Below are 144,179 nucleotides of genomic sequence, written 5' to 3'. Positions count from 1 at the left end.
TTATTATGTCTCTAGATTTACCTAAAAATAGAAGCTTCTGTTCTTTATGAATAGGTCTACTTTAAGCAAAGAATTTTCTGTGCCGGAAAAAGGTAAATATTTTTTTAAAAAGTGTTCAATTCAAAAAATTCTTGGTGAACGGGGGAATAGAGTTCCAACGCTTTGCAGCAGTTTTTGTTGATCAAAACTGAAGGCTGAGTTCATGGGAACGCTGTGTGTCGGAATGCTTTTCTAAATTATTGTTTCTGTTCGGAGGAGAACATCATATCAGACAGGCTCTCAAAAAATTGGTCTACAAAATCAGGTGATAGTTTGACCAAGTTCGATAACGCTGTAACTTGGCAGGTGTGAGAATGATTGCTGTCATCAAAGTCTGGATCGGCAATGCTCACAGAAGGTTGTACCTGGGTGATGTTGCTTTTATTTCTCGCTCCACTGTTACCACCTAGTCGTAGCACAGGAGTCTCAATGAATGCCGTCATCAGGATTGGTAGCCGCTGGGGACAACACAATGCGTGAGCCGTTATAGGACTTACCAAAGTATCGATATCCATTGGTACTGCTGATGGAAGTGCAAGACAGATGTCCAACACGCACTCATCTCTGCATAGCATACATCGAAGCACAGGTAAGATGCAGGTCTGCCATATCGGTCTGAATGAAAGAAACCAGGTCATGTTCAGATTTCTCAGCCTGGCCAATCCAAGGACTGTAGTTATTCTGTCCCGGTAGCGTATTGCTAGGATCGTTTCTTCTATCCTTGTAGGAGTCATGTCTGAGTTTTGGCTTGCCATATCGGAGCAGGAGGGTCAAAAATAAAATGCCTGCTACAAGTCCCCAAAATAGGGGTATGCCGCCAAAGACTGAATGGACAAAATTTGGAATGATTCCTAGAATTGCTTTGAATGGTGTTAGCAGTCCCGAAAAAATCGTCCTAAATATGCCTGTGATGCCTGTGGCACTAGACATGTTAAGGAGTTGGCTAAGCATTTCTGTGAAATGCACGGGGCAATTTGTTGATAAAAGGTCATGAATCTCTGATGTTGTCCTTGCAACTTGGAGTTAATACGTCTCTTTTGATGACGTGATGGGCACTGTTGTCTGCAAAAGCACAGACTTCATTCTGCTTAAAGTATCAATTCGTATAGAAGAGAAATTCAAACGAGGCCATACGGGAGTCTCAGTGTCTCCAGGGCCATTTGGAAACAATGCTTGCATACAGCATTTGACCATGGAAGCTACATGTACGAGATATGCTTTCCCTGGCAAAAGGCCACAACAGGTGCGATCCGTTCTTAGAATGTAACTCCCATTCGAGAGCTGCTTAAAGAAAGGCTCTATCTGCGTTGCAGGTGTGACATATTGGTGGCATGAAAGGTTGTTAGAATTTCCTTCACAGGCTCCGTGTAAATTAATACCCTGGCACAAAAGTATACCGCTTATTGAATGTTTACAGTTTTCACCACTAAGAAATACATTTTTGTTGCTGTCACTATAGCATGTGTGTGTGTATGGTAATTTCCATGTTGACCTAATGTATCCTTTACCCAATCGTTCATACTGGCCAGTAGGTATGTATTCAAGGCAATTTTTAAATTGGAAAGTTGTTATCGGAATTGTAATAATCCTTTGTATTATCCATTCAATGACAGGACTTTCTGGCATTGTCAATGGTAATCTCTCAAGTTTTTCGATGCTCAGGATTGTATAGTCTGCTCCTTTCTGTGCCAAGCTGATTTGTTTATCAGTAAGGTTAAAGATGGGAAACAGTGACGTTGTGTTGATTAAACGCCAAGGCACATAGCCTGAACGAAGATTTTGCAGCGTCCAGCCTAACTGTACAATAGAACGCAGTTGCGACTGGCCATGCTGTAAAATTAGCAAGTCTTTGTCTATTATATCTATGGCAGATGATACAATACTGTCCAGTGAATATATTCTGGAGGACAGAGTCATTAACCCATTGTCCACAACAGAAAGTGATTTTTCCAAATTAATACGATCAATTTCTCGTATTTTTTCAGCTGTTTCAATTTGTGTTATTTTCCAAGCCTCAGTGTATGCAGCATAGATGCTGGCCGCTATGAAGCGTTTCTGACGCTGTTTGCGTGGTCCCATAATACAATTGCGCAAATCAGCACCATCTTTAAGAAAAGATAAGTGTTGCTTAATTTCAGCCAGTGTGGATGATTCTAGCCATTCAAAGCACAGCTTCCCTACACTGTATGTTGTTACTATCCCTGGATGTTGTCTCTGGGAGTATCTAGGGTCTGGTCCGGACACTGTTAACCCCTGTGTTTTATTCAGGAATCTATCTTGACAGTTGTTTGTGTCAGTAGGCCAGATTAACCACTTTTTCCAATCAGGATGTGTTCTGTTTAGATGTAAAATTTTGGATACGTCTATCTCAATATCTGTTGTTGCATTATCAGGTATTGTCTTTGGAATATACGGTTTGTTAAGGCCTTTAATCTTAGCTAGGCCAAGACAGGTTGTTTGTTGAATTGTTTCATTTAAAAACATTATTTGTTCTGGGATCATGCAGGCTCGAAATAGTGCTTCTAGGCCTTGTACCTGCCAATCTTTTGTACCCCAGATTGTTTTTGTTTTAATGTTATTTTTCCAATAATCAAAACCAAATGTCATCATTTTTTCATAAAATGCTTCTGAATATATCAATTTAGTATTTGTCAGCATTGTTTTCAATCCTGTTTTATCTAACAGTTTATAATAAAACGTTTCTGCATCACTGGTGTTAAACCCTGAGAAGTACTGGAATTTCTCATAGAATGTTTTAGAACTGCTTCTAGGTGGTGTAGCACAATGTTCCCATTGGTTATACTTAAAAACATTTCTAGGCTGTGCAGATTTATGCAAGTAATGATCACCATAGTGTGTGTAGCAGAACATCTGTTCATAACTAGACGAACCTTGTAAATAATCATGTTCTGTGAATCTTGCTGACATTACTAAATCAAACATCATATTATTAATACTTTCAATGTCGCAATCATCAGAGAATGTACTAGGTTTTACAAAGTCACTTAATGAAACCTTGAATTGATGAGGATACTTCAGGATTTCGAACGGACCATATATTTCATAGTGAGTTTTGTCCCATACTACCCCGCCGGGTATTGGAATTGCTGTGACATTTACTGTTGACAGTTCTCTTTTCTTCACGTGGGATGATCTGTGTGGTTTGAGGACTAAGTTGATGTTCTGACTTGCTGTGTCCATTGAATTGTAATAAACCTTCCTAAAATTAAAACTAAAATTAGGCATAGTAGGAGTATGAATACCCCTGAAATAATCCAATGCTCAATCAATGGTGCATCCAGATATACTTCTTTGCTTTGTTGAAAGAGTTCTGTTGCTTTTTCTTTAAAAGTCTTTTTTGTTTCTGGCATCACTTCGGGGTTGCTTTGATCCTCAGAAACGTTATCGAAGTTGATGAAGTAGCCAGAGGCAGTTCTGTCAATTGTTGGGATTGTTCTTTCAATTTGTCTTTCGGTAGCACATTCTGATGCCACATCATTGTAGGCTGGTGTTTCTTGATGAACTGTTTCAATCTGTGTCTCAAGAGGCACGAGTTCCATGGCATTATTGCATAGTCCCTCTCTGTGCACTGCAGGCTTATCGAATGTGATTAGTCTTTCAGTTTGAACCTCTTGGATTGTTGCAATTTTGGGTATTCTGTTGTTTCTCAGGAGTCCACTGGGCCTACTGTTGATTATAGGCCACATGCTTGTGGTTTTACAAGGTCGATTGATACAACTCTGTTCTCCTTTTTACCAGCAACGGGCGGTAGTACTACTGATCTTGTTCCGTTGATTGCCAAGACAGGTACTGCTTTTCTGTAAGAAGGCCCAAATTCCTTCTTCACCGCTATTTTTTCTCTGACTAGATCTCCAATCTTTGGAATCCAGACAGGCCTTGCTGGGGCTGGTGGTGCCTCGTCAGTGGTAGCTGGCTGTTGCTTTAACTTTATGTTGCTTAAGGATTTTCTTGTTTCGTTCAAGTCCTGTAAAACAGCCAAACGATCTTTGATTTCAAAGTCTGTTTTCTTATCTCCTACCACTGACACCTGACTATCTACGTCCTGAATTCGCATTCTATTTCCGAACAATAGTTCGTATGGTCTGAAACCTTTTAGAGAATTTCTTGGCAAATTGTTTAGGCTTAACTGAACACTTATTAAATGTTTGACCCACCCAGCACCTGAACCTAATACCTTCGCTGTTATAGATTGCTTTATGTCCCATTTTTTTCTTTCTACCACACTGTTCCCTTCGGGGTGTGACGGACAAGAATACTGCAAGCCAACACCCATGCTGGCCATGGCCTCCTATAAAGCTCGAGAGCTAAAAGCAGGACCCTGGTCAGAATGGAACATGGAAATTGCGTATGTGCCGATAAAGACTCGCAGATCTTTTATAACCGTTTTGGCGTCAGCCGAGTGCTGGGGGCCACATTTTTTAAGTGGATTTAGCCTTGATGATATACAATGGGACGTGTTTCTCTTGTTTGATTGCACGGATAGATCGCCTTATGCTTTCTATTAGGGCTTCTGGCACTACACTGGCTGGTTCTCCACTGCGATCTCTATCTCAGTCTTCACAGTTTTTTGCAAATTCATGAATACCTTCACTCATTTCCGGCCACCAGTACTCTTTATTTATTTATTTATTTTATTTTATTTATAGTGTTTTGTATAGCGCAGACAAGACCCGTGGGTATCAGAGCGCTTAACAAGGAAAGAATTACATATAATGATAATAAAAGCAATACTAACAACAAGAGAATAGTGAGGTAGATGGCAGTATACTGTATGGTCGAGAATAGATATATATATTCATATTGACTGTGCAATTAGCATTATATGGCGAGCAAGGCTTGGCTTGTGCCATGGTAACAAACCATGCGCGTTGAGGTAGAGTTATAAGGCGTTCCAGTGCATATCAAGGATAATAAGTATAAATAAATCAAGTGCGGTAGAAGTTATATATAATGATTGTGATAGATAGTTAAGGTTCCACATATATGGATAAATAAATCAAGTGAGATAGGAGTTATATAGTATGACTGTGAGATATAGTTAAAGTTCACACATATATGAGGTAGCAGTGATGTGTCAAGCCTCGGCTTGCGCACGGCATCAGTTCATTGTCCGATGATGATCTTCCAATTTTCCATGAAGAGGGCGGCCCTCAGTTATCGTAATTGATCATTCCAGTGATCCTTAGGTTTCTCTAAGTAGGGTATTTACTCATCAAGTGGCTCTTCAGTTCTCGTTTGAATGTTACTGTATTCTGAATCTTCCTGATGTTTGGAGGGAGTGAGTTCCAGATTCTGGGGGCAGCTCCGGAGAATGCTCGGTTGTAGGTCTTTTTCTTGAGGAAAAAGGCTGGTCATAATAGCAAATCTCTTGCGCTTCTAGTTGTTCTGTTACCTCCTGAGATCGTAAGTTTCTTGGCTAGGTATCTAGGTGTGTTGTAGTGAACCGCTTTGTGCGTAATACAGGCCATCTTCATTTGAATTCTGGCCTCGTAAGGTAGCCAGTTTAGTGCTTTCAGGTGAGGAGATATGTGATCAAATTTCTTCGTTCCCGTAATGAGTCTCGCCGCTGCGTTGAGGCAGGCTTTTAGTGGTGCTGTGGATGTTTTTGGCAGGCCCGCTAATGTGGTGCAGCCGTATTCGATCCTCGAGATGACTAGTGATTGGATAGCCAGTTTTAGGTCTGTCTCAGTGATAAAGGGTTTCAGTTTTCTTAAGTAATTCAGGTGGAAGCGGGCGCTCTTGGCCATAGAGTTAATATGGTTTTTCATGTCGAGGTTCTTATCTAGTGTAATTCCTAGTGATTTGGCTGAGTTAACTAGGGTCGGGGTGCAGTTTAGCGCTGTCACCAATTTAGTCCACTCTATAACTTCAGATTGGCTCCTTGTCAGTGAGATTAGCAGGAATTCAGTTTTCTGGGCGTTCAGTTTCAGATGGTTCATTGTTAACCATCGCAAAGCACTCTTTAGTGTCTTGTTCATTCTGTCAATGTCCTCAAGGGAGGCGATCTTTATGTATAATTGCGTGTCGTCCGCATACATATGATAGGATACTTGTGATTTTTGAAGGATCTCCGTGAGAGGTTCTACATATAAATTGAATAGATCTGGGGATAGCGTAGAGCCTTGTGGGACTCCTATTGCGTTGGGGCTCGGGGAAGAGATTGCTTGGTTAACCAGGAATCTCTGAGTCCTGTTCTGTAAGAAAGAATTGAACCATTTCAGCACGTTTCCGGACAAACCCATCCTGTCTTGTAGTCTGGTCATAAGCACTTCGTGCTTTACCGTATCAAATGCTGATGATAGGTCTCGGAGGATCAGTAGGCAAGATTGATTTCAGTCTAGGGCTTGTAGGGCGTCATCGACAATGTGCAGGATCGCAGTTTCGGTACTGTGCCCTGTTCTGAAACCTGATTGGCAATCATCCAGTAGCGAGAATTTAGCGATGTGTTGACTTAGTTGGCCCTGCACGCATTTCTCAATGAGTTTAGCCAGTAGAGGGATGTTGGTCACTGGTCGATAGTTGTTCGGGTCTGTAGCATCAGCTGTCGGTTTTTTGAGGATGGGCATCACCTGCCCTGTTTTTAGACAGTCAGGGAGGGTTCCTTGTGTAAGTGAGGTGTTTATTATCTCGGTCCAGATCGGAACTAGAGTGTGGCTGATTTCCCTTACACACTTTCCTGGTAATGGGTCTTGAAAGTGGTTGTTCGGTCTAAGTTCCGCCAGCGTTCTGGCGATCTTTTCCTGGTCGTATAGTTCAAATGTGTCCCATTTTGCCTTATTTTTAGTTTGGAGTCTCTCTGGTGAGAAATTGGACTCGTTACTGGATGGAGGCAGTGCCTTAAGGTTAGTTGCTGCAATTGTGAGGTCATCTTCAAGGAATTTAGATTTTTCAGTGAAAAATGAGGAGAATTCCTCGCACCTTATGGGAGTTTTTGTATTCTCTAAAACCGTTTTGGCTAGTTTATTTGACTGTTGTTTTAAAATCTCGAAGAGTTTTCGTGGTCTGTTTATGGCACTGTCCAATTCATCTCTGATAAATTCTTTTTTGGAGTTGATTATTTTTTTGTTGTATTTTTTTCTTGTTTTTCTGAGTTCTTTCAGCTCAGGGGAGGAGGGATGTTGTCTCCACCTCCTTTCGGCCATTCTCAGTTTGCGCCGGTCCTCATTCAATGATTCATTAAACCAAGGATTTTTTGATTTCTCTGATACCTTTTTCAGTTTTTGGGGCATGGTGTCATTGACGATATTACCGATTGAGGTTATGTAGTGATCCGTGGGCTCATTGACATTTTGCTTATTGTTGGGTGGCTTCAGGTCTCTCTCACACCTTTTAACCAGCAGTTCAGTGTTAGCCTCCTTTGTGTCTCGGATCAGTTTCTTGAGCTTGCGTGGTTGCACGGTCCTACCCTTTGTCATTGTAGGTATCGTGAATGTTATGATGTGATGGTCAGACCAGTCACATGGGTCTATAGCAAGGATACATGTCTCATCCTTTCTTGAGATAATCCAGTCTAAGGTCGCTCCTTGTGAATGAGTGGGTTGGTTGCAAGCTTGTACAAGTTTTAGCTCATTGAGGAAGTCTTTAAGCGAGTTGACCAGTTTATCACCGCCGTCATTCCAATGGAGGTTAAAGTCACCTAGGAATATGGCGTCCGAGTTAGAGTTGGTCGTTATGATCTCCATCAGTTGTTCTGTGAACTTAGCGTTCTCTCCTGGTGGGTGGTAGAATGTATGCAGTTTGCAGCTTTGATTCTTTGGTGTTCTCACATTAATACCAAGGTATTCACAGGATTCTAAGGGGTCAGATTGGAAATGGCAGACCTCGATCTCCGACCGGTGAATGCAAGCTATGCCTCCTCCCACATTCCTTGGTCTGTCTAGCCTGACGATGTTATATTGTGGCGGTACTAAGAGATCCATGGTAGGAGATGATGATTCATTGAGCCATGTTTCCGTGAGGATGGCCAGGTCAATTTCCTTATTGATGATGAGGGCGGCTATGTCTGCTGCATGTTTAGTTGCCGAACGACAATTAAGTAGGAGGCAGTTCAGGGGTTTCTGTGCTTTAACGAGTTTTCCATTATCCGATTCGGATGCAATAAGCTGAATATGTTGTAGATTTTGGTGGATTGCTTTCCTGTCATTCTTTCTGACCGTTCTACTAGAGTCAATAGGTACTGTTTTGATATTCTCCTCCTTACTACAGGCAGGTTGTTCATAGGACCTGAGTAAGGCCCGAGTTTCTTCATTCGACAAGGGCTTTGTCCTGTTAGGTCTGTTGTGTCTAAATACCAGATTCTGGATGTGTGAGACCTTGGTGTGCGTGCTTATCGTCATCTCCCAGATTTTTCCAATTGTCTGTGAGACTTTCATCAAGTTTTGCGCCAGGTTACCTACGAGTTTTTGGAGCTCCTTGATTTCTTTCTGTGTTCGGGATGAGTTCTTGTGTGAGGTAAACCTGGCTGGATGAGCATTGTAGTTTGCTCTTCTCTGCAACTGATCTGATCTCATTCCCACAAAATCTTTTATTGGTAAGGGGTGTTTTTGTGGATAGGGATCTGTAGGATTCCGGTTTCGTATTCGAGGGAGGAACGGGAAGGTCGATATCATCCACTTTGTTCATTTCATTGGCTTCATAGAGGGATTCGCTTGGAGCTGGGGTACACCCTTCCAGCGCAGTGGAGTTGTGCGTTAGCGGCACCGGTTCTATCCTTGGGACCTGATTCTTCACTTTGTTTCCAAGGTTGGTGGCCATCGCTATCCTTTCTCTCTCAGTCTCTGGTGTTACCATCGCATTTACGGTTAAATCTTCAGTGTTAACGGTCTGGTTGTTCTGGCCATCTGATGGATTGGTGTCTCTAGTATTGGAGTCGATGTTTTCAAGTGTGATATCTGGTAGTGTCACGTCTTGTTGAGGGTTTGGTCCTTCTGAGTAATCCTTTAAGTTTTGGAAGGTTAGCTCAAAGTTCTCGAGTTCTCTGTTGGTTACTTGCATCAGTTCTTCCTTGTGCGTCAGGCTCTGCTCTTCATTAGCCGGATTGGAAGACCTCCCTGTTCTTTCAGTCCTATTCTCTAAGGTTACCTTCTCAGTTTCCGTTATATCTCCAAGGCTGGGAGTTTGAGAGTTGTGGCCCCCCTGGTTGGATGGTGTCCCTAGTTGAATTGACACTGTTTTCCCGCGTGACTTCATGCTGGGTCATGGGTAGTTGGTATCTTGGTCTCTCCAGAGTTTCTTTTATTATTAGGAAAGTCTTCTCAAATTCCTCAAGGTCCCTATTGGCTGCTTGTATCAACACTATTCCCGTTTTATATAACGTGATGCATAGTTCAGCATTGCAACTTCTTGATGGGGAAGTCATTATTTTTGTGCCATGAGGGATTTTTTCATATCTATTATGACCAGCATTTCTGTGAGTGCATTGCGCCATTTCGCTGTTTTATTTGTGTGAAAAATCAAGTCATTCATTAAGGTGCCTTTAACCATATCAAAGTATGGGTCGGCGAACAATATGTCCGGGTTTTTTCTCAATGTGTTATGTTTGAACTTTTTGGCAGCATTTTTGGATAGAGTAGAAGGATATTTTATACTCTGTGTTTTAGGGCCTATCGTCACTCGGCCTCTTACATCCATTTTCAATTGCTGTTGTCAGACTATGTTGATTTGATCTGAGTTGATCCCTTGTCAGTGAACAATGCTAATCCCAGTATTGGCAGATAGATCACGTACCAAAATTTCAAAATTTCGTGGAGGGTGCAGTTCCTCTGTTGAACTCCAATTATACCTTTCTGGTTCCGTTACCATGTTGTAGGAATTAATTTCACTATCCCTTAAAGAGTTAAGAGAAGTCTTGTGTGGGACTAGCCATTACAAGATGTCCGTAGTTTCAGTATCCAGTATCAGTATCAGTATCAGTAGCCATTACAAGATGTCCGTCATTTCAGTATCTATTGTTGTTCTGTGGGGGAGGGCATTATCTAAGTTTCCACTTCTGTAGTAAGTCCACTTTCATTTTGTAATATATCCAGCCCCCTTTCAGTGATAGATTATATATAATAGACCACGTGATAGATCAATCCATCACAAGTAGCACATGTTGATGTTTTGCTGGTGATGGGTACTCAGACCACTTTCAGTTTCAATGCTCCTGTGTTGGTGGCGATGGGTACGCAGTCCCCTTTCAATGTCTATGCCCCTGTGTTGTTGTTCTTAGCTGGCGAATCATTTCCTTCTCCTATTTTACCCGTGTTCTGTTTTTGCTCCTCACATGTGCCCTATTGTCAGACCCCCTCCGCTGTTCCATCCAGGCTGTGTCTCTTGTCAGTGATAATAGGCAGTAACGAGAGGATCGTGTGAGAGAATGTCTTAAGCGGCCGCCATTTTAGAGTCAGGTGTGCCGCTTTCTCATTCTCCTCTTAGTTCCCCCGGGTTATTTTCTTCGAATGTATTAAAAGGGGCGGGAGAGGGGGCACGCGATCGGGCGCGCGATTGGGGCAGATCGTATCTTGCCTGTCGTTTGCTGAGTGTTGCTCCGCTCCTACTCTGTGCCGTGGCCGGAATTGTGCCCGCAGTCCTCGGAGTGCAGTCTCATATCCCTCTGGTATCCAGCGTCAGAGGTCTGGTCGCGGAAGCCTCTTCTTTGCCAGCACCGAGCGGCTCAGGTTGACGTCGGATGGCTCCTAGTGTCAGCCGCTCCCCTTCCGAATGTCCAATCTGTAGGACTTGTCCTCCGAGGTCCGTCGTCTGTGGCGTCCGGTAAGCAGGGTCAGCCTTGTTGTCTACTGGCCACGTATGTTGTCTCCTGCTATTTTACTTTCCGATCTTTCTGTTGATAATCACTGCCCACTGTTCTGTTCTTGCAATGTAATCTTTGATGCTTCTGGGTCGCACTCAGGGTTATTCAGGGATTTATTCCGTTTTTTGGAGATCCCTAACCCCAGAGCTCTTCCCTAGAGCTCTTGTCCGGCGGCCATCTTCCACTACTTCCATCTTACACTTCTACTCTGATTGCAATTCTCTCAAAGAGTCCCTGATTGTTTGGTGTCTCAGACCCAACCCCATATGTGCTTCCTGTAATAGGAAACCTCTTTGGTTCCTGTTTGGAATTACCCTATCCCCATTCCAGGGATTCGAGCAAAAGGAACGGAGTTTGCATCAATTACGTATGCATAATTGAGTGGATAGTTCACGGGTAGTGCTGCACAGTTGCCTTTTTTTTTACTGCCAGCATGGTTTCCCCATCTATTTGTTTTTCTGAACGCTTTTTTGTGGCTACGGAAGCCGGTTTAGTTGCTTCCGCTGTGGCTGTATTAGCCAATGAATTCCCTGCAACGTGAACGCCATCACGTTGATGACTCAGAGTGTGAATCACGTGAGTCTTTTGTAGTTCTTTCGGCAAAAGAGCTACCTGTTTCCAGAGCATTTTATGCTTTATTGTGGCACCTGTGTCATCTTTGTAATCATTTTCAATCCAGCTCTGCAACTTATTATTGTAAGAGTTGACGCAAAAAATGCGAATCGCACACGATTAGTGTCGGGAATTCACGTTCTGCATTTTCAAGCGCCATCTTTAAACATCTGATTTCAGCTCACTAAGCCGAACAGTATCTCACTGATTCAGTTTTTGTTATTTTCGGTCTGAATTTACCGCACAGCCAACGACCTTTAACAATCGCACAGGCTGCATCGTAGGATTTGTTCTCTACATTGAAATGCTGTACGAATCTATCTGTATAGATTATACAGGCGTACTGTGGGAGAGGCAGAAGTTCGATTGGCAGAGGATATTCTTCTTCATAAGTCAAATCATTCAGTTTTTCGAATTGCGGGGCGAAATAATATTTCACATCTTCCGCTCCAAGAGAATTTACCCACTGTATCCATTTCGGATCCAGTGATACTGTAGGCAGGTTTACTGGGCTGAATAGCGCCTCGAAATCGGATTCGGCTGTGAGGATATTTATCCTTCTACCATGTGCTAGTTCTCGTTCATTCGCTAATGCAGTTTCTACTGCTTTCACAGTTTTTTCTGTGGGACTGAATGTTTTTTCCGCTTGTGTGTACAAGTGGGATTTAATTGAAATTGGTACCTTTTCTCCCTCTTTAGAGGTCAGGTACGTGAATCCGCATCCTCCTGGGAAGACTCGGATTACAAGATCGCGTGTGTTGTCACGTGTATCTAATTTTGTTTTTGCTAACATGTCTGTTTGCAGTGATCTCAAAATTTCTGTGTGTTTTTGAGTCCAAGTGATTGGTTTAAAATCAGGTTTAATTAGTTCATAGAGAGGTTTAACCCTCGCCGCATAATTTAGAATGTATGTTCTTCCAAAATTCAGGAAGCCTAGAATCGATTGTAAGTTCTTCAGCGTTTTTGGTGCTTGGAGCACAGCACACTTCTCTAAGAAGTTGTCTGCTAGGCTTTTTCCTTCACTTGATAATTCGTATCCTAAAAATAATACTGTCAGATGGGCAATTCGGGACTTTTTAAAGTTGAATTTGTAACCCTCTGCAGCGAACCCAAGTATAATGGTGTTCACTCTTTTCAAGTGAGTCTCCAAGTCGTCGTCTGTGAGATAGATATCCTCTATGTAAGATAATGCCTCTTCATCATATATTTGTAGTAACTCTGTTACTCTGGCTGAGAATAGTCCTAGGCTGTTCTTGAATCCCTATGGGAGCCTACAGAAATTTTTCTGTGACCCCATTACTGAGAAAGCGGTCAAGTATCTGCTTCCGGTGCAATATTTTGACAAAAGAACCAGTTAGATATGTCTAATGCCGTTTTATATTTTTTCCTAACTATGTTAATCATTAGTGCAGCACTATGCGAATTTTTTACTGCAAATGTTTTGCAACATGCATTAAGGTGTCTGTAGTCCAAAACTAGACAATATGAATTGTCTGGTTTGGAGACAGGAAACAAAGGATTGTTCATTTGAGAGGTGCATGTTTCAATCACCCCCTGGTATTCAAGTTGATCTAAAATCTCCCTGACCTGTTTTTTAGCTTCTTGCTTAATTGGATACTGCCTTTGTGCAGTTGGTTCACTTTTTAACTGGATTTTGTGAGGATGAGAGTCCTCATCGCATCCTACGTGATTTTTATATAATGCTGGTGCCTGGGCCACTGCCCATTTCCTTGCATAAGTATATTTTTTGTGAATCGGAATGTGATTCGAGAAGGCAGGCATAATAATTTCTTCGCCACGAGGGCACTCCCTGACAAACTCTGGGGCCAATCTTTTTCAGCTAACAGAATATCATAGCCTTTTGAGAGTTTATCCCAAAATAGACTCCTTATTTTCCTAGTCTTATCACCCTCTATACGCAATGTTATTTCGTATATCTTATGGGGCTCTCTAACTCTGGTGTCGGCAGTTTCAACCTGAATGTATTCATTTGTGTCCACTGTCTCCAGATGACTCAGCAGGATCTTGCGGGCTAAACTGATTTCTGCTGCACTGTCTAGCATTGTCTGTGCCCACTCCCCGTTTTTCAACTGTGTCCTCAGTATTCTCAGCATGTTCGATTACTCTAATACTGGCTACCTTCTTTCTTGGAAATGGAGGTTTTTTACTTTGAGCAGGTTCCTTGTCTTTGGACTTGGTGTGCTCTCCTGGGTCTGACCGTCCTCTTCTTTCCGATTTCTGCAAAAAAGATCGAGAGGGACGTGTATCAATACGAACTGATGAGAGGCAAGATGGCGACCGTGTGAGACGGTCGGAAAACAGCTCGCGTGAGGGGGAGGGTGAAGTCGATCAATGACCCCGTGTTTCCCCTAACAGAAGGTGTGTTTTGAATGTCGGATGGAGGCTGCAAGGATTGGTAACACCGAGCGAAAGAAAGCCCAGAGAACGGCGAGAAGTCGGCAAAGTAATCGCGGCTGGGTGAAAGCCGAGAAACTGACGCGCATGAAATTGACGTGCTGTCAGCCGCTGCAGCGGCTGCTACTGGAGGTCTCCCAGCTGACGCGGTGGTTCAGAGGTGGAGCCGCTTCCAGGCTGCTAGCGGAGGCGGCGGAGTTCGTGGAGATAGCCGACAGGGTTGAAGCCCTGCGTAGCCACTTCAAAAAACAGCAACCACAGTGGAGAAGGAAGCCCCGCGCTAAGAAGCTACTGAACACGGATATTCGCCTCTCAAGAGGCAGTGAGGAGCAGAGAGCCTTCAATCTGGAGGGCATTGGAGGTGTGCAGTCTGAGAGTGACGAAAACGAGGATACTTTTGGCGGTAAGGAGACATTTGGGCCAGAAGAGAGGCGAAGGGCAATCATGGCTCCTAAAATGAGCGCTAGTGTTAAAGCAGCAGCCAGGAGGAAAGCAGCCGCGGCGCTCGCAGAGTCTATGGCAGATAATGATGGTGGTAAAAGGAAGAGACAGGGCTCCCCTCAAATAAAAAAACTAGCTCAGCAGGGTGCCAGCAAGGGGAACTCGGATAATCTGGGCACTGTTCCTATATCAGACATCTTCCAGAAGTTGGATAAAAAAAATAAAGACACTAGAGACATGAAAGATCACAAGGAGGATGAGACACAGGTTACCCTGGATAATGGCAATGGTAGTGAAGAGGTACCTCCAAGTATTACAACTGAGGATCTTGCAGAACAGTTGGACTCGGTAGTATTGGTGGAAGAAGGTGTACTGCAAGGCGAAATTCCGGTAGTAGATCAGCTGGCTGACGTTAAACCTTTACACCATGGTATGGAGGGGATCTCGCAGGATGATACAGGGGGGAGCAGCTGTAGTAAAAAAGAAGCCCAAAGTGACGCATTCTTTTCGGTATCGGAGGGTGGCGAATGGTCTGAGGAAGGAGATGAGAGCTTGGAACAAGAAATCAGTGATATAGAGACTGGCAGTGACTCAGAACCCGAGGAAAGTACCCCTCCTAGTACAGCAGTTAAAATGGTGGCGAGAACAAAAATACCTAATCAGAATCTAGAGCCTCTGCCTTCGAATGCTCCCCTAGAAAGCCTCGAGGGGGCTTCGGCACAAATGTCGCTCCTGGAGATTATTCACCAGGAGATATTGGCTCATAGAGAGGAAGCAAGGCAAGATAGTCGGAAATCCCAGGCGGCTGTGAGGAAGATACAAGGGGAAGTGAGAAAGCTGACAAGGGCTTGTGTGAACCTCGGTGAGCGAGTGACAAATCTGGAGGATAGAGTAGTAGCCACAGAGGCGGATTCAGCAGCGGCAGTCAAGCAAGTCGACATGCAAGCAAAACAGTTTACTGATGTGCAGTGGAAACTGGAGTCGCTAGAAAATAGGTCACGACAGAACAACCTTCGTATCCTTGGAATTCCCGAAGGGGCCGAGGGGTCAGATATGAAAGCATTCATCGTCAAGCTCTTCGCGACCGCCTTTAAAGATTTGAAAGATTGGGATTTTGAGAGGGAGATCCAGAGAGCACATCGCACCCCGGCAAACATTTATCAAAAGGCAAAAGAGGGAGTCAAGCCTAGGGCAATTTTGATCTTTCTGGGCAACTTTAATTTGAGACAAGCAATTTCTGAGAGGGCGAGACCTGATAAAAAAAAAACAGTTGATGAATATACCTTTTTCGTTCGCCCCGATTTCTGCCATATTACAGTAGAAAGACGCTGGAGATTGCGGCAGTTGATCAAACCTTTTCAAGACAAGGGTATGCAGGCTTACCTGATCAACCCCGCCCAGTTGAAAGTAATACGGGATGGAAAGACAATTTATTTCTCGTCAGAGATCAAAGCTAAAGAATTTCTGATGTCGTAACTGGTGTACCAAAGGAATGATCAAATGTTGTCCCAAATGGTGAATGGGATTGGAAATGGGAGTACGGTAGTACAATATTTTTGTGGGGAGCGATCTGAGCAGGGCGAACTCCCACGTATCACCAGTATCACTGAAGGGAAGGAAAAAAAAAAAAAAAAGGAAGGGAAAAAAAAAATGGCTGATCCTAATTGGTTGTTAATACATATGGTGGAGGGGTTGGTAAAAGGTGGGGGATTATAATGAGAGTATGTTTTGTTAATTTAAAATCTGGTGGAGGGTAAAATTAATGGGGACAAAAGGTTACAGTAGTTGTCACTTCTCCTCACGCCGAGCTGTGACCATCACGTGCACAGACCAGCGGTCTGAGCGCCTCAAGACAAGTGGGAGGGTTGAGGGGGGGCTCCACTTCGGAGCTCGACAGGGGGAGGGAGGAAGCGCAGTGGGGGGAGAGGGTGGGGGTGGAGGGGAGAGGGGGGGTGAAAAATATGAAAAAGCAAGAGATGGAAAAGTATAGTCTGCAGGATGACATCAGGTCTCTGGATAAGAATCAAGGTAGGGAAGGCAAATATGTAAAACATGTCAGACATTAGAATTTGCAGCATTAATACAGGGGGTTTAAATGATTGGAAGAAGAGGCAGAGATTGACCCATTTAGTCAGAACAAACAATATAGATATAGTTTGCATTCAGGAAACCCATATTCCCTGGAATAAAAGGAAGATCTTGGAAATGTATGGGTATACTTTGATTGGTTGTTCTACCCAATCGTCAATGATAAGAGGAGTGGCCATACTAACCAAAAATCATCTAGGCAGAGCGAAACGTATCAAAACAGATGGCTCAGGCAGATGGTTATTGGTGGAAATGAATATGGGGTTCACATTATGTGTAATATATGGTCCAAATGAGGATGATCCTATGATGTTTGGTAAGTTGGAAGAGGAATTGGCTAATTGGGATGCCCCGCTGACAGTATGTGGGGACATGAATATCTCTGCAGACTGGCGCCAGGGGAGCATATATACAGGCTGAAAACGAAAGGTTAAGGCAGCAATAAGCTCCATGATGCAGTCTCATGGCCTGGCAGACATCTGGGGAGATAAGATGCCAGGGGATAGTGGCTATACATATTTCTCCCATCCAGCACAAAAGTACTCTGAGTTAGATTATTTCTTCATCACAATGGGAGAGATTGGGAAGGTAAACATTCAGAAATTACCAAGAGTAATTTCAGATCATAATCCTCTGGTACTCACTTATAAAGTACCCAGCGTATTAAGGAAAACCTCTAGATGGACCTTTGACAGGAAATTATTAAATGACGAAAGGTTTTTAAATCATATGAAAATGTGGTCAAAAGAATTCTTTGATCTTAATAGGTATAGTGCATCCAGAAATGTTGTCTGGGAATCATATAAAGCTGCATTAAGAGGGGAGACGATTAGCTGCGCATCAAGAATTAGGAGAGAAGATAAGAGCAAGATAGATAATCTGATAGCAGCTCTGGCTGAAACAGAGAGACATCATATCGAGGAAATAATAACTGGTAAAGATAGTAGTGAAACTACCAGAAAAATGGCCAGGATTAAGGGTGACCTTTTAAAAATAATCAATCAGAAAGAGATCTGTGCATATCAAACGCAAAGAGCAAGGCGCTATGAGACCGGGGAGCAGGCGGGCAGAGCATTAGCATTGCGTATAAGGCAAGATTTGAATAGAAATAACATCAGTAAGATAAGCTATAACGGGGGAGAATATAATGATCCGAACTCTATACTACAGGCATTTCATGAATTTTACCAAAAACTATATGATCAGGATCAGGATCCAGGGGCGGTATTTCCTATACAAGACCAATCTTTTATAACTCCTAGGGTGGAGGATGAAGATAGAGATCGGCTGGAATTGGTTATAACAAAGGAGGAGATAGAAAACGCTCTGAGTGAACTAGCATTGGGTAAAGCGGCAGGCCCAGATGGGATCCCGATCGAGGTTTATAGGGCTCTGAGGGAAGAAATTCTGCCAATATTGGAGGATCTTTTTAATGGAGTCATATGTTCAGGTGTTATCCCGGACAGTTGGAAGCAGACCAACATTGTGGTATTCCACAAAAAGGGAAAACCAGAGGAAAACCCGGGCTCATATTGGCCGATCTCTCTAATCAATACAGATGCGAAATTATATGCAAAAGTTTGGGCTAAAAGATTAGGAGGGATTAGAGACAAACTGGTATCGCCCTGGCAACATGGGTTTGTTCCAGGGCGGGGTACTACCGAACATACTGCAAGGGCTATTTCATTATTTGATGCTGCAAATATGACAGGGAGTGATATGGCTATGATTTTATTGGATGCCGAGAAGGCCTTTGACCGTGTAGTATGGGATTTCATGTGGGATGTGTTGGAGAAAAGAGGTTTCGGAGAAAACTGTAGGAAAGGCATTAAGGCTATGTATGCGGATCCAGTTGCCAGAATCACTACTATGGGGCTCCAATCAGAGGAGGTAATAATCAAAAGAGGCACACGCCAGGGCTGTCCCTGCTCACCTATATTATTTGCGTTATATATAGATCCGCTGATTAGGAAAATCTTGGCATCAGATAGAATATCCCCTGTTATTTCGTATGGTCATACCACTAAGATACTAGCGTATGTGGACGATTTGGCAATTGTTACTAATAATCCGGATATAGCAATACAAGAATTAAATATTCTGGCTTATCAGTTCAGTGCATATTCAGGGTATAAACTCAACACGGAAAAAACTATAATAATCGGTACAAAGAATATCCAGAAAAGAGATCAAAGATATGTTGACTCTGCTATTTATTTAGGAGTTAAAATTAATGCAGATGTGGGAAAAATAATTCAGGAAAATTATTTGCCAGTATTGGCGGCGATAGAGAAAGAGTTGAGGAGAATTGATGTTTTGCATTTATCTTTGATTGGACGAGTTAATGTACTCAAAATGACAATGTTTCCGAAACTGTTGTATCTATTTCGTGCTATCCCCTTACTAATTGAAGAAACTTTGATAAAAAGAATGGAATCAGTTTTCTCACAGTTTCTCTGGCAATATGGTAAAGTAAGAAGATCACTAGCTAAATTGTCATTACCTTTAGAGAGGGGAGGACTAGCGGCCCCTAATCTCAGATTATACCACTGGGTCTGTTTAGTGCTGCATATGAAACAGTTATTATGCTGCAACACCCTAGTAGGCCAGCCTGCCCTTTCAAGAATTCCCACAATCTACGAATTAGTAATAGGGGAAAAAGCCAAGGGGATCTTGATACGGGAAGTAAATGCGCAATTCTATAAGAGGAGTAAAAGTAAATTGATGTTAGCTGCATGGGGCGTATGGAAGCAACTGTTAAAATTTCTTAAGATCTCGAAGATTAATGGTATGTTAGATCTCTGGGACTCAAACCCATTTAAACATCTTGGACAGAATAGAAATAGTGCCCCTTGGAAAAGATTGGGTATCCGGTATCTGGGAGATGTAATGAGTAAGGAAGAGTTGGTGGGGTTTGAGACTCTGCAACAAAGATATGATATCTCAGCGAACCACTGGATGTTGTACAATCAATTAGAACAATCAGTGAAATCCATAAGACCCAGGGTGTCTATCCAGGAGATGAATCCAATTGTTCAATATATAAGGAATGGTGGTCGTAAGATCAAAATAGGCTATGGTTTTTTGTTGCAGAGTCTGGAAGACGACGTGGTGCAAGTGGAAAACGCATGGGCTCTTAGAATTGGGGATCCAAATGTCGATGTGGACTATGCTTTAGCTTTGAACAAGAAAATATTAAGAGCAACCAATTTAAAAACACAACACTATAAAACGATTTTTAATCTATATTACACCCCCTCAAAGTTGTTCCAATGGGGGAAAAGGGATACAGATAAATGCCCAAGATGTGATCAAAGCCCTGCAGATTTAATTCATATGTTTTATTCCTGTCCAAACCCGAAACCTGTTTTAACTGAAATGGAGAAATTTTTATCGGGGCTGCTAGAGGGACAAATCTCTCTATCCCCAACGACTGTGTTAATTGGCAGGGATGAAAATCTGAAAATCACACACGAAGCGGAAGCCTTGGTCTTCCTTTGTGTTGCAGTGTTAAGAATTTTAATAGCGGCGGCATGGAAAGACTCAGTTGCCCCCTCATTCCAGGTCTGGTTGACAAGATCGCTTGGAACTCATAATATCGAAGAATGCTTATATAAATTTAAGGGTCAGAAGAAGAAAGTATTTGGTGAAAAGATCTGGGCACCCGTTAGTAAGTGGAGGGAAACAAGAGGATGAATTGATTGAATTCCTGCCTGCCTGTAAAATTATTTTTAGATGGTGATTTGTATTATGTATTGAAGAACTGCTTTTTTAAACTCTTTTGTATTTTTGTACTTACCGTCTTATCCAGCTGATATCTCATTATATTTATGAATGTATTTCTTTTTTTTTCTTGTAGTGCTATTCTAATCCATCTCAATAAAAATATAAAAAAAAAAAAGGGACGTGTATCAATACTTTGATATCCGTCAGGCTTCTTCAAATTATCCCTATTTCTAAGGTTATATCTTTTCTCAGAGGGCTCCTTCTGGGGAGACTGGTGTTCTCGAGTCGGAGTTCTTTCCCTCCGTTGAGGAGACCTTCCTCTGGACTGGAAAACTTTTTCCTTGGGAGTGGATTGTTTATTTCCATCCCAGCTCTTTTTAGGAGTGTTTGAATTATTTTTAATAAATAATTTTTCAGGATTTTCGAGCAGTTGGGGCTTTACTGGTTTTCCACCCTGGCTGTCTCTACCTAGTTCTTCATAACATTTTTCTATAATTCTGGCAAGCTCAATTGGTTGATCTGCTTTATCTGTTTCCTTCAACTTCTGGCGGATCGTTTTATCCTCCATTGTCAATTGAACTACCTCTCTATATGCCTTTGTTAATTCTCCTATTTTAACTAAGAGTTCTTCACTTGACATTTTTGCAATGTCCGGATGTGGTGTGTAGCTGGCTAGAACCGGCCACGTTGCTCCTGGTCTACCTAGTGGACCGAGACTGGTAATATGATCATTGTGTTTTAGGGCGCCTTTAAACCAGAGCAGGTGCTCTTGGAATTTTAATGGGATTTCAATCTCCTCGAAAGGAGCGTACTCTTCCGGTGGATCCCCTATTTTGTAATAGTGGAACTCGTGTGTTGCAGCGTTTGCCGCTGGAAATTTTATCCAAGAATAGAATACCTCTGTCTGCCTATATTCGTGTGCCTCTATCACGAAGACGACTGTGCCACCTTGTGTGCTCAGTCCATTTTCTATAAGTTTTAACGTTATAGATTTTCGTAAATGTGCCGGGATGATTATTGCACCCGGTTCATTAGTACCGTCGGGACCCTGCTGAGTCGCATTTACTGCACCCCCATTGGTTTCGTTTTCAGTGTCTGACATTTTATTGTCAGGAAAGTTTTTGCAGAAAAGGTCTCCAAGGAGACAAAGATTAGGTGCACAATATTTTGGAACACTGTATCCTTCAACGTTGAATAAACCAGAGCTTTACAAAGGAATCTCTTCCTACTAAGTTCGGGCGGATTTTAACCTTTCACCCACTCCAGACTAAGCATGGGCGAATTTTGCGAATCTGGCGTTCGCAAATTTAGCGAATTTGCGAACTCGCAATCCGCAAAATCTGCGAATTCCCGCAAATTTGCGGATTTTTTTTTTGTGTGTTCGCAACTGTTTCTGCCAGTTCGCGAGGATTTGGTACTAGTTCGCAATTGCGAACTTACTTGTCGGCTCGCAACGGTCGCGACTATGTTGTTTCTACGTCTGGTTCATCATCACAGCCTCCCAGCACCCTCTGTTTCACCACTGCCACCCTCTCTTTGACCCATGCCACCCTCTGTTACAGCAATGCCACCCTCTGGTTCATCATCACTGTAGAAGATGGGGGGAAAAGCAGGCACACCTGCCCTGCTTCAACTGACATGAATTAATTTGGGGTTAGTTTATTAACAACACCTGCCCTGCCCCAACTGACAATGATGAATTAGGGGCTAATTAATGTGTCACTGAATTTGAAGTTCCAGCCTGGCACCTGCTTGTCTGCTCCCTTAGCTGTAAATCAGGACCTTTGTGGCATACAGTTAAGGTCAGAGCAGGGTCACACAATAGTTGCAAGCAGGCAACCGAATTCTGGAGGGCCCTCTCAGGAAGCACAACAGGGAATCGTTACAAATCATGAGATGACCTTTTGCACCTGCTCATTTGTTTTGCTTTTGCAAAAATCGTTTTTCGGTAATTTCGCGCTATTTGCGAGGCTCGGCGTCGTGCGAAACCGACCGCGGAAGCCGCCAATTCGTGCAAATGAGCTTTATATTTTTTTGCGGCGTGTTTTTTTGTGAGTTTTTTTGCAGTATTCGCGAGCCGCTTGCAGCGCAACACGCAAATTTACCCCAAGGTCGAGTATGGGCGCGGCCATTTTGTTTGTGTGACGTATTTCCGTTTCCGGCCGCTATGTATAATCTCGCGAAGTAAGCGCATTGCGAGTACAAGTTTGCACGAGATCGCGAGGAAAATCACGTGCGAACTTACTTTCGCGCGCGTGAACGGGCGCCCATCTTGTTTTTCATTCATTTCCTGTGTCTGGGCATGGTGTTTATCCTCTTGCTATCTTTGCCATTCTTTGCTTGTTTTCAGGTTTTTTTCTAACGATTTTGCTTCTTATCGATCCCTCTCTTTTCCTAGCTGTATATTTTTGTCTTTTCTGCTATTTTTGTTTACTTTTAGACTACTTTTTTAAACTCTTTTCTTTTCTTCTTCCCTATCCTATTCTTTCTTAATTTTCTACTTCCTACCTTACCTGCCCAGACCATGGTGAAGCCAGGCGCCGTGAAGCTGCCCAGGCACTTGAGGGCCGCAGCGGAGGTGGGGAGGAGGAGTCCTGGACCCCGTGCCAGGACAGCATGCGGGCGATTGAGGGGGGAGCAGGTGACGCGACGGGAGATCTTCAGCCCGGAGGAAGTGGGCGCACTGGTCTACTTCGTCCAGCGCCACCGGCCCAGGACCATCGCGGGAGGTGGCAGGATCGCGGCCAGCGGCTACAACATACGGGAGCGCCGGAAGCGGTGACAGAAGGTGTGCTGGGCCATGTCCCAACTCTCCGGGGTCCAGCGCACCTACAATTATAGAAAGGGAGCAGGCCCTGCCTCAAGATATATAGGCCCTAGCTATGGGGTCCAAACTGATATATATGGAGGGGTGATTAATCAGGGGGTTGACGGCACATAGCAGAATCACATGGTCGAATCAAGAGAACTCAACAAATTCATTTTATGAAAATATATTTTTTATTTTTATTATTGTTTTATAGTACAAAAATTACTCTTATAGTGGGGCAAAAATAGATATTAGGCATGGTCTATCATAGGTGCAGAATAAGAACAGATAACCTTGAAGGCAAAACTTTCACAACAATTCCTCCTACCCAGTAACAGCCTCAATTCACAAGCACATACTCATTCATTTCAACCCTACTTACACTCCCACTCTAAGTTGCATACACCAATCACTCTCTCATTCATTCTACTTTCCCTTGCATTTATAACACATAGGTGATCATGTCGGGATGTTCATCCGGGTAGTTGGTTTTTAGCTACAGGTCCTGGTGTTATGTGGGCAATAGCTGTTTTCCAGGGGACATACGCCGACGCGCGTTTCGGTGACCGGCCAATGAGGCCGCACCTACGTCAGGGCAAGGGGCAGTATACTGGGGTGGGCACACAGGTAAAACACTCTGTAATGGAGAGCAGAACAAAATACATTTTTACTAAAAAAGCTAACACCAGGACCTGTAGCTAAAAACCAACTACCCGGATGAACATCCCGACATGATCACCTATGTGTTATAAATGCAAGGGAAAGTAGAATGAATGAGAGAGTGATTGGTGTATGCAACTTAGAGTGGGAGTGTAAGTAGGGTTGAAATGAATGAGTATGTGCTTGTGAATTGAGGCTGTTACTGGGTAGGAGGAATTGTTGTGAAAGTTTTGCCTTCAAGGTTATCTGTTCTTATTCTGCACCTATGATAGACCATGCCTAATATCTATTTTTGCCCCACTATAAGAGTAATTTTTGTACTATAAAACAATAATAAAAATAAAAAATATATTTTCATAAAATGAATTTGTTGAGTTCTCTTGATTCGACCATGTGATTCTGCTATGTGCCGTCAACCCCCTGATTAATCACCCCTCCATATATATCAGTTTGGACCCCATAGCTAGGGCCTATATATCTTGAGGCAGGGCCTGCTCCCTTTCTATAATTGGTTTCTCCCCCCTACTTCCTGCCTTTATCATTAAGATACCCACGGGGAACCCCCTTCTCTGTTTAGTCCAGCGCACCTACAGCCAGGTCACCCACCGCTGGACGGACCTCCTGGACCGGAAGCACGACCTGCTGGACTAGCTTGGCTTGGAGATCCCCAGGCTTGGTGATTAGTAGTAGCTATTCATCACTCACTACTATGTTTTCTCCTGCTCTGTGTTGTTGTATTGCAAATATTTGTTTTAACATGGAGCAAGCCAATAATGCTGCTGACGATTACATTGTAGTTAAATTATATTTCAAAATCTTCTGTGCATTTCAGGTGCACTGCTCTCCTTGTCAGTGGCGTTGCTACTATGCTTATTTGTTTTCTATTTTGTGGTCTCATTGGCCTGAGTAACTATTATGTATGAGTGTACTTTACAGAACTGCGTAATGCTAGACACTAGGGGGCAGATTACATTTACAAGTCCCTTGCGCCGCGTTTACGTTGCCTTGTGTGACGCAACAGCGGCGTAAACGTGGCGCATCCCTGCGAGTCATTTACAGTGTGACGCATCTAGGGAGATGCGTCACGTTATAAAGCCATGGGCCTGCGCCACAATGGGTGCGTTCCTAGTACGCAGGGTGGGCATCCGGCGGCTGTGCGCCTCGCAAAAGTGCCTGCGTGAAATCTACAAGATTTAACGCAGGCACTTCTGCGACGCTGCTACGTCAATTCAATTCCTTATGCCTGCTTGAAGCAGGCGTAAGGACTGACACAGCATGTAAAGTATTGGGTTGCCCTGAGCATTACTGGAGTTGTATTGCGTTGGCGACGTGACTCCAGTGATGCGCCGCTCTTACGTGATGAGATGCGTCACGCAAGTGCCTACCCTTGCGCCAGGGCACGCCGCATTGTAAATGAGGTGCATCTGCCGTGTCGCAAGGGTAGTTTTGCGTGACGCATTTGATCTGGCGCATCTCTGGAGATGCGCCAGAACGGGTAAGTAAGTATGCCCCTAAGGGGCAGAATTGCAATTACCGTCGCATCCCTGCAAAGTAGCAGGGATGCGCCAGTAATTGTGCGGCCCACTACCACCACCAAACATGGTGCGCCGTATTTGCAATGCGGCGCACCATGGGCCCAAAACGTCACCGAAGCTTTACTGCTGGAGTTGCGTCGCAACGATGGCGCAGCTCCATCAATGCTCTGGGGTACCCTATCTCCCCAATGCTGGGGCAAGCCGTACGTCTGCTTCAAGCAGGTGCAGGGTTTGTGTGACGCATCATTGTCTTAAAGGTGACTGATTGAAATTTTGTAGATTTTCCCAGCCACTTTTAGGATGTGTTTCAGCGCAGGAATGCCCTCCCTTGCACCGGAACGCCCCCTGATGGCGCAGGGCTTTATAACGGGATGCATCTCCCAAATGCGTCACGTTGTTATAATATTATACGCCGCACCATGGTGTCTCTTTTGTTTAGCTGCTGCGTCACAAAAGTCACGCAAGAACGGAGCAAAAGAGCCGCAAGGGGCTTAAATCTGCCCCTTCCTTTGTACCCCTGACAATAAGAAAAATAGTGGCGGTGGATTGATAGTTTGACTATTTAAATGACTGGTTATGTAGCAGGCAACTGTTAGTGTTGTCACTGATCTGACTGAAATCATAATGGAGTTTGTCTGTCACTTTGCGTCTTGCCTGCGGACTGCTGCCTGCCAGTCCTAGGTGAACCTTTCAGTACTTTGTTTAGTGAGTTACGTGACTTTCGAAGTCGCAGGTCCGCAAATCAATGAAAACTAACCCTAATCAATATAATTTCGCTGAAATATTTTGTTATTGTTGTTTTGAAATGTTTGATTTGGTTGACATTGACAAGCAACAATCATCCATGTTTTCTGTTCTTTCTTTGATGTTGTACGTCAGCTCCCCCCAGGGGCCAGGGGACACAGGAGCAGCAGGCAGCGGCGGATGCTGTTGAACAGGGCCAGGATCGGGCAGGCGAGGGCTCCTTTGCTGGCCCCAGTAAGTTTTTATTTTAGACAAGTACCTATTTTTCCTAGCGTTCCTCATTTGGTTTTTTCAAAATCGTCTTTGATCTTCTTGTAGACTGTATCTAAATTCTTATCCTGCCTCTACTATGACTCCCTGTGGTATTACTAGATTATTCTTATTAGTCTGTCTGTGTAGCTAACTAAGATTGCACGGTTGGCGAAACTCCCATTCTAGTCAGCAATAGCTCTATCAACTTAGTGTAGTCCTCTGGGATTGTCCATAATGTCTTTTGAAGTGTTCTATCTGCTTTGGAAATTCCCAACTATAAAATGTGAATGACCACCAAGAAAGAATAAGATACTACCTTTTGGTTTGGATAGGAGGACAATCCATACCACTACTGTTGTGGGGACAATTCTTCTGCAGAAACAACTATGGACAATAAATAGTGCATTGCTTATCAATTATAATAGGTGCTGTTAGAGTTTCCACATACCTCTATGATAACAGACTTTGAACCCCCAATGTCCTTACTGACGGACTACATAGTGTGGCACAGTCATTTACCTCCCGAATTCATCGATGATTGATTCCCAATGATGATTATCCAACGTAGGTCAAGAGTACGGAGTCAGAGTCAAGAAGTGTCAGAGGCACGGACTCATGCTTGCAAAAATTGCAAAACCTTTCGCTCAGTCACTCTAGTCTGGACCAAAAACCACAGAGTCTATTTAAGTTTAAAAGCTTTATTAAAAGTAAACACATTTATTAAAATGAAGTCATAATAAAAAAACTAAACGTTTAACTGAGAATGGAAAAGTGGTTAGTGCTGACGATTAATTGAAGACATTTATGTGGTCGAGCCGAGCTCTCACCTTGTTTCAACTTGATCTTGTTGTTAGAAGTCCATCTTCTGTCTGTGTGGAGAAAAATGGTCCGTGTTAAAAAGCCAGCCTTCATCAGTTGTGCCAAAAAGTGCAGCAAGACAACACCCTTCCCTGGAAAAAGGGACATTTTTTTTTACTTTAGAGTACACAGTCACAAATTACATTGTTTTCACATGTCTTCATTCCTAGACCAAATACTAGTGAGTGGTTTATTCTAACATTCTTAAATGTACTTTGTAGGGGGAACATCTGGTGGCGGGGTCAACGCGGAGGTGGTGGTGCTCGACACGGAGGCGGAGGGCAATTCTTCAGGGGAGGAGGCGGCGGCTCCAGTGCCGGCTGTGAGAGTTGAGACGGTGGTGGTGGCGGGCAGAGGTAAGCTCTTATATATTCCTTACTTATTGAGATTGAAGACGTGGCTGGGAAGGAAAGAATATGAGATGCATGGCTGGGTGAATGATGAAGCAATGATTGGTGGAAGGACAACAGCCTGGGTGGGTGACACAGAAACTGTATGTGTACATATACCTGGTTTATGCTACTATCTGACTCTTAGATAGCATATGTGTATCTAGAGCAGGGGTACTTGTAGTACGGGCCGCGGGCCGGTGGCGGCCCGGCAAGCCTTCCTTAGCGGTGCGCATACCTTGCAGACAATCACTGCTCCCCCGGCCCCCACAGAGCAGAGTGGAGATGCAGGGCCACAAAGAGGTGAAATAGAACAAAGCCTCTGCTCTGTGGGGCCGGGCAAGCAGTGATTGTCAGTGTGGAGATGCAGGGGCGCTACAACAAACAAAGCCTCAATAATATGTTAATGGTCTTTTAAAGACCTGTTAAGTACTTTGGTGTGGCTGTCTGTGTGTGCGCGTTGAGGAAGCTGTCTCAGCCCGGGCTGAAGGCTGACACAGACAGACACACACACAGTGAGATGACAGAGGGGGAGGGAGAGGGAGGGCAGGAGGGAGAGAGAGATGGAGAGGGAGGGCAGGAGGGAGAGCAGGAGGGAGAGAGATGTATGTAAATGCTGGGTCTGGTGGCTCAGTGGATGAAGGCATCTGCTGCTGGGACCTCTGTGCAACCTCATGGTCACAAGTTTTCGTTTTGCTTTAGCCCCGCCCCCTCGGACTCCGCCCCCACATGTGCGGCCTTCGGCCACAAACTACACTGTAAATTTAGCCCCTGAGAGAAAGTTTGTGAGTACCCATGATCTAGAGAGAGTAGACGGTCAGTGGATGAACTAAGTGTAACTTTGAAGAGCATGTAACACTGCACCCGCACGTTCGTTCCAGTGTAGGAAAGGCAAGGAAAAGAAGTTATAATTTTGTCCAAATACTACCATCAATAGTAGCAGTAGTTTGTATTGCAAGCACAGCATAGATCCAGTTATTACGGTGGCTACTCCCTACCTCTCTTAATAAGTTTAGTAGTACTCAGTCATTCATGTGTGGATGTATCACTGGTCACTCAATAAAAAGCAAAGCACCTAAAGTCATCCCATATGTAAGCAAAAACATCCCATGTGAAGTGATAGATAATCAGATTATTTATCTTCTTCATTTTTCCATTTCTAGTACTCATTTACACTGTAGGGTGAAAGTTAAATTAATTAAGCAGTAGCCCTTGTAACAGAGTATTCTCAGTGCCACCCGTAATAGAAAAGTAAGAGCTTCACCACCTGCATGTACTGGACCGGTACAGTAACGCAAGTCTAGGTCACTCATCATGGCGTGCGTCTCTTTTTCTCGGGTACAAGTTCACTGCGCTGGCATTATGCCGGCTTGCAGAAGATAACGTACCAATTTTCCTAAACAAGAGACAAGAATAAGAATAAGACTGGTGTACTTTCATAGTCGACTCCAATGGAAGTCCATAGTGCTCGTAGAATTTGTTCCTTAAACTCCCACTAATGTTAGAGCAAGGATGAAGAAGTGGGAGGTTAGATAGATACTGGCCTCAATAGTTATGTAATGCGCTTGCAAGTTGCTAGTTGTACTGCAACACAAATTTCTGCTGAATGATTGAGTTAATCTTAAGAGCATTGGTTACAGACTATGTATTTCTTTCTTCATATAGATGCACCTTCCAAACCAACAAGGAGGAAGGAGCTGGCTAGAGCAGCCCGGCAACGGAGGATCGATGCCACTGTTGCAGAATATTGGCAGCTGGTGGCCCTGGAGGACGACGAAAGTGTGCATTCGACCACGACAACAACGTCGTCTGCATCGGCCTCCGTGCCCCCACGGGCTGCCACCCAGCACAGTGCTCCAGCCAGACTGAGCCGGGCTGCCAAAGCCAAACGCCGACGCCGAGCAGCAAGGACAACAGCTGCCTCTCACAGACATTGCAACTGCAAGGCACGCCTGCGCCGCAGTACCCTGAGGGTGTCCCGCCTTCAGCAGGAGCTCTGCCACTTTACAAACGTGTTGGAGGGGCTCCGCGTAGAGCACGCCTTGCTCCGCCAGGAGTATGATGCCCTGGCCCAAAAAGTAAACAGCATCCACCCATAGTGTCCCTTGCCCCTTTTTTAGAGACTTTTGGGGGGTGGGAATCGGGAGTTGGGTTTGGGACTTTTAAAGGACAACCGTTGGGGTTAGGGAGGGTCTTGCGGGAGATTATTTTGTTAGGGATATAAATATACTTTTTCAAACTTTATCTGAGCATACCTGTTTTTTACTGCTTGCCTGGTGGGTGGGGGTTTAACAGTAACTTTGTTTTCCTGAAAGTTTAGTTCCATTTTCTTCCTTTAAGTGTAAATGCCCAAATGTTTTCAACACTAAGTGCCTCTCACAGAGTAAGTGAAGTGAATTGAAGAGTCCTAGGACTTTAGTAGTACTACAGTCAGTCTCTCGTCTCTCCTAATACTCCATTATACTCCCTCCCACCAAACGCTTATCTTACCTGTAATTTGTGTTTGAAAGTAGGGCTAGACCCAGGGCTGGCTTCACGGGAAACAGCAAATAAGGTTGGCAATCCTGGGCGGATAAAATTTCCTCATAGCAGTGGTACTAGTGGTGTGACACAGTGGCAGTTGCATGCCTATGAAAAAAAAGAAAATGAAATCTGGTTTGTCCTCCTGAGCAATACAACAGTACAATAGAGAACATAGCAGGTGACAGTACACTAGAACAGTACTACCTTGTAGCCTAACAAATGGTAAAGTATAACTACTAATTCGGTTGAAGTTCTTTGACATTAGCCATGGGTCTTTGTCAAGCAGAGTAAGAATATATCCTCTGATTTCTTCACCAGCCTGTTGCTATCACCTTATCCTCCCCAGCAAGTGTGTGGATTTATTGCTGTAATTTAGTCACACATCAATCAAAACCACACAGCCCGGGGGAAGAGGGTTAGGGTTTGAAAAATGGATGGGTACGGGGGTTTTTGGGAAAGGTTTTGGGAGACATGAAAAAATAGCACAGCATGGACAAACAATTGTGAACATAAACAAATCTTTGGGTACAAACCTATCCATCAATCTTTGAAAGTGCATGCACTACTGCATGCATGTCAGTGAAAAGTAAGTAGTACTTTCGACAACTGTGGAAGAAAGAATGCGACAGTACAGGGCGTGTGTGGAAATATTGATAACTATATTCAACATAAGGTCTCTGTTGCCAGATACCTGAGAGCCTTGCTGGTCACTATAAATCCATTCACAACACTCAATGGGGTTGGTCTGGAAGGTATAGTAGGTAGAAAAGGAGAAATTGCTCTTTTTCTAGGTGTCCCCTCACTCACCAGGGTTGCCCCTTGGTGACATGCTTCATCATTGGGGCCATCCCAGTCCTCTACGGGCTGGGGCGTGCTGCGACTTGCGAATTACATAGGAGCACTTACAAATGACTATGTGTGGTGCAGATGTGATAGTGGAGTGGACTAAGTGATGTGTTAAGGGATCAATTTAGAAGCAGAGAGAGATCCAAGAAATGCAGTCACAGTCATAGAAAGAAACAATGGATACTGTATCTGTATGTTGTTGTAGTTGTCCTGTTGAAATTGGTAAGTAAGTTGCATGCAGAAAAAAATTCCTCTTATTAGCGGCACTCCTCCATTGCAGCTGACGCTTCGTCCATCAATGTTGGTCACCAGAAGACACCCTGTAAAAAAAAGCACAGCATGGACAAACAATTGAACATAAACAAATCTTTGGGTACACTACAAACCTATCCATCAATCTTTGAAAGTGCATGCACTACTGCATGCATGTCAGTGAAAAGTAAGTAGTACTTTCGACAACTGTGGAAGAAAGAATGCGACAGTACAGGGCGTGTGTGGAATTATTGATAACTATATTCAACATAAGGTCTCTGTTGCCAGATACCTGAGAGCCTTGCTGGTCACTATAAATCCATTCACAACACTCAATGGGGTTGGTCTGGAAGGTATAGTAGATAGAAAAGGAGAAATTGCTCTTTTTCTAGGTGTCCCCTCACTCACCAGGGTTGCCCCTTGGTGACATGCTTCATCATTGGGGCCATCCCAGTCCTCTACGGGCTGGGGCGTGCTGCGAATTGCGAATTACGTAGGAGCACTTACAAATGACTATGTGTGGTGCAGATGTGATAGTGGAGTGGACTAAGTGATGTGTTAAGGGATCAATTTAGAAGCAGAGAGAGATCAAAGAAATGCAGTCACAGTCATAGAAAAAAAACAATGGATACTGTATCTGTATGTTGTTGTAGTTGTCCTGTTGAATTTGGTAAGTAAGTTGCATGCAGAAAAAAATTCCTCTTATTAGCGGCACTCCTCCATTCCATCTGACGCTTCGTCCATCAATATTGGTGACCAGAAGACACCCTGTCCACTGCCTGCCTGGCGGATGATGAATTGCGGCTCGCTAATGTGAAGCCTGACTCCATCCTTTTTTCCCCATTGCACAGACTGAAACCCGGCCTGTAATTATTCAACAAAAAACAGGAAGTGATATAATATTACAACACCACTGATAAATAAATATAAGGTATGTAGGCTGTGGAGTGCAAAAAGTCACACTTTGATTTTCCTAGTAGACAGTACAATATTTTTGAAAGTGCGTACTCTGTCTGAGTCACCTTTTGAAGGATAAATAAGTATGGGCCAATTAATGTAGCAGATCTTTCCCCTCAAGCTAGGTGTACTGTAAACTGTGTTTTAGAACAAAATTAGATCTTCCCAGCAGTGCTCCCACCCAGACCCTTACTAAAGCCAGTCGCAAAAATGTAGAAGACCCCCAATCAAATCTCAAAAAACGAGGCCTAGCAGAAAACTGGTGACAAAACGTACTTTGAAAGTAAAAGTAGGCCCAAATACCCCCTTACCCACCGTGGATTGTATGTATTCAAACCACTTGCAAGCAACCAAGCAAAAGTATCCATAGCCAGCATCGCTCCAAGACTCGAAAACCTCCCCACCCAAACACATGCAATAGAAATACTGCTAACCCTAACGAACCCTAAGTTAAGAATAGTGGCAAAGGCTTTCTTTAACTATGCCAAATCCCCCCTTTCCCACCATGGATTTTCTTCAAATGACTTGCAACCAAAATTACACATTCTCACGAGTGCTCTAAGACCCCAGAACTCAGTTGCAAAAATCTAGAACACCCCGAAACACATGCAATCCTGCTGCTAGGGCTAACCCTAACAAACCCTAAGTTACAAAAAGTGCCAAAAGGCTTTTCCGCATGGATTTTGTCCCAACCACTTCTACCTGGTATTAGACCGTCCCAGGAATGCCCCAAGACCCGCCAACCCACCCGCCAAAAAGCATAACACCCCCAAACAGGCCAAAAGCAAAATCTCCTACTTACAATATTTCTCGGTCTTCGGTTCAAACGCGCTGTGTAGCTAGGCCATAAGTCCGGTTTACCACCACGGATTTCCTGAAAAGCAAATGCAATCAAGATTAGAGTGTCCCAGCAGTGCTCCCAGACCCCGAAACTCACCCACAAACACCAGGAAGCCCCCCAAACAGGCCCCCAAAAACGCTACATTGAGCAAAATGTCAGAAATAGCAACAACAAAAAAATTGGCGTGGATTTTGTCCCAACCACTTCTATCCGGTATTAGACCTTCCCAGGAATGCCCCAAGACCCGCCAACCCACCCGCCAAAAAGCATAACACCCCCAAACAGGCCAAAAGCAAAATCTCCTACTTACAATATTTCTCGGCCTTCGGTCCAAACGCGCTGTGTAGCTAGGCCATAAGTCCGGTTTACCACCACGGATTTCCTGACAAGCAAATGCAATCAAGATTAGAGTGTCCCAGCAGTGCTCCCAGACCCCGAAACTCACCCACAAACAGCCAGAACCCCCCCAAAGAGCACCTCAAAGGCAAGCAAGTCAGCAAAAATACCCCAAAATTTCCGCCTCGGATTTGGTCCAAACCACTTTTATCCGGTATTAGAGCTTCCCAGCAATGGCTCCAAAGCCGTCAACCCAGGAGAAAACGAGTAGAAGACCCCCAAACAGCCAAAGAGCAAAAGTAAATAACTGGGGACTTAGTCATTTTTTTGCAAATTTCCCAAATCACTCCGCGCGCGCTCTGCAGCTAGGCCCTAACTCCCCTCTGCCACCATGGATTTACTTCAAACCTCTTGCAAAGTAAAGTATCCATAGCCAGCAGTGCTCCCAGACCCCAAAACCCACCCACAAACACCAGGAAGCCCCCCAAACAGGCCCCCAAAAACACTACATTGAGCAAAATGTCAGAAATAGCAACAACAACAAAATCGGCGTGGATTTTGTACCAACCACTTCTATCCGGTATTAGACCGTCCCAGGAATGCCCCAAGACCCGCCAACCCACCTGCCAAAAGGCATAACACCCCCAAACAGGCCAAAAGCAAAATCTCCAACTAACAATATTTCTCGGCCTTCGGTCCAAACGCGCTGTGTAGCTAGGCCATAAGTCCGGTTTGCCACCACGGATTTCCTGAAAAGCAAATGCAATCAAGATTAGAGTGTCCCAGCAGTGCTCCCAGACCCTGAAACTCACCCACAAACAGCCGGAACCCCCCAAAGAGCACCTCAAAGGCAAGCAAGTCATCAATAACACCAAAAAATTTCCGCCTCGGATTTGGTCCAAACCACTTTCATTCGGTATTAGAGCTTCCCAGCAATGGCCCCAGAGCCGTCAACTCACCCGCAAAGAGGTAGAACAACACCCCCACAAGTGCTGAGTCTTTCTTCATTGGGCGTAACCAGCCCTCTGCTTTGATGGAAATAGGAGTCTGGAGGAGGAGGATAGAGGAGCATGTTCTTCTGAACTTGTGAACCTGAGGAATGCAGACTGCAGCACCTTCAAATCAATAAGCAAACAAGTGAAGACAGTTCTGCTGATGGGCTTGTTTTTGTGATTAGGTGATTAAAGTTTGAATTATATTAACTGTGCACAACAAAGAAAGACAGACACACAGGAATAAAAGTGAATAAGGACGAAAAAGAAAGTTATTGATTCATTGTCTCATTTTCAGGGCTCGGTATCACGGTCCACGAATAAGAATAAGGCTTAGTCATCATACTCTGCGAATTCAGGAAGGGTGAGCTCGGTGTCACCTGACAGAGAAGAAATTCCCTCATCTATGTTGCTGTCCACCTCGTCTTCATCCGGCGCGCTTTCTCGTACTCTGTAATCTGGTGGTATGAGGTGCTGATTTATCTTGATCATTGTTAACCTCTCCACATTTTTGGGCGAGAGGCGGCTCCGTTTGGAAGGTGCAATGCCACCAGCAGCACTGAAAACACGTTCAGAAGACACGCTTGTGAGTGGGCAAGACAAGTAGTTTAAAGCGAGGTTGGAGAGCTGTGGCCACAATTCTTTTTTCCCATGCCAATACGCCAATGGGTCAGCATTAACATAGACCTCTGTTGAGTCATTCAGATAGTCCTTCACCATCGACTCAAGGTTCTCCTCCAAGGTTCCTCCACTTTGCTTAGCTGTTGCTGTGACCTTTTGAGAACCAAACCCAAGCCGAGCTAGCCAATCCTCTTCAGCCTCCAATGTTACTGTTGTGTCTGGTGGTGCAGATGATCCGGTTGCCGGTCTCTTTAACGGCTGAGAGGTCACTTGTGCCGCAGCCACAGGTGCAGAAGTGGATTGTTGTGACTGGGGATGGCCTGCTGATGCTGATGTTCTGCCTTTTCCTTCAATTTACTGCCGTTCTCTTTCAAACCTCTTGGCTGAGGAGGCTAGCCACTGTTTGTACTTTGTAACATCTTCATCAGCAAAGGGAAAGAATGCTTGGCCTGCCAGCGCCTTTTTGTAGCGTGGATCCAGAATAGTAGCACAAATGTAATGCTGGTTTGAGTGGATCATTTTAAGACGTTCATTACATTGTAGGTGCTCTAATAATTTCTCCGCCAGAACAAAAGGGTCTTGGTTTTCTTCATCTTTTTCAAACACAGAACACACCTCCTTCAGTTGGTGCTCCAGCATGTACAACAATGGGATAGCTTTTCCCAAATTACAGTACTCCTTGCTGACTGCACGCGTGAAGAACTCAAAAGGACGAAGCATGCTTGTCAGGCTTTTAACTATGTCCCATTGCGCCGCACTCATCCTCAGGTCCTCCTTCTGAGCTGTACCCTGTGTTAAGAAATAGTGATCGAGTACCGTATACTGCTCATACAGACGCTCAAGCATGTAGAAGGTTGAGTTCCAACGTGTTGCCACCTCCTGGATGAGTGCTTTCACTGGCATGTGACGTTCATATAGCAGGCTCCTCAGATGCTTCCGGGCCTTAAAAGAATGGCTGAAATGTTTGCACATTTTTCGGCAGGTGTCCACTACCCTGTACGCTGCACTGTCTTTATCACTCAAGAATTTTTTGACAACCAGGTTTATACAGTGCGCCAAACACGGCACTCTGAAATAGTCACCCAGCTGCATGACCTTAACTATATTGGCGCCATTATCCGTGGAAACATAACCAACCTGGCGTTTTTTGGGGGACAGCCAGTCAAGGACCTTTGTGTTAAACACATCCAAAATGTTTTGTGCTGTGTGACGTTTCTCCAAACCAAACATGGCTAGTGTTGCATGTTTCCGAGCAGCTTTAACCCCTGAAAAAGAGACCCAGTGTGCAGTGATGCACATGTAATCAGCGCCTGCGCCACTGGTCCACATGTCTGTTGTCAGATGTATAGTGTGAACAGCACTCTTCTGCAAAGCTGCCCCAATCACCTCCAGAACATCTTCATGTAGTGCTGGAACCGCAACTCGGGCAAAATAGAACCGGCTAGGAACCTTCCATTTAGGGCAGAGCGCTGCCACTAATTCTAGAAAACCAACCCCTTCTACAAATGAAAAAGGGAGAAGGTCCAGACCTAGCATTTTAGCCAGCTTAGTGTTATACAGACGCGTCAGTGGGTGGTTGCGTTCATATTGCGCTTCTGTAAACAACATCTATTTAATGTTGCCCTGGACCAAGGATTTACGGGATGATGATGATGATATCTTCGACCCAGTTACGCTCGCTGATGAACTTTTTCGCATTGGTGTCTCACTCTCTCCCACACTCTTAGTGTGGCTCACATGGGGTGTGCTGCTGACAGGGGTACTGGGTGTAAGTGAAGTGTTTGACACGTCTTCTTCCTCCTCGTCATCATCAGATGAAACATCAACGTTTTCATTACGTGCAATTCGGGCTTCCTTGATCGCCTCTAGGTGCGCAAACCATTGGACAGCGTGCGTTCTCCTAAGATGACCTCTCTGGCCTCCGGTACCATAGTTGGTACCAAACTTACCATGACTAACTTGAAGCTTACAAATGCTACAAATGGCTACGTTTTCCTTTTTTGGGCAAACACTAAAGAAGTCCCAAACTTCAGACTTGAAATGTCTTTGGGGGCCGGAGGAGGCGGCGATACTGGTAGTGGTGGGGGTCCTGCTGCAAATGCCAGATGAAGTGGAGGATGTGGATTGCCGAACTTCAGTACGTTTTGCACTTTCACCACCACTAATTGAGGTCGAGGTGGATGGAGGTCCCTTCTTGCGAGGAAGAAATATGGAAGCGGTAGGTGTTGGTGTACTAGTTTACTCCAAATCCAATGATTGTTGTGTTTCCATTGCCTCCTCGTCGACATCATCATCACGCTCAGCAGCTTCTCGGGATAGGGTCAAAATGTCTCTTTGCTGCATGCCCGCTGGGGCTGCAGTGACCTTTATGATGACTGGCTCGTCGTCGTGAGAGGCTTCATCAGCAGAAGTATTCGTCACTTCTTGTTGAGCCTCATCACACTCCATAGCTATGAGTTTTTCGACGACCTTCCTTTTACGCTTAGGTATCTTTGTCAGATCATGAAGTGCCTCACTCTCAGACTGCCGTGATGATGGTTCCCAATCTTCATCCAGATTAAGATCATCAGAAGGAGGTGGGCTTGAAGAAGATGTAGACATCCCCCTTGATCTTTTCCTTGCTATGGATGCGGAAGACAATGAATGATCATCAGGAGGAGTGGCTTAGTCAGATGATACCTCGGTTTGATTGTCAATTTCCTGATGTGCCCCACTTCGGGAGGAACAACTATTGTGGGCACTTGTGACCCTCCATGCACCTCTGCTTGCACATCTCTTTGCGCTGCCTCTCCTTCCACATGTACTTGGGTTTGTACTTGCACATGGTGTTGTTGTTGCAGCTGTGGTTGTTCAACACTTGTCAGATGAGTTACAACAACCTGTGTTGATTCAGGGACATTGCTGCTACTTTCTTGCGATGAGCCAACATCACTGGTCGATGGTGATTGAAGAAGTACACTGACTGCCTCTGAAGCACCCAAGGGCTTTGACTTAAGTTGGCGTGGTGGTGGAGGCACTGAACCCAATGGAGCGGGGGTGCTGCTCCCAGCTTGGTCCCCAGCAGATCCCGCTGCTGCTGCAGGCGTACTTTTTTTTTTGCTCCAAAAAAACGCGGCGACCGGCACACCAGCCTCCTTGGTAACTTGCTTCTTCTGCTCCTTACTAGCAACTTTCTTGCTAGAGGAGCTACGGAGACCTTTTTTGGGGGCCATCTTCTTCAGAGCAGGTCAGACAGCAGGCCGCAGTTGCACGAATTGCAGAGTTGTCTGAGGCCAGACGTGACGTCGCGTGAGGTTATGCTGCACACACACACCGCTGCAGGACTTCTTCCTGGCACTGGTGGTTCTCTTGAGTCTTGTGCACCTAAAAGCAATGGAAGACAGAGGAACATCAGTTCAGTTATACACCCCAAAAAAATCGAAAAGAAAAAGAAAAATCAGCACAATCACATGCCCTCCATGATGCTCAAATTCAAGACACCCCACAGAAAGACTAGGCACATGCAACACTCACTAGTCACTACCCCTGGTGAAAAGGCCACAACAACAGGCCAAAAAAACGAAAATCACAGAAAAATCAGCACAATCCCAAGCCATCCAGCCCCTTCATGATGTTTAAATTCAAGACAACCCACAGAAAGACTAGGCACATGCACCACTCACTACCCCTGGGCATAATGGATGAAAGCTAGGCAAAATGGGTGCAGGCCTGAGAACACTGCCTGCATTCAAAATGGCCCCCTCCATCAGAGCACATGGCCAGGGCCTGTAGCAGCACTCAAAATGGCCCCCAACCACATGGCCTGTCCACAACAGGCCAAAAAAACGAAAATCACTGAAAAATCAGCACAATCCCAAGCCATCCAGCCCCTCCATGATGTTTAAATTCACGACAACCCACAGAAAGACTAGGCACATGCACCACTCACTACCCCCTGGTGAAAAGGCCACAACAGGCCAAAAAAACGAAAATCGCAGAAAAAATAGGCACAATACCAAGCCATCCAGCCCCTCCATGATGTTTAAAATTCAAGACAACCCACAGAAAGACTAGGCACATGCACCACTCACTACCCCTGGGCATAATGGATGAAAGCTAGGCAAAATGGGTGCAGGCCTGAGAACACTGCCTCCATTCAAAATGGCCCCCTCCATCACAGTACATGGCCAGGGCCTGTAGCAGCACTCAAAATGGCCCCCAACCACATGGCCTGTCCACAACAGGCCAAAAAAACGAAAATCACAGAAAAATCAGCACAATCCCAAGCCATCCAGCCCCTCCATGATGTTTAAATTCAAGACAACCCACAGAAAGACAAGGCACATGCACCACTCACTACCCCAGGGCATAATGGATGAAAGCTAGGCAAAATGGGTGCAGGCCTGAGAACACTGCCTGCATTCAAAATGGCCCCCTCCATCACATCACATGGCCAGATCCTGTAGCAGCACTCAAAATGGTCCCCAACCACATGGCCTGTCCACAACAGACCAAATAAACGAAAATCGCAGAAAAATCAGCACAATCCCAAGCCATCCAGCCCCTCCATGATGTTTAAATTCACGACAACCCACAGAAAGACTAGGCACATGCACCACTCACTACCCCCTGGTAAAAAGGCCACAACAGGCCAAAAAAACGGAAATCACAGAAAAATCAGCACAATCCCAAGCCATCCAGCCCCTCCATGATGTTTAAAATTCAAGACAACCCACAGAAAGACTAGGCACATGCACCACTCACTACCCCTGGGCATAGTGGATGAAAGCTAGGCAAAATGGGTGCAGGCCTGAGAACACTGCCTGCATTCAAAATGGCCCCCTCCATCACATCACATGGCCAGATCCTGTAGCAGCACTCAAAATGGCCCCCAACCACATGGCCTGTCCACAACAGGCCAAATAAACGAAAATCGCAGAAAAATCAGCACAATCCCAAGCCATCCAGCCCCTCCATGATATTTAAATTCAAGACAACCCACAGAAAGACTAGGCACATGCACCACTCACTACCACTGGGCATAATGGATGAAAGCTAGGCAAAATAGGTGCAGGCCTGAGAACACTGCCTGCATTCAAAATGGCCCCCTCCATCACAGCACATGGCCAGGGCCTGTAGCAGCACTCAAAATGGCCCCCAACCACATGGCCTGTCCACAACAGGCCAAAAAAACGAAAATCACAGAAAGATCAGCACAATCCCAAGCCATCCAGCCCCTCCATGATGTTTAAATTCAAGACAACCCACAGAAAGACTAGGCACATGCACCACTCACTACCCCTGGGCATAGTGGATGAAAGCTAAGCAAAATGGGTGCAGGCCTGAGTACACTGCCTGCATTCAAAATGGCCCCCTATCACAGCACATGGCCAGGGCCTGTAGCAGCACTCAAAATGGCCCCCAACCACATGGTCTGTCCACAACAGGCCAAAAAAACGAAAATCACAGAAAAATCAGCACAATCCCAAGCCATCCAGCCCCTCCATGATGTTTAAATTCAAGACAACGTACAGAAAGACTAGGCCCATGCACCACTCACTACCCCGGGTGAAAAGTCCACAACAGGCCAAAAAAATGAAAATCACAGAAAAATCAGCACAATCCAAAGCCATCCAGCCCCTCCATGATGTTTAAATTGAAAACACCCCACAGAAAGACTCAGTGCACCCACCACTGAGTACCCCTGGGCAAAAGGCCCCAAAACAGCCCAAAAATCGAAAATTCCAAAATTGCAGTTGCAGCAACTGTAATGCCCCAAACAAACTTACTTGTGAAATTTCTAATCCAAAAGTGATCCAAAGAAAGTCAAAAAGGCCTCAAATCCAAATATCCAGCAGCATCCACAAAAAGTAATCCTTCCAGCTCCAGATCCAAATGAAAAGTGACCAGGAGATGGACAAAGCACTGGGAGGAGCCTGCTGGACAGGAACAGGAAGTTGAAGGCTGTGGGGCACTTCCTTCCTCACACCCCCCCCTCCCCAAAATGGACTCCTCGCAAAAAAAGTGCAGGCAAATGTCAACCTGAGGAGTTATTCAGATAAAAATCATCATTTCCAGGTTTATGCTGCTTGCTGGTGGATTTCTTGTGCAGAATTGCAAATTTTATATTTTCGCGAGTGCGAGATTGTTGCATCTCCAAGCTCGCAATTGCGAAGTACCGCGATACGTGATCACGGCATACTCGCGTTTACAAACTCTCGCTGTAAAAGTTGGCAAGCCGCGATTACGTAATCGCGCTTGCCAAATTCCTGCGGGATCCCGCAGCAAGATCCAAAATGGCGCAGCACTCGCAAAATATCAAGAAAAATAACTCGGCAAACGATGAATGACGGGAAGTAAACGCCGCGCGTCGCAAAATTGTATCACCAAGAAAAAAAAAATCCGCTGCGTGCGAATTTGCGGATTTTGCGGGAAATTCGCGAATCTCGCGGATTGCGAATTTACCGGAAATCCTCAAAATCCGCGAGCGGAACGGATTTTACGCCCATGCTTACTCCAGACGTCTATTGGAGTATTTACGGTAGAAAGGGGTCTGCGTGAAAAATGCACGACTAAGTTACTCTAACGTCTTGCGTTAGTTTTATCGCCTTACCAAACGTTGGGCGCCATGTAGTGTAGTTTCTATTTTCCCAATAGGACCTGCGCATTGGAATAACATAAACAGTAGTATGGACGTAGAAGTGCGGATCTTCCAGGTCTCCACTGACTATGCTAAACTTATTTGGGTGTGTTACCAACTAGCTCAGAGGTCACTGGAAACTTTCTTGACTGAATAGGAAGTGATCAGCGTCCCTGGTACAGACAAGAAGGGATTCAGTTTTCCAACAACCACATAAACATGCCAACTTTGCTCCTTAGAATAAGAGTCAATCTCTAGAGTGGTGTGAAACAATAGACAGTTATTTTACTCAGTCAGTTTTGTGCAGATTACTTTCACCAATATGCAGAGAATAGAGAGACGGGCGTTTTCAATAAAAGGTATTATTTATTGAACAGTCTTTCTTCTCGTACAAGAGAAATGAATTGCCACAATTGCAAGACTTGTTATTATAAAAAGTGCGTACACTAAAATGAGTATTGCCAAATAATACTGTAAAAGCATTGATATGGTTTCTTAGCCATGCAATGGTTTAAAATGAATAAAACATATATACATTCATATATACATTCAGCTAACGTACTCAACTGGTGCTTCTAACTACGCCTACCCCAGTGTACCTGACCTAAGCCTAATACTTGGGAGGGAGTAAGAAAGTAGCAGTTTTAGTTAAGTTGGTTTTGCCAAGGTTTGCTTCAAGAATTCTCTCTAAGGGTTTAGTCAACACCATACCTCTGGAATAGAATGTTGGAGGTCTGGTATCTCCTTCCAGGACTCGATATCCCAGTCACTCGCAAGAGTAGGCTGGAAACGCCGGAGCTGGATTTCTCGGCAGGAGAAAAGACAGCGTCTCTCTCAGTGCGTCGAGGAAGAGGAGGGGCAGCGTCCGTGGGCAGCTTGCATCTGCTGGGCTCTGAAGGGGACAGCTGTTCTGCTCCTATGTGCACCACACCATCGCTATCATTGATGTCATTGAGACAGTGTAGCGGCAGTAGTAACATCAGCGTTTGCGTAAGGCAACAGTGGTAAAAGGTGCCTGGTTTGACGTAAGTTTTTGGACATAAGACGTCAATAAAGATGTCACTAGGAAGTGATCGTCTCTCAGTCCTCATTAGAGATCTATTACTAATCAAAACATGGCAAGCGGGGTTTTCCCAGGTTGCTGAGTTTTATCTTGTTGAAGAACTCGGAGTGTAATCTAGGAATCTTAGATAGTGGCTTCTGCTGTGTCATGTGCTCTAATGAGCTGCAGAGGAAGCTGCAGAGGAAGTGATTCTGAAATGTGGCTCTGTTCGTGTTAGGCCAGAGATGAGTTTCTGAAATATTACTCTTGATCGTTTATGCCATTATAGGGGAATAAATGGATTATAGCCGTATAGGGGCATAAGGTTACAGTATTGATCAGGGTCCTAGATTAGAACGGGACAATACAAATAAGTGCTGGCCGTGAACAGTCAGTTCTAACCAGTGGCATAACAATAGTCCTGCCGCCCCTGTTGTGTCATGGGGCCCTTGAGCTCCAGGGGGCCCCCTCTAGCACTGTACACTGGTGGCAGGGCCCTGGTCTGAGAGCTCCTGACTGGGAGAAGATATACTTTGCGTGACAGTCCCCTCAAGTTTTGTTACGCCACTGGTTCTACCCATTCATGTTCATAGCACACAGGCTGCACTTGATCCATGGAAAATTACGTTATCACATTCTAAGTTTGTCTAAAGTGGCCATCTTGTTATTGCAGAACTTCCAGTAAAATGAAACTTTTGTGACAAGGACCAAGCTACTTGACAGATTCACTGTAACTTCTTCAGTACACAGATTTAAAGGTGAAAGGTGTTGGAGTCAATGGTCTATCATTGTTATGTAATCAAATTATTTTAGCAATCTCACTAATGTTCCAGCTCTTCATGGGCCCCTTGTCTAATGACAGAGAAGGAAAAGTCATGGGAGGGGGAAAGGCCCGCGACAACCCATGAAGTGGCCACCACGCCAGATCAGTTCAGGTGTCTCAAAAATATTAATGATTGATTTTGTATCTGATGTAGACTTATAGGAAGTCAGGTGCTGTCTGTGGTATGATCAGGAGTAGTGCAACTTAGTACATACTATCACTGCTGTCAGAGAGTTAAGTGTAGGCATTCTTAGAGGTATAGACTACGGGGTTATGTTGAAAAGTTGCAGCTATATGAAATTGCATCTTGTTGTCCCTGTTGTTCCTCTCACATCAGAGTAATAGTTGGTGACTCTTAATAGTCAAAGGAAAGGTGGACTTTTGCCATTCTGTCTGCTCCCCTCTTTCAATCCTAGTTATTGTTTTGACCTGTTCCATGCAGCTTGGGACTCTGTAAAGAACAGATGCCTGGATTTAGACGTTGGTAGATGAGTTACTTCTTCACAATGGTGATGGATATTCTATCAGCCAAAATATAAATCCCGTTGGATATAAAGTGAATATTATTTCCAGTGGACAGGATATCTATCACCGGCATGATGGAGTAACCCATCCAAAAAGATTTAAAGCAGGCCCTGAGTGTGTTGGTTTGATATAATCTTTAACTAGGCTGGGAAATGCAGAAAATACCTCTGAGTATCTTGTGGTTTGTGAAGTTGGCTCTACAGTGATGAACTGCAGGGAAATATCATGACTATGACTATGTCAAAAACTGTGTAGGATTGACTCCTTCTGCGTCCTATGGCAATGCTATAATCCATATGTTATTCCACCCAGCCCTTCATTTTCCATCCTCCACTCCCCATTCCAGAAAGCAACTGCGTTCCATCAACTCATGTACTTTATTGTGTGCAATATGTAAAATGATTTTCACTGTTGACTTGTTGTAATTGCTCCCTGCATTCAAAAATCAATTCCTGCCTATCTTTCAGAATACTACCTGCTCTCATGCACATGCAGATACTTTCTGTCCTCAAATAATCAAATCATCATTTCTGTCCACCTACATTATTACTGTTCTCTTTAAGCTGTTCAGCATTGCCCTTGGTATTTTTATTTTGGCCTGGGTCTTTACATCCAAGGGTGTATGTTTCCAGTTCAGGGAGGACCTAGCCTGGCAGTTCGGGCGGAACTGTTCCCATGGGAAACAGGGTCAAGACTGATTTGCATATGGCTGGATCTTAGCTTGAATGGCATGGGGAACAAAATAAACGATGGATTTAGGGCCGGATCTCTGAACTGCACTGAATGTATGACATTGTTTGGTATTCTGTCCATCAAATTTTCTTTCTGTAAGTATCACCCGAGTGGGACTAGTATGCCCAGAAGTGGGTCCCACGCTCTCCATGCCACTGGAGTCAAGCTAACCTGGCTGATGAGGGATGTCCATCAATTGTTCTTTTTACATATCCCTCATGCACAAAGCATTACATTTTAGCAAACCAAGTTACCTGGCAGAAATGATCAGAATCTCCGGTGGTAGCTGCTACCTCAGAAGTGCAAACTCTCTCAGGCTTAAACCTAGATTCTGAAAACAAAAATCTTACATAGGCTCTTTTTCAGGTCGGCACCAACGATCTGGAACTCCTTACCACCCATGGGGCATTCAACCCCGTCTTCCTACTTTTTCGAAAAAGAGGTGACAAAGTTCCTCATGAATAGATTTCTTTAATAGACTTTAGGAGAGCCCTTACCCAGGGAGCAATAAATGTCGAAATGTCAGCAAGTTCCAGATTGGTCAGAAGCACTTTCTTCACAGGAGAACCCCACAAAAAACATTGCTTCCATGTGTATCTTGACCTGAATAGTTTCAGAGCTGCAGCAAAATGCTCACCATGAAGGAGCTAGATCAGTGGAATATTAATAGAATGACAGACGTTTATTGTGATATCTGATGCAACAGCCTATTGCATCTTTTTACTTTTGATGTACTTGTCTAAATCAACCTATGTAAAGTGCTCTGATACCCTTGGGCCATGTTTGCACTTTATAAAACACTTTAAATAAAATATGTAAAATTATTCACTGTGTTGATTTACTATACTCTGGTAAAGTGTTCCATAGCCATTGCGTGGGTGTTTCCATATGGGTGTTCCCATACAACTCCCATGGATTTGAAGCATCCCCAAATTTACAAGAACCTAGGGATGCATCAAAATCTTACACCTTGGAAGGTGTAATAAGGAGAAATGTTGCATTTTATCCTTGTCTCGTGCCTCTAGGATGTCCCTTCTTATATAGAAACAATAAAATAATACATAGAATGCAGGCACTATTGCACCGCCGCCGCTGCAAGGGAAATGGCAGGCATTCAGTGCAGCCCAGCAAGGTGACTTGCTGCACTGCATGACTTCCTCATAAATAAAGCCCTAAAAATCTTAAGGGAGAGCAACGGTACAACAAGACAGACATGGAAAGAAAAAGGGAGATGGTGATCCATCTGACTTTCACAACAATTTCAAAAAGATACATGAGTCAGATTTAACTCTGATATATTCCTCTAGTCTAATATTTTGTGGAAGTTCTAATCAGTCTAATATCTTTGGCTTTTTCCCCAGTAATAATATACCCTTCATTAAATAATGATGGCATTTTTATTTTCCAATCAGTTAGGCAGAAAAACAGTCTATCTGTATATAAAACACGTTTGATGATTTGGAATTACTCCAAGAAACAATGGAACTCTGGCAAATATTTTACCATAAATAGATATGTGAACATTCAAGAAAAAACAAAGTACACAATTGCACAAGCAGCCCGTCTGCTGTCACTGAGTGGGTTTCCCCTATAGGAGACAGTGACCCAGTGCTTTGGCGGACTCCCCCAAGCCATTTGTCAAAAACACCCCTGCTTGTCATTCTAGCATGTCCACGGGATGGGAGACAAAGGGCCTGGGCATTAAGGAGGTCATACCACCTTCCTCCCAGGATGGTTAGTTTTTACAGTCATCATTACAGAGAGCCTCAAAGGCATTTACCACCCTTGATGTATAATTCCTTGTCCCCCACTCGAGGACAAAGCCATTCCCATCCTGTCCATACAGACAGGAGGGACCAATTGTTATTCAGGATGTGTCCACTCCCAAAAGGCTAGCCACACCATTAGGGTGGGCTAGGAGGTCCGTACAGCCAAGAAAGGGTTCTGCCATCTTGGAAGACCCTGACAGAGAGGACTCTGAGTAGAAAAGTGACGTACACCCACAAGATGTTGTCACTACAGGGATGGATTAGCCACAGGGATCAGTAGCCAATCATCCCCTAAACTAGGATTTAAGGAAGTTTCCTGACCCCAGACCTCAGTTCTGATTTTGAATCCGAGAAAAAGCACAAAGAATATTCCATAAATGACAAGCAGACTTTAAGCTCTGCTGCAGTGAAAAGAGAGGACACCTAAGTGCCCGGACGAGTCCATATACTGGAACCTTGTCTTCGAAGTGTGTCCATGGTACAATCACATTGCTCCCAGGAAGAGGGGCACCAGTGGCCACAAGAAACTGAACCAGACTCCGCTGTAGTGGTGGGACCAGTCCTGTGAAAGTTGCAGAAAAATTGACAAACTGTGTGACACAAATTTCACCTGCTGGGCCTTTCAAGATTGTGCCTGAAGAGAAGTGATTTCTGGAAATTCAGGAGTGGTAGCCAAGCTTGCACTCAGTTTCAAGATGCTACTCTACTGCTTTCACCCTCCAGCTGCCACCGTAACTGTGGAATACGTTTTCTGCAGCCAAGGATTGCTGATTTCCTTTACGGTGATCAAGCCTTTCATAGACATCTCCAGTCCGAGTGCACCTCACAGCAACAGTGGCCAACATCATTACAACCCTGCTGCTGTGTTCCTACAGCTTGAAGTTGGTGTTGTCAAGTCTGTCGTAAAGCATCTGTGGTGTGACCAGCCCTGATCATTGACAGGTGCCATCTACCTCTGCATCCAGTGTTGCAGGGCAAAGCAGAAGAAATGCAGTGTTGCTAGCAGGTCGTAGGACCACTAAAGCCTCTACTCTCTGTGGGTAGGGTGGAACGTCATATCTAAGTGTGATTTTGGTAAGTGCTGCAGGTTTGACAGCCCATCAGTACCAAGAACAGTCAATTCACTTCTGCACCTGGACTCCCTGGACAAGGTAACAGAGTAAAGACTGTTGGAACTTGGTCTAGGTACCATCATAATCTTATCCACAAGAGGGTTCATTTGAACTCACCCAGAAAGTGACCGGGTGTGACCTGTGTTTTCCCCCATTGATTTTAATAGGACTAGTTTGAAATCTTGAAGTGCATCTATTTTTTAATCTTTTTAAAAATCCACAACTCCAGTAATAGGCATGATAGAAAACTTGTTTTGATTTCATTATTTATATAAAATATATAATTTTGATTTTGTGTGACTTACTTAATGTCATGGCGGTCCTATGAAATGCTTAACATATCTTACTCTGAGTATGCCTGACTGCTCTTTGCCACACTACCACGACCAAGCTAAGGATTCTAAGGGTGAATCCAAGGGCCAGCTCTATATATTGTGTAATTTCTTGACAAAGACTCTCAGCCATATCACATAATACTTCTACCTTGAAACACTACTTACATCTGACTCCTGAGCCCATTCTAGGATAAGAATACAACGAAATTCATCAACATCTTCAAGGTAAACTTAGTTCTAGATTTCCCAACCATACTTGCTTTATAAGACCTTTTTTTGACAATCACAAACAAGGTCATACTTCTAATTTGAAAGCCACCAAGCACATATCTTACCACACAAGGTGGCTTGCCTGAGAAGCACACACAAAACCTTAAACAAATTACCTGGCTTCCCAAAAATCTCTCAAGCTATATGGGGATCACTGGATACATTTATTCATAACTCATGGCCACAAGATATCTTTGGGCTGTTTTGCTATTTGTAATGTACCATTTATTCTCCCATTGCCTTCTTCTTTTCCACTTTCTATTGTAGATTTCCTTGATTTACTCCCTTACTATCTTTCCAGAACTTTTTACTAGTTCATTTGACAATAATAAATAAACGTTTTATTTACTGGCTGTGATTGTTATTGCTGTTATTTATTCTGTCTGCTTGTATCAGGGGTTTATACTACTGTACTAAGCTATCTCCCTTTGATATTGCTTGTGATTTGTGACAGTGATAGTTCACTTTTACATGTGTGTATCAAAGTGCTTGGTGCAAACATTACTTTTGCCTCCCATTCTTGTTTCCTACTAATTCTAAATAATCAAAAAAAGAAACCTCAGAGAAATCCAGGATAGAAAGTGAAAAAGAACATTATTCTAACAATTCAAACATCCATGATATATCAAAAAGCCAACAAAAACTCACTACAAAAGCATACAACTATCTGACACTAAAGAAGGAGAAAGGCCAAAATTCTTACAGCATCAAAAAGAAAAAAAGCCTTTTTGCATTGAAAAACCTTTAAATGCTGAGAGATAAAAAAAGCCAGAAAAATAAATTAAACAGATGAAAAGCTAACATTGAAACAGGTGAAAATGGCAGAACCATCTCAAAGAGCGTCAACGTTTTTCTATCTGTTATTGATACGGACAGATATTTGTTATCCCTGTACCCTGATGTGACTCCTAAGAAAAATAATTTTCCAGCCACTGCTTGGATCTCAAGTTATGGTGACATTACATCCTGTTCTATTTTTCGTACTTCCAAGCCACAGGCCTGATTTCAAGTTTTCCTGATGGAGCACAGTCCATCCCGATGGTGAAGGTAATCAGTTTCACTACTCTGACAAACTACTCCCTGCCAAATTTAGAGCTTATCACCAGCTCTGCACTGATCTTTTTACCTTGGTAGGCACCCGTATTATGGTAACGTTGAAAGCACATATTCATCGCTAGTGAAGTAGTGTATTTGTATTTGTATCAACATTTATAAAGCGCGCTGTCACCCTACGGGTATCCTGGTGCTAAGATACGAGTAAAATGCTGGTGTTATGTGGCTGAACCAAATGATTATGCCCTAGAGAAGAGCCAAGCACTCTCTTTCAAAACAACTATAGGTCCTGAATTTGCCTCAGTTCCAAGGGAAGACTATTCCAGAGGCGGGCTGCTGCAACGCTGAATGCTCGTCCCCCCATTGTAGATCTCTTTCCTCAGGATAATGACAAGATTGACTGACGAGGACTGTAAGCTGCGTGCTGGTGCATACCATCCGAACCTACCCTGAAGCTGTTTGGGTCCAAGTCCATTTAGTGCTTCAAAAACAATGCACAGAGACTTGAACATTATCCTTTAGGTCACCGGGAGCCAGTGCAGCTCCGCTAATGCCTGGGATGTTGATGACTGGCATGGTCTTGTCAATGCAAGCTACGCTGCTGCCGCCTGTATTCTCTGGAACTTGGTGATCAAATAACTTGGAGACTCCAGTAGCAAGGAATTACAACAATCCAGGCGGCTCAAAATGACACTCCTAACCACTGAAGCTCTGGCCTAAGAAGGTAGCAATGGCAGCACCTTCCGGAGACCTCTGTTGAGAGTGCAGCAGCTTCCAACCAGTTTATTGACATGGGAATCCAGATTCAGCTTATCATTGAAGCTGACCCCCAGATTGCATACCGTGCTCACTGGTACCAAAGGGAGATCTGTGGAAATAGGCCAGAAGTCAATTGGTAAAACTGGTGGCACTCTGCCCACCTGCAGTGCAGAATCTCCGTTTTGTCGTTGTTAAACTGTAGTGAATTGTTTCTCAACCAGCTCATCATTTCCTGCATACATTTATGGAATGTTTCATGGGAATCATTGTGGTCACCTTCTATGGACACTATAAGCTGGGTGTCATCAGCATAGTTAACCACACTAATATTATAAGCGTTGATGACATCCAGAAGCAGCTGCATGTAGGCATTAAATAACATGGGGCTGGTTGAAGACCACTGGAGTACCCCATGGTCGTTAGTGACAAATTATGATTGAAAAGGGGGAGGGCTACAGCCTGTCAGCTTTCAGCCAGATAGGATTGAACCCAACTCAAATCTATATCCACCCCCCCAACTTTTCCAGCCTTGCAAGAAGAATGGCATGGTTGACCGTGTCGAATGCGGCTGACAGGTCCAGAAGAATTAGGATCGCTGACTGTTCGCACTCATACACAGATTATCCAACACGGTTACCAGCGCTGTTCCCGTCCCACGATCTGGGCAGAAACCAAACTGCTCATCCTCCAGCTTGTTATTGGTCTCCAGAAAAAGGGAAAATGCCCGGCTCACCAGGCATTCCACTATCTTTGTTGGGCATGGTAAGAGGGAGATTGGTTGATAGTTTCTAGGGCAGTTTGGCCAGTGAGGGTTTTTTCAGAGGAGGTGTTATTATTGCCTGCTTCCAGCAGGGTGACACCACCCCGCTACTGAAGGACTGACCGCATAACTGACGTAGGACTGGAAAGACCTCGGGCCTAGCTCTTTCCATAGTTTTTGGGGAATGAGGTCCAGTGTGAGTCAGGAACATATGCCCTCAACATCACATATTGACACCTACTCTGCATTTCATCCCTCGGGAGAGGATACAAAGTGTATCCTTGAGTTTGGCCTAAATGTGCATTTAAACATGGCTGGCAGCAAACCAGCACAAGGTTTGCTAATAATTCATGCAACACAGCATAGCAATGACATTTGCTGCACTGCAAAAAATGCTACATTTGATCTACTGAGATTGACCTGCCTCAGGTGTTGTCCCCTGTGCTAATGCTCTAATTTATCTGCCGTGTGTATCACACAGCTTTGCACCATGGTGCAGATGTTAGTGTGCACTGTCCATCAAAGGATTTGTACTGGAAACATACCCTTCTACTACACATTCCTATGCCAGACAAACATGGAACAATCCCACGCACTAGATATATGCTGTGCACTGTAAAGGACATAAAACACGTCAATTATCTGAAACATTAACACTGTTTTATCCTTTACGCATGCTTCAATTAGGCAACAAAGGTACAAGGCCTAATGTGCCTAGCTTTATAGAGCATTTGACCTTATCTGCCCCAGTAAAAGCCTCTTTGATATAAAGCAACAAATAGAAATGCAAAGCTTTAATGCATTGAGAAAGGGTACACTTCCAGAGCAAAATATCTACTGGAGTAGCACAAAGCGTACTAATTCTGGGCCCAGGTCTACCAAGCAAAAACTCAAAAGATGGGATACAAACAAACTCAGGGCGCTCCTCACTTAATATCGGGGAAATGTGTAACCTATATACATAATCAGGTTTGGTGCATCTAGAGGAAGGGCGTGTATCCAACACCCCTGTCTTTCTGTCCTCCTCTCCAATGTAAATTCGACCCAATGTCTGAATAATAAAGAACAGACATTAAAGATATACTCCCAAATTGTATAATCAACAACTCCCTACGCTCTTAGCAGAAGTCAGCATACTGAAATAAACTCCTATATTTAATAAACCAAAATCGCGTGTAATTTCTGTTTTTAGAACGACGTAGACTCTGTGAGTACGATATTTCACGTGAAGAAATAAATTCACGATAGTGGGTGAGTTCTTCATATGTACCCGAATTAGGGTCTTGAACTAGCATACGAAAAGTTAATGGCGGGGCCATGTTTGGATATACGCATTATGATTATCATGTCACATTATGATGTAGCCATTACACGCGATTTTGGTTTATTAAATATAGGAGTTTATTTCAGTATGCTGACTTCTGCTAAGAGCATAGGGAGTTGTTGATTATACAATTTGGGAGTATATCTTTATATCTTTAATGTCTGTTCTTTATTATTCAGACATTGGGTCGAATTTGCATTGGAGAGGAGGTCAGAAGTATGAGAGAGGATTGAAAATATTTTTCCAGGTGATTACTTTACTGTCCTCCCCCTCTTCTGTTCTTTTGGGTTATAAGGCAGACACCATATGTTGGTGGTTTTTATGTCGTGGATTTCTTTTCTCCTATTTTTCTCCGATCTGGAGCCTACACATTGGTGCACTTATTAAATATTTTTCGGAGGTGTTGGGGACTATATTTTCTTTTCCCAGTTATCAGTGATATGTATGAATCTAATAAGGGGCTTTTGTGTATATTTGTGTTACAGCCCTGAGGAAGTCTATGTGTGGAAAGTACACACGACGAAACACGTGTTGGCAACTTTACTATCCTCATTGAATTGATGTATTGAAGAAATAAATCTTGGATCTGGAATTTACTTGGAACCTTGGAATAAACCTTGAAAGACAATCGAGAGACATTTACTGACTGACTTTGTGATTGGTATTTTTGTGGCTTACTGAATAATTTGGAGCACAAGGACATTTGGTTACACTGATTATATTACTGTATTGAGTGCTCAGGGGTATACACTACCAAGCAAAAACCTTGTGCTTGTATCATCATCAGGGAGCATCCAAGATCCCAGATGCTGATCAGGACATCATCTGGTAGTTGTACCTCTGGAAGGATTCGACCATTGATTTGTCAGGGCATCCTTTCTAATAAGTGTTTATTACCACGGGTTGAGACTGTTCAAATCAGGGTTGCATCCAATGCACTAATTCAGGCTAAAATGTGTCTATGTGACCCTGGCTGGAACATAATACAGGACTTAACGCAACCTGGTGATACTCATTCCTAGTGAAATGTCCTTTACAGTCATGCCATAGCCCAATGTTACAAATGGTGAATACTCTACCTATTTCTGTAGGGTTTGGAGTGCTGAGGCACCAGATGTGCCATTATTGACACGAAAAATAACTTCAAGGACACTGACAAATTGGTCCATCTAAAAGACACATATTTGACCAGAAAGACTGGGTTATGGAGACTTTAACCACAGCTGTGGAACATTGTGCTAAGTATAAGTTTGCACCTGTCTCTGCCAAGTGCCTGGCTCAGTGAGATATACCCCTAAGGAATCAACATATTCCACCTGTTCAAACAGCACATCGGTGGGGGATACAAACCAAAGCCAAGTCGCAGTCAACATACCCAAGTGCAAACCACAATTACAGCATTATTAGCAAACAGGATAGCCAGAGGATCCATGTCTGATGTTCAGTCTTGATTACTGGGAGAGCTACATTAACAAAAAGATGAAATAAGGAAGACCCTAACACATAGTGCTTCCATAAACCTCTTGTTACCAACCAGCAATGGCAAATCCAATTGGCTTGATGTTTGTACAGTGTGTACTCGCTGTATACAACATTCAATGATATTGGCTTTAAAAAGGCTTGCTTTTCCCCCACTGTTGAGTCTGATATTGCTGTAGGACCCATATAGGGGTAAGAGTCTAACAGCCATCATGAGCAAATACTCCATAAATGAGTGTTTCTCGATTACTGTACTAACCTATTCATAATAAAATACCTAGCTATCATAACTTCCATACATGCCAGCCATGCACACCGTAACCTACCTACCTATTATGACTAGCCTACCATGCTCGACTACCATTTTACCTATGATACCGACCTGCTAAAGCTAAATTACCTCAACGTGTGCAACACGTATATCTCACGCTTTGTATGAGGTGTTGTTTTCTGATGTCTGTGGCATCTCTAGTAAGAACCGAAGGTACTGTAGCTTGCATTGACAAAGTGCTGATTGCAAGACATGAAGATTTCATTGTCAATATAACTTTAAAAATAGCAAGTCCTGGTGCTTTTTCAATGTGTGTTTATTATGCTATTGGGAGATAGTCACCAACCTCTTCAGTAAAAAGTTTGTATATAAATCATTCAGGGGCAAAACTTCAATTCATGAATGCCATTAGAAATCTGATGAACATGGGCTGTTCAATATATGAAGGGCAGATCAGGGAATTGCATTAGGGAAATTTACACAAGTCTGTAGCAGAAAGTAAGCGTCCCTTTGTTTCCCTAACTACACTTCAGACCTGTTATTTACTTCTAACCATCCTGCACTTTGTGAGCTGTACTGTGCTGTAAACAGGGCCCCTTGCTTGCTTTGCATTATCTTCTTTGTCAGTGTTTTCCTTTCCCTACAAGAGGAAGACACAGCCAAGAGTGTAATTAGTCTAAGATCCAGAAAGCAGTCACATGGGGAAGAGTAGGTGTAGGAAGAAGAAATATCCCAGGGTAGAACTATCTGTTCCAAGATACCTTAAGTTAAAAGGAGATCCATTTGATATAATCAATCAAATAGGATTTATGAAGTGGGGCTATTCACCCACAAGGTTATCCTGGTGCTGCACTTACTATGATTACGCATAGATACCATAGGACATTGTTTTTTTTACCAATACATTTGGAACTCTTTCACAAATCATCACAAAACATTTTCTAAAAAAACTCATCCATCTCAACTCCTCTTTCTAAAGGTTAGGGGTGATCCACCAAATGAGGGCTTGGAAAAAAGGGGTGCCCAAAAACCTAGTTTTCCCAATCATTTTTCAATAGCACAAAGATCCCCCCACAACCTCCTAAAAAATGTTAAAATGTGGACGCACTAGGGTATCCACTGAACAATAAAACATGCTGTCTCCTGCCAGTAGCCACTATGGGCGCAGGCTCGGCAGCCTGTCGTAGCAGCGGGCCCCTGGAACCCCACCAGAAGAAGCCACAGAAAATGTATAATGTGGGTGTCCCGGGTGGAGACAGAGGCCTATCGGGAGTTACATGCATGGCCAGGCAACAGGCCAGGCCCTGCTTCGGCACTTCACATTGTGGTGCTTCCTTTACATATGGCAATGCAATATTTCTTTACATTGAAAAAAAGCAGAAATTCACAGAAAAATGTAACTATTACAGTAACGTTTAAGTTAGTTGAAAGGTAAAAATGTCATTGGCAACGTAAAATGTTGAACTAAAAACAAAACCACTGAAACATCCTTGCCATACTTTGCTTATGACCTCACATATTACAATTGATTGCTGACCCTTTTCTTGGACTGACCTGTCGCCTGTGAACTCTGTGTCCTGCCGTGGGGCCACCGGGGTCAAGCTCCCTGCCTCCCGCTGCCCCGCTGCTTTCTACCATCATTGTGGCGCGGCCGCCGAGCGGAGAGCAGGCTGCGCACCACAACTCCCACCAGCCCATGCGCCCCGCGCTTCCTCAAATCGCGCCAGGAGGTGCATAAAATCAGCGTAAGCTCGCCTCGCGGGACGCGAGCGAGGCTTACGCTTGAGGCCTGAGGGGACTGGACTGGGCGACCTCCCTTGATTCTCATCTTCTCGCCCAGGACTATTTGCACTTTTTGGCCTCCATTTTAGTAAGCTGTTATTTACACTGGCATCTACCTAGCAGCCTTCTGGCAAATCCAGTCTCTGCATCATTTGATGAACCCTACTAGCAAGGTTTAGTGTAGTTTAATTGGTTTAGTAGGCATTATGCCTCCATATCATCCAAGGGGAAAATCCTCAACAGTAGGAGGGGTACATAGAGGACCTCTGGATGATTATGTATTAGGGCTACTTCAGGTGTGGATAGGGAAATTGCTCTTGCTGAGCGATGTGCTGAGCGACGTAGATCTGTTGAACTCATAAAAAACAAAAGATCATCCCTAGGCCCGCTGCAGTTAGCAACACCACCATATGCTACAAACCACATTCAACTAGAGAGATTTGATGTATCTAGTAATGATGGTATCCCGTTACTTCTACAAGATATAACTTCCCCACTCACTACAAACAGTGAATTGCATCTAAATGTGTCCGCTTCTTTTCCTAATTCAACACAAGAATTGGAAGTTCTAGTAGATACACCTTTAACAATAGTGGAAACTGCTCAGAGAAAAAATATTTAAAAAACCAAATGTTCCCGACCACACGCCCCCCCCCCCCCAAAAAAAAAGGAGAAAGAGGAGGAGTGGACCACATAGAATTAAGACTACCAAGATCGTTTTTGGTTCTCTAAAAAGTCCTCAATTGGATGTACCTTCACTTCCTGTTATAGTTACTCCACCATATCATCCTTTAGTAAAAACATCCAGTAATAACTTAATGGGAAATATTGAACATTTACTCAGATCTCTTATATTACCCCTAACAGAGAGACTGAAAATAATAGCATCCCAGTTGGAGAGCTTGGAACAAGCGATTGAGGTCAATAAAGGGTTAATAAAGGACTTACAAAAGCCCCTACTAGCACCCCCAAGATTAGTACCCCCAACCTTAGTATCATCCCTAAAATCCATTGTTCAAAAGTAATCAAAAAGTAACAAGAAAACTAACCAAAACCCCCCTAAGCCACTGCCTCCTAAAAATTCAACCGAAAATGTTGATAACAGGGACAAAGAGTCTCAACCAGGAGGGAAATCCACCGCCCCACGAAATATTCAAAACCTGAAAGGTAATGAAAATCCTATCAGGGTAATGCAACCCAACAGGCATAATGTAGAATTACCACCTGAGGCAGTCCCGTTAGCTGTTGTCCTTACTGGAGTTCCATCACTAGAAGAAGGAAAGAGAGAAGACCACCACCAGCTAAAAAACAAAGTCATATTTTGGCTTAGACAAAATCAACCACTCCCACCATATATAAATGGAGAAGTGTTACATGTTAGGCGTCTTTCCTGGCTGGGTCATAGAGCAAAATATTTAAAGGGGATATTATTGTAATCAATTTTAGAGATCCTGGAGCAGTCAGATATATTTTAATTTGGCCCCCAGAGCATTTCAGTAATGGTATCAAAGCCCGTGAATTAACCTATTTTTATCCCAGATTTTTAATGGCACCCGCAATTAATCACAGGCCCCTCTTTGGATATCAGGCTGACTCTCTCATCCCTGTTTACAACCGCTATGCGGTTTTAGTGGGTATGGAGGGAGTGGACTGACTCCATCCATGGAGCATAGAGAAGGGAACTGTCCCACATAGTGTGTCACCTGCAAACCTTGAGCCATTTGTATTACCATCTGACCCGAAAACAACCACTTATGCCATTGCTACCCCTATATTGTCTGATAGCCTAACAATTCTGAGTTGGAATATTGCTGGCCTAAATACAAAAATGGAATCTAGGGACTGGTTAGATTGGGTTACTAACTATGATATTTTAATTTTTCAAGAAACTTGGTGCTCCTTGAGGGTTATAGCTGCCATAACCAAATTGCTGTCGTTCCGGCCAGGGGCCGACCGAGTGGGGGCATATCTATTTGGGTCAAAATAACATCAGAAGTTAAAATTGAACCCCTGAAGACCAATAACATGAATTTCCAGGCTTTGATTTATATTAATAGGATAAAGGTATGTTTAAATAATTTTTACAATAATGATTTCATAACACATCCAAACACAAATTTTATAAAGTTGTTTGATTGTATTGATGGAATTGTGGATGGGCAAAAGTATGGTAAACTTGATTTGTGTTGGAGGTGATTTTAATGCCCACATGTATTCTCGAACCCCTCCCTGTAAGAGAGGGGAAGAACTGTTGAGTCATCTAGCCACACGAGACCTAGTTAATGTTTTAGAGGAGGTAAACACTAATGTGAATACAGGACAGGTGGCCACCTATGTTGGGCGTGGGAGTTCAACCACAATAGATTATGTTTTTATATCCTCCCTGCTTGGGGACTGTCCATTGGAGGCTGAGGTTGTCAATACTATAAATAGTGACCATAACCCTATTCTGTCCACTTTTAAATTTTTTCAAAAACTGTGTAAACGTAAAGAACCGGGGGCAAAAAATCTGGTGGCGTCAACGGACAATCTTAGGGTAGTCTGGAAGGGGATAGACAACAAGGGGGTCCTATCCCGTACAATTAAAAAGTACCCTTCGCTAGTGTCTGTCTGTTTATCCTGTGACAACTCTGGACATGATATTATCGAGGCTTTTACAGGGTTGTGCAGGGCTATAAAAGAGGAGATTTCTAAACCCGCCCCAGTAAATAATAATAGTAATAAAAAGCCCAGGTGGTTTGACACTTCATTTTCTAAGGCAAACCGTGATTTACGGGCTGCTCTTATGGCTGATCCACGGGACCAGCCTTTGGTGAGGAGACTTAGGTCAAGTTATAAGCGCACCGTAAAAACACGAACAGAAGAGCTATTAAAAGATTACTGGGAATCCCTTGCATGCACAGCGGCACTGAGAGATGCCGATGGATTCTGGGGTGAGGTTAAGAATTTGAGATCATTTGGATCAAACATTACCCCCATAAACTGCAATATATCAGGGTCTAGGTGGGTGGACCATTTTTCAAGCATTTATGCTGCACCACACCCATTAACGGAAACACATTACCCCTCTACGGCATTGAACATCTCCATAGTGGAGGTGGAAGATGCTATTTCCCAAAGCGCAAGTAATAAAACACCTGGTCCCGATGGATTGTCCTTTGATCAAATTAAATCAGAACCCGATTTTTGGTCACCCTTATTGTGCAATATTTTTATTAATTTATCTAACAGCCAAGTCCCGGCAACCTGGTCAAATAGCATTATCGTGCCAATCTTCAAGAAAGGCGATAGACTAGACCCTGGCTGTTATCGCCCCATATTCCTAATGGACAATACCTTGAAGATTTTAGGAAGGGTTATTTTTAACAAGATCAGGACCTCGGCAGAGGAAGACATGATTATACACCCATGTCAGTTAGGCTTCAGAAGCAATGTAGGGATGGTCGAGCAATGCTTAAATCTAAATTTATTATTGGCTAAATACACCATTGCCAAAAAATCCCCATTGTATTTCGAGTTTATGGATTTAAGTTCAGCTTTTGATTTTGTTAATCGTTCCCGCTTATAGTCTGTTTTGCTAAATTATGGGTTAGACGAGTCACTTGTTTATTTTTTAGCTCATCTACATAGTGACTTGAAAGCACGCGTCCGAATAAATAATGATGGTGAAGTCTCAGGGGACATTTTAATTGGCAGGGGGGTTAGACAAGGCTGTGTCCTGGCCCCCCTGCTTTTTATTTTGTACGTAAATGAATTGAGCAACTCTTTGTGTAAATTGACTAGTGATGTCCCGAATATTAATAGAAAACCACTTCCCGTACTTCTTTATGCGGATAATGCGGTCCTTATGGGCTGCACACCCAATGCATTACGCACTTTAATAACAGGCTTTGTTTTATATATGGCCGACCTTGGTCTATGCACTAATTTGAGTAAATCTTTTATAATGTCCTGCGGTCCAAAAAAGCATAAAATCGGTCAAATTGTTTCAGGGAATAATGTTTTAAAAAGCACAAGCACTTTCCCTTATTTAGGTCTGTTGTTCTCAGATTCTGGTTCCTGGCAGCCGCATGTTGCCAGTGGGAGGAATGAAATGGGCAAAGCCATTAATTCCATTATTAGCCTCCGCCAACCCAAACATGCCGAGGTAATAATACCATTGTTACAAATTTACAAAAGCCAATGTTTACCAGCAGGAACCTATGGTGCAGAGGTGTGGTGCTATTCGAATTGTACCAACATACAGACCAAAGAGAATAGATTTTGTAGGAAGGTTCTGGGGGGGAGGTGATTTCTGCTCCAACTTTTGTTTGTCACAGGGAATTGAATCTCCCATATGTAGAGGATTTTATAAGATCTAGGCCCACCTTGTTTTGGTTGAAAACATGGCGGAATCCTGCTGCCTCCTTAACCTGCGAAATTATAATGGATTGTTTAAAATGCGAGCGGGCTAATCACATACCCTGGCTCAGAGCAGTAGAGAAAAGCTTAGTAAGTGTGGAGAAGGGGCACCTCTTCTCATCACCCCTAACTATTCATTGTTCCATAAGAACCTATTAAAAAGGGCTTAGTATGATCAGTATACAAAGGAGAGGGAAAGGACTGAGCTTGTAAAGCCTACTATTATAAAGTACATCCCCCTGCTCGAAACATCTGATAGGTTTAACAATATGCCTCAGGGCTACTTGCGGAAAAAAGTGGGCAGATGGAATAGGAGTTTGCTGTTTCGCTTCAGAGACGGGAGCATTAAAAATCTACTCTGCTTCCCATTAGGCTTTAACAAGAATTTGGAAAACTTAAGCTGTCCCTGTAATCTAGGTGGTAAACAAAGCCTTTTACACTTTATGTTTTTCTGTGGTTTTTATGTAAAATATACTAAACATTACCTAATTCCATATTTTAGAGAGAATGCCCTGATGGATTTTAACTTAGCATTTAGAGATGTATTGATGCTAGGCACTGATGTTGTAATCTTTAGAGTTAGCTGCTTTTTTCAATCCGCTGTTCGTTCTCGAGCAACAATGAATATGGTCTGATAAAGTTTGCACTATATTTGCATAGTTTGGACTTTTGTATATTTGCACTAGTGATTGTATTTTTGCACATACTGTGGTTAATTAGTCTGTGTATTGCCTCTATTGTAGCGCAAGCGTGGCTAAACATATTATATGTTGTACTTTAAAATAATGTCACTGGAATTCTATCTTATGAAATCAAATGTGCCACTTTTTATTAGCTTTTTAAATGATTCTTTTATTGATTTTATGTGGATGAATTGTTGTGATGTACTTGTACTTTTATGGATGGTTTTTATATCCGAATAAAGATCCTTTGAATTGAATTGAATATTACAATACTCATGACATCTTTGGTAGAGTTGTAATGACAGCTGAACTGACTTCAATAATGACAATAGACAATAGTGTGCATTGGGGGGGCACAAGTTATATTTACCCTGGGACACCAGTTATAGTTACATTAATAGATACTTTCACTCTTACACATACACATGCACATAAACTCACCCACATGCAAAAATGTACACACAGATAGCCCTCCAAACACACACACACACACAGATGCACACACATACACACCCACTGACATACACAAACCAACAGCATTTGAAACAATTTTCAATTCTTATCTTGGACTGATCAGTTTGATACATTCCACTTAGGCTGCTCACTGATTCTCAGTTTGGGTTTTCAACACATGTCAGGCAGTGCAGAAAACTTACAGATAAGTGAAAATGCAATGCCTCTTTGGTGCATGCGCTGTAAATGACATTATTTGTGCCATGCAGGGCAGGCCGACCTTTGGTATATACAGATGTACAGTACTGTGCTGGAGATCAGGATGTCTGGTGATCATTATTATTACTATTAATATTAGCATTATTATTCATTGAGAGACCTGATTCACTTTGCTGGCCTCTATTAGAAGAAGCATCACACCATTCCACACTGACATCCCAGTTCCTACTGGGGCAGCTGGCGCCTTCTATTCTGGTACAGGAAGAGACCTGATTGTAAGCTGATCCAACCCTTCAAATGGAGGCCGAGAGCTGCACACTGTACTTGCACTCTCACTTCCAGAGGCTGTAGTGCCCTAGCCAGCACACACGATCCCTCAGAGACCTAGAGGTCTTCCGCGTGGAGGCGCTTCAACACTGATCATTTCAAAGCTCATAACTCCCTTTTAGAATACATGCTGCCTGGTAGTTATGTCAGCTTTATTCGGAGTGGTGAGGTAGTGTAGTTCAAGTTCAAGTTCAAGTTCAAGTTCAGGAATTTGTATAGCGCGCTACTCACCCAGGGGGTCTCAAGGCGCTTGAGGGAGGGTGGGTGCATTACTTATTGAAAAGCCAGGTTTTTAGCTGCTTTCTGAAGGAGAGGTGGTTCTGTGTTATGCGGAGGTGAGTGGGGAGAGAATTCCAGGTTTTGGCCGCTAAGTAGGAGAAGGATCTTCCTCCCATGGTGTATCTATGGATGCGCGGAATTGCGGCGAGGGCTTGATTGGATGATCGTAGTTGGCGGGTGGGTGTGTAGAAGGACAGGCGTGTGTTGAGGCATTCGGGTCCTAGGTCATAGAGGGCCTTGTGTGCGTGGGTGAGGAGACGGAACGTTATTCTCTTGTTGACGGGGAGCCAGTGGAGGTCTTTCAGGTGACCGGAAATGTGAGCTTGACGGGGGATGTCAAGTATGAGTCTGGCTGACGCGTTTTGGATGCGTTGGAGTTTTTTCTGTAGTATGGCTGTGGTTCCGGTGTAAAGGGTATTTCCATAATCCAGTCGGCTAGTGACCAGTGAGTGGGTGACTGTCGTCTATAGCAGCGATGAGGGCGGTTTCAGTGCTGTGTTTGGCTCAGAAGCCGGACTGTGAGGGGTCGAGGGAGTAGTTGGATTCAAGGAATGCGGCGAGCTGACTATTGACGGCTTTCTCAATGACTTTGGCAGGGAATGGGAGGAGTGAGATGGGCGGTAGTTCTTAAGTTCAGAGGGGTCTGCTGTGGGTTTCTTCAGAAGGGCGCTGAGTTCGGCATGTTTCCAGCTTTCCAGGAAGGTAGCGGAGTTGAAGGAACAGTTGATGACATTGCGGAGATGGGGTGCGATGATGGAGTCTGCTTTGTTGAAGATGTGGTGGGGACATGGGTTGGTTGGTGAACCTGAGTGGATGGAGTTCATCAGGCGGATGGTGTCTTCAGTAGTGATTGGGTTCCAGGCGCAAAGGTTGTGAGAGTGCTGTTTTGGTTCGGGGGTGGGTGGAGTGGTCTGTTCTTCGGATTGGTTTTCAAAGCTGTTATGTATGTCGGCGATTTTGTTGTGGAAGAACGAGGATAAAGAGTCGCAGAGGACTTGGGAGGGAGTGATGTCGTTGGTGCCGGCGGTGGGGTTGGTAAATTCTTTGACGATGTTGAATAGTTCCTTGCTGTTGTGGGCGTTGTTGTCGAGTCGATCCTTGAATGCTGATTTCTTGGTGGATCAGATCAATTGGTGTGTTTGCGGGTGGTGTCCTTGAATGTGGTCAGGTTGTCAGTGGTTGGGTTTTTTCTCCAGGTTTCCTTGAGGGTACGATATAACTTCTTGGATTTCTTAAGGTCATTGTTGAACCAGGGGGCCTTTTTGCTACCTTGTTTGATCTGGTGGTTTTTCAAGGGTGCTAATTCATCAGCGCTGTGGGTGATCCATTGTGTGAGTTTGGTGGCAGCTTGGTTTGGGTCCGATGATATGGCAGGAGGGTTTTGATTAAGCGATGTGAAGAGTTGGTCGGTGTGATTTTGTTCCGGTTTCTTCGAGGAATAGGTTGTGGGGGGTTGTGGGTCGTGGTCTTTTTGTAGCTGAAGTGAATGCAGCTGTGGTCCGTCCAATGAAGAGCTGGGGTGTGATCGAAGGAGAAGTTGTTTGAGTCCGAGATTGGCCAGGTTGTCCAGAAGGGTGGTGGTGTTGCTGTCGTTTTTCTTTTCCAGGTGGAAGTTGAGGTCTCCTAGTAGAATGTAGTTCTCGGATGTGAGGGCATGTGGGCTGATGAAGTCAGTGATGTCTTCGTTGAATTGTGTGCGGGTTCCTGGTGGTCTGTAGATGAGGGTGCCTCTAAGTGTTGTCTTGGGGTCGGTGTGGATCTGGAAGTGAAGGTGTTCGGCGGACGCGAGGTTATCGTCGGAACTGGTCGTGATGCGGATGGTGTTCTTATGGACGATGGCAATGCCTCCTCCTGTTTGGTTGGTGCGGTCTTTTCGGATGATCTTGTAAGTGTCCGGGATGGCTATGGCGATGTCGGGCGCTGATGAGGCGTTCATCCAGGTTTCTGTAAGGAATGCGACGTCCGGCGATGTGGTGTCGAGTAGGTCCCAGAGTTCAGTGGCGTGTCTGTGGACCGAGCGGGTGTTCAGCAGGATGCACTTCAGGTGGTTAGAGTCGGAGCTGTGTTTGGCGGAAGTGGATTTGGTGTGGGTCCTGATGCAGGTGAACTGGCACGAGTGGCAGGCGAATGGCCCATGGGTGTGTCCTGGGGCAGCTTTGTAGCATTGTCGTGTGCGTCCGGGGTTAAGGGCAAAGAGTGTAGCGGCGTCGTACGTTATGCGGGTGGAGTGTGTTTTGCGAGGACAAGGGGGTCTGGCGCTGGGCGCGGTCCAGGCGCGGATGGGCATAGACGGGCTTACCTTTGGCGCACCTTCGGCGCGCATGGGGCGCGTCCGCTATGATAATAGGTGAGGCAGGGAGCAGCATGTAGAGCGACCGCTTCTGCTGGGAGCAGCACGGTCACAGCGCTACCACAGCAGAGCGGGGTAGTCAGTATCAGTGGGAGGGAGAGTCAGCTGGGAGGCGGGAGCGGGGTGGAGATCAGGGCAGGGAGGCACAGCAACAACAACAAAATGGCAGCAAGCCAATAACGAAACAGGACTGGGGCACAATCGGAAATAGCGCAATGCAGATGGCAGTGGCGCCGGCACAATCAGGCACAAATAAATCTGCAGGCAGCACAGCACAAGTTCAAAAGTCGTACAAGCGCAACTTGACAATCAAGCGCTACGATCTAATTAACCTCAGCAATTTAATAAATAATAAAAGGCAGGCGGGGCAATCTAGCGCTACAAATTAAATTAAATAATAGTACAGGCTAAAGCAGTGCAAGGCAAAATCGCTACGATGAGGCAGGGAGCTGCGTGTGGAGCGACCGCTTCTGCTGGGAGCAGTACGGTCACAGCGCTACCACGGCAGAGCAAGGTACTCAGTATCAGTGGGAGGGAGGGTCAGCTGGGAGGCGGGAGCGGGGTGGAGATCAGGGCAGGGAGGCACAACAACAACAACAAAATGGTTTATCAGTAATCTGCCACAAAACAGTAATCTGCCACAAAACAGCAGTGGAGCTCCATCTCACTGTGTAAGCAGAGGAAGCAGGCAGTGACCACACACAGAACCCAACCCTTACCTTTGGAGTAGGATTGGGTGTATCGCGTGGAATTTCACTCAGCAGAATTCTGGAGAGCTACATGAAAACTCTGCGAGATTCCGCTGAGGTCCGTGAATGGGTGAAAAATGTCATGTCATTCCACGCGCACTGATTTTTAGTTCTGCGAGCTCATTCTGCACTGGAAATCAGCACAAATGACACCATGTGGCACACCAGGGGGTGCAGCTGCTCACATTATTCTTGCTGCTGCTGGAGTAGATTTTCTACTCGAGAGGGAGCTTTCTCACTGCAAATAGTCACAACCACCCACATAGGCAAAAAATCCAGCTGCCCTCCTATCATCCACGATTTACAAAAAGGGGGTGGTGATGAACAGAGTGTCTGAGTTAAACAGACCACTCTTACCCAGTCCAAAGATCAGGGCTTGATCCATCACCGTTATTTATCTCACTGCCCCATCCCAGCTCAGAACCTGGCTATATGCAAAACAGTCTGTCCCTGGCCCAGTGCATCATGGGAACAGGGAAGACTAAACTACCAAGCCAATTCTTCACCAGAAAGGAGACAAGCTACCGGGGACCGGTTTCTGGCATTTCAGCCTTCTTCGGCCCGGCTTGCTTGAATCCTGATGGAGCAGTGAGAAAGGGACTCATGTCTGAGTATACCCTGCCACACCCATGGTGGCCAAAAACGATTTACAAAAAGGGGGTGGTGATGAACAGAGTGTCTGAGTTAAACAGACCACTCTTACCCAGTCCAAAGATCAGGGCTTGATCCATCACCGTTATTTATCTCACTGCCCCATCCCAGCTCAGAACCTGGCTATATGCAAAACAGTCTGTCCCTGGCCCAGTGCATCATGGGAACAGGGCAGACTAAACTACCAAGCCAATTCTTCACCAGAAAGGAGACAAGCTACCGGGGACCGGTTTCTGGCATTTCAGCCTTCTTCGGCCCAGCTTGCTTGAATCCTGATGGAGCAGTGAGAAAGGGACTCATGTCTGAGTATACCCTGCCACACCCTTGGTGGCCAAAAACGATTTACAAAAAGGGGGTGGTGATGAACAGAGTGTCTGAGTTAAACAGACCACTCTTACCCAGTCCAAAGATCAGGGCTTGATCCATCACCGTTATTTATCTCACTGCCCCATCCCAGCTCAGAACCTGGCTATATGCAAAACAGTCTGTCCCTGGCCCAGTGTATCATGGGAACAGGGCAGACTAAACTACCAAGCCAATTCTTCACCAGAAAGGAGACAAGCTACCGGGGACCGGTTTCTGGCATTTCAGCCTTCTTCGGCCCAGCTTGCTTGAATCCTGATGGAGCAGTGAGAAAGGGACTCATGTCTGAGTATACCCTGCCACACCCATGGTGGCCAAAAACGATTTACAAAAAGGGGGTGGTGATGAACAGAGTGTCTGAGTTAAACAGACCACTCTTACCCAGTCCAAAGATCAGGGCTTGATCCATCACCGTTATTTATCTCACTGCCCCATCCCAGCTCAGAAGCTGGCTATATGCAAAACAGTCTGTCCCTGGCCCAGTGCATCATGGGAACAGGGCAGACTGAACTACCAAGCCAATTCTTCACCAGAAAGGAGACAAGCTACCGGGGTCCGGTTTCTGGCATTTCAGCCTTCTTCGGCCCGGCTTGCTTGAATCCTGATGGAGCAGTGAGAAAGGGACTCATGTCTGAGTATACCCTGCTACACCCATGGTGGCCAAAAACGATTTACAAAAAGGGGGTGGTGATGAACAGAGTGTCTGAGTTAAACAGACCACTCTTACCCAGTCCAAAGATCAGGGCTTGATCCATCACCGTTATTTATCTCACTGCCCCATCCCAGCTCAGAACCTGGCTATATGCAAAACAGTCTGTCCCTGGCCCAGTGCATCATGGGAACAGGGCAGACTAAACTACCAAGCCAATTCTTCACCAGAAAGGAGACAAGCTACCGGGGACCGGTTTCTGGCATTTCAGCCTTCTTCGGCCCGGCTTGCTTGAATCCTGATGGAGCAGTGAGAAAGGGACTCATGTCTGAGTATACCCTGCCACACCCATGGTGGCCAAAAACGATTTACAAAAAGGGGGTGGTGATGAACAGAGTGTCTGAGTTAAACAGACCACTCTTACCCAGTCCAAGGATCAGGGCTTGATCCATCACCGTTATTTATCTCACTGCCCCATCCCAGCTCAGAACCTGGCTATATACAAAACAGTCTGTCCTTGGCCCAGTGCATCATGGGAACAGGGCAGACTAAACTACCAAGCCAATTCTTCACCAGAAAGGAGACAAGCTACCGGGGACCGGTTTCTGGCATTTCAGCCTTCTTTGGCCCGGCTTGCTTGAATCCTGATGGAGCAGTGAGAAAGGGACTCATGTCTGAGTATACCCTGCCACACCCATGGTGGCCAAAAACGATTTACAAAAAGGGGGTGGTGATGAACAGAGTGTCTGAGTTAAACAGACCACTCTTACCCAGTCCAAAGATCAGGGCTTGATCCATCACCGTTATTTATCTCACTGCCCCATCCCAGCTCAGAACCTGGCTATATGCAAAACAGTCTGTCCCTGGCCCAGTGCATCATGGGAACAGGGCAGACTAAACTACCAAGCCAATTCTTCACCAGAAAGGAGACAAGCTACCGGGGACCGGTTTCTGGCATTTCAGCCTTCTTCAGCCCGGCTTGCTTGAATCCTGATGGAGCAGTGAGAAAGGGACTCATGTCTGAGTATACCCTGCCACACCCTTGGTGGCCAAAAACGATTTACAAAAAGGGGGTGGTGATGAACAGAGTGTCTGAGTTAAACAGACCACTCTTACCCAGTCCAAAGATCAGGGCTTGATCCATCACCGTTATTTATCTCACTGCCCCATCCCAGCTCAGAACCTGGCTATATGCAAAACAGTCTGTCCCTGGCCCAGTGTATCATGGGAACAGGGCAGACTAAACTACCAAGCCAATTCTTCACCAGAAAGGAGACAAGCTACCGGGGACCGGTTTCTGGCATTTCAGCCTTCTTCGGCCCAGCTTGCTTGATTCCTGATGGAGCAGTGAGAAAGGGACTCATGTCTGAGTATACCCTGCCACACCCATGGTGGCCAAAAACGATTTACAAAAAGGGGGTGGTGATGAACAGAGTGTCTGAGTTAAACAGACCACTCTTACCCAGTCCAAAGATCAGGGCTTGATCCATCACCGTTATTTATCTCACTGCCCCATCCCAGCTCAGAAGCTGGCTATATGCAAAACAGTCTGTCCCTGGCCCAGTGCATCATGGGAACAGGGCAGACTGAACTACCAAGCCAATTCTTCACCAGAAAGGAGACAAGCTACCGGGGACCGGTTTCTGGCATTTCAGCCTTCTTCGGCCCGGCTTGCTTGAATCCTGATGGAGCAGTGAGAAAGGGACTCATGTCTGAGTATACCCTGCTACACCCATGGTGGCCAAAAACGATTTACAAAAAGGGGGTGGTGATGAACAGAGTGTCTGAGTTAAACAGACCACTCTTACCCAGTCCAAAGATCAGGGCTTGATCCATCACCGTTATTTATCTCACTGCCCCATCCCAGCTCAGAACCTGGCTATATGCAAAACAGTCTGTCCCTGGCCCAGTGCATCATGGGAACAGGGCAGACTAAACTACCAAGCCAATTCTTCACCAGAAAGGAGACAAGCTACCGGGGACCGGTTTCTGGCATTTCAGCCTTCTTCGGCCCGGCTTGCTTGAATCCTGATGGAGCAGTGAGAAAGGGACTCATGTCTGAGTATACCCTGCCACACCCTTGGTGGCCAAAAACGATTTACAAAAAGGGGGTGGTGATGAACAGAGTGTCTGAGTTAAACAGACCACTCTTACCCAGTCCAAAGATCAGGGCTTGATCCATCACCGTTATTTATCTCACTGCCCCATCCCAGCTCAGAACCTGGCTATATGCAAAACAGTCTGTCCCTGGCCCAGTGTATCATGGGAACAGGGCAGACTAAACTACCAAGCCAATTCTTCACCAAAAAGGAGACAAGCTACCGGGGACCGGTTTCTGGCATTTCAGCCTTCTTCGGCCCAGCTTGCTTGAATCCTGATGGAGCAGTGAGAAAGGGACTCATGTCTGAGTATACCCTGCCACACCCATGGTGGCCAAAAACGATTTACAAAAAGGGGGTGGTGATGAACAGAGTGTCTGAGTTAAACAGACCACTCTTACCCAGTCCAAAGATCAGGGCTTGATCCATCACCGTTATTTATCTCACTGCCCCATCCCAGCTCAGAAGCTGGCTATATGCAAAACAGTCTGTCCCTGGCCCAGTGCATCATGGGAACAGGGCAGACTGAACTACCAAGCCAATTCTTCACCAGAAAGGAGACAAGCTACCGGGGACCGGTTTCTGGCATTTCAGCCTTCTTCGGCCCGGCTTGCTTGAATCCTGATGGAGCAGTGAGAAAGGGACTCATGTCTGAGTATACCCTGCTACACCCATGGTGGCCAAAAACGATTTACAGAAAGGGGGTGGTGATGAACAGAGTGTCTGAGTTAAACAGACCACTCTTACCCAGTCCAAAGATCAGGGCTTGATCCATCACCGTTATTTATCTCACTGCCCCATCCCAGCTCAGAACCTGGCTATATGCAAAACAGTCTGTCCCTGGCCCAGTGCATCATGGGAACAGGGCAGACTAAACTACCAAGCCAATTCTTCACCAGAAAGGAGACAAGCTACCGGGGACCGGTTTCTGGCATTTCAGCCTTCTTCGGCCCGGCTTGCTTGAATCCTGATGGAGCAGTGAGAAAGGGACTCATGTCTGAGTATACCCTGCCACACCCATGGTGGCCAAAAACGATTTACAAAAAGGGGGTGGTGATGAACAGAGTGTCTGAGTTAAACAGACCACTCTTACCCAGTCCAAAGATCAGGGCTTGATCCATCACCGTTATTTATCTCACTGCCCCATCCCAGCTCAGAACCTGGCTATATGCAAAACAGTCTGTCCCTGGCCCAGTGCATCATGGGAACAGGGCAGACTAAACTACCAAGCCAATTCTTCACCAGAAAGGAGACAAGCTACCGGGGACCGGTTTCTGGCATTTCAGCCTTCTTCGGCCCGGCTTGCTTGAATCCTGATGGAGCAGTGAGAAAGGGACTCATGTCTGAGTATACCCTGCCACACCCATGGTGGCCAAAAACGATTTACAAAAAGGGGGTGGTGATGAACAGAGTGTCTGAGTTAAACAGACCACTCTTACCCAGTCCAAAGATCAGGGCTTGATCCATCACCGTTATTTATCTCACTGCCCCATCCCAGCTCAGAACCTGGCTATATGCAAAACTCACCACCCCTTGTTGTAAATATTTTTGTCCACCCTAAGCGTGGAAGGGTATTCTCAGATGTGAGACCCTTGCTCATTGCACCATCAGGATTCAAGCAAACCGGGCCGAAGACGGCTGTAATGCCAGAAACCGGTCCCCGGGAGCTTGTTTCCTTCCCAGTGTAAGAATTGGCTTTTGTAGTTTGGTTTGCCCTGTTCCCATCATGCACTGGGACAGGAACAGACTAATTTGCACACAGCCAGGTTCTGAAACTGGGATGGTGCAGTGAGCTAAAAAACGGTGTTGGATCTAGCCCTGATCTCTTGACTGGGTGAGAGCTTTCTGCTTAATTCAGAGACTCTGTCCCTCACCACCCCTTGTTGTAAATACTCCTATCATCCAAACATCACGCTATGGATGGCAATTTTTACTTGTGCTTGCCAATTTACCATTGGCGAGCCGCACGCAAGAAGAAACTCCACCACACGGAAGTTGGTGGAGTTTGGCCAGAACTCCACATTTCAAGAGTCTAGCAGAGTGGGCAAAACTCTGCAAACTCCGATGATGGAACAGAATTTATTACCTACCCCTACTTTTGAGATGAAAAGCAACTAAATAGTAGAATACAAAAAGTAATATTTTAATAAACATTCTTCATTATTAGGTCGATCGGTTGTGCTCGAACACGAAACATATAGGTCGCGGATCGCACTGATAGCAGGCCCAGATTAGAATTTATTTTTACAGAAATCAATAGCATTAGCACTTTTGAGCAATAATGAAACATCATTAAAGGTCCCAGTGACACTTTGTTTTGTAACCTTATTGTTATTATTATTATCAGGGGCCAATACAGAGTAATCCATTATGGTATGCTGACGGTTTTGTAAATTCAAACTCTTGTTCCTCAGGGGGACCAGCAGGAGACTGAAGCGTGCTAAAGGTTAGTAGTCTATTTAAAGAACTGCCTACCCATATCCAGAGGCTCCGCCCCCAAGCAGTTGCAAAAGGAAAAAGCAAGCAGCTTAAGACTATGTCAGTGCTGAGACTGGAAAAAATCTACTTCGGGAACCCATACATTGGGGGTCAATGTGTGGCAGAGCACAGTTAATCGAGTCATGAGGGGTGGAGCTCAAAAAGCAGAGTTTGACACACTTTATACACCAATTAAAAAAAATATCTGCTGCAATTAAATTGACATTAAGGATATATAGGACAGTAAATCTGTTCTAAAGAACCTGATTGTTCACAAAGAGGCTGTATTAAAAAAAAAAAAAACTCAAAAAGTCCAAGACATTTGCTGAAAAGATCATTGTGTGGGTAGCAATTTTGATGCTATATAAGAGGGTAAAAGAAATCTAGTTTTTAACAAAGTTCTGGCAGAGTTCTCTGTTTTGCCCATTCATGGTTTTTAATCATAAAGCGGCATAACAGGTTAATGAGCCTGCACATCATATAACATATGGATCGTACATTGGAATTTTATTTAGAGAGGTAAGTGAGCTACTGCTTTTGATGCTGATATCATTTTGTTACATCAGATTCCTAAGTTGCTAGAGTTCGAATATTGCACAATGATCTATTTTCAGCACCAAGGAGCTGCATGTAAATTTCTAAACATAAGCATAAATCCTTGTTGTTCTTTTCTCAAACTATTTTAAGATTGCAAAGTAGGGTTTGTTTGGGGAAAAATAAAGTTTGTTTGAGTACAGACAACCACAATCATTGCATTATGTTGTTTATCCTAAGTTTGTGCTTCTTCTGACCATTCACTCTTATATTGTCAACAAGTATGAATGATATATGATTCTCACACATTATACACCTCATTCTCTTATGTAACATTTCTTGTACATTTACTTAAAAACTTGTATGGTTTATTGTGCCTCTCTGTATCATGAAAAGTGTTTTGACAACTGACTCTGGGCTGAGTGGATTATCAAAGAATTACATTTAAAAATAAATATTTGTGTAACTACTCATGCAGACATATACATATTGCATTATTTTAGTGAAAGCACATCTGTTACAGAGTGTTGAACAAAATTGTAAAAAACCTGCCTCCAATAGTGTCTCTTAAGCGTCTGTGAAGTGATTGAAAGCTGTGAACTTTTGGGTCCTGCCATTGCATCAATGACTAGGTGTTAGGCTCTGGATGACTCTCAGCCAAGATGATACTTGAACAAAAGGAGGGCCAGCTAGCTTTTAAATTAGGACTTTGGTATGGACCCAGCTAGAATAAAAAAAAGAAAGCAGTACAAATTCATCCTATTTCCCTGGGTTGGCTGGATCCCAGATCTGTCATAGAAATTTCTGCCAGAACCAAGATACAGCGGGAACCCCCTACTTTTGAGCACTGGGTGAAGTTGAACACTTTAAAAAACGGGGCCCTGCTGTACCTCAGTATGAGAATCTAAAATGTGCTTATTCTTCTCTACACAATTTGCAGTTTGAAGAAAGCTAAACTAGTGAAAATATTTCTATCAGTCTTCTACTAGTTGAACTTACAGGTCTGTAACCTGCTGCAAACCTTCATTTCAATGTTTCTGAATATGTGTTGCATCTATTGAAACTCTTTCTCAAATGGATTTAGGTGATACTTCCAGAAACAACAGTGATAGGAACATAAAAATTAAGTATTCATTGTCTGGAGAACATCTCCAGCGTCTCATAGTAAAATGCATAAAAGGTCAGATGTCCTTATATTTTTAATGAATGAACTTATGTACCTATGTGCTACTAGGTCGGTCGCAAAATCGACATTTTCATGGGGTCGCAGAATGACCAGCCTAATGAATGTTAATTAGTCAGGTCACAATTTGAAACCACCTGTAATTGGGTACAAAGACGGGGAAGGTGGACGTCAAAGAACAGTACACCACCACCCATGTGCAAACATATTTTATTAATAGCAGCAAGTTTTTCTTAAAGGAACCAGTGCAGAGTAAACAAATGCTAAAAATCAAGTGTCCATGCACCACTTGACACACCCTCTGAGGCTAGCATCACAACTCTCAAATGGAAAGGAGGAGTAAGGATTCTACATCCTCGTTGAGGTGTTGGTAAGTGTACAATGGGTTGAAACTAGAACTATGGTCATAAGTCATTAATAAATTGCATACTGAATAGCAATTTGAAAACAAAACACTTTGATATTTCCTCCAAGTTGTGATTTGGTATGGCTTTTCCAGCTTATTAAATGGATTTCATACTTCGCTAAAGATCCTCTTCCGCTCCCTGTCAAACTATTGGTCACATAAACTATGCTGGTATCAGCCATCCAGAACTCTCAGATCCAGCAATGATGCACTGCTTATTCCCCTGATAGTGCTTACTGTTGGGAAAAGGGGTTGTTCTTTTTCTTTTCTCGCACCAGCATCCTGGAACAAAATGCCTATATACCTGCGTACCATCCCTAGTCATAGCTGTTTCCGTAAGAAGCTGAAGACATGGCTATTTGACAACTGAGCCCATCTCTATTTCCGAAGCCGTCTGCAAGCGCCATGAGACTTTTAGTAGTGATATGTGCGCTATACAAATGTCCCTGACTTGACAAATGGAATTTGATGGTTGCAAACTCAGTAATTGTGTTAATTTCAAGGTTTGCAATCACATAATCCTTTAGTGCTTCCAGCCCATAGTTTGATAATGTGCTTTATAATCATTTTACTGCAATTTTTGTATTTGAAGTATACCAGGTTTACCTACCTTGTGAGTTTGTATGAGATATGTGAACTATGCAGCTCCCTTTTACTGAACATATTGAACACAGAGTGCTAATCAAGATATGAAACACAACTGTGAGGCTGTGTGATTTTAAACCATGGGAACTCATCCTAGTTTCCACTCTATACTGCCATGTCATTGATTCTCATAGATCTCAACTACAGACTTTGTGAGCAATAACCAGAAAACCTCCTCTAGGTCTCTAAAAAAGTCTTCATTAATGTATAGTTTAATAGAGAGTACATTTGATTAATGTCTAATATATAATAACCATTTATAACTTGTACTTAAAATATGTAGCTGTCTCTTGATTCTAGTTAGGCAAAGTCATCACATTTTTCATTAGGAAATATTTTTTGAAGGCTGCTCGGGAATTGTGGACTTTAACAAAATGGCATGAAGTAATCAAATGCAAGGTATTGAACTCAAACACAAATATAAACAAAATTAACTCTATTACTTTTGTTTCATTTAGCAAACCTTGTCATATAGGTTACCAATTATCTAAACAATACCACTTCATTTGCTGGCTCAACTCCTTTGGCATGCATGGCTTTGGCTCATAGGGCAAAGCTGGTGTGCTGGCTCTGGCTTGGCTCAGCAATGAACTTGGAAGCTTGATTTTCTTTAAAACAATAATTATAACAATTATAACATCCAGCCTATATAAGAACTGTAGCTCGTAAATCTTTAAATCCATGCATGTGTCAATCTTACACATAGGTTTGACATAAAAGGTTATAGGACAGTTTGATAAAGGTGATATTTTCTTACAAAAGTCCCTTACCATGAGCTGAATATTGTACTGCCTGATGTCTTCATGTCCATCCCAAGGGCATATCTGTAAGAGTTCATCTTGCTAGTAACTCTGAAAGTGCAGATATCTCATAACCGGGGAACCAATCTCTGTGAAGACAACAACTAAACCCTATTTGTGGTTAGTGATACTACTTAAAACCACCGTCCCTCATTACTCACTTACATCAGAAGAGCTGCCCCCTATACAACGGAGCCCTTCGAGAACTGGAAGAGGATGGGGGTCATTGCATGACCAAGTGATGATGGATGGAGTTCAAATGTGAGGGTGGCATCAATCACTCACAGATCTTCCAGACAAGGAGTGAGCTTTGGCTGTATTTCAGGACTGAACCACTGCTCTTCGATTCACTACATGGTAGAAAGTTTGGACTCCCTCCCTCAGTGGATGAGATATATAGTGTTGCATTTTCCACTGAGCCCAAAATGGTGAGCTTCCGGGTGGCTCTAGGTACTCTGAGGTCTCCTTTATAATGGACTGTAGTGTGTACCATCTACAGCTAATGTCACAGCTGGGATAACCCAGGAGGCGAGGTCTCAGATGCTTTCTCTGGTAAAAAACATGTACCAATTAGTGATAAAAGAGGAACATAAATATATGTAAATAATAAGAAAACACCTGCCCTCATGTTTTCTCATCTCCATCCATTTCATAGACTTGCCCTCTCCAGAGGTTAATTGTTGTGTTAAGGGGAGGAGAACAGCAACATGTCAAATTAACTATCTGGGTTCAACTAATTATATTCATCCATGTCCAGATATATTTAACGGTCTTAATGATACGCTGATATTTGCAAGTAAATATTGGTGTGTGCTAAAATAGTAAATGCACTGTATTTTATGTTGTGAATTGGTTTGAAGTTATATGATATTTTCCACAGCACTGAAGAGGCGAATGCTTCTTCACAAAGCACATATTGGATGACATATTTGATATTAAAGTAATAATACAAAGTTTGTTTACATCTTTTAATTTCATATTATTGTAGTAAGAACAATTTAGTAGAAGCCACATGGAATGCTAAGATTTGTATCTTCAATCATTGAACAGATCCAGAACTTTTGTTCATAAAAATACAGGAGTTAGGGCTTGTTTCTTTTAGTACTGGTAGAACTCCAGTTTTTTTGGGTTGATGAGGGAGTTGCTTCTGGACAAGAAATTACTTTAGAAAGTTACACAAAGGAGGTGCACTGTGCGAACCTAGGGATTATATAATAACTATTGGATAAGCATGAAGACTGGAGCTTAATTTGAGATGGCCGTTGTGAGAAAGTAAGAATAGGTCTGATGCCAGTGTGTCAATTACACAATGTTAACTTGTCTAGGACTAAAGTAAAACCATGAGCGTGTTTGGTTCTGGAAGACATATGTTAGATACCATAGGAAGTAACATTTTCAAATCATGAGTGAGGTGGTCAGTTTTGCTTCATCCTCAATAGACAAACTCAGTGAAGGAACATTTAATTATAGCCATACATCACTCTGTTGGGACTTTAGACCTTTTAATTCACCAATAAGTGCTCCAAATTAAATAAATAGATGATCAGACCATACCAGAAGGGTGGAAAAGAACAAGGTCTGAGGCATGAGCATGTTAGTCGGTAGATGCAAGAGAGGCTTCCAAAAGCAAAATGATTTGTCAGAGGGGTACACAAAAGGAATTGGGTTAATCAATTCTGAGAATGAAATACAAAATCCCCAAGAATAATACATGTGGTCCATTCTAATGCACATATGGAAGCTGAATCCAAAAGAGATTTCATAGAAGCAGCACTACACAGTTGCCAATGAGCCACAAATTTCAGGAATGCCATGGTGTGGTGTAGTTCCTATACATCTATGTAGGATCTGCGTGTTTCGACAATATAAACTGTGGGAGTAGTGTCTGAACTGATTCCAGACACCCCCACTGAATATATTCACCTGTATACCAGCTATTTCACAGTGCCACTATGAACCCCTCTTACCAAGGAGAGACTAGTTTCTAGTAACTATTGAACATGACAACCCTGACACCTCAGGGATCATGGAAAAGAGTACAGTACTTTGCGCTCAGTCGCTCATGCGGACTTTGTCTCAGAGAGATACACAGAATAAACAATGAGGACGTTTTCAGTAAGCATTTATTGAACCGGCATCATTCTAGTATAAAATATGTGTGCTGCAACAGCCATAAGACAGAAACAGATATATACGGTTATGAGCACCAACAGAGTAAATAGATGGTAGAATTCTACCATAGTGCTAAAACAATGTATATATGCAGGCATATAAATACTTGATAGTAATAATACGTACTCCTACGATGCTAACTCTAACTAGATGTACAACAAACTTATAAGAACCACCAAGAGGACCTTCATCAGGAACCAAATCTTCACCAATGTCAGCAACTCAAAGGAACTCGTCAACATCATCCAACAGTTCACCAAACCCCCCAGCGAATCCACGGACATCACACCACCCCAGGACCTCTGCAAAAAGCGCAGCGCCTACTTCACCTGAAAAACAAGGCCCTTTATGACAACTGCAAATTATGACGTGGAACAACGCTGGGATTAAAAACAAGATTTGTGATGTCAACTGGCCGCTAACACTGGATGGGTATGGGGTAGTACTGGTCCAAGGAACATAGTGCACTGAACCCTTCTTTATAAATGGCTAAAAAAACATCTGCGCTAACCCCATCCTATCTAGGATGGGAAGAGCGAAAGGTGGCTTAGCCACATTGATCGTAGTTACCTCACTTCAGACCCTCAAGAAAACTTATTTTATCGCAATATTATCAGCTTTTGTATTTTTATTCCAATGGAAATCAGGCCATCATCGTAATACATTTTTATAATAATGTGAATCCAGTTTTGTGAGGGGGCATGGGAGAAATTAATTCAGGCAGCTGAGTTGAAAGACTCAGCTCTCTTTTGGAAGACAATCAATCATCTCTATATTAAAGAGAACAATGCAGTAAAGATCGATATTGTAGTACCCCCAGAAGACTGGGTGTCACACTTAACTCAGATGCTGTAACCATAACTGATAGTAAAAAGGGAAACTTTATATTAGTGGAGCCAGTTAAATTAACACCAATAACATCATATTAAATTAAATTATCTCTTCAAAAAAGTGCTAACGGTAAAGCTGCAGGCTCGGACGGGGTGTCTATTGATATTTTTAAGTATTATATGGATTTCAGGATACCAATTTTATTGAATGTTTTAATGCCACCCTGGGGGGCGTATTACCTGCTACATGGATTGAAAGTATTATCGTACCGAATCTTAAAAAGGGGATAGAGGGAAGGCAAATTGCTACGCCCAATATCCCTTATTGATTCTACTTCTAAGCTGATGGGCCTAATTATGCTGGAAAGGCTTGAAGACTGGGCCAGTAATAATACAATTCTAACAGAGGCACAGTATGGTTTCAGAAGGGGGTACTGGAACGAGCAATACCTAAACTTAGAATTACTAAAAGGGAAGAACGCATTAGCCAAGGAGGCGGCGCTTCATTTATGTTTCTCCGACCTCACTAGCGCCTTTGACCTAGTTAACCATCTAAAACAATGGCAAAAATTGAAAGGGCCAGGGGCCCCTATCGAAATAATTTCATATTTATCCGAAATGTATGCTTTTTTAACCTCTAGGGTACGGTATGGTAAAATGGGAGAATGTGTTGAAGGTGAGCCCATAATTCTATCGATGCCCAGGCTGCTGGCGCAAACCGCCTCTTAGTTCCCATTCTGAATAGTTACCAAAATAAAGAGACGGGCGCTGGGAGCAGGAATCAAGAACGGAGTTTATTTCTCATGAGGAGAGCCAGTCATTTCGGACACGAAACACAGTGTCTTTCGGGAGGTGCTCTAACAAGTGAGCGTGAGACTCTGGTTTTTATACATTTGCAGAACATTTGATGATACAATCAGGTCAGTGTGTCGCAAAAGGAAAACATTCCTATAATCCTCGTGATGATCCTACTCCACATACGTTCACAATGGGGACCCTTGACCTGCTGATAAGAGGGCAGGGCGATCGTGCAGCTGAGTGTGTCGTAGGGTGTGTGCGCCTGATCATGGCCCAGGGGGTGGGGTGGCTAGGCATACAATAAGGGCAGTAAATGGTATCTCCTGGCTTAGGCGATGGCCTCGGACATGTGTGGTCAGCCGAACTCGGGGGAAGGGGTCATCAAAGGAGTGGTATTCATGCCTGCGTGGACAATCGAGCGCGGAGGGAGGGCTCGTCAATAGAGGGGCATTCATGGAAGGGAAGGAGGTGCTGGTCAGGCGCGGCCGTGATTCTCAAGGACAGGGCTTTGCGAAAGAAGAGGGTTTATGACTTGCTCATATGAGGAGAAGGAGGGGGGGGGTCAGGGTGCATGCAGGGCCAGAGTCGCGCAGAGAGAGAGAAAAAGAGAGAGAGAGAGAGAGATCTTATGACCTGTATATGAGAGAACAGGGGCAGTCAGATACAACTGGGGGGCTATGTCAGCTGAGGCGAAGGATGCCTCTTCAAGAGGGACATGGGGGGGAGTTCCTGGGTCAAGCAGGAGAGTTGCCTTTCATAGCAGGGTCGCGCAGAGTGCTGGGTTTCATGGTCTATGTATGTGAGAGTGAGAGAGGGGGGGGGTGCTCAAATGCGCGCAGGAGGGAAGCCAGTGATTCTAATGAGTGGGCAAGAGGCCAAGGTGCCTAAAAATGGCTATCATGTACACATGGGTACAGGCCTTTGCGGGCTGAGGGATGCAGTCAATGCTTTACAATATTCATGGTGCGTGCAGGGAGGGGAGTGGGAAAAGGGAAATGAACGTTGCCTATGTACATCAATACTTCGTATTTTCTACAGTCGCCCCTTTTTACATAGCAAAGTTCATTTTTGCAGTCGATGAAGGTACATATAAACAGGTGCGATCGAAGAATTTGCATTTGTCAATACTAACATATGTCATACAATCATGGACAGTTGATGTATTTGGCAGAACGCAGCACATAGGGGATGGCATTTGTCGAGTTCCTATCATTTCAAATCACTACATAGCATAAATGTTTCTGACTTAAAAAATGTGACCAATGAACATTTTGACCAAGTAGTCAAGGGAGGAATTCAGTTCAATACGCAAGATCTCTTCGTCACAGTGTCTTTTATCAGTGAGCCATCACTGGTAGGCTCTAGTCCGTGTCCTTTCGTTGGCGCTGTTGAGCACCCGCGGTGGAGCTATAGGTCCAGCTCGGTTCTATCCTTACGCGTTGCAGGGTGCGGTCAGTCCTCTGCTGTTAGACCACAGTCCTGTTCCCTAACCAATCCTTTGAGTGGCGCCTTAAGCTTGGCACCTATATTTCCGCGGTGTAACCCCATTTCCATCTAGATGCTGTTCTTCCTTTCAGCAGAGAGTCGCATGGAAAAGAGGGTGTGCTGTTTCGTTAGTCGATGGGAGTGAGAGGGCGGAGTGGGGGCAGATTTTCCCGGGACACACCAAAGGGACCAAGGGAGCAATGGGTAACAAGCAAGCAGGCCCATCAATCGGGCTTGAAAAGAGGGACGGAGGCTCCAGGCACACGTGGGTTGGCGGACAGAGAGCTTCAGGACAGCCCTTCATTCTTTCTTTTACCGCCTTTGAGAGTGCTGCCTCGTCCCGTTTCTTGTTGTCCTGCGGCTCCACCTTTCGTTGAGGTCGCATGTGTCTCATGATCTGCAGCCACGCTGTGCGTCACATCCGGCCCTTCTCCTCCGGTGATTGAGTATCTTTAAATGGGTAAAAACAAGTTTTAGAGAACTGGCAGGAGAAGAGATTTTTACATATGAATTCCACTCGCAATCCTAGCACCTGGCGTTATGCTCATTGGTCATAGTCAGAAGTCTATTACCATGAAGTAAGTAGGTGGGTATTTCTACTGCGTTCGCACCAAGTCTAATCGGCGTTCATTCATGACATATATGGACAGAGGTCGGACTCTTATTACCTGCGTATTTCAACAAAAACCCCAAGATTGACAACATTCAGGAGAGACTCGTCCTTCTAATTCGAGCCTTAACAGTCTTACATTTCCCTTTAGAGCTGGCTAACTCTTTAAAACAAAGCGGGGGTGCAATCATTGAAAGACAGAGTCAAACATGTTTTTCTCGAGGGGCGGCAGTTACTCATGGTCATCAGATATATATATATCTCGGGGACAGTAGCTGGGGTCGATCAAGTGGGGCGGGGACGCTTCGGGCATTCGTGCTTGGGTGCAAAGGGGTGGGGCAATCTGGGCATTGGGGGTCAATCTGGACCTTGGCGCTTGTCTCTAACAATAAAAATTAGGATGCCATTGACATATAGTTCCCCTATAAAAGGCCAAATTGGGGGACCTTAGCCGTCTTACCTGTCCTTTCCTTCTCAGCCAATTCAAGTTCATTCATTTTGCAGAAAGGAGAGGTAGTAACATGGCGAGATACAGTCATTTTAGTTTCGGTCAATTTCGCTGAACACCTTCGTGTTCAATATGTATCAAATCAGACTGGTGCCGGTGGGGCACAATTTTACCAAAAAGAGGGAGAGAAAATAGAGAGACTCTCATAGAGAGTGAGAGTCGTCCGCAATCTAAACGAGCCATTCGGTACACGTATGACATGTAGAGAGAGAGAAAAAAAAGGGTGGAGAGAGAGAGAGAGACGTGTACGAAAATAGGTCATTTAGTGCGCTCACAACACAGAACAGCAAAGGTCGGGTAACATGCAGATATAGACAGAGGGGAGACATATATTCGTACGTTACACACACACACAAACTCGGACAGGGAAGACGGCACATGTATTACACATATACAAGACATTCACAACAAGACAGAAAACAATTGTTAGTCTACAACATCTGTCTTTATATATTTTATCCTACGTATCTTTACTACCCTATTTATTTATGTGCTTAGCTCTTTCTGCCCTTCCCCCCTTTTCCTTCTCGTTTGTCACGCCTGCGAGCGTTCCCAATTACCAATACTCACACCTCGGTTGGTTGATCGGAAATTAACCTGGTCGTGCTAGTTACCCATGGTTGGATCTTAAACCATTTTCTGTTCCCTCCTTTGGTGGGAAGTTCTCCAGGCTGAGGCAACGGCAAGTATTGATCGGGAAAACAGTCGGACAGCTTGGCTATATCTGTAAGAGTGTGAGAAAGGGGGCAGTGCATTTTGAACATCGGCAACATTTCTAACTTCCTAGGCGGGTGGTGCCGTGGCAACCCTTACCCGTACAATTTTTCTTTGTCCTTTCCCTACCTAGTCAAAACGTCCAGTCATTTCATTTAACGCATCGTTTCTAGTCAATTTTGTTTTTTGTCATTCAGTACTTGTCCAGTCTCTATGTCAGTCCATCCTCCCGTTGCTATGTTCTAAGGAGGAACAGTCATGTTTAAGTCTACGTCTTTTAAAAACTTTTATTTGTCCTAAGGACCATGCTCACATTCCCCTTCTCCCCCTCTCGTCGGCGGTTCGGTCGTCGTCCATCCATACATCAGCCAGTGTTCCGACGTGACCTGCAGAAGGGAGGAAAAAGAAGGGGTGGGGGGCAACATTCAAAACCTCATCAACGTGCAGTAATCCGGAAACGCTTTACCTACCACATACTCGACCTATTTTCACGTAGTGCATTTCCCTACCATCACGGCGTTTAAGCCCAGATGGACCAGAAAGGTCAGACAGATAATCATTGACGATCTGTGCGACATGAGCTACTTGGTCGTAACCTCTTTTCATCGGGTACAAGGGTGGCGGTCAGGTGGCATTTCTGTGGTGTCGTTTTTAGGGCTTCTAAAGCACCTTTCCGGCTGCCTGTCACACATAGTGTGGCTGATAAATATCGGGTCCTTCTTAACCTTTAGCCTTCATCATACTTTCTCGTTGCTCATAGTAGTAGTACATTCAAAACTCATTAATGCAATCCGCTACAACGATGCTTTCGTTTCCAAAATACCTTTAATAAAGAAGGTTGACACATAAATACAGGCCTACAACCCGGTGGGCTAGCCACGGAGCAGATTGGAACTGTACATGGGAAGAACGAAGCTGGTGGCAGTTCATTGCATAAAGTGCGGCAGTGCAATAAAATCATATTAAACTCCCCTACAGAGCAAGCATGATGCATGTCAGTAATTCATCTTTAACACATTCATAAATACATCATCCAATAATCATTCATTACCTTAAATTACACCAATTCATTTTCCAACTCATAAACAGTACCCACCCTTAAGTCAATTCATTGTCCAAGCACATACTCAATATCCTTCATATCTACTTTCATTATCCAAACGTTATATATATCGGGGTAAAAAGCTTGCGCAATCAGGGTGCAACAAAGTTCATTAAAAACGTCACATTTCGCGTCGGCGCCATTTTGGGTGGGGTCAGGCAAGTTCTTAGCACAGTCAGAGTGTCTCTAGTCTCGCAAGGTTGGCCCAGAACTTTCCATTGGCAGTTCAGAAAGTCTCGTGCAATGTGGTTAACAATCTAACAAATATGGACCATGAGTCAAAGAGTGGGAAGGGCGGCAACAATTTTCCTACCGGGTCATTCTGGTGTTCCTCCGGAACTGAACAAGCCTGTGCCGTGGCGGCATCTTAGCCATTTCCGATCCGAATCTGGTGCCGGCAGGAGTAGCACCGATGTCGTGGTTCCCAGTGAAGGGGGCGGGGGCACCCATGCAGAGGGTCGGGGGCCCCCCGGCTCTTATAGAATCTTCAAAGTCGAGGAGAGGCGATATGGAGCGTGTGCCCGTCCTGGGCAGAAGACCTCTTTTTGATGTTGACCCTCTTTAAGCGAAGAGTGTTGGGGTGTCGCTGGAAGCCTCCACCTGGAGGGAGGTGGGGGAGGGTCGTTCGCGGCACCTCCCCCTTCCAGCGACCCCGCGCCGTTCCCCGGCTCCATCGTTTTCGACATTGGCCGTGCCAGCCATTGATGATGGGGGGGGGTGGTCGGCGGCTGAGGCAAGACAGCCCCCCCCTTCCCTTGGCGACATGTGGCGGGACTACCTTCAATTCTCCAGGGAGCGTGGAATGTGGCGGGACTGCCTGCACCTATGCAGGCAGGCGGCGAATTTGGCATCTGGCGGGACTATTTGATTTGCCGCCGTTCTTGCCTTGGCTTCGGCTCAGGACCAGCAGGCGATGGCATGCGGCGAATTTGAAATGTGGCGGGACTACTTGATTCGCCGCCGTTCTCGCCTTGGCGTCGGCCTTTGGCAAAAGCCGGATCGGGTGAGAGAGAGGGGTGGTCGGTGGCCGAGGCAAGACAGCCCCCTCTCTCCCCGTGGCCTGCAGGGCGGCAGAAGGGAGAAGACGGAGAGGTCCTTGTCATCCCTTTTGGACCGCCTGCCCAACATCATCTCCTCCCGACCGTGGGCAGGCGAGTCCCTCGTGCCTCCAGGCCTCGCCTTCCGGATGGGCGTAACCGCGGACCTGTTGCACTTCGGGAGCTTCCGGAATGGGGGTAGGTACCTATTGAGTTGTTTCTATTTCATGTGACCGTTATTTGGGCGGGGCGGGCAAATGAGGCAGACATGTTGGGAACAGGAACAGGCAATGAAGCCTAGCTACCTCGTGGCTATGTTCTGATATCGAATCTTTTCGCCATTTTACATTTCTTATTACGAACTACTTCTAATATTTCTTATTTTTGGTGAAGTCAAAAGCTCATCAGGGGGTTACTGATTTAGCCTGATTTCTTTTTATTTTTCTTTCTCTTCCTTAGCGTGTTTCGAGCTAAAGCTTTCTGTTAGTAGGGAACGGTGATCACTTCATATTTTTATGTGTCCTTTTCACTAGGGGGGTACGTCTGGACGGACCAGACGAGTCCCCTCCAATAAATGGTCCGGGGTGGAACGAGATTATCGATCAAAAGGGGAACATATATTCCTTCATTAGGGTATCATCCTGGACAGACCGAGCGATGTACTTCCACTTACTAGGGTAGCCTCCTGGACGGACCAGTCGGTCTATTTCTATTAAATGGCCCATGAGTAGAGAGCATATGTCCTCCATAAGAGTAGTCTCCTGGGCGGACCATGCGAGCTACCCCACAATAACCAACCAGTGGGGAGTGTGTAGGACTGACGAATTCACAAAGGGGCATACCTACCCTTTTCTACTTGCAAAGACTAGACAGAGTGTTTCTATTTCACGTTGTTTGCAAATAGAAAATACCTCAAACGAAACAATTCCTGGAACAACAATGTCCAGGCAACCAACCAATCAGTGGGGAGAAAAACAGGCATGACGGATTACAACGGGGACAAATGTCTGCATTACCTGCCCTTCGCTATCCATAAAGGGAACAGAATATTCCTATTCGTCTCTGTTTGTGGACAGGGAAGATCTCAAAGAGCAACAATCGATTATTAATCGACTTCAAACAACAATCAATCATTAATCGACTTCAAGCAACAATCGATTATTAATCGACTTCAAACAATCAGTGGGGAGAAAAGTAGGCATGACGGATTACACCGGGGACAAAAGTCTGCATTACCTACCCTTCTCTATCTGCAAAGAGGGACGACGTTCCTATTCGCCGCTGTTTGCAAACAGAGAATGTCTCGTTCTCAAAAGAGAACCAATATGTCAAGTAGCCTTCAAAGCTAAATGAACCAATACCAACAATGCCAGTATACAAATACTGGTTTTCAATACAAACAATCAATCAATCAGGTGGACAGAGCCACCCTACCAATCAGGCGTAAAAACACCCTACTTAATCTTACCCGGACCGGACCATACGGACAGTTCTTCGACTCCCTCCTCCAGCGCCCGATCGTTCTCTTACTCCATGTAGCATTCCTGTGGGATTCCAGTCAGGACAATAGGTCACTCAAGAGAGGTCCGTTCAGAATTGGTGAAGTTCTGTCGATCGGCAGCCGGGCTAGGGCCCTCTCAAGGCAGGTATACTCCGATCATTTTAGACGTTCACTTCTTCGTCTGGATCTCTCTTACCGAACCCTATGTCACTGATGGACCCCGCGTTGGGACGCCAATTGTTGAAGGTGAGCCCATAATTCTATCGATGCCCAGGCTGCTGGCGCAAACCGCCTCTTAGTTCCCATTCTGAATAGTTACCAAAATAAAGAGACGGGCGCTGGGAGCAGGAATCAAGAACGGAGTTTATTTCTCATGAGGAGAGCCAGTCATTTCGGACACGAAACACAGTGTCTTTCGGGAGGTGCTCTAACAAGTGAGCGTGAGACTCTGGTTTTTATACATTTGCAGAACATTTGATGATACAATCAGGTCAGTGTGTCGCAAAAGGAAAACATTCCTATAATCCTCGTGATGATCCTACTCCACATACGTTCACAATGGGGACCCTTGACCTGCTGATAAGAGGGCAGAGCGATCGTGCAGCTGAGTGTGTCGTAGGGTGTGTGCGCCTGATCATGGCCCAGGGGGTGGGGTGGCTAGGCATACAATAAGGGCAGTAAATGGTATCTCCTGGCTTAGGCGATGGCCTCGGACATGTGTGGTCAGCCGAACTCGGGGGAAGGGGTCATCAAAGGAGTGGTATTCATGCCTGCGTGGACAATCGAGCGCGGAGGGAGGGCTCGTCAATAGAGGGGCATTCATGGAAGGGAAGGAGGTGCTGGTCAGGCGCGGCCGTGATTCTCAAGGACAGGGCTTTGCGAAAGAAGAGGGTTTATGACTTGCTCATATGAGGAGAAGGAGGGGGGGGGTCAGGGTGCATGCGGGGCCAGAGTCGCGCAGAGAGAGAGAAAAAGAGAGAGAGAGAGAGAGATCTTATGACCTGTATATGAGAGAACAGGGGCAGTCAGATACAACTGGGGGGCTATGTCAGCTGAGGCGAAGGATGCCTCTTCAAGAGGGACATGGGGGGGGGTTCCTGGGTCAAGCAGGAGAGTTGCCTTTCATAGCAGGGTCGCGCAGAGTGCTGGGTTTCATGGTCTATGTATGTGAGAGTGAGAGAGGGGGGGGGGGGGTGCTCAAATGCGCGCAGGAGGGAAGCCAGTGATTCTAATGAGTGGGCAAGAGGCCAAGGTGCCTAAAAATGGCTATCATGTACACATGGGTACAGGCCTTTGCGGGCTGAGGGATGCAGTCAATGCTTTACAATATTCATGGTGCGTGCAGGGAGGGGAGTGGGAAAAGGGAAATGAACGTTGCCTATGTACATCAATACTTCGTATTTTCTACAAATGTACCCCTGACGTTAGGGTCGCACATGGTATCAGACAGGGATGTGTATTAGAACCCTTTTTATATTCCCTGTACATCAATAACGTAGACAGGTTTTTACAAAATATTACACTTCTGTGAAAGCTGGCCTGTACACCGGGTTATGTGTGTGTTTCCTGTATTCTATCACACATTGTTGCTTAATAGATTGACTAACACCGTGATATGTGAATTTATAAAACTTCTTTTTAATTATTTTTTTCCTCACAATTGTTATATGGCTTTTTATCCTTTTTTTAAGTAACAGTTTGTACACTTTTTTTACAATGATTCATAAAAATTCTAAACATAAATATACACCTAATCACAATAATTTATGATACATGCACTAGTACATATGTCAACAGTTGATTTTCATCGCCAAATACAAAACCGAATCCAACGCGTTTCGGCGAGTAGCCTTCATCAGGAGTTCTGTATTTTCAATTGATGATTAGACACTTAGTGTCTTCTGAGTGCTTATACGCGATATATATATGCAGTATCTGGATGATTGTAATAAATAAGGATCCTGGACAAGGTTAAAATCTGTTAAGTGGTATGGTCTGACAGAGATATTATAGCTCAAATTCACGTCATGTTCTTTAATGTAGTATGCGGAGCTCCCGTGACACTGGGTTCTGTCGAGATGTGATAATTATTGTAAATCTTGTATTCGGTTTCAAAGGCTTAGACGGGCGGCTATGTGTGCTTCAGTGGCGCAGTAGGAAATGCTTAAAAAATCGGCAGTCTGTTAATGTCCCTTCTGGAAGGCTTGAGGGGATTTATGTGACTGTTCTAGTTGGTATGTCAACAAACGATGTTAGTGGTGAAATCCTGTTTGGTATTCAGCCATTGCGAGGTCCCGTCTTGCCCGTACCGCTGCCACGGTATTACAAAATATTACTGCAGATGACCCGAAAGGTGGAATACACCTCACGCCTGTATTATTATATGCAGACGATGCTGTCCTAATATCTAGGACAGCAAACCGTCTGAAGCGCCTAATAGAAAAGTTTGCCCTGTACATGACTGATAAAGATTTACAGCTAAATTTAAAGAAATTCTTTGTCATGACATTCGGGAGCAACAGTGTGGGCGGGGTTGCTATTACTAGAGTGCCTTTGTTTTCATATTTGGGGATGCTTTTTAACAAGAAGGGTACATGGAACATGCATATTGAATCATGTAATATGACATTTTTAAGAATCACAGAGAGTATTTTTAGATTCTCCACGAAATTGGGAAACAAACCCATACATGAAATGTTAACTCTGTACCGGAGTAAGTGTGTCTCAGGGGTCCGTTATGGTGCCACGAATTGGGGGAGAGCTAATACGGCCTCCTTACAAACCAATTAAAATACATTTTTGAAACGATTGTTGGCAGTCCGAAGAGCAACAGTAAACATTATAGTACATAAAGAATAGTCGGTACCATATTTAAGCGACACAATAAATATGTCTGGCCTGACCTTTTTGCAAGGGTTGTGGGCAAAAGAAGAAACAACATTTACAAAATATTTAATAATGGATTGCCTAGCCCTTGACCTTATCATGAAAATACCATGGCTGGAGTATATTTTTAATCTCCTAATACGATGTAAAGCCAATATTGACAAAAAGAACCCCATACTTATTCAGGAATTTAGTAAAAGTGACCTGAAATTTAGATTTATAAAAGCCATGGAAAATGAAAGAGAAAGGGCTGCCACCCAAAAAACAGAGTATGGTTTCTTATTGTGAACGCCCGCTCAAGAGAGGCATACATTTATATTTAACGCTGGTAAGAAATATTCAGCACAGATTTTATTTAACTAGGTTAAGGATGGGTACACTACTTAATCTAGTAGAATTCCCCAGAACGGAAAAGTGGTGTTAAAAATTACCAAACTGTCAGTTTGATGTTAAATCCTCACAATCTACGTTGCATTTTAGTCTTTTTTGTAGTTTTTATAGGGATATCCGGAAATCAGTTTATCAAACATGCTTTTTAACTATAAATATGCGTTTAATTTTGTTTGTAGCCTGGAAAATGTGAAAATCATAAATACTTTGTTCATCTTTCAATTAGGAATAGAAAGGACTACGCACATTTGGATGTATTTTTATATGAAAATCAGGATGATTATCTCTAGTTTATGCTTTTAAACTTTTATCTTGATAAGATGTGGCATTGTGCATTTTATGTACCTTTATGCACTTATAAGCACCAGCACTTTATCGTATAACTTGTGGCAGCTTGCACTTTACGTATCTTTTGGCACTCATATTCATTAGCTCTTTATTTATGTCTCTGAACAGTTCAATGCGTAAAATTCGATCCAACTTCAATCCTCTATGTTTATTTTTAATGGTACTTTGTATATCATGCATTTTATGTGTATTAGCATTTACATGTACTAGTATTCTGCTCAACCTCAATACCGCTTCCTCTGAAGATTCATAAATTGTTATTCCCTATTATCGAATTATGATGTAATGTAGGTATGTTTTATTATTTATGTATTAGTATGCTTTTATGGTGTTTTTACTTTTGCACCAAATGACGCTGATTTTGACTTTGACTTTCACAATTTCAGTGAACAGATGCTGGAAACCACTCTCCCATCAAGCAAAAACAGCCAGCCCACTATCACTACCTGTACACCGGTCACCACTGAAGACACTACCACAGCCATTAAGAGCACTCACTCAGGAGCCCCCACAGACCCTTGGCTGCCTTTACATCTTACACAGAGCCACTGCCACCATTGTGTCCGAACTACGCCGCACCATTAACGCCACCTTCCTAGCCAGCATCTTCCCAGATGACTGGAAGCCAGCTGAGGTCAAGCCCCTCGGCATGAAGTCCTCAGCAAACCTGTCGGACCTGAAAAACTACCGGGCCATCTCTCTCCTCCCCTACACTGCCAAAGTTGCCGAGAGATTTGTCAAAACTCATCTGACCAACTTTATCAAGGATAACGTCATCCACGACTCCCCCCAGTCTGAATTCCGAAGCAACCACAACATCGAGACTGCCTTCCTGGCCGCCACAGACAACATCTGCATGGTACTCGACCAAGAGCACACCGTGGCACTCATCCTGCTTGACCTCTCCGCTGCCTTCAACACTGTCTCCCACCGCACACTTGCAACCAGACTTCATGACGCCGGCATACGGGGCTCTGCACTCAACTGGATCAGCTCCTTTCTCGCCGGCAGAACCCAAGGGATCAGACTCCCTCCCTTCTTCTCCGAACCCACTGAGATCAACTGCAGAGTACCTCAAGGATCATCACTCAGCCCCACGCTCTTCAACATCTACATGGCCCCCCTCACTGCCATCATCAGACAGCAAGGGCTCAGCAGTGTATCCTACACCTCATGGTAACCCTTGCAAACCCTACCCCTGACGGACCACACCCAGAACCCTGGCATCATTCTAGACTCCTCCCTCACTATGACTCATCAGACCAACGTCGCAGCATTCACCTGTTTCAAAACCCTCTTCAACCTCCACAAAACCATCAGAAAGACCGTCAATCACGCACTCATTACCAGCAGACTGGACTCAGATACACACTCTACACAGGAATCAACAAAGCCCTGTTACAGAAGCTCCACACCACCCAAAACACCACAGCCAGACCAGTCTTCTGCATCCCACGACATGAGCACACGACCCAACACCTGCGAGACCTCAACTGGCTCCCTGTCGAGAAGAGAGTAACCTTCAAGCTACTCACCCACACCTACAAATCCCTCCACAGCACCGGACCCAAATACTTCAACAATAGAATGTCCTTCCACACACCCAAGAGAAACCTCTGATCCGCTGACCTCGCACTAAACACAGTTCCAGGGGGTCAGGGATATTCTATCCAAGTAAGGAAGAACTCCAAAATTAGCACTGGTGAAGTCCTCCCTAGCCAACAGAAAGACCTACCTAAGAGGAAGGGGTGGGAGAACACTGCTTCACCTCCAAGCACAATTCGCCCCTTAGCATTCTGGCCAATGTCGTTCATGGTACTATGCTGGGAGGTGAAGCAGTGTGCTCCCATCCCCCTTCTGTTTAAAACGACCCAACTAGTAAGGCAACTGTCCAGCCTGAGTAGGTGGATCCTCAGCTGACAGTGGAATAGGGCATTCACTATAAACTGTAGTTGCCCCTACCCTAAAACAGCAGACAGGTCACCAGAACCCAAAGAACCCTGTAAGGTAGACACTTCACCTACCAGTGAAGAACTAAAGGTGTGGTTCCGGGTACTGGCAGTTCTCAGTAGCCTCTGCTGGGTGTTAGCCTTCATGGCAGCACTTTCCGTGGCATGGTGTTCTAGCCCCCTGCCAAATAGCAGGTTAGGCCCAACAATATAGGTCATGGTGGGGTTCCTCAAGCTGGGGGTAAGCTGGGATTTGCCCTAGCTAAGTTAGAGTTTGCAGAGGTAGGCACCTCTGAACCCAAACTAAAAACATGGGGTAAAGACACTAAAGAGCTAGGAAAGGAGCATTTGGTATTAGGTCCTGAAACTGTTGAGGTAGGCCAACTCCCTAAAGGGACTGACATGGACAGTAGGCTGTTAGGCAGAGTAGACCCTGCAACTTTCAAACCACTTCCTCTACTCTTCCTCACCTGAAAGGCTAGGATGACACTCCCAGGTTTGGCTGAGTCTTCTGGTCTTTGGGCTGGGGGGAGCGTGTGTAGGAAGCTGGGTTTCTGTTGTGGTATCCCCCTACTTCTTCCCACACTAATGATGTACTTTGACTCTATATGTCCTGGGTCCCAGTGTGTCAGGTTCCCAGGGACCTTGTACCCCCAATTGGCACCTCTCTGGCCACATGTCAGTCCCTTGTAAAAGGTACCAAGGTACCAAGGGAACTGTGGCCAGGGAAGGCCTCTAAGGGCTGTAGGACTTATTGTGGCACCCTTAGAGGCCTGTACCTTTACATACACACAATGCCATTGTAAGCTGTGTGTTTTGGTGCAGAACAAAGTGTAGAGTCAACACGGCAAACATCCCTGTGTGACCTGCCTAAAATCCACTGCCCTGGCATATGTCAGCCACCCCTCTGGCTGGGTGCACTATACCAGTGGTGAGTGTACAGGTGCATGAGCACTGTCCCCCTACATTTTCTAATCCAATTCTTAGACATTGTAAGTGCAGGAATGAAAGAAGAGTATATGGTGCTGGACGGTTATCATTGCAAACTCCACAACACCATTATGGCTTTACTGAAAAATGGGAAGTTTGGTATCAAACTTCTTAACACAATAAACCCACACTGATGCCAGTGTGGGATTTAATGAAAAATGCACCCAGAGGGCATCTTAGAGATGCCCCCTGACAAAACGACCAGCCTCTGGTGGGTTCCCTGACTGGTACACATCAGCCTGCCACCACAAGACATATGTCTGGACCCAAGGAGTGAGAGCCATTGCTCCCTGAGCACAGAGGCAATGCCTTTCCTAGCCAGAGGTGTTCACAACTCCCCCAGGCCAGGAAGAGCCATCTGTGGCAGGGGAGCTTCAAAGGCCTTGCTACCTTTGTAATGGAACCCCCAGCCTCTACTGCTATCAGGAGCAGGCCCCCTACCTCTCCCCCTCCTTTTTGGTGGGAAGACAGGTGGGAAAAATTAGTCAGCCCAGAAGGTTTGCCAACCCCACCCCTCGGGGTGGGGGAGGCGAGGTGAGGCCCAACTTCAGTGCCCACCATCTTTCAGATGGCAGGCACTCACCTATCAAGATTAGGCATTGTGCCCACTACCCAATGTGGGGTAAGGACACCAATGGTGTAGTCACCCTAAGGTCAGTAGCCCTTTGGCTACTGACCTCGAGAACCCTAAAATGCACCCTAAATACAGTATTTGGGGGGCGGCCCTGAACTAAAAAGACAGATTACCCCAACCTATGAAACAAAAGGACAAAAGAAGATCCTCAGCAGAGGAGACTGCAGAGAACAACTGACTTGGCCCCAGCCCTACCGGCCCATCTGCAGTTTCCAGAAATCCAGCGACAGAAGTTACCCTGTCCTGCAGTCAGTGACCTCCAGAACCCTGGGAGGACTGACTGCCTTCTACAAAGACCGGATCTCCTGTGAACAGCAGCTCTGTTCAAATGAAACAGCCAAGAAAGACTCCAATAATAGTTTCAACAACGGCTCCGTCGGGTATGAACACAATTGCTTTAAATCATGTATTTATCTTTAACTCAAGTGTAGGCATAACATTTCTACTTATTATGCCGCCTCTGTTAGACCATAAAGTGCAAAAACCAAACACTGAAGAGGGTCAGTACGACATTTTAATCATTGAATCATTTTTCATTCATAGTTTTTGTTTGTTCTTATCGACTGACACCTTTGAATATGCAATAAAATTTACAAAAAGCGGCGCAACAATTCAGTTTAGTGGGCAAAGTGACATAGTGTGAAATAAATGTGCCACAGTGGCATCAAGTGATCTATATACATGTGCGTGAAAAAAGTCTATAGAAAGGGAAGAAGGAATAAGAAAGGCCGATTCTCATTTAGCTGACACTCAAGACCAACAAACTATATTCAATAGATGTGTTATGTTGGACATGGTTGACTGGTCCTTTGTGTGAGTCTGTCGACGTTTCGACCCTGGGACACCTTATTTATGGGTCTCTAGCTGGTCTTCTTCAGAACGGGGGCAGATAAGGGTGGTTGCGCCAGTTCTTCAAGAGTTAGACATCCTGATGTTCAATTCGATCAGTTGGTCTTCTTATGTATTTGATGAATATCTATTTAAAAAGGCATTAGTCCTTGCATAATCCTATTCACTGACAATTGTTATTAATTATCAGGATCCCTTTGTGTTGGTTTCCAATATCCAATAGTTGGCTCTGGTGATGTCTCCGTTAAACTAGTTTGAGCCACGATGTGTTGTAACCTCCTACGTGGCTATCCGTGTATCATCCGGTGATTTATTCAATCATCACGAAGGAGTTAAACAATTCAGAACGGGTTTCAACGCGCGTCTACTCTGCTGGGCGGCTTCTGTCTCTGAAAGCGAAAGACTCCAAGCCTACTGAGGACAAAGAAACCTGATGCCTGGAACCACCACTGCACCTGATGCCTACGGCCCGAGTCTGAGTGGCCTACTTCTCCCAGCAAGGTCCCCCAGCACTCCAGAGACAGAGTCCTCAGTGGGTTGACCCCTGCAGGACTCCCAGACATCACCTGCAGCCTCTGCACAGAGACCCCCCCAACAGTGAATAGTCCAGTGAGGTATATTCCAACCTCAAAAGTCACCCCTGCATCCAGCTGCCCTTGAGAAAAGAACCTGAGGTGCACCTACACCCCTGAGCTCTTCAAATTACCTGCCCATACGCTGTACGAAAGTAATAGCATACGCTGACGATACACAGCTGCTGTTTACGTGGAAAGGCCCGGATTTGGACACTACCATTGCTCAATCGTGCCTTGCTTCCGTATTTGGCTGGTTAGCTCAGGCGTATTTGAAATGTAACGAGGCCAAAACTGAGGTTATTTTGTATGGCCAGTTTCCCTCGAATTTCAAACAATATCTTTGGCCGTCTCACTTTCCCTGTCTGCGCTTTGATGACTGTCCTGTAAAAAACTTGGGGGTATGGTTTAGCAAGGACCTGCGGTCTACTGATCATGTTAAGAAACTGATCGGGATCTGTTTTGGAACCCTCGAAATCCTTAGAAGGATTTTTCCCCTGCTTCCAAGAGTGGCCAATGAGGCAGTCGCACGTGCTCTTATTCTCTCGCGGCTTGATTATTCGAATGCCTTGTTCATTGGCTTACCGGGCTACCTGTTGCAGAAGCTCCAAATGTTACAGAATGCCACGGCTAGGCTCTTGTACAATTCCTCTAGTCAAACCAGTGCTAGGCAATATCTACGAGAGCTACACTGGTTACCCGTGAAGCAACATGTCCAGTTCAAGGTTATCACCCTGGCCCATCGGGCCCTGCATGGACTCGGCCCCTCCTAACTCAGGAAGCGTTTTTCTTTCTATATACCTAACCGCTCCCTGCGATCTGCCTCTCTTCGTCGGGCTATTGTCCCGCGCTTTCGCAGAGTCCGTTTAGGTGCCAGTCAGTGTTGGTTAAAGCCGCCACAGCTTGGAATTAGCTCCCGATCTCCAACTGACTCAAGAATTCCATCCCTTTAAAAAACGCCTTAAAACATACCTGTTTAGCCAGATCATCTAAATGACTTTTCTGCAGCTCCAGCTCACACGCGCCAGGACACTCCCAAGTATTAGTGCGCGTTATGAAACTGCTATATCATATCATATCATATCCAGCAGTTGGTTCCCCCGGAAGTCTTCCTGGACCAGGCCTGCAGCTAAAAAACAAAAAAACAAAATGGAAAATCCCCATTGAAAACAACAGGGCACCCAATGCCAAAACAGCACTCTGCACCCAGCCGCTCATGCGCTGCTGCGAGTGTACTTTGTATGCTAAACAGGATCCCCCTTTGCCCTGAGCCTAACTTCAGGAGCTTTGCTGCCACAACCCAGTGGTCTGCTCGTAAGCAGCCACCAACCCAAGATCCCCTACCACCCATTGGATAACATTGGGCTTCTGCAATCTGCGCCCAGCCACGCTAGTGCCGCTGAGCGTGCAACAAGAGTGCATCCTTGACCCTGGGGGAACTGTTGTTCTAACCCCAGAAACTCAACACCAGAGACCAAGTACTTACCTGGTAACCGATAACTTAATTTCTCTCCGTAGGAATACATTCACAGCTTTTATCAGAAAAATGTTGTGTGCAGTTGATTTCTATGAAAACCTGAAGAACTTTAACCGTGCATAACTGATTTTACTTACCTTTTCTCTAGGATATGTCCCAGTGTGATATCTAGGCATATCACACTGAGTAGAAAAAGTAATCTAAAAAGTAATCTAAATTGTAACAAAGTAATCTGTACAGTAATTTTGAATCCTTGACTTACCTGCATTTCAATCAAACTGCACTTGAACATGCATTCAATTATAAACACTGCATACGATTTTGCAAAGCATTTATTTCACTTAACTGTGCCAGGTTTGGCTTGGTTCTAGAAATAAAATAACTTAATATTATCTTCATCCAAACAAAATTGGTCTGAGTTCAATCTTAAAGTGTGTGACATAATTTGCTGATTGAGTGTGTAAAACAAATGCAAGTAAGGTGCTATCTAATTAGTACCCCTGCCTACCTTTGGGGTTCCACTGGACCCTGCACACTATACTTCATTTTGGAATAGTATATACAGAGCCAGCTTCCTAAATTAGGTGACTGCCCAGGCCTACATCGGGGTACATTACAAATCATAACACTTACTGCTCATCTGACTGGACGATAAACTACAAAGATAAAAAGGTGGTGTCCTTAAAATCAATAACAAAAACATTGTTACATTTTCAAGAATTAATTCTAAAACTTAACAAAATTCTCAAAAGCATTCTAAGTCCTTTTTTAACAAGTTCATATATATTTTGATCAACTGAGTACGCCTGAAAGTCATGGTGCTCAGTAAGAGGAAGGAAAGAAAACTGTTTTAAAATTCCAATTTCGAATAGTTCCCTGCACACGGAGAGTCGAATATTTATGTATCCTGTGTGGGAGACACAACATCACTGCGGCTTGCCTATGCAGGTCCCTGTAACACCTCACAGATCAGGTCAACAAACGGGATCTTCAGTTCCTACAGCCAATGCTTAGGAAGCATTCGAAACATCCAAAGTCGGTGTGACTGAAGTAGAGTGGGTATCCAATCCAACAGGACCTGAAGCATCCTGTGGTCACTCTAAGAGTCAAATAACAAAAACAAACTGGGGGTCTATATAAGAGCCTGTTAGACTCCCAAAAATTCGCGCTCTCCTGTATAAATCAGTGAGCGCTAAAGGGGCTAGATGCAACTAACTACCTCATATTGTACCAAAAGAACAACCTATATTGTTGGACTCACTGCAATTGTTGATTAGACCCATACAGAGAAATACTGGATTCCCATCAACGTCAAATTTAGATCAAATATTCTCATTTGGTCATCCAAACAGAGATGGCATGTCTCATGATCATTGAGACTGGTCCATAGCCCATACTCATCTGGGTCACATCCTCAATCGCCGGGAAGACCGTGAGTTTAATGATCGTGATGGAATTAAGTGCAGTGCGTAAATAATAAAGTGTAGTGAATTTAAAAAAGGGTAGAGAATCAATACAACTAACTTTAATATAACTTGATCTCTCCCTTAATAAAAACAAGGACAGTGCAAAGAAACCAGTCTAACCATATAACTGCATATACAGGGCCATACCATGACTGTGTAGGTTGGTGGAAACCATACTTGCACACAAGTAACCCTGGAACTTACTGTGACTAGATATGCGATGTCTGGAAGTAGCCCACAGCAACCTTAATCATTCAGCATTAAATAACTGCTGTTTGAGAGCAGCCTGAGCACTGGATTTACCATGACAGCCATTATGTTGGAAAGTAGGATCTGCTTCTTATGGTTACCCCCCACATTTTGCTTGATGTGATGTGTTTTTGACTAGTCTGACTGGGAACCTGCTAATCGGGACCCCAGTCTATCTGCTTCCTCCCTAAATTTGTTTGTTCAGTATTGATGTACATCCCAGATTGGATACTGGAGTACCCTTGTCAGTCCCTAGTATGAGGTACCCATGTATCCAGGGCATAGGTACTCCACAGGTTTCCCATGGGCTGGAGCATGTATTATGCCACTGATGAGACACTATTAAAAATGGAGCTACAGGCCTGCTATTGCAGCCTGTGTAAGTTGGTGCATGCACCACTTACTAAAGATATATGTTTACTATATCTAATGGTCACTGCACTTCAATCAGTCATTTGTTAAGAGCACTACATACCAGCGAGGGTCTCAAGGCACTGGGGGGGAGGTGGGGCTGCTGCTGATCGAACAGCCAGAACTTCTGTATCCTCCTGAAGGTCAGCTGGTCTTGGGTCTGTCGTAGGCTCAGTGGGAGGGTGTTCCATGTCTTGGCGGCGAGGTGGGAGAAGGATCTCCAACCGGTGGTTGTTCTTTGGATGCATGGGAAAATGGCGAGTGAGAGGTCTGCGGAGCGTAGCTGGCGGTTGGGGGTGTTGAAGGAGAGCCGTCTGTTGAGGTAGCCTGGGCCCGTCTTGTGGGGTGCCTTTTGTGCGTGGATGAGGAGCTTGAAGGATATCCTCTTGCTGATGGGGAGCCAGTGCAGGCTTCTCAGGTGGGGGGTGATGTGGCCGTGTCATGGTATATTGAGGCTCAGTAGTGCCGAGGCGTTTTGGATGCGTTGCAGTCGATTGATGAGCTTGGTCGGGGCTCCTGCATAGAGCGCATTTCCGTAGTCGAGTCTGCTGTTGACGAGGGCCTGGGTGACTGTATTTCTTGTATCTGTCGGGATCCATCTGTAGATCTTGCTGAGCATGCGGAGGGTGTTGAAGAAGGAGGAGGAGATGGCGTTGACTTGCTTGGTCCTATAAGTCACTCCTACAGCAGGCCTTTGCAATCCTAAAGGCAGGGTGCTTGGTTCTAAATGAGAGGGTGTCCCTGAATGAGCGGGACATCCTTCAGCCTATGGAGGCCATTCTCCTGGGTTGTCAGTTAAGCAGCCATATACTATGTAGAGGGACACCGCATAATTATGCAATGACCATCTTGAAAATGGCTTCAAAGACTCCTATCATGTTTGGTATCAAACATGTTGGAATCATACCCCCACACCATAAAAGGTATGGAAGGTATGATTCATGAGCCGTCCAGTAGGCTCTCAGTGTTCCCGGTGCCCCCCCGGACAGCACAGAATGGTTGCTGCTGACCAAAGACACATTTCTGCTCTCCTGCTGCTGAGCCATGCAGGAGCAGAGAAAGGTGGAACAATAGACATCCTGTCACAGAGAGGTGTAACCACCTCCCAGACAGGATTTAGTGTATTCGGACCGGGTGGGTGGGCTTGCCGGTGCCTGAAAGTTTGCTTAACGGGCACATTTGGTGTCCCCGTGCATAGTCCAGTTCAAACCAGTTCTGGGAGCCATTGACTTCTGCTTTAGCGTGAAACTGTGGAATATCATTTTATATGAATATTCAGTAGATGGGGACTTAATACCGATCTAGATATTGGAGAACGGGTGGCAAAAAGGAGAGAGAGACACTATTATGTCAGTTTTGAACCATTTTTTATATATATTTTCAATTTAACACAAATAATAGAAATTACTTTTGACTACAACATATACTACAATATATACAGTGCAATGTGTCCCCAGTGATTTGTGAAGTAACCAACAAAGACAATGTGCAACAGTGGAGTGGACTATACAGGTTACAATGGTGGCTATTTACAAAAGAGAGACATGACTCAGAGTAATTTCTTTTAAGAAACAATTTTGAAACAGCTGCTATACAGTCATAGACACTGTGTGAGTCTTATTCGCCTCCAACTGCGTCGACGGCGTTTCGACCCTTAGAGTGAGGGTCTCGTCAGGACAAAAAATGTGGGACGTCTTGTAGTGGGCTAAGGGAATTATAACCCATGCGTGTGAAAGTAATGCAATCTTACTTACAGTGAACCCAGCCGGGCACACTGTCTGAGACCCCTTTGATATGGCAGTCTATCTGTTTTTAACGGAAGGTGCCGTCCTTGCGCAATTTGGCCAGAGTTTCTGGGCGCATTTAACACTGGCTCGATCGCCGACTTCCTGGAGTAATGTGGTCCGCATTACTTTCACACGCATGGGTTATAATTCCCTTAGCCCACTACAAGACGTCCCACATTTTTTGTCCTGACGAGACCCTCACTCTAAGGGTCGAAACGCCGTCGACGCAGTTGGAGGCGAATAAGACTCACACAGTGTCTATGACTGTATAGCAGCTGTTTCAAAATTGTTTCTTAAAAGAAATTACTCTGAGTCATGTCTCTCTTTTGTAAATAGCCACCATTGTAACCTGTATAGTCCACTCCACTGTTGCACATTGTCTTTGTTGGTTACTTCACAAATCACTGGGGACACATTGCACTGTATATATTGTAGTATATGTTGTAGTCAAAAGTAATTTCTATTATTTGTGTTAAATTGAAAATATATATAAAAAATGGTTCAAAACTGACATAATAGTGTCTCTCTCTCCTTTTTGCCACCCGTTCTCCAATATCTAGATCGGTATTAAGTCCCCATCTACTGAATATTCATATAAAATGATATTCCACAGGAACCATTGTTTTTCTAGATAAACGTATTGCCCTGGTTCCTCTGTGAGTAGGGTTTCCCTTGTTCTTTTTTTCGCATTAGCGTGAAACTGGACAAAGGATATGGGAGTAACCTCTCCCCCGTTCAGACCCTCCCCTCGGAGGTTCCCTTAAATCTTCACAGCCCGTAGCTTAGGGTACCTAAGGTCTTACCAGGGTGTAGGTCTCTAGATTTGTTGTGGGATACTTTTCAGAACTGAAACCACTGCACTTCTATCGCCTGGGCCCTCTGGACTTCGCTGGACTTCATTTGGGCCTGCTTCAACTCCTGTCCACTCTGCTGCATTGTCTGTGCCTGTGGAGCATCAAAGACAACCAAAGTATTCTCTATTGGAGTAAAGGAGTTACTTCCTTGCATTCTCAGGTACCTCAACTCTGCTGACCTTTCTGTTGATCCCGAGGTCCTGCGGACTCTGAAGGGTTCAACAACAGATGGTGGTTATCTATATCTCCTGGGGCCCGAGCTGTCTTCTCACTGAGTTTAAGGTCAGAATCCCTCATGGGGGCTGCATTAACTGAACTGAAAGTGCATATGCTTGTTGGCATATTTCCAACAGGTACATTGATCTCTAAGTAGCCCCAACCACCAGCAAATTCTTACAACAGGATCTTCAGCCACAATGCCTCATGGGTACCGTGGGCTGCTCCTTTTGATGAGCTTCTCGAGGTCCTCTTATTCCCTGATTGCTTGGGGCTTGTCCTGACTTCCCTGCTGGTGGTGAGTCTCCTGGACCTTGCTCATCCCAACCTTGCACCTTCTTGACTTCCTGCGTTGGGTGCCTTTGCCAAGGCTTGTTAGAAGTCCCGCCGGACACTGACAACTCAGCACTCGACATCCTTTCTGGTACAGCTCGTATCCGGCTCCTGGTCTTCCTCTGCATCGCCTGGTCCTTGCAGTCAATATCACTGTCATTTTTCCTGAAGCACCTGACATCGGAGGGCATTCGTCCTCCAAGTCTACTGGTCACTCCTCTTCAAGAATCCACATTTGGATTCCCACAGACACTTTCTCCTCTCCCAGCAGCGCCACTTTCCTGAAGTCCTCCATTGGGTTCGATGGCGGTTTCTGGCACGACTTCACACTACTTCACATGTTTTCACCGGGCTTCCCTGGTGTAGGTAACGTGGGTACTAAGGTATCCATGGCGGGTGGCTCTCCAACCTTCTGTCTTCCATGGGGTTTCTTCAGGGTCCACTGGGAAGGGTCCGTAATCTTTAAAATTCCAATTGCGACTTGCACATAGACTTGTAAGGAGTCTGTGGTCATGTCCCCACACTACACATGTTCTCCGTGGGGTCACTATTTACTTACCTTGGGTGGTTCTGTGGCTCACCAGCAATTCTACATCCTCGCAACACTGTCGTGACTCAAGTCGTGATTCTTCAACCACTTTCTTAGTATATGGTTTGGTCCCCCTCCTGGGACCACTGTGTATTTTGTGCTAATTACTGTGTTTCTTTGCTAAAGTATTCTGTGCATTGTGTTTATCTCTGTGTTGGAGATACTTGTTCATTCTAGAGAGTATTATATAATAAATACATATTCTTATAAAAACTAGGGGGGTCATTAGCATGGCGGGCTGATTCTGCCAGCCCGCCATACCCCAGGGAAATAGGACCGCCCCAATGCATGCGGCGGTCCCGCACATGCCATTAGGATGTGCCTGCCACACTGGCGGGTGCATCCCGCATTTCTGACATTGCGGCGGGCGGTGCTTTTAGCACCACCCGCCGCAATGCCAGAAATGCAAGTTGAGCATTTCAATGCAGAATGTGACAGGCACCACGCAGTGCCTGCCACGTTGTACATTGAAATGCAGGGGGGTACCATAGGTACCCCCCATGTGCACCCCCCACCCCCCAGAATCCCTGGGGGCCCGCTATGGGCCCCCAATGTAGAAGACTACATGTCTTTCTGTGGCGGCAATGGAAAGGCATAACCCCGCATGTATCTTAATATGGATGGCGGTGTCTACCAGACACCGCCACTATATTAACAGCTTTTCCACCCGGTCGACTCATCGACCGGGCGGAAAATCGGCTGATGGTATTTCCGTCCACCAGGGTCCCCCCGCCATAGTAATTTGGCAGGGGAATTATCATGCGGGCGGGCGGCAATGTCGGGCGGATCGCCACCTCCATACGGGAGAATGTACGGGAGGTGATTATATCATTGAAAGAAATTTTAAATACATGTGGCCCTTTTAAAATTTCAGTGTTACCCAATATATCGTATGCAACCCAATCCCAAAAATTACGGAACTGGAATTGTTGACAGTGAAATGACTTATGTGGTTTTAGGACCAAGTTCACATGTGATACTGCAGAGTGTTCTGGGAGATAATATCCATTCAGTATTAAGAAAAAGACAGTTACTAACCCTATCCAGAGAACTAGGAAAAGTTTTATACATAGCTGTAGCCAGGGTGAAACTAGGTAAATCTTTTTCAGTCAAAGATATAAAGCATAAAGTTGTTTTTATGCGGGAAACTGGAGCTGGCGGTGACTTAGGTTCATTTGGATCCAGAAAGAAGGTATCAAAATCGATAAAACAGTCAGATGCAGTTTAGTCTATCTTTGGTAGCTCAGCAGGTTTTGTTGAACTAACAGATGACTCATTTTGAGGCATATTCACATGGATGTCGGTATTAGGCCGAATTGAGATCTGTGTTTCATTTGTGCTTTGTGGTTCAATTTCAATAGGCACGAGTTTAATTTCTTTGTTGGTAACTCCATTACTAAGTACAGGAAAATGTTCAAACGTTATTAGGCTTTCTGTCTGAACCTCCTGTATCGTAGGGAGAGAAGATCGCCAGCTACCCAGGAGCCCACACGGCCTGCTATTCAATATCGGCCACATAGTGTTGTTTGATCTGATCAATGGATACAAATCTGTTTTCTTTCTTGCTGGCAAGAGGCAGGAGAAGTAATGGTCTTCTTCCTATGACAGTCAGGACAGGTACAGGCCCAAATTATTTTTTGTCCACAATCTTTTCTCTGACCAGGTTTCCGACTATTGGGACCCAGGCAGTTCTTGCCGTGACAGATTTTACTTACCCAGTGGCTGTGCGATTTACTTGGGCATTGCTTTGTATTGCCTGGAATTCATCGAGTTCCAGTAAAACAGCCAAACAGGTATAGTTTTTCATCCATCACTGTGCTGCCACAATCGAGATCTGTTTCCCACATTCTCATCCCAAATAGGGCCTCGAAAGGAGTACGGCCTCATAGGGAACTTCTTGGCATGTTATTTAGTGCCCTCTGGACCCCAGATAGATGATTGACTCAACTACCACCCGAGCCTAATAACCTTGCGGTTAAGGATTGCTTTAAGTCCCAGTTTTTCCTCTCCACCATAGCATTTCCCTCTGTATGATACGTAGATGAGTACCACAATACAACACCCAAACTTCCCATGGCTTCCTTGTAAGCTTGAGAGCTAAACGCAGGAGCAAGGTCAGAATGTAATGCACCAGTTGCGTATGTCCCTATAAAGACTCATATGGCCGAGATACCCGCCACCCCCTCTCAACACAATCAATCCCCAAAAGGAGGGAAACCGGAAACAGTTCTTGAAGTTTTTGGAAGTGGGATGGAGTGACCATCCCGGCCGTATTTATTAAAACAAAATTAAAACATTAAACGTTTCATGTTATGTACAATTTCATTACCATATTACGATGTTTGGCTAACCTTAACAGATTCTCTAATACAGAGGTTCTCCTAGCCGAACTAGCATCCTACAAAACATTTCTTGACATATTGAAATTGTACAACCTAACGTTTAAGGGCCAACGGCAAGATCATAACCGGTGTCAAGATCCCTAACCAGACTTACCCCTCCCACTTGGGCTGGGCGACAGCACGGAGGCGTACCTCAAGTGCAACTATTACCAATTTCCCTTGACTTGACGGGGGCACCTAAAGACTCGACGCCAGTTAAAGGTCGTTCGAATACTCGTGTGAGGTATCTAGAAGGTACCGTAGACCTTATCCCAACCCCACACTACTTACCGCATCTGCCGTCGCAGATGTCACTGGCCCCGGGAAATTCCCCAGGAGGGGGCTGTAACCCCTCCTACAAAGGAAGGGGCCTTGACCGCCTTTCCTTTACTTCCGGCGACCCATCCTTAGAAGGGACCGCCTCCCCATTGAGGGGCCAATGGCCACCTCTCCCGAGCGCTCCCATCCGTGTTGGGTGACGCCCACTCATAGGGATCTACTAATTAGTGCTCACCGATCATGACCTTACTGCCTACCAAAATAAATACGACAGTGCAAATTAACCTACGAATACATTGGCCACTAATGAGGTAATATAAATTTTATGGTCATGTTGTGTTCCCTAGCGAGTACCCCACCGACTCCATGTACGAGTTAAAAGTGCATGTAACTTCCCTCCTGTACCAGCTATGAAGACGCAAATACATTTGCGTCCAACGTTAACTTGTCCTCTTTCAGACCCACCATGAATGGGTTTGATGGTCCGTTCCTAAGTATGCTATGCCAACGTCTTTTTGAAGTGTACTCCTACGTTTTTCAGCCTGGCTGAAAGTAGGCCCTGAATCTCTGCCACCGAGCCTCTTTTCTGGCTTCTGACTGCGAGGGCCTCTGCCCAAGCAGCCCCCGTACCCGTGAACTCTGACTTACTTCTAGCGCGGCCCTCCGTGCTCAGCTCAGCCTGCTGCCTGCCAAGATTGACTATAATCTTCGAGTTATCTGTTTTCCTCCCCGAAGATACATTCCAGCCTGCTAGCTTCAGTAAACATCCTTCCTCAGCTACAGGGCTAAAGGGCCGACCTGTCTTTATGCAAGTAATTCATAGCCTCTGTTGCCATGCTTCCATGGAAGGCCCCATGCCCCCACGCTTCTCATACAGACACTCAGGCGCTTATACACGCACTCACAGCAAGTATAGAATAGCTTCTGCTCTAGAGACCTTTCTGCCCAGATAGCTTAGTTCCTAAACATCAGATATCAGATATGATAGAAGCACAAGTTGATCTGACATGCCAGACTTCTGTCTCTTTCCGCCAGTGTAAATGTCAAGTCCCCTGCACCCCGTCTATCACACGTCATGCAGCTGCGCGCGCATCCAAGCTTCCGATTTCTGCTGACATTGCAACATTCTGTTAGCACCACCCCTTGGTGCCACCCACTTGCGTCACCTATCAGTGACGTTTCTAGCACACACCCTAGTTCACGCCTAGTTTACGCCTCTTGATGATGTACTAGCACCACGTGTATACTGTTATCTTGTCTTCTCTCAGCTGTTACGCCTCTTACATTGAACATTATGATGTAAATCAAGTATATAAGCTATGTATTGTCAATAAACGACGGCGCGCTCATCTATCCCTTCTGACATCCTGTGTGGTGGTCAGAACATGATATCCTGATTCCTTTATGAGGAATAAAACCCTTAGAAACTCTTACACCACGGACTCTGTTTTCCTTCATTTCGATTGAGTTATTATTGATTAAGTACTTATCTGCATAGAAATTAAGAGAGTAAATTAATTATTTACATCATTTTGGCGCCCGAACAGGGACCCCTCCCCCACCTCACGCGCCGGAAGGTGCGTTGCAATCCGTGTCCCCTGCCATCAGTTAGACGGACCACACGTGTACTGGCAGGATTTCCTGCATCCCCCTCTGACACACGGAGGTGACGAAGACTGCGATCAGTGCCCAGACGAGGCGGTGAGGAGTGCGGAGGATCCCGACCAGAGCCCAGCCGAAGGAAGCAAGGTCCGAGGTGTGAAGAGGCCCACCAGTTTTCCGAAGTTTTCCGAAGTTTTCCGAAGTTTTCCGAAGTTTTCCGAAGTTTTCCGAAGTTCCGAGTCGAGTCCAGTCGAGTTTTCCGAGGCCTTCTGTTTTCCGTGCTTCCCGGTGAGTACCATTGCTGGGTCGTATCTAGACGGGTTTGGGTACGCAAGTCCGGTCTGCACTGTTTTTAGGCAGTGTATCTGTACTGTTTAGCAGTATATAAAGTATTCCGAATTTCTGCACTGTTACAGCAGTGTATCTGTATCGTTGAGCGGTACATTCAGAGTAGGGGGAAGTTAGCTATGTCTTTAAATGTTTCATGTGATTAATGTCGTGGTATGAATGTGATTGTTTTTGTGCACTATTGTGTTTTTTTTTTTTGTTTACATAGTTACAGGCGAAATTAAGTATTAAGGATCAAGCATTTCAGTATCAAGTAGGCACAATGCCGTTTTTTAACAAATTAAAGCAGATAGGAACTAGGAAAGGGATGTTAGAGGAAGAGATTCCAATCCCCCCTAGGGACACTCCAGGTAATTTCATGTATAATAAGCATGGCATAGACGCCATCTTGTATCTAGAGTTATGGACAGATTATACCAAGCACCTAGAGGAAAGATACCGATGGCCAGTTAACGGAACATGGGATGCCGAGTGCATCATAAAGGTAGAAGAAATATTACGGAAAAAGAAAGCTAGACAATCTCAGAAAGACGCCATAGAATTTTGGCGTAAGGAATCACGTAAGCGTGCTGATAGAGCACTCCGTAGAGAAGACAGGCTTAAAGAATCAGAAAAGGCCCAAGAAAACGAATTAGTTACTGAGGGAATTCGAGTAAAAGTAGAACAAATAGATCGTATCCAAAATGGCAAAGTGAACAACATGTATCTTTTGGCCGATGGTACCCCTGACGCCATTTCAGAAATACCGAAAAATTTGCCGTCACCATTAGTTCCAACTAAAGTAATGCATAAGACTACTAAAGACATATTCCTAGAAATGTTTTATTATCAATAGTGGCCTCCAGCCAAGTAGCGAGTCGTACCCACATCTTTTTGTATCAAAGTTAGTCGAGAATTCCCTACCGTTAGTTAAAAATAGAGTGTATAAAGTCGAGAGTACATGGCAAGCAAATACGCCATCCCAGATGTTACAAATGTTACAATATCACCAGAATAGAATTAGGGAAGAACAAGATCAGGAACAGAAGCGCATGAAAGACACGAAAATGAAAATGTTAGTAGCCCAGACGGTCCCATCCGACAGTCACAGGAAAGGTACGACCCAGACAAGTCACGCTGCAGCTCCTGTTAAAGGGACATGCAATTATTGCAAGCAGCCAGGTCACTACGTACACGAATGTGCAGTTCTGAAACATAACATAGCGACAGGTAAAACTAAAGAGAGACCGCATCCGCCTAGACAAGACCATAACCAGCATCAGTCTACACAGAATACACAGCCCATGCATGCATCTGCACAGACAGCACAGACCGTAGCAGTACCACAGCCACAGCCCATTGCTGCAACTCAGCAAGTCTCACAACAGATGTACCAGTATGCCCAGTCTGCTTACCCCGAATATTCCCGCTATACATGAAACAGCCTAGAGAGGGAAGGTGGCTTGCCTCTTATCGAGATTCCTGTAGATCAAGAAGGTCCTTATGTACACAGTCAAGTATTGGGGAAAGATAGAAAGTTTTTAATTGACACAGGGGCAAGTCGCACTACAATAAGTCATGACGAAGTTCCAGGGGCACCCCTCTCAGGCTCACAAAATGTTTCCCTTGGTTTTTCAGGACAACCTATTGTAAATGAAGTATCAGAACCAGTTCCCCTGGCTGTGGGTCCATTATCACGCGTTACAGACCTGTTACTAACAAAATCATGTCCGGAAAATCTGTTAGGAATTAAAACACTGAAGGCTCTAGGGGCTATAATATGCTGCTCCCCGGAGGGGGTTAGACTCTTTCTGCGGGATTTCAAGGGTCATTACGTCCTTCGTGAGTTTGACGTCAGATTGAAAAATGTACCTGATTACTTGTGGGCAAAAGGCCCAACTGATGTAGGATGTATGCACATTACACCATACCGCGTTACCCTCAAGGCAGGTGTTGTATTACCCAGAATCAGACAATACAAGTTACCACCCGATGCTGTAGCGGCTTTACTGAAAATCATTGAAGAGCTCATTGCCCAAGGAGTGGTCGTCGAGACCGACTCCAATATCTGTAACTCACCCATCATTCCGATTCTTAAACGTACTGATCCCAATGCACCGCCAGTATATCGGCTGGTGATTGATCTTCGAGAATTGAATAAATGCATTATCCCACAGTATCCTGTGGTCCCCGATATATCATCTCTCTTGACTGCTATTGATTCAGAAGCAACGTTCTTTACTGTAATTGATCTCAAGAACGCCTTCTTCAGCGTGCCTATTGATCCAGAGAGCCAATATCTCTTCGGATTCTGTTTAAATGGACGCAGTTTCAAATTTTCGCGCGCACCTCAAGGATTCACAGAAAGCCCCAGCATCTATAGTCAAGCACTGAAAAGACAACTAGATTGTATTCAAATGCCAGTTAACACCGCTTTACTACAATACGTCGATGATCTGCTGATCACCGCACGAAGTGAGCCCGAATGTGAAAAAGCATCACTGACAGTTTTACATTTCCTGGCCGACAAGGGACACAAGGTGTCTCCTTCGAAGCTACAATTCTGTGTTCAGCAAGTTGTGTACTTGGGTCACTTGCTGTCCAAAGTGGGGAGACAGCTCACTCCCGATCGCATTCAGTTAATTGTGAACATGCCGCAACCCAAGACACAAAAGGAAGTGCGGGCCTTCATAGGCCTCACCTCGTACTGCAGACAATGGATTCCCCAGTATGCATTTCTAGCTAAACCACTCATCCAGTTAACGACACAGGAGGCAGCGACTTCGACTGTCCTCCCTTGGACTCAGGAACACACACAAGCTTTTGAAGAATTAAAGAAAGTTTTATGCCAAGCACCAGTTTTAGCGACACCATGTTACAGCAAACCGTTTACACTTTTTGTTACAGAACGTGATGGCACAGCGTTGTCTGTCCTCACTCAAGACCAAGCAGGTTCACATAAGCCTTGTGCTTATTTTTCTAGTACATTGGATTCAGTAGCTCAAGCACTCCCTGCGTGCTTAAAGTCAGTAGCAGCAACAGCGTTAGCAATAAGACAAAGTGATTCAATTGTTTTAGGTCATCAGTTAACAGTTCAAGTACCACATTCTGTAGAGGTTTTGTTAAACAGAACCCAGACTCAACACTTAACTATAGCACGACTGACAGGTTATGAATTAACACTATTCCAGCCACACATAGAAATCAGACGTTGCAGCATCCTGAACCCAGCAACACTGTTACCTACAGTTATGACAGATCCAGCTCCGCATGATTGTATAGAAATAATTAATGCAGTAACTAAGCCTAGACGAGACTTAACAGATGTCCCATTGACAAATCCAGACCTGACACTTTATGTGGATGGTTCATGCATGAGAACAAGTACAGGAGAATTAGTGGCCGCGTACGCCGTGACCACTGAAACTGAAATTAAAGAAACACATCGTATTGACACACTGTCTGCTCAAGCGGCAGAGCTCATCGCTCTGACTCAAGCCTGTATTCTAGCCAAGAACAGAAATGTTAACATATACACAGATTCCCGCTATGCCTTCGGAGTTGTACACGACTTCGGAGTCCTCTGGCAAGAACGAGGTTTTCTGACTTCCCATGGGGCCAAGATCCAACATGGCCCCCTCATTCAAGCACTGTTAGAAGCAATACATTTGCCCTCGGGCATATCAGTCATGAAGTGTAAGGCACATACTAAAGTCACAGATTCTGTTTCCCAGGGTAACGACCTGGCAGACCAGACAGCAAAACATACAGCACTGACTCACACCCAGACTACTGATGTGACAAAGACAATAGTCCAGACCCAGTGTATGGCAGTTAGAGATCCCGCCCTAGATGTAATTGATATCCAGACACATGCTACTCCAGAGGAGATAAAGAAATGGACTGAACTAGGAGGGATTCAGACAGATCAAGGTTGGGTGACGAAGGGAAAATCTATATGGTTTCTCCCCGACTCAATGGTTCAAGTCATGATAAATACAGCACATAGTCCTGCCCATCTTGGAGAGAAAGCCATGTTAGACAGTTTACAGAATCTCTGGTACAACAAACACTTACGAGCAGCAGCAAAACAGAAAGTGCGTACTTGCATGATCTGTTGTCAGTTCAATCCAGGTAAAAGTGTCCCTGTTGAGCAAGGTGGATTTCATCCTCCCGATCACCCTTTTGAAGTCCTCCAGATGGATTATATCCAGATGAATAGCTGTAGAGGATTTAAGTATGTCCTTGTAATTGTTTGTGCTCTGTCCCGCTGGACCGAAGCATACCCAGTCCCAGACTACACTGCTCCGACCACTGCCAGACAGTTGGTTCGTGAATTCTTCCCACGGTACGGTTTGCCCCGTGTCGTGTATTCAGATAACGGACAGCCGTTCTCGTCCGAGCTGATGAGACAAGTTTCCCTCTTGCTAGGATATCAGTGGAGGTTCCACTGTGTCCGACATCCCGAAGCAGCTGGCCTTGTAGAAAGGCATAATCAGACACTAAAAATCCGTCTTGCCAAGATCTGTCAGGAAAAAGGGGTCGACTGGATAGTCGCCCTGCCCGTGGCACTATTCTACATGAGAATGGTCGCCCACTCGAGATCAGGGCTATCCCCGTACGAAGTGGTCTTTGGCAGACCGCCGAATATGTGGGGGACGCCCGTTCCGAAAAAGATCACTGATATTGATTGTAACATGTTGACAGATTACCTTGCCTCCTTGATGTCTGCACTCCAATCATGTCGTTCACAGGTTGCCGCAGCCTTCCCTGACAACACCGATGTAAAGGCGCATGAGGTCCGTCCAGGGGACCTGGTACTCGTCCGGAATTTCGACCGGAAAAGTCCGCTGGAGCCCCGCTGGAAGTCTCCAAAGACCGTTCTGCTTACCACCAGGACCGCCGTGAAAATCGAGGGGAGAAAGGGGTGGGTCCACACGAGTCACATCAAACTATGCAATGAACTAAAAAACGGACTGAAACAGGACTCTGACTCGTCCACCCCCACCAAAGACTGTGTTGAAGCACAAGACGTTACTGTGCCTAAAAGAGAAAAGACTCCTCAAGAACTTTACCGTATGAAGCTTCGATCTAGCAAGTCAGACAGTTTAATTGTTTAAGTCCTCCCCTAGGTGAATCGGTTAAATAGTTTCTGACATGTATCCCCTAGATCGAGTTAGAGAGAGAGAGGAAAAGAGAAGAACATATTGCAAATCACTTCGTAGTCACTGCATAGTGACACTAATAATCATGTTTATTCTGAGTATTCTAATTATTATTGCCAGCATTCTGCTTCCTATGTACTGGCCTATTTTCAGGCGTGAACAATCTGCTTACAATGTCTCTGCTGAACACACTTTTAGTGAACTTCCCGCACATGAACTCTCTTACAGACTTGCGCTGCGCAACAATACATTCATTAGTATGTTACACCATTCCCATCAGACAAATAATGCTACAGACTGTTGGATATGTGGCCGACTCCCTCCCTACCAGAATTACAAGGGAGCTCTGCCTCTCTTTCCGTACCCATTCACTCACAATGGCTCCTGTGGAGCATGGTTTAAAATAATTAATTCTTTAGATCCTGATATTGCTGTTTTCGATGGGGGCTGGGTTTGGGGAAACTTGAACTTAGTCCTGCTCAACGTCTGTTATCCTGATAAAGAGGGACTTCCCACTCGAATAGGAACTGATCTAGAAAATGAAGTATATGGATTAGGTAATTACACAATTAGCCTTATGATCCTCACTGTTGAATCTGAAACTGCTCCAGTTCTGCCCCATATGTTAGTACTACCAGTCACAGGTGAATTATGTGTTAGCAAGAAAGGTTCAGTACACGTAGGTCATAGTAAATGCACTACTGTGGTCGAGTTCAGTGACCATGGTAAATCGTCCTTTAAAGCTATCAGTCATTCCTACTTTGTTTGTGGTCATACCGCATACATACGTTTGCCTCCAGATTGGGATGGTACCTGTTACATTGCCTTCCTCCTGCCACCTGTTTTTCTAGCTCCCCCTGATTACCATAGAAATACGAATCTAGCACCGAATAGACCCAAAAGAGATATTCCCCTTGTCGACTACACAGAAACGGCATGGGAACAGTACACTGATTTCAATAAAGGATTCTTTTTCTTCCTAGGGCCTGTCCAAAACAGTAAATTAATACGCAGATTAACGAGAACCCTCGAAGCAGTAGTGAACGAAACTGCCTCCGCTCTAGGTAACTTAACAGAGGAGCAGTCTGCTATACGGACTGTTGTTCTTCAAAATCACCTTGTGATTGACGTCATCTTGGCAGATAGAGGTGGAGCCTGTAAGGTCATCGGGTCAAGTTGCTGTGTTTTCATTCCACAAAACGCACCATCTGTCTATCAAGCTATCACCCGTTTACATAAAATTGCAAATCAGATACATCAGAATCCAGGCATCTGGACTTGGTCCGGTTGGTTCTGGACTACGTTAACAGCTTGGGGATGGAAGATCTTATCCTTCCTAGGCATTGGCCTTGTTATAGTATTCAGTTGTTGCCTGTGCCTGCAGTGTGGGCCAGCGATATGTGGACTGTGTGCCACATCCTGCATTGAGCATTCCAGTTGCCTCTCAAACAGTCAAAGAAAGAAAGACGAACATATAATGTTACAAGAACAAACTGATCGATTTATGAGGATCGATATATCATGAAGGGTCCGTAGGGAACAAGGAGGGAATGAGGTAATATAAATTTTATGGTCATGTTGTGTTCCCTAGCGAGTACCCCACCGACTCCATGTACGAGTTAAAAGTGCATGTAACTTCCCTCCTGTACCAGCTATGAAGACGCAAATACATTTGCGTCCAACGTTAACTTGTCCTCTTTCAGACCCACCATGAATGGGTTTGATGGTCCGTTCCTAAGTATGCTATGCCAACGTCTTTTTGAAGTGTACTCCTACGTTTTTCAGCCTGGCTGAAAGTAGGCCCTGAATCTCTGCCACCGAGCCTCTTTTCTGGCTTCTGACTGCGAGGGCCTCTGCCCAAGCAGCCCCCGTACCCGTGAACTCTGACTTACTTCTAGCGCGGCCCTCCGTGCTCAGCTCAGCCTGCTGCCTGCCAAGATTGACTATAATCTTCGAGTTATCTGTTTTCCTCCCCGAAGATACATTCCAGCCTGCTAGCTTCAGTAAACATCCTTCCTCAGCTACAGGGCTAAAGGGCCGACCTGTCTTTATGCAAGTAATTCATAGCCTCTGTTGCCATGCTTCCATGGAAGGCCCCATGCCCCCACGCTTCTCATACAGACACTCAGGCGCTTATACACGCACTCACAGCAAGTATAGAATAGCTTCTGCTCTAGAGACCTTTCTGCCCAGATAGCTTAGTTCCTAAACATCAGATATCAGATATGATAGAAGCACAAGTTGATCTGACATGCCAGACTTCTGTCTCTTTCCGCCAGTGTAAATGTCAAGTCCCCTGCACCCCGTCTATCACACGTCATGCAGCTGCGCGCGCATCCAAGCTTCCGATTTCTGCTGACATTGCAACATTCTGTTAGCACCACCCCTTGGTGCCACCCACTTGCGTCACCTATCAGTGACGTTTCTAGCACACACCCTAGTTCACGCCTAGTTTACGCCTCTTGATGATGTACTAGCACCACGTGTATACTGTTATCTTGTCTTCTCTCAGCTGTTACGCCTCTTACATTGAACATTATGATGTAAATCAAGTATATAAGCTATGTATTGTCAATAAACGACGGCGCGCTCATCTATCCCTTCTGACATCCTGTGTGGTGGTCAGAACATGATATCCTGATTCCTTTATGAGGAATAAAACCCTTAGAAACTCTTACACCACGGACTCTGTTTTCCTTCATTTCGATTGAGTTATTATTGATTAAGTACTTATCTGCATAGAAATTAAGAGAGTAAATTAATTATTTACATCACTATGACCGAAAGAGCATGCATTAAAAATTCAACCTTAAACTGAATATCTTTAATGGCAAACATACTCAAAACACCATTCTTTATTAACTCATCAACATGGCACTACAACCTGTATACGAAAACCGAATCAAAAATTAATCAACTTTATTATACACAACTGGCTGTCTTCAGGGGCTGGTGGGTGGGTCAAAATTGGCTCTTCGTTCTGTCCCGAGCTCACGTGCAGCGAGGAGGTGCAGCTTCAGAGCACAAGAACAAGAGGATGTCTTCTGGTCTTGCGTCCCTTTTTATCCGTCTTCAGGGCGGGCGTATACCCGCCCCTGCCTGCCCCGAGGGCGTGGCTGGCTGCGTCGGTGTCTAGGCCAGCCCACTCTAGGGCGGGAACGAGCGCGCCCCAGCTACGCCGCTTCGGGCATACCAGCTGAGGCGCGCCTCCCGCCCAAAAATGGCTTCCCGGGGGGATCGAGGCACTCGGCCATACGTTCGGGGGGACCGAGTTGGTCGCCCCTTTCCATATGGCCGAGATACCCGCCACCCCCTCTCAACACAATCAATCCCCAAAAGGAGGGAAACCGGAAACAGTTCTTGAAGTTTTTGGAAGTGGGATGGAGTGACCATCCCGGCCGTATTTATTAAAACAAAATTAAAACATTAAACGTTTCATGTTATGTACAATTTCATTACCATATTACGATGTTTGGCTAACCTTAACAGATTCTCTAATACAGAGGTTCTCCTAGCCGAACTAGCATCCTACAAAACATTTCTTGACATATTGAAATTGTACAACCTAACGTTTAAGGGCCAACGGCAAGATCATAACCGGTGTCAAGATCCCTAACCAGACTTACCCCTCCCACTTGGGCTGGGCGACAGCACGGAGGCGTACCTCAAGTGCAACTATTACCAATTTCCCTTGACTTGACGGGGGCACCTAAAGACTCGACGCCAGTTAAAGGTCGTTCGAATACTCGTGTGAGGTATCTAGAAGGTACCGTAGACCTTATCCCAACCCCACACTACTTACCGCATCTGCCGTCGCAGATGTCACTGGCCCCGGGAAATTCCCCAGGAGGGGGCTGTAACCCCTCCTACAAAGGAAGGGGCCTTGACCGCCTTTCCTTTACTTCCGGCGACCCATCCTTAGAAGGGACCGCCTCCCCATTGAGGGGCCAATGGCCACCTCTCCCGAGCGCTCCCATCCGTGTTGGGTGACGCCCACTCATAGGGATCTACTAATTAGTGCTCACCGATCATGACCTTACCGCCACAGGCCCGGATAGTTGACCGGCTATCCGGGCCCCCCACAAAACTCCTAGCTAAAGGTCATGTTCCAACGTTTTTAACCATGCTAAGAAGTCCCCTATGAGTAACTCATTTCCCACCCGAGACAAATGCACACCATCCCCTAGATACATACTGTCATCATTAATACAACCGTGCGAGATAGAATGCAATGTCCCGGAACGAAACAACCTACTCACTTTGTTATTAAGTTTTCTAACAGAATGGTTCAAAGCAGGGATCGAAACAGCCCCCCGCCACACTTTTCGTGGGATCATATGAGACCACGCAATTATGCACCCCGGAACTTTCCTCGCCAACCAACTTACAGTGGAAAGCATTGCCTCCAGGAGAAGTCGTCTACCGGTGGTGACCAAATCATTGCCCCCTAAATGTACTATGACTATAGACGGCGGTGACCTCGTCCGCCCTAACAAACCCTCAAAAAATGCCTGAAACTGGTCAATACAGAGACCGCCCCTTCCGTAGAAGGACATTCTGTACCCGTATTCCCCAGCTACGTGAATCATGTCACCTGCTTCGAATACGTCAGCGGCACGCCTCACGTATGAGTGGCCCACGACCCACACCTCCTTTCTCACAGCCGGTGATGTCTGACCGCTGGCCTGGTGTTGGGTCGACTGCATAGTCCGCCCCGCCTCGAAGGCTTGCGTAACTGAAAACCAAACAAAAGACAAGAAGCGTGAGTACATTATTACAGCTTCACAACATGTGCAACCGCACATACCTCTTATAACAATTGGAGGACCAACGCCCCACTCGTTTTACTTGTTCTACATTAAGACCCCTGGCTGTAGCTTCAGTGGCAGCCCCTATCCGAAAGGAATGGGTCCCAAACTCACCCGGGTCCAAGCCCGCTGCGGTAATTGACATCGCGAGCACCCGCTGAAACTGAAACTTCGTCAGTGGGGTGGCGTCCGCGTGTCTCAACAATGTCCCCCCCCATGATGCCACCCTTTGTGCTAGGTAATCTTCTAAACACTTCACCGGACACATGGGAGACCCTGAAATCCTGCGAATGACTATGCAGTCACCCACCCCACCTTGATCGGTTTTTGACTTGACAAAGGATACAGTCATCGTCTCACCCCTGATCTGAACGTGTTCCCGGCACAAACCCCCCACCACATCCCGCTTGTTCCTTGCTACCAGCTCACTTATCCTCATTGCCCCGTGAAATGCAAGCGTAAAAGCAGCTCGGAACAAACAGGCCTCGAACTGAGACGAGCATGTGGCGGGGAGTGTGGCCAGCAACTGGGACAACCTATCCAGACCTATCGGGCGCCTTTCATCTACTTTGCGACCCTCAAGGCGTTGCCACCCACGCAGCGCTTTCTGTACCACAAAAGACGCTGTCGGGTCCTGGATATTATGCGCCCTGGCAACAAAGGAAATGGCAGCACGATGCCTCTGGGCTGTAGCCACCGACTTCCCAGCCTTACGCAAGGACATCAGAAAATGTACTACCCAATCCTCATGCCCCCAAAGCCCCCCTCTCTCAGTCCCCAAAAAGGCTAAATAAGCCCGAAACGCCCCTTCGTATGCCTTCCTCATCCTTGGTGCTAGACTCTCTCCCACGAGGCATCGGCATACACCTATCCATGTAATACGAACCTTGAAACATGAATCCCAAAAGACGTTGGTCTTCCGGGTATACCGGGAGCAAACGGAACGCTGACTCGATATCTGATTTCGCCATCAGCGTCCCGGGCCCCAGGCGATTCAAAATGGCTACGGCCTCATCGAATGATGCGTACCGCACCGAACATATCTCTGGATCAATTGCGTCGTTTACAGAAAGGCCATGAGGCGCCGATAAATTGTGAATCAATCGAAACTCACCTGGGTCCTTCTTGGGAACCACCCCTAAAGGAGAACAAACAAAATTCTGTACCGGGGGAACACTAAACGGGCCGGCAACCCGACCTCGGGTAACCTCTTTCCGGATCTTATCCTGTACTACAGTCGTATGCTGCAAGACGGAAAGTTGGTTTTTGCACGTCCCAACACCCTGAAAGTTCCCCACCGGGATGCGGAAACCATATGAAAAACCGTTTCGTAGCACCCCAGCTGAAGCACGATCTGGGTATTCGCTGAGCCAAGGAATCATCGCCAGGGTATCAATCGGGGTTGGTAAAGGCGCCCCTCGGACTATATTAGACCTGTTTGGCGCCCCCTCTACCCCCATTTTCACCCGATTTGGCTCTGCACGAGGACTCAGGATGGGGTGCCCCACAACCACTACATTCGTGTTTGAATTTACAAGATCCCGGGGGCCTAGTACATTTACTTCTGTTGAAATTGAAACAGAAACCCCTCTTCCCTGTATTGCCGGCGGGTCTCGGGTAATCGTCTGTACCCGTACCCGACCGAAAGGGCGTCCCCCCATTTTGGCGGGAGGATTCACCAACAGTACACCCCACCAACGGCACTTTCAACATCCCCGACTCTTTCATTTTATTCCATGTCAAAGAATCGTAACAGTCCCAGGTTAAACTTTTGTTATGCTCCATCGCTTTCCTGAAAAGGTTGTCATAACAGAACCATTGGTTACCTTGGTGCGATGTCGAGTACCCCATAATTCGTGACTGATATACTGGGAATTCAGGGAGCAATTCAGGTCTACGTTCCCCCAAAATTGACGTAAAAATTCCCCAAGCATTACCCCAGTTGCCAATATTCTCATTCACTTTAAAGGCGGCCATTTGTGCGCGCCAAACACTTGGGTGCATCAGATCCTTTTGGCCCTTAACAGTTTCCACCTCATAATGATCAACGAGCAAGGAGAAAATGTTTACGTATTCCCCCGCCCAAATCTTTTCCTTTATTGCCAAAGGAACATGTTGCCCCAACTTCTCTCTACGAGAGGGTGTTGACTCATCCCTTGCGATCGGCAATGGCCGCTTACCTGCACCGGACGCTGCCTCCGCCACTCGTGGCTTGTCTATCACCGCATCCGACGCGGGCACCTTGGCTGTATCACGTTTCTCGCGCAACTGTTTAATGAGTGCTTGCGCTTCGGCAGCCGTGGCGCCCTCGCTACTGTCCCCCAACCACGCCGCTAACTGTGCCGCCAACTCGGGAGGCATATCTTCAGTGGATGTCGGGGTGACTACTACAGGGATCGGATTCCCCTCCTTCGGTACCGGGGCCGGTACCGGGGCTGGCGCCTCGAGCGGGGAACAGGGAACCGGGACGTCTCCCCCGACCGGCCCCCTTCTCGGCCTCTTTGGCTTCCCTCCGGCCGGTGGACGCCCCGATCCCTCCTCACCGTCTCGCTCCGCCAACCGTTTCTTAATTTCGGACATGTCCTTCATGAGGGCCCGAACCAACTGGTCAGTCGACATTCTCTTCACGCCTTTCTTGGGCATCTTTTCAGACGAAGTATCTAGAAGACAAAAAGAGGAATTAAAACACTCAAAATTGGCTCTTCGTTCTGTCCCGAGCTCACGTGCAGCGAGGAGGTGCAGCTTCAGAGCACAAGAACAAGAGGATGTCTTCTGGTCTTGCGTCCCTTTTTATCCGTCTTCAGGGCGGGCGTATACCCGCCCCTGCCTGCCCCGAGGGCGTGGCTGGCTGCGTCGGTGTCTAGGCCAGCCCACTCTAGGGCGGGAACGAGCGCGCCCCAGCTACGCCGCTTCGGGCATACCAGCTGAGGCGCGCCTCCCGCCCAAAAATGGCTTCCCGGGGGGATCGAGGCACTCGGCCATACGTTCGGGGGGACCGAGTTGGTCGCCCCTTTCCACAAATCCTTTATAACAGGAATCTAGAGCATGCGTCCACAGATATACTTGTAAACCCCACCAGATTGTAAGGGGCCACAGTTGTTCAAATAAACATAAGCGAGAGGTCTGTCAGATATCAGTAGTGGTGTTTGGGTGGACGTGCTACTGTGGATCCCTTCATCTGCTGACAGATGTCGCACTTAAGGTCAAAGCTTTTGTCTGTTTCGTTAGACCTGGCCACCAAAAGCGTTGTTTCAATTGTGAAACTGTCGCAGTAATCCCTGCGTGTGCTGATCCTAGACCCTTGTGTGCAGCTAGAATGTAACCTAATCTGCAATCTATGTTCGATATTACTCTATCCCTCACTCTTGGAATTTGAGCATACGGAATATTTTGAGCATCAAACTTGTAGGAGTACTTGAGTGGAAAACGTTTTGGTATGGCTGAGCTTCTTTTGCATAAAGCAATGACAGCTACAATTATTGATCCATCTATTCGCATGCAAGAAAGAGTGACTACAGCTATGGCAGCAGTGCACATTGTTGTCTTGGCGGCTTCATCTGCCAATGAATGCCCTTCAATGTGCATGCTAAAACATTGATGAATCACGTGAGCCCACGGCAAGCCTTTTGTCTGCTCTGCTACTTTTTCCCAAGCAGTTTATGCTTTAATATTTAACCTTTTGAGTCTTTAAAACCATTTTGACCCCCAGTAGTGAAGATATTCATTGTAGGACTGGACAGAATAAAATGAATCGCACACAATAAGTATGGAGAATTCGCATTGCATGTTTTTAGTAACAGTACTAGTGCTTTTAGTTCTGCCAATTGAGCCGTGCAAACTCCTAGAGATTGCATCTGCGCATTGTTAGGACGGAACTTGCTGTCCCGCATGCGACCCTTAACAATTGCACATGCGGTGCTGTATTGCTATTTACTTCCCATGGCAGGCTGAGCAGATCCGTCAGTGTAAAAAGTTTATCCATACTGATCTAGAGGCATTATTTCATTTGGGAGAGCATATTCTTGTTCGTACTGCAAAAATGCCTGAGTTTTTGATGTAGAATCAAATTTGTATTCCACATCTGTTGCAGTGAGAGAATTATGGATGCAGTGCTTTGGAACATTAGCTTTTGTAACAGCCTCTAAGGTGGGTACTGGAGTCACAACATTCTCTGCTTCTTTACCTCTCTGAACTATTTTTTCATGATCCCATAGTGGATCTGCTGGCAGATGTGGTAAGTGAGTTTATCTTGATTGACCAAACATTGATTCGGAAGGACATTTTTCAGTTGACCCATGAGGAGTATTTCTGTAATCTTGCAAAACTTGAAATAGTGCCTGGTTTATTAATATTTGCAAATCTTTTGCCCACTGCACAGCCTTTATAATCATAGCCATTAACCTCCCCACCATTCCATTCGCTCTAGGACACATTGGAGTTTCTTCTCTGTACTATTACCAAACAGTTCATACATTTCTGAAACTCATTTCCACTAAAGGATGGCCCAGAATCAGTTTTCTATAGATTAGGTATTCTCCGGATAGAAATTAGTTCTTCAAGAACGGGAAGTACCACTGATGTAGATGTTGACAACGCTACTTTTACAATAGGGTACCAAGAATATTCATCCTTTATTGCTAATAGATTTTGTCCAGCATTGAATAGTGCATTGAAATCTGCTGCTACATTGGACCATACAGCATTTGGTAACTTAGACATGTGCAACTCTTCCATTCCGTTTTCTTTGGTAGTACAGTGTTATAAGTTACGAGTCTGAACCACTTCTTCTACCTGACTGTCTAATATGTGAAACCGCAATTTCTACCGTTAGAAATCTTTCATAGCAGAAATACCTCTTTGACTTTCATGTGCCACATCAATGAAATACTTTTGTGAACTTGCAAGACTAATCAGTTTACTACCTCTTACAAGTATTCCAGATGAAGCCACAGACAGTTCACACTGTATATTTTTTAACAGCATCACATCATGTTTTCTTATGTTAGATTGAAATCAAGTTGCAACATTTATTAATCTCCAATTATTTTCACTTATAATTCTCTTTACTTCCTGGTGTTTTTTCATCACTTAGTGTTGCTTCATTCATATGTTTCTCCACAATAAACCCCGATACTGTAGACTTAATTATGAAACATATATATTCCTCTGCCGCCAGCTGTTGTTTTATCTCATTTTTAAATGGGTGCTTGGTCAAGTAATCTACAGGATTATATTATTTTCCTTGTTTATGAATGATTTTAAAATTGTAATCCAGTAATCTAATTCCACATCCTTCAATCCTTTGGGGGCATTTTTGTTTTTGGGTTGCCAAAGATGGACTTGAGCACTTGATGATTGGTTATAATTAGAACAGTTTTACATTAGAGACCACAAATCTAGGGGTTTCCCTCCCAGGCATGTGCTGTACCAGAATTACACCCAGTCCCACAGGACTGGCATGCACCACCAAGCCAAGCCTCCCTTGCTCACTTGTTTCCGTTCCAGGGAAGGCATGGCTTGGCAGTTCGGGCTGGACTGTTCCCATGAGGCACAGGGTCAGACTTATTTGCATATGGTCATGTCTGAGCTGAGGTGGCAGCGTGGGATAAAGAACGGATGGATTAAACCCAGATCAGTTGACTGGGGGTGAGTGCTTGTATTGTCAACGCTCCGTCCATCATTTCCTTTGGTTTTTCTTCGTTTCTAATATGCAGCACACATAGAAAGAGGATAATTCCTCTTGTGATTGATTTTGGGCAGGAAGGTGTTCCTGCTTGCATAAAAACAATCCTGCATGCAACATAGACACCCTTGCACCAAGTGTGCCTGTGTTGGTGCTAGGCTGCAAATTGTGTTGCGGCGCAGGGGATAAGGACAAGAATGCACCATATTTAATAAATATGATACATTCCTGCCCTTTCACACTGGCGTTGGGCAGAGCAGCAAAACAACTTGCAGTCCTGGCCTACGCCTATTCCCCATAAATGAGGCTCTAAGCATACAAAGCTGACATATGCTGCCATGTCAGCTGCTCTGGTGCAATGCCTCTTGTGATTTAGTTAATGTGCACTTAATACTCTGGCCTGCGTATTTTAATGCGTGGTACAGAGTTCATACCCTTTGATGTAGTTTAAAAGGAATAGGAGAGAGACAATACGACAGACCGGAACCTTGGGTAAGAAGTTCAATATAATAAAATAAAAGGGTTCACTAGTAAGTCATTTGATACGAGAAATTTAATTTTTCATTTACATTAATTACAAATAGTATAATCAATGTAATTTACTTTAGAGCCGAGCCACTCTAAGTATTTATTTTAGAGGTATAAAATATTTCAAATTATGTAATGAATGCATTGGAGATCACATGGTGAAAAAAGTGACAACAAAGTGAAAAGGGTGTTTTGAAAATAATTCAATTTGAGGAAATCTTAGAGCAGAAGGTTTTACAAATTTCCAAATATACCATCTAATATTTTAAATCTGCAAAAATACCCTAATTAAACGATTTGCATATATCTTGATAAAATACGCTATTGTATGGTATTTTCAGAAATAAAATATCTTTTGTGAATTTCAAGTTTATGAAGTCCAAAAATGTTGAACCTGGTAGAAATTCACCACAGAAATAAAACACATATACGCGCTGACTAATGTTTCACCAAACTGAAGGAAGTTGAGGCATTAGAATTAATAGGTTGGAACTGGCGTAAAGCTTCCTATGCAAACATTTTTATTAGAGAGGTAGCATGAAAAAATGGATTGTTTTAAGTAAAAAGTAGTAGAGTGCCTCCACCAGTTGAGACACATGGTGTAATAGGTAAATAAGCTGGATGTTGCAGTGATTAATTTATCATATGTTCATTAGGGTTTGCAGACCCATCTGTAATTCCCTGTGCCTCCAACAGTAAACAAAAGGATTCCACAGCACTGTAATCAGTTTTCCTGTTTTTCTGAGATTTGTTGTACTGGTTTCATGAACAAAAAGATGGCTGTCCCATATATCATTGTGACACTGACCAGGTGGAAGGCACAATGTGGAGAATACTTTCATTCTGCTTTCTGAACACTGGATTCTCAGGATTGCAACCATGATGTAGGGATAGGAAATGAAAATAACAAAGATGGGAATTAGTAAAGGAAAGATTCCAGATGACAAAATGACTGTCTCTACTAGAAAAGTGCCTCCACATGCCATCTTGATTAGAGTCAGAGGATTGCAAAATACATGGTTAATAACATTGGAACTGTAAAAAGTCAAATGCACTACAATAAATAATATTTGTATTGGCAACAGGAAGCCATCCATCATTTTGATACAAGTAGATAAGGTCATTGTGTTTGGGTAACAGAGTGGCAAGCAAAGGGCCACATAACAATCGCAAGTCATGACTAAAAGTAGGCGACTCTCCACAGTCGCAAATAGTAAGTTAGCATATATCTGAGTTGAGCATCCAGAGAAGCGGGTGCTCCATTCATCCATAACCTGGTGGACCAGCATGTTGGGGTCACAGACAGAAGTGTTGAAAAGATCTTTGAAGGCTAGATTGCCTGTCAAGCACTACATAGGAGTGTGAAGACGAGGTTGATGAATGCTCATGGTTCTCGCAACAATATTCCCACTGATGGTGAATACCTATGGAACTAGAAATGTCATAAAAACAACTGTCTTCTGTGATGGATCATGAGTGAGTCCCAGGAGAATGATCTGGGCCACCTGGATTCCATTCCACTTGTCCATCATCTCATTTTCCTCTTATCTGTGGGAGCAAAGAAAAGAGGGACAGTTCAGGGTTACTACACCAAAGCTGTGGAGAGATAATGAATAGTGATAAGACTCATTTAATGTGAATCTATAGTTTACAACAGAACATGGCTCACACGCATAAATCCAGTGTGCAGAATGGGGTATGCATGTGTCTGTGATTGGGGGAGTGCATGTCCATGTGGTTTTGTATATGGAGTCTCAGTTCCCATATTCCTACAAGCCAAAGTGTGATCCCAACACCTGCTCCTTACTTTTCAAGTCCATTAACTCTGCATGGCTTTGGAAGAAAGACATGAACACAGTTGTCTAGTACTCTTGTTGTAGACCTAATTAATGACCGGATTAAAGTTACGATATTGGTAATTTATTTCTAATTTAAAAATTTGCATCAAAGCTTATGGCTGACACATTAGTGGGACATGTAAAATTACAAAAATGTAACGTCATACCAAAAATATAACTATCACGCTTGCTTGCCTTGAGGAACCCTTTTTGATTTGCATTTCTTGTTAACTGTTGCACTTCGTTTATGTTTCTGTTGCCAGCAGCTGTAAGTAATTAGTGTCAATGTGCTGCAGCCCGGACGTTCGGATAATAGTTTGTATAGTTAGTATACTTGAGTTTAATGCTGCACCATACATAACCTTATTGGACATTTATATAGTGCACATAAAGTATATCTATTTTTTCAATGTCATCTGGACATTCTTTCTTCGATCTTTTCTAATTGTATCTTAGGAAACTGTGGGGCATATTGAGAATATTTTGGCATAGGGCAGCGGCCCATGCCTTCTAGCTGCACTTCCCCATGTCAAAAGAAACAGGCAGGAATGTGCTGCATCTACAAGAAACAGCATATTCCTGTCTTTTCTGCCACCATGGTACAAGGGTGTCTGTGTTGTTGGCATGATTGTTTTTGTGCAGGAAGGCACACCTTACTGCACAAAAGAATCAGTACAGGTGTTTTCCTCATTCTATGTGCTTTGAAGAATGCGGCACACATGGACAGAGGAAAAATCATTTCTCCTTGTTATGTCTCCTATGGAAAGGCACTAGTTTTGGTGCTGCCCCAGATTTACACTAAGGTGTAAATCTCAGGGATGGGAACACCCCCATCAACACCCATTAAACACCCCTTCCATGTAGAGTAAAGCATTGCCTCACTTCCTATTAACAAAGCCATTAAAAATCATGCAGGGTAGCAATGCATGGCTTTGTAAATATGGGCTGACCCACTGCATCTCCAGAGCATCACAAAAGGCAACGTAAAAGTACTGCAGGGGCATGGAAATTACACCCCTTTGATTTTTATTAAATGAAAGAAATATCAAACCAAAGAACTGATTTACTGGAATTTAAAGCAGCAGTCTTAATTTACTTGTATTTGTCACCTGTTGTATGATTTTACAGACAAATTAATTCAATGGATCATATGACTAAGCCAGATACTGGACCTCTAATGCTTGGATCACCCTATGATTTTGGTGGCTTACAAACCACCAATAGAATCATTGATATAACATACTGAGGTTTTGCTTAATGTAAACAAAGAATCAAAATAGGGAGTGAAGAAGTAGTGCTAGAAAGCACTTCGGTGGGCGCACCCTCCTCCAGTTAATGGTATAAATAAACAATATCCACCGCTAGAAGGTATTCTGTGAGCCAGAGTATATCATGCATTCACAGTATTTGTTAAAATACCCCTCACACACCAGGAGGGCTCTTGGTGTCATGCTTCATCATCGGAATCTTCCCGCCTCGCTGCGGGACGGGATGTGCTACGACTAGCAACGACGCTGGAGCACTTAGATATTGTAAGTGTTGGTTTTGTCTTGTAGTGTTTTTCCTTTCACCTTCAGGTCACAGCACTTAAGTGTATCTTACCGGCAAATCGCAGAGTCACCTTATCTGTCACCATCTTTCCTTCCTCAGGTGATATATAAACGTGCATTGGGATACGCAGTAAATACTTACGTGCTCTATCTTTATCTTTGCCGGCCCATGACTCAGCAATACTGACAGGGCTATAACTGTTCAATATTGAATGCAATTTTGCAGTTGTATTATAATCTATTTTCTATCCACTTGTATATACACATAGCACACATTGTTGGCAACCTTAGTGAGTGACAGAGGGATCTGACCCCGTCCTGACGAAGAGGCAGTCAGCCTCGAAACATGTTGACAACACCAGGAGAACTAGCCCATTGTTAAGCTAGATTGTCTCCGCCACACTATTTTTAACGGTACCAGCCTATGACTAATAATTAATTTTTGCTTTCATAAGGCCAGGTATTCTTTTAAATCTCACTTTTCCATATCACTTCTGACCCTACTCACACTCACTCAATACACTTCACGTAGCACTTACAATATCTAAGTGCTCAAGCATAGCCGCTAGTCGTAGCACGCTCCATCCCGCAGCGGGCGGGAAGACCCCGATGATGAAGTATGACACCAAGGGCCCTTTTGGTGTGTGAAGGGTATTTTAACAAATACTGTGTATACCTGACATACTCTGGCTCACAGAATACCTTCTAGAGGAGGTGGACATTGTTATTTGTTTTGCTTAATGTAACAGAATCAGACATAATGCAAACTGATCCCTGAGTTTGTCTTTTGCACAAGTGGGAACAGCTTTAGGAAACTAAACTCATCCAAGGTGCTTACCATGATGTGCAGCTCAACTCTGCACTGCCTGATGTTTTTACATGCATCTCAATGTGTCTCATAATCTACAAACATGCTGGGCAGACACTGCCTGAGATGCAGAACCTACTGACTCATTTAGATGTCTGTCCAACTCACCAACATCAAGATCTCCAAGGCATTCAATCCTAGTGGCGCCGTGCTTAAGCGTGTTGCGTGCTTATCTAGGATCCTGATCGATACTGTGACCTTATGCCCCTATTCGGCTATAAATCCATTTATTCCCTATATTGGCATAACCGTTCAAGTGCAATATTCAGTAACTCATCTCTGGCCTCACACGAACAGAGCCACATTCCAGAATAACTTTCTCTGCTACTTCCTTTGCAAACAATTAGTGCAATGACAGAGCAGAAGCCACTATCTGAGATTCCTAGATTAACACTCTGAGTTCTTCAACAAGATAAAAACTCAGCAAACCTGGAAATCCCCGCTTGCTGTGTTTTGATTAGTAATAGAACTCTAATGAGCACTGATAGACGATTACTTCCTAGTGACATCTTATTGACGTCTTATGTCCAGCAAACTTATGTCAAACAAGGCACTTTTCAGGTATAAATACTACCAACATGGCCTTAAGCAAGACCCCTGTTGCCCGTCGCCTGAAGCTGCTGTTATGCTGAAGATATCATAGCTGCTATCGCTACTGCTATCGCTGATAACTAGCGAACGATGGTGTGGTGAACTTAGGAGCTGAACAGCCGTCCCCCTGCAAGAGTCCAGCAGATGCAAGCTGCCCGCGGACGCTGTCCCCCCTCCTTCTCCTCCTCGACGCGCTGAAGAAGAGACGCTGCCTTTCTCCTGCCGAGAAATCCAGCTCCAGCGTTTCTGGTCTACCCTTGCGGGTGACTGGGATATTGAGCCCTGAGGGAGATACCATTCTATTCCAGAGGTATGGTGTTGACTAAACCCTTGAGAGAGAATTCTTGAAGCAAACCTTGGCAAAACCAACTTAACTTAAAGCTACTTACTTACTCCCCTCCCAAGTATTAGGCTTAGGTCAGGTACACTGGGGTAGGCGTAGTTAGAAGCACCAGTTGAGTATTTTAGCCTAATGTATATATGAATGTATATGTGTTTTATTACTTTTAAACCATTGTATGGCTAAGAAACCATATCAATGCTTTTGCAGTATTATTTTGCAATACTTATCTTACTGTACGTACTTTTTATAATAACAAGTCTTGCAATTGTGGTAATTCATTTCTCTTGTACGGGAAGAAAGACTGTTCAATAAATGTTAACCTTTTATTGACAAACGCCCGTCTCTCTATTCTCTACATATTGTGAAAGTAAACTGCACCAACCTGACTGAGTAAAATAACTGTCTATTGTTTCACACGACCCTAGAGATTGACTCTTGATCTGAGGAGCAAAGTTGTCATGTTGCACGGTTGTTGGAAAACTGAATCCCTTCTTGTCTGTGCCAGGGAAGCTGATCACTTCCTATTTCAGTCAAGAAAGTTTCCAGTGACCTCTGAGCTAGTTGGTAACAAACCCAATTAAATTTAGCATAGTCAGTAGAGGCCTGGAAGATCCGCACTTCTACGTCGATACTACTGTTTATGTTATTCCAATGCGCAGGGCCTATTGGGAAAATAGGAACTACACTACAAGCGAATACTGACTGACCTGACCAAATCTGACTTCACTTGGTCAGAATGTAGAAGATGTGTTAAAGAACTTTCAAACAGATGGAAAACTGAATTTTGCTGCAGCTTTAATGAGTGACAACGAAGTGAGTTAATGTGAGTGCCTCTACAGTCATTAACGGTGGCTCACTGAGCATGCATTGAGACCAGGTGGCCTCCCAGGATAGACTTCACACCAACTGATGCATGAAATATCTAACTGGCTGATTGACTACTCACGATTCCACTAACTCTTCATGCAGAACAACACTGTAGCTCCATGAGAGGTCTCCTTTAAGAAGTTCTTCAGATAACACCAGATCTGGGGCTTTGAATAAATGTTTCATATGTCAAGAATAGCCCACCCACCTTTTCACTCATATACTATTTCCTTTCTTTTAAGTTGCCTTCTGTTCTTTCATGTCTTGCTCAAGCCATCAAAGCCCATTATGTGGGTTTTTGCTGAATTATCAAATAGAAGTGTCCTTTAATAACTCAACCATCATTATGGCTGGTAAAGCTAGGGAGGGGTTTCACCTCAAAGTAATTTTTTATGACAATGACGAGTGGCGCCATGGCAATAGCTAGTGAGCATAGTAATTCAATAAATATATGACTTACAAGTGCCTGTCCCTACTCCGACTACTCTCCTTGCAAGAACTGAGCCGTCACTGTCTCCTCCTGCAGGGGCATTGGAGTCATATCACCAATGTTCTGTGTGGTTAGAATATAAAACAGTACATGTAATTTATATCCCAGATACACAACCCAAAAATACAACAGCAATGCTACACTACAGCTCAGTTACAACGTATCTTCCAAATATCAGACTGGGCATTTCATTTGTTGGTTTACAAAGTTAGCCAAGTTAGAAGTTTAACATCATAGCTCGTGATTCCACGGTGCAAAAAGGTCAGTGGGAACAAACCCAGAAGAGAAACGACCCCTGCAAGTGTGTGGGTCAAGACCCACACGACACATGTAAGTCAAAGTCCTATCCACACGTATTGAGAGTTGTTACGTTTTGGTGCCAAAACCAAGTGTATTCAACAATGTTCCTAGGAAGAGTAACGAAGGTCAACATCCAGGGTTTCATGTGGAAAAGATTTATACTTCAATTTGATCAGTACAAGAGAAACAAACCAGCCAACATGTGTTTCGTCACACCGTGCAACAGATGTGACTCTTCAGGGCTGTCGGTTTGATAGAAAGTTCGAGAAATAGCGGAACCGGTGTTAATTCCAATCCGGTCGCGGCCTGGTTGAGGGTTCAATATGAACAGGGAACCGAATCAGGAATCCCTGGTGTCTCTGGTGCAGAGACAAGGAGGCAAACGGACAGGTGTGTCCAAATGCTGAAGGAGAACTAAGCGCCCGTCGCGGTGTGTGGTGATTGCGCCACGTAATCCTGGTAATTGAGCAAAGAGGGGAGGTGGCACTGCACAAAAAAAACTAGTGCTGCCTCCTCCACCTCTCCAAAGATTACCAGGGGCTAGGGAAAGGTGGTAAAGCGATATAAATCTGGTGAGAACATGCAGTCTTTTATTTGCCTCATTTGACTTTGCTCATGCTGATGTAATAACCAATGAAGATGTGTAAAAGATAAAACAGTATGCACTTCTTTAAAAACAAAATCTAAGCACCAGAAAGTAAAAAGACCAACAAAGTAGATTAATAGAAGCATGAATATAGTAAAGAGGAGAAAAGCATTGCAACAGCAGAACGAGTTTGTTGAGTGCGTGCAATGCGTCTATGTTAAAGAGAAAGGTATTTCGAATGAGATGTTTGGATAACTGGTTAATTTGCTTACAAAGACCTGTCTTCAAAATGGGTTGTTTCATAAAATATATTTTTGTTCTAGTTTCCAGGCAGAGCAGAAGCACACTTCCAGAAGTGAGGCATTTTTTTAAATGAGGAAAGTTTCTTACAGGAAAATGAGTTAATGTTTGGATTTGACAGAGATGGTTATGCATATGAAATAAATTAAGGTACACCAACCAAGAAAGAGAAACTAGTGCCTAGAAATTTTGAAGAAATAACCAGTGAAGTGCTAGATCAACGTCACCGAGAACCAATTTGTGAGTGAAAGTATAGGAAAGTTTGCAATTCAAGATGACAGTCTATTCTTAAACAGGTACAGCAGAGGAACTACCTAACAAATAATTAAGCTAATGCAATGCCTTGATGTGTGACAGACAAACCTTCAAGGACAGCCATTGGTTTGCTTATCACATCAATTTTGCTAGAGTATTCTCTATCATTTACGAATACTGTCTGTGCACCACAGTACAATGCATAATCTAATAAGGAGATTACATTGTGTTCAGCTGCTTAACTGCTAAATATTAAGGTATTAAGAGGTAATCATTCTGAAGTTTCATCTGTTATAGATGGCATTCTTTGGGACAGAAAGACCAACTGAAGGGAATGAGGTGATTGTGGAGACATGCACTGATGTTTCCAATTCAAATTTTGTTTAAAAAAACATGTGAAAATGAAATTACTGCATTTACAAGAGCAAAGTCTGTGTTTTTGTAGACAAACCACCTCGGGTCCCCAGCCCAAAAAATGACATTTGTTAAAAAAAAACACAAAAGTGATCTAGAACAGTTGCTTAAACTGGCTCTTTCATTAATATTGATTGCAGGTATTTTTAGCCAAATTGTGATTGCCTATGTACTCACCACTAGCTGAGTCCACAAACACTAACAAAGAGCTCTTGACTAGGTCAATTGGGCCCATCTGCCTACTTACAACAACTGTCAGGTGGATCTATTCTAGACTGTCACTTGGCCCATGGGGACATTGTCGTCTTCAGCATGCCCACTGTTTTGCATACATTACTATACAAATTTATTTTTACAATAATTTCTATGGCTTTTTTCACTTGAGAACTCATCACTGTGTTCGCAGTCAGCAGTTTCCTGGGATTTGTATTGAACATTGTGAGCAAGGTCAAAAAACAATGCCCCTTTTAATTTTGTACTGACTAGGCCTTAGCACTGAGACAAAACATACTGATGCATCTGTTGTTTGGGATAACGTACTTTGGACTTATTGGAATACATAAATAGGTACCACACACTTGGAGAGGGACCTTTCCGTGGAGGAGAGCAAGCGAGCACCTACGATGTAGAGCTACTCTCTATATGCTAAGGTGTTAGACCTGTTGGCTGCCAGAGACAGCTGTACTGGAACACAGGCGCTCTTGGCTCAAGTAAGAGGGGATCTGAGGGTTGGTGAGAGACTTGCAATCAAAAGCTGGAGCCACAGGACCTAGTGGCTAGTCATCCATAAAGTCCCTAGACAAACTGTTGCGCTGGTCAGGACAGCCTGAACTGGCAGGACAAGTAAGGTAAACTGGCTGTAATACCAGCTTAACAGGAGGGAATAGTTCTGGCTCATGCTGAGTAAGCACCTAATGCAAATTTACCTGAGCAAGTGGTAAAAAGAGGGCTCCAGACTGATCTACTGTTGGTTGCTAGCGAATCTGATTTAATGTAAAATGTTTTCATATTGAGCCTTGCTTAAACCACCAAGAACGGCCTATAACTTGAAAGAAGAAGTGTAATTGGTTAATTCTTTGAATCTAGAGAACAATGTAATGTTGAATATTTATTGATGCAAGAAGTTAATGGTGGAGGTATCTGATGTGAGTAGCTATAACATATCTTACAGAACAAGAAAGCTTCAAGAATTTTTATAAAAGTGAACCATATTTTTCTAACCTGGTGTAGTTTCATTATTTTTGAGTGGATTGGCACTGGGTTCCTGTGAGGGTGTGACGCAAGCTTAGCACATGTTGCCTTGAGGTTAGACCTACCTACTCTGAGCCAGGCTACCCCATGTGGATTGGTGACCCGAGGTCCAACATAAGGTATGTGGTCTGCTGAAAAAGCCCAGAGATCTTCTAATATATAATAATACTGCTTCTTAGTAAGGGAAAGAAGGCTAGGCTCTATTTTCTTTTCATGATGATGACAACTCCCTTCATGATATATGGCCTAGCTGCTGTGCTGACTGTTTTTGTACTATGCATTTTTCTGCTTGTTGTGGCATGTATACTGCATGTGAGCGCACGCTAGTTAAAATAAATATTTTAACCTGAGTGCAAGCGGAAGGGTGTGTCTTGTTACCACCATTCCTGAGCGATCTGGAAGTATTGTGTTCAGGTGTATCTAATCACTTGTTTCTCTGTGAGTGAGTAGAAAAGCAAGTGAGAGACTATTGAATACCCCAACTAGGAGGAGGGCCTGAAAAGAATGTTGTAAGAGTTTTGTCAATGAATGAACAAGAGCAGACAATGAAGCAGGGTCTAATTTTACCTTATAGTGTTCCAAGCCCATTCTGCCCATATCTGAAGCATGAGAGTCTCAATTGTCCCTGCCAGCCCATAGACAGGGTTGTGCTAAAATTATCCACAGAGCTTTGAGCGTCTACAGAGCCAGTAGGCCTCACACCCTCCTGTAACCTCAGATGTATCTCTCCTATGACGGCCAATACCCTCAGGTCACTGTCTTTCTGAGGAAGGAGTACAAGCCAACTGGGACCTTCTGCACCTTTGGAAATTAAAATAGCGGCAGGGCTTGAAATAAACAATAGCCTGATAAGGAGCTTCCACCTTAAAGCTTCCGTGAGGTGATACAAGGTGTTTTTGATAAAAAGATCAAACTTTTGCTATGTTCTGAGGTCAAGCAGTCGCCAAAATTAGATCTTGTGGTCAACGGTTCCTCATTTCCAAAGTATAAAAGGACTGCTTCCTCTCCAGTTCATTATTCACCTTGTACAGTGAACCTTTGAGTCACAACGTAATGGGGTTCACGGTTAACAATTTTATTTAGCATTTTCAATTGAGGTTGTAATGCCTCAGTGTATTTTAATGTTCATGTTCTCTCTCCCTCTCTGGATTTCAATGATTTTAAACCTACTAGATTGCAGGTGTTTGCTAATGATCTGCGATGTGTCTTTGACATTTGTGGAGCAAGTCTGGCTCACTGGTTAGAGCAGGCAGACCCTGAAGCAGAGGTCAGACCCGGGACCAGGGTTCAATTCCCGACGCGGCAGGGTCTTGAGCTCTAATGTCCACGGACTCGATAATTCTCGCTTCGGTGCCTGACCTAATCATGGGTTCACACTCTGCAACTCTGGGCATTAAGCTTGCTTAATCTCCACAACGGCCCCCCGCGGCGGGATGCCTGGCTTTCACCTTGGGGATGCCCTGTAGGGGCTATCTCACAGGGAAAAGCCAGGACGGGTTCCCAAGGTAAGCGCTTAGAGACCCCTGGGTGATAAGCGCTATATAAATCCAGACAGCAGCAGGAAGGTGCATTTGGCTCGTTACCTGTCGACCCACTTTCCCGGTTCACGTGCCCCGTCTGCCTGGAGGTCTTCGAGAACCCCGTGAGAGTCAAGTGCGGACATGTATTTTGCACGTCGTGCTTGCAGGAGTGTCTCAAACCAAGAAAACCAGTTTGCGGAGTGTGCCGATCTGGCTTAACACCGGGCACTAGAGCCCTAGAAGTGGAAAAGCTCATTGAATCAACAGAGACTACATGCAGAGGATGTGATAAAAAAGTTTACCTATCCAAAATGAGGGCCCATGTTGCTTCCTGTTCCAAGTATCAGAACTACATGATGGAAGGCATTAAAGCCGCGACTAAAGATCCGCTTCATGAGACGAGAGATGTTCCAAATCGTTTCACATTTCCATGTCCCTATTGTCTTGAAAAAAACTTTGATCAAGATGGACTAGTGGAACACTGCAAAAAGTACCACAGCTTGGATTCGAGACACGTGGTATGCCCCATATGTGCCTCAATGCCATGGGGGGACCCCAACTATAGGAGTGGAAACTTTATGGAGCATATTCGTCGACGACACAAATTCTCCTACGACACATTTGTGGACCACCGTGTTGACGACGATGCTATGATGAACGATGCTCTGATGCGTTCTTTGATGGATAAATGAAGATCACCTCCGCTTCTTGCATTAAGATTTGGCTTGTGAAAGGCCATTCAACTCTCAGTCTTACACAGCTCTTTCTGAAGCAGAAATTATAATGTTGCAAACAGTGTACATCTAGTTTACTAATTTCGTTTTACCAGGAGTCCTATATGTCCAGATAGCAAGTAGTAAATAATAGATTATAAAGGAAAAATCATATATTTTTAGTTAGTGAGTCTTGGCTATGGAGCTATTTGCTGTTAAAAGTAAATACAGTTGGGTTTACTTGTAGTTAACATTTTAATTTTGAAATAAGTCGTTTTGCAGCAGAGATGTGTTGGAAATTCACATATTTTACATACTGCGGCTACGTTGAAGTTGGATCCATGATCGTGTTAAGCAGCTATAGACTGGAATGTGTGCAACTAGAGCATGTTGGCAACAGCAGTAATTGCGGAATCCTGTCTGATTCATTGTCACCCTCTCATGTTTTTGCCGCCATCATGTGCAGTCTTGAAACTGTCTGGCATGTCATTCTTGTGTGCGACATTGAGATTGTTCATAATGGAAAATCACTTGTCATGCCAGTCATATTTGTCTGCGTGTTATCCGTTACATGGACAGAGAGAGATTCTTCAAACACAAAGTTGATGGAACTAAAACATTTCTGTTATGCAACCTTTGAAGAAGCTCTGCGGTGTAAATATTATGTTGTGGAGTCTAAAGTGAATCAGAGATGTATTTATACTGCTGCAAATATCCACCAAAGTGAGACAGAAACTGCTGCTTTCTTGATAACCATTGTGTTTTCTAAGACCTGAAAGCAACTCTATGGTGATCTGAACATACTGCAAATATGACCACCTTTAGTGTATCCCAAACTGAGGGTCTAGGTTTCACCTACAATATATTGTAGCTAGGTTACAAAATGTGTCTCTTACATTACCCACCTATCTACAGACCATCTAAATTTTGCATGCATGTTTTCTGAAATACTTATCTGGAGGGCTATGTGGGTGTGGGTAATAAGGTGTATCACAGTGTTAGCCTTATTTAATACATTTGGCAGTGGCAAGAATATTGAGCATGTGGATTAGAGTAAAATGTGTAACTGTGCACCAAAGTCTTGGGCAGAAGCAAAGAGTTGGCAAGACCAAGAACCTGCAATATGATGCATGATATAAATCCAATATACATTACAATACAATTTGTCACTTGCTGCGCTGCATGGTGTTCTCTTTGAATAATGACATATTGTTCTCATTTATTGTTTAAACTGTTTCTTGAATAAATAGTGCCACTCCTGACTCAGTATCTGCATCTCACACATGTGTTTTGTAATTTCAGATAGCACCTCAGTGTGCTATATAATGTGGTAAAACAACTCTCCAACCACCCCCTGCCAGTTTTGGGTATTTCCTCATGCCAGTCATGCCTTGGAAATGGATTGCTGCATGCACTTGACAAGTTTTCATGAATCGCAGAGCATTCCCACTCCCTACCCCAGGGGAATATTTACTCCTTCATAATAGTACACCATATTGAGGTAATAAAACACAAGAGTAAATTCCTAAACTAGTGTGTGCTCTCCTTTTTTGAGCTTTTTTACACAGTGAACATACACATACAAAAATATTCGGCAAAGCTACCTGTGCACATGCAATGTTTTCTTTTCAAAGAGCACAAGGGACATTGGGAGCCACCTCTCTGCTGTTGCATTAACAGATGACATTATCCTCATTGCCACTAGCAACTTTCAAGGAAATTCTGGGGCATATTTACCAGAAAATGTCAGAGCGCTGAGTGCGAAAAATACAGGGATGCACCATATTTACGACTATGTGGTGCACCCCTGTGTTTACCCTGGTGCTGGCACTGAATTTACTGCCTAGCGCCAAGGCTGGCAACCTTGCACCATAGTAAAAGTGTGCCTGTGTTGCGGGGAATGAATGTTTATGTGCGGGAATCAATACTTAATGGCTATTTGCTACTTGTATGTGTGATGCTTTCTGCAGCCCACAATTGATGTTGTTTAATGAATGTTTATGTGCAGGAAGGGACAACTTCCTGCACATAAAAAATATACTCTTTCTATGTGTGCTACAGAATCCAGCACATAGAAACATCAAGGAAAAAAATAAAAGCATTTCACCTCATGCACCATTCTAACTCCTGCTCTTACATACCATTTGTTTTTGTTGCTGCCACAGACTTACACTTCCTTGTAAATCTGGGATAGCTTCAAAAAGCAATGGGTGTTGTGGTGGAAGGTCCACACCAACACCCGTTATGCGCCCCTTTGCCATAGTGGAGTGCAGCAGAAAAGGGCATATTTACAAGGTGGCGTTAAGCCATGCTAAGTGGCTTAGTGCCACCTTGTCAATATTGAAAATGGTGTTACACCACCAACCCATTAAAAATGGTTACCCCCAGAGGCAATAAGAGCTTGTAAATATGCCTCTCTGTTTATTAATATGCAGGCACTTTGCAAACCTTAAGAGGCAGATGCCGACTGCTTACTCCAAACTTTGGAATAAAGGCTTTACTGACATTTTACTAACTCCATTACATAAAGTGTGCGATGCATGGGAGTAACGGTGCCTACTGTACTCATGGAAGGAGCCCTTCGTTGTTCAATGGGGGATTGCAGCAGTAGAATGAAAAACTGAACTTAACAGAAGGACATATGCATTAAATAGTCACATATTGACTAGATAACACTGAGACAAAGGGCTAGTCCAGATTAGTTATAGGATCCCAGTACTAAATTCCTGCACAGGGGTTAATTGTAGCAATAATCTTAGTCAATAACATTACTACTATGTGTCCTAAGTTTCAGCCAAAGTGGATCACTGGAAGGATTAAAATCACTAGATTCCAAACTTTGACCCAGAGATTGTGTGACCCTAACTAAGGCCTCATTATCCATACTCTGAGCTGAACTGAAGTTTTTTTTTTTTTTAGGGGGGTTTGTAGAAGACCTTGCCCTTGATAGTAATTAATAGCTTACTAGAATCAGCTGAGGCGTCTTCTGACACAAACCTATGCGGAAGACGCTTGGCAGCACATAAGTGAACATTCATTGCTTATGTAAGACAAATGCAAGAAGATAGAGACATCAGATGGTAGTTTGCTCTTTATCAGTAGACAGACTTTCAAAATAACAACGTGACCTCTGCTCTATAGACAAGTAGTGATAGGGGCAATTCACTAAACCATGAATGGTCCAATAGAGAGTCCATTTGTTTTGCCCCTCAAGACCATCCTGGCAATGGTGTTTCAAATCTTTTCCATAGCATGAATAAATGTCTTGAACAACTCCCAACCCTTAGCTTGCTAACTGATCTTTTATATTTGCCTTTCAAATCAAAGAAGCATACATATATGCATACAGGCCATATCACCACAAAGTGCTCAACAGACAAGATGGAAGTGGCAATTGTCATAACAATGGTCTGCTTACTGTGAGGTGTTAATAACAGGCAGAAACTACAGCACCCTTCTTCTATTTACTACATTTAGATCCACCTGAGCCAACTTTAACATTTTTGTGTTCTTCCAAATAGATGTTATTAATGTTTAGAACATTAGACATGTTCAGAACCTCACTGAATACAATTGCTCTGGGCAATAAATGGCGGGCACAGACCTTCTGTTCCAACATCCTAATGTTTGCTGGTGTGCGTCTCTTGTTTGAACTTCAAACAGTCTACCACCTATGGGTGGAATGTTTTACTAACTTCATAACCCATTTGCCAAGGGCTATAATGATTATTAAAGGCAATCACCCTAGTTACAGGGAGGGCAAGCTGGTTTTGGTGGTTCATACTCTTGGCAGTGGTCAATACCGATATAATGCATGGTCAAGTTGAGTGATGACTCCAAACTCTAGCAATCAGTTAAGAAATGCTTTAATTAGCAAATTAATACACCAATCAGTAAAAGTCAATCCCTCATGATGTCTGTCTGCAACTGTCCACCTCAGAGTTCTAACACTTCTTACATACTGGACCAGGTGTTAGTCTCCATACTGGTTGACCAACATTTTCTACATCTTCAACACCTAAGATCATAACTCGTCCCCCTTACACAATATAACACAACAATATGCACAATCCCAGTCCCCAAAATATGATTAAAACAAACAGCTCTTCAAAATGTTTCCATCTCGTAATCCCTCCACCACTCTAGCCTGCCTGCAGATCTAGCATTCTGTCTCATATCCAACCAAACTCTGCCATCCTCTGTCACTAGTCAGAGTGGATTAGAACTCTTCTCTTTTGGAGTACATCATCCTGGTTTGTTCCATTTAACCAACTTGGACATACTCCATACATCACATTGTTCAATTCTATTACACTCCTCCTCGCTTTTTCAGCAAAAGGACCCATGAATCTTGACATCCCTTTCTGGACACACCCTGGTCTTTTCACCAAATTAAAGTCACCAGCAGTCAAGGACCATTTCTTATATTTGCTCTGGTAACCTATCCTCAAGACCACACCATGGGCCTTTAACTTGCTCAAAACATCCTCATCTAACAACCGTCCAGCAATATGAATTTCCCCAATCATCCAGACAGGATTAAGTTTGGTGTTGTCCACCCGACCTCTCATCCAGAATAAAGGAGATTTGAAAATAGCCAAGATGGGAGTATTGCAATGTGTCCACCACTATTCATCTAGAGCTTGGATTAGTGGCATTCTACCATCTAACGCTCTCTGTACAGATGATTTGACTGACGTATTAATCTGCTTTGCTAAACCTTTGGCCTGAGGTGAATAATTAACAAATCATTCAAAAGCTCTTGTATTTCTTGCAACATCAGACCCCATTCTCAGTCACCGTGCAATTAGGGATACCTTCTCTTGAAAACTCCAGCTTTAAATATTTGATCACTGCCCTAGTATCTAACACATGCCCATGCTTTTTGACAACCCATTTGGATAGATAGTTCACAAGCAATAGCAATTTCAGGCAACAGATAGAAAGGCCCAGAAACATTCATCCCAAGTTTCTGGCAAGGTTCACTTGGAACCCAAATTGTTGGCATTTGTGCATTACCAGCAGATTTGCTCCTATCATTTTTAGCACATATATTTTAAATATTTTACTACGCCTGTGACCTGTCGAAATAGACCTGGCCACCAATACAATTCTCTTACTTTGGCCTTGGTGAGGACCCTTCCAAGGTGACCCTCGTGTGCCAAGTTCAGCACCTTCTCTCTCAGCTTCTTTGGAGGAAGAACTTTTTCTCCTCTGAACAGGTTATCCTCTGTCCAGTTGAACTCTTCTATCTCATTCTCCGTAAAGGAGCTATAAACTGGCCATCCCTTCACAATGATCTCCCTGAGACATTGAGCTTTAGTATCAAACTCTCTTTCTTCACACCACTCTCTTTCTGAATGGCATCCTCACAAACCTAACTCACATGATAGGACTCCAGGTAATAATGATGCTAATTTCCCTGAAAACAGGGAGTCTAGATAGGCAGTCTGCAATACTGTTCTTGCTACCAGAATTGTGTTCTAGACTAAAATTAAACTCACTCACATGCTCCACCCACCTTTTAATCCTGGCGGTAATATCATCATCCTTCCTTGAGGGAAATAGTTGTACCAATGGCCTGTTATTTGTGCACATCACAAAACAGCAAAACACTCCACCCCATCGCTGACTTGTGACAATACCACTACTAACCCTCTGAAACTGGCATCGGTATTCAAAATGGTTCTTTTCTTCACATCAATGTATCCTAAAGTGGGCATCTTACTAATACTCTCCTTGATTGATTTGGAAGCTAATTCAAACTCTTCCACCCACTCAAATCTGCTCCCCTTCTTAAGTATTGACCTGATGGGTTGAGCAACACTTGAGACATTTTGAACAAATTTGGAGTAAAACTCTAGGATCTCACTTGATCTTTATCCAGTGGAACAGGCACCTTCAGAATATCATCAGCCAAATCAACCTTGGGTTTAACCCATACCCTGTTAAGGTGTGACCCACGTCTGATACCGACGTCACTCAGAACTTGCACTTCTCACTCTTCAGCATACATCCTCCTTCAGACAATTTTCCCAGAATTACTTTTACGATGGCGTCATGTTCTAACATACTCTTGCCATGGATCAAAATGCCATCCTGGAAAAAGAGTATATTAACCACCCTGACTAACGCTTTCTTCATTACTCTTTGAAAACAAGTGGCTGCTGATGCTAGCCTAAATGGGATTGTAATGAAGCAATAGGCACCCAAAGTGGTAACAAACTAAATGAGATACCGTGAAGTATCATGCAGTTTCACCTGGTGATAGGCAGATAATAGATCTAACACACTAAACATACTAGCCACTCACTATCAACAAAAACTCAGATATGTTGGAAAGTAACTGGCGATCAACCCAGATGTGTCTTTTCCAACGTCTGAGATCCACACACATCCTAATGCATTTACCCCCATTCTTTAAAGCTAACACCACCGGAGCCAACAGCTCAGAGCAGTCTAGCTCATCAATTTCCCCCTCTGAAATTAATTTGGTGATCTCATCTCTCAGTGACTCCAACATCGGATTGGGCACTTTCCCCACAATCTACAAACAAGGTGTAGCATTGTTTTTCAGTATGATTTTACGCTCAAAATTCTTTAGCAGCCCCAGTTTTCCACTGAACACCTTAGGCAATTGTGTAAAAATATCATCATGATTCCCTAACATAACTTGTTGCAACCCATTTGGGTTCAACATAATATTAATGTCCCTCTGGTGTCACCAACCCAAAAGATTCCTACCACGCTTGACCACGTAAACCTTTCCTACAGTGTCTTTTTCATTAAATCTTATCTTCATCACTGTGTAACCTAAAATGTCAACCCTACAACCTCCATAACTTACAGGTTTGATATCAGGTGGCATGAGGGAAATGTGCTGGTCTACAAACATCCTGTTCCAATTCTTGTCTCTCCACCATGATGTAAGGTGACCCTGAGTCAGCCAACACCACCCCTTCTCTATCGTCCAAGGTGATGGAATATTCAGATATAACATTAGGGTCACTGTGTTCACCTCATCAGTGCTTGCCTGCACATTCAGAACCACAATCAATTCCTCAGAATTGGAGTACAACCCTTTGTCAAACCCTTTTTCTCCTCTAAAGTCAATTATATAATTGTCTTTCTTTCCATATTTTCTACAAATAGAGAACCTAACATAACAGTTAAGACTGTTTGAGCATGATATTGATTGCCACAATGGAAACATTTAATTTTGCTCCTTTTTGATCAGACATGTCAGGCAAAAGTTTTTCTTTTGACTTGGCTTTGGCCAACAAAACAGTCTGAACAGATTCCTTGCTAACTGATGCACAGAAGATGGCGGAACTTCTCTCATCTCCTTCACCCATGAACTGTGCTCCCCATGATCTAAACCATTGCTAATGCCCATCTGAGCGCAAGATTCTTCATTAAGAGTCTTTTCTTTACCATCACATTGTTGGCACAAAGCACCAGCTGATCCCTAATAAACAAATCCATCAACAGATCATACTTGCAAGAACAAGCCAGGGTTTTCAAGCATGCCACAAAGTTCCCCAAACTCTCTTTTTCACTTGTATATGCATAAAAAAGTATGATTTTCAAAGACAACATTAGTTTATCTTGAAAAAGCTTTTCCAGCCTATGTACTGACATTTCATAAACTTTCCAAACATCACAATCCTCATTACCAATGGGTATGATTTCTAAACTGTCAAAAATACTTAGACCCTCCACCCCTAATTTGTGTAAAAGCACTGCCTTTTTCCTGGCTGCCAAGAACCTCTCACACTCAACTGCTACCAAATACGAATCAAACATGTTTTTCCATTATCCATGGGAAGTATAGGATCCCCTTTGTTTGACAAAAATACAGGAGGTGGTTGTAAATTAGGCATTGTCATAGCAGTAGGGCAAGGTACAAAAGTACCCCATGAAAGAATTAGAGATAGAGATTAGAAATGGAACCACTTTATGGCACCTAACACTGTTTTTAGAGGTTTTCTTTGAAAGGTCCACCTTCAATTTGGCAAATACTAAGCAGTGAGGCCATTATCAGAACTCATGTCCTACATGTCATCCAGCCTGCAAGTAATTTGTAACTTGGTACCATTCAAGTACATTGAAAGTTTCCCTGAACCCAAGAATAAAGTGTGCTCAACAACATTATCACGTACAGTCATCCTTTCCAGCTTCCAAGGATTGAGGAGCCATTGTGGGTAGCTGCAGCATCAATTGTATGTAGCTCCGGTCTCTCAGCAACCATTGACGCTATGAAAGCAATGCTGGAATACCACAGCCCTAACTATTCAAACACAAATCTGCGCCCTGACAATGTCTCACGTTTTAGAGTTCTGATCAATGCTCAGAAACATATTCTGAAAATGTAGGCTCTCCTTCCTTCCTTTGCCTTTGATCAATGCTCAGCATTTGCTTGGGACAATTTCAGTGTCTGAAATTCTCTAGTGAGCCCCCTTTTGTGAGAGTGAGATGGCCTCTTTAGCACTAAAGCTATTGGGTTATGATTCAGATAAAGGCCTTTTGATTGACAACTAAGGGCCAGATGTACAAATAAGTCAGGTTACGATTTCCAAATTGTGATTTTTTGTGATTCGCAATTAAGAAATCGCAAACAGCTATGTACAACTGTGTCTCAGACACTGCTCATGATTCCCAATGGGTCTCAAATGGACCTGCCTCCTCAATATTCATAAGACAGTTTGCAATTTACGACCCATTGCAAATGGCTACATTCACAGAAATGGTGGACTGCTGGGGTCCACAGACAACTCTGTCTGTGAATGCTTTTCAAACAAAGCAATATTGCGTTTTGCAATGCAGCCCAATTGTCTTCGTTTTTTAAGAGTAGGCAGGTGTCCATGGGATCACTGCCTCTTCTTAAAAAGTACTTTCCTACATATTCACAGAGGGGAAAGAGTGCCTTGGGGACCCCTTCCAAATGGCGAATGGGTTACCACCTCTTCTATGGAAATTGTAAAATATTAATGTTTTGCAATTAAAATTCAGGTCACAATACATTCATACATACGCCCCTTGCTAATACCAAATCGGTTAATATGCCCAAGGAGGCAGTTTGGTACCAGGCTTCCTGGTGCAATCCCAGCCCCGCCCTTTGGGTAGAGGAGTAGGCTTGGTGATTATTCACCGTGACCACCTCACCTGCAGAATCAACGACGCCCATATCACGGACTCCGAAAGCCTCCAATTCACCATCTATGTAGGTCCGACCCATACACTAGCTGGACTCCTAATCTACCGCCCCCCCCGGCCATTCAAGCACTTTTGCTACAGCACTCCTTGAGACTATCGCATCTCAAGCCCACTCCACCCCCAATTTCTCCATACTAGGGGACCTTAACATCCATTTCGATGATCCCCTAGACACAGGAGCGGTGGACTTGATTGGAGAACTGGCGGCATTTGGCCTCCAACTAGCAAACTCCGGTGCCACGCACTCCAAAGGCCATCTGCTTGATCCAGTGTTCACGAATGACAACACTCTTCAAGTCACTGAGTCCCTTCCTCTCCCATGGACGGACCACTTCATGGTTCCTTTCCGCCTTCCAGGAGTCCCCAAGAAACTCCACAAACCCACCACCTATATCAAGGATAGAGCATGGGCCAGAATATCCACAGAGGATTGGGCCAGAACACTTAACTCATCTATCCCGACCCCCTCGGAAGACCCGACCACTGCGGACAGTAAATTCAGAGCATGGATTACCACCTCTCTAGACTCCATCCTCCCAATAAAAACTCGCGAGAATAAGAACGACAAACCAGGATCTGCCCCGTGGTACACTCCGGAACTTCGGACCCTCCGTAAGCACTGTAAAAAAGCAGAACGGATATGGAGGAAAGACTGGCAGCACGCAAGCAAAGTTGCATACCAGCAATCGGTGAGAACGTACAAAGTTTCCCTGAAACTCGCCAAAGTCTCTCATTATGACACCAGGATTAAAAACGCTACTAACTCGGCAAGGGAATCCTATCTCATCGTTAAAGAGTTACTGAAAAAACCTGTTCCACCCTCATCTAACACACCCCCGGTGGACAGAAGTATTGAGCTGGCCAACTACTTCAA

The sequence above is a fragment of the Lissotriton vulgaris genome, chromosome 6 (genome assembly GCF_964263255.1).
Source record: "Lissotriton vulgaris chromosome 6, aLisVul1.2, whole genome shotgun sequence".
NCBI classification, from domain to species: domain Eukaryota; kingdom Metazoa; phylum Chordata; class Amphibia; order Caudata; family Salamandridae; genus Lissotriton; species Lissotriton vulgaris.
The sequence above is the reverse complement of the archived record's forward strand: the minus strand, read 5'-3'. Positions refer to the sequence as shown.